Here is a 143,054-nt window from a genome sequence, read left to right as displayed (position 1 = left end):
ACTACGCTGTTTTTTGCCGGGGAAGACATCGACAATGATCGATTTGCAGGTTCACCTATAGAATTCTTCCTACGAATTCTCCATTCTCTAAATGATAAGGCTTATTCGACGTCTCATGATGACGCGGGTTCGTCGGTGCCCGTGCGTGAACCCCCGTTCGTAAAATTCGGCTGGACGAAGGCTCTATGACCGGCTGACGAGGTCGTCGTTCGCGATTTCTGACCGCGACGTGGATCGCAAGGAATCCCATTTTTCCTGCCTACATATGCACAAAAATCCGTGCAGGAATTTTTTGGGACTCGTGGTGCCCAGTCTGTCACGATGGACGTCCTGAGCGGCATTCGTACGTCGTGTCACGACTTCGTTGTTGTCTGCCGGGGCAGACATCACCAATGATCATTTCGCAGGTTCGCCTATAGATTTCTTTCTACGAATTCTCCATTCTCTAAACGATAAGGCTTATTCGACATCTCGCGATGACGCAGGTTCGTCGGCGCCCGTGCGCGAACCCCCGTTCGCAAAATTCTGCTGGACGAAGGCTCCGTGAACGGCTGACGGGGTCGTCGTCCACGATTTATGGCCGCGACGTAGATCGCAAGGAATCCTATTTTTCCTGACTGCATATGCAAAAAAATCCGTGGAGGAGTTTTTGGGACTCTTGGTGCCCACTCTGTCACGATGGACGGTCTGAGCGGCATTCGTACATCAGGTCACGACTTCGCTGTTGTCTGCCAGGGAAAACATCGGCAATGATCGTTTCACAGGCTCGCCTATAGAATTCTTTCTACCAATTCTCCATTCTCTAAACAATAAGGCTTATTCGACTTCTCATGATGACGCAGGTACTTAGGCGCCCGTGTGCGAACCCCCGTTTGCAAAATTCGGCATAACGAAGGCTCTGTGAGCGGCTGACGGGGTCGTCGTTCGCGATTTTTGGCCGCGACGTGGATCGCAAGGAATCCCATTTTTCCTTCCTACGTGTGCACAAAAATCCGTGCAAGAGTTTTTTTGGACTCGTGGTGCCCACTCTGTCACGATGGACGGCCTGAGCGGCATTCGTACGTCGGGTCACGACTTCGCTGTCGTCTATGGGGGCAGACATCGACAATGATCGTTTCGCAGGTTCTCCTATAGAATTCTTTCAATGAATTCTCCTTTCTCTAAATGATAAGGCTTATCTGACTTCTCACAATGACGCGGGTCATCGGCGTCCGTCCGCGAACGCCCGTTCGCAAAATTCGGCTGGACGACGGCTCCGTGAGCGGCTGACGGGGTCGTCGTTCGAGATTTCTGGCCGCGACGTGGATCACAAGGAATCCCATTTTTCCTGCCTACGTGTGCACAAAAATCCATGCAGGAGTTTCTTGGGACTCGTGGTGCCTACTCTATCACGATGGACGACTTGAGCGGCATTCGTACGTCGGGTCACGACTTCGCTGCTGTCTGCCGGTGAAGACATCGACAATGATGGTTTCGCTGGTTCGCCTATAGAATTCTTTCTACGAATTCTCCATCCTCTAAACTATATGACTTATTCGACTTCTCGCGATGACACGGGTTCGTCGTCGCCTGTGCGCGAACCCCTGTTCGCAAAATTCGGCTGGACAATGGCTCAGTGAGCGGCTGACGGGGTCGTTGTTTGCGATTTCTGGCCGCGATGTAGATTGCAAGGAATCCCATTTTTCCGGCCTACGTGTGCACAAAAATACATACTGGAGTTTTTTAGGACTCGTGGTGCCCACTCTGTCACGATGGATGGCCTGGGCGGCATTCGTACGTCGGGTCACGACTTCGCTGTTGTCTATGGGGGCAGACATCGACAATGATTGTTTCGCAGGTTCGCCTATAGAATTGTTTCAATGAATTCTCCTTTCTCTAAACGATAAGGCCTATCTGACTTCTCACGATGACGCGGGTTCATCGGCGTCCGTGCGCGAACCCCGTTCGCAAAATTCAGCTGGACGACGGCTCCGTGAGCGGCTGACGGGGTCGTCGTTTGCGATTTCTGGCCGCAACGTGGATAACAAGGAATCCCATTCTTCCTGCCTACGTGTGCACAAAAATCCGTGCAGGAGTTTTTTGGGACTCGTGGTGCCCACTCTGTCACGATGGACGGCCTAAGCGGCATTCGTACGTTGGGTTACGACTTCGCTGTTGTCTGCCGGGGAAGACATCGATAATGATTGTTTTGCAGGTTCACCTATAGAATTCTTTCTACGAATTCTCCATTCTCTAATCTATATGACTTATTCGAATTTTCGCGATGACGCGGGTTCGTCAGCGCCCGTGCGCGAACAACGGCTCTATGAGCGGCTGACGGGGTCGTCGTTTGCAATTTCTAGCCGCGACGTAGATCCCAAGGAATCCCATTTTTCCTGTCTACGTGTGCACAAAAATCCGTGCAGGAGTGTTTTTGGACTCGTGGTGCCCACTCTGTCACGATGGACAGCCTGAGCGACATTCGTACGTCGGGTCACGACTTTGCTGTTGTCTGTCGGGGAAGACATCGACAATGATCGTTTCGCAGGTTCGCCTATTCTTTCTACGAATTCTCCATTCTCTAAACGATAAGGCTTATTCGACTTCTCGCGATGACTCGGGTTCGTCGGCGCCCGTGCGCGAACCCCCGTTTGCAAAATTCGGCTGGACGAAGGCTCCGTGTCCGGCTGACGGGGTTGTCGTTCGCGATTTCTGGCCGCGACGTAGATCGCAAGGAATCCCATTTTTCCTGCCTACATATGCACAAAAATTCGTGCAGGAGTTTTTTGGGACTCGTGGTTCCCACTCTGTCACGATGGGCATCCTGAGCGGCATTCGTACGTCGGGTCACGACTTCGCTGCTGTCTGCCGGGGAAGACATTCACAATGATCGTTTCGCAGGTTCGCCTATACAATTCTTTATACGAATTCTCTATTCTCTAAATTATAATGCTTAATCGACTTCTCGCGATGACGCGGATTCGTCTGCGCCCGTGCACAAACCCCCGTACGCAAAATTCGGCTGGACGAAGGCTCCGTGACTGGCTGACGGGGTCGTCATTAGCGATTTCTGGGCGCGACGTGGATCGCAAGGAATCCCATTTTTCCTGCCTTCGTGTGCACAAAAATTTGTGCAGGAGTTTTATGGGACTTTTGATGCCCACTCTGTCACGATGACGGCCTGAGCGGCATTCGTACGTTGGGTCACGACTTCGCTGTTGTCTGCCGGGGAAGACATCGACAATGATCATTTCGCAGGTTCGCCTATAGAATTCTTTCTATTAATTCTCCATTCTCTGAACAATAAGGGTTATTCGACTTATCGCGATGACACGGGTTCGTCGGCGCCCGTGCTCGAACCCCCGTTCGCAAAATTCGGATGGACAAAGGCTCCGTGACCGGCTGACGGGGTAGTCGTTCGCGAGTTCTTGCCGCGACGTGGAATGCAAGGAATCCTATCTTTTCTGCCTACCTATGCACAAAAATCTGTGCAGGAGTTTTATGGGACTTGTGGTGCCCACTCTGTCACGATGGACGGCCTGAGCAGTATTCGTACGTCGGGTCACGACTTCACTGTTGTCTGCGGGGGCAGACATTGACAATGATTGTTTCGCAGGTTCGCCTATAGAATTCTTTCTATAAATTCTCCATTCTCTAAACAATAAGATTTATTCGACTTCTCATGATGACGCAGGTTCTTCGGCGCCCGTGTACGAACCATCGTTCGCAAAATTCGGCTGGACGACAGCTCCGTAAGTTGCTGACGGGGTCGTCGTTCGCGATTTCTGGCCACGACATGGATCTCAAGGAATCCCATTTTTCCTGCCTACGTGTGCACAAAAATCTGTGTAGGAGTTTGTTTGGACTCGTGGTGCCCACTCTGTCACGATGGACGGCCTGAGCGGCATTCGTACGTTGGGTCACGACTTCGCTGTTGTCTGCCGGGAAGACATCGACAATGATCGTTTCGCAGGTTCGCCTATAGAATTCTTTCTACGAATTCTACATTCTCTTATTGATAAGGCTTATTCGACTTCTCATAATGACGCAGGTTCTTCGGAGCCCGTGTGTGAACCCCCGTTTGCAAAATTTGGCTGGACGACGTCTCCGTGAGCGGCTGACGGGGTCGTCGTTCGCGATATTTGGCTGCAATGTGGATCGCAAGGAATCCCATTTTTCCTGCCAACGTGTGCACAAAAATCTTTGCAGGCGTTTTCTTGGACTCGTGGTGCCCACTCTGTCACGATGGACGGCCTGAGCGGCATTCGTACGTCGGGTCACGACTTCACTGTTGTCTATGGGGGAAGAAATCGACAATGATCGTTTCGCAGGTTCGCCTATAGAATTCTTTCTACGAATTCTCCATTCTCTTATTGATAAGGTTTATTCGACTTCTCATGAGGACGCAGGTTCTTCGGCGCCCGTGTGCAAACCATCGTTCGCAAAATTCAGCTGGACGATGGCTCCGTAAGTAGCTGACGGGGTCGTCGTTCGCGATTTCTGGCCGCGACGTGGATCGCAAGGAATCCCATTTTTCCTGCCTACGTGTGCACAAAAATCTGTGCAGTAGTTTTTTGGGACTCGTGGTGCCCACTCTGTCACGATGGACAGCCTGAGCAGCATTCGTACGTCGGGTCACGACTTCGCTGTTGTCTGCGGGGGCAGACATTGACAATGATCGTTTCGCAGGTTCGCCTATAGAATTCTTTCCATGAATTCTCCATTCTCTAAACAATAAGGTTTATTCGACTTCTCATGATGACGCAGGTTCTTCGGCGCCCGTGTGCGAACCATCGTTCGCAAAATTCGGTTGGACGATGGCTCCGTGAGTGGCTGACGGGGTCGTCGTTCGAAGATTTTTGGCCGCGACATGGATCTCAAGGAATCCCATTTTTCCGGCCTACATATGCACAAAAATCCGTGCAGGAGTTTTGTGGGACTCGTGGTGCCCACTCTGTCACGATAGACAGCCTGAGCGGCATTCGTACGTCGGGTCACGACTTCGCTGTTGTCTACGGGGGCAGACATCGACAATGATCGTTTCGCAGGTTCGCCTATAAAATTCTTTCTACGAATTCTCCATTCTTTAAACGATAAGGCTTATTCGACTTCTCGCGATGACGTGGGTTCGTCGGCGCCCGTGCGCGAAACACCGTTCGCAAAATTCGGCTAGACGAAGGCTCCGTGACCAGCTGACGGGGTCGTCCTTTACGATTTCTGGCCGCGATGCGGATAGCAAGGAATTCCATTTTTCTTGCCTACATATGCACAAAAATCCGTGCAGGAGTTTTTTGGAACTCGTGTTCCCACTCTGTCACGACGAACGGCCTAAGTGGCATTCGTACGTCGGGTCACGACTTCGCTGTTGTCTGCCAGGGCAGACATCGACAATGATCGTTTCGCAAGTACACCTATAGAATTCTTTCTACGAATTCTCCATTCTTTAAACGATAAGGCTTATTCGACTTCTCGCTATGACGCGGGTTCGTTGGCGCCCGTGCGCGAACTCTCGTTCGCAAAAGTCAGCTCGACCAAGGCTCCGTGACCGGCTGACGGGGTCGTCGTTCGCGATTTCTGGCCGCGACTTGGATCGCAAGGAATCCCATTTTTCCTCTCTACATATGCACAAAAGTCCGTGCAATAGTTTTTTGGGACTCATGGTGCCCACTTTGTCACGACGGATGGCCTGAGCGGCATTCGTATGTCGGGTCACGACTTCGCTGTTGCCTGCCGGGGAAGACATCACCAATGATCGTTTCGCAGGTCACCTATAGAATTCTCTCTACGAATTCTCTATTCTCTAAACGATAAGGCTTATTAGACTTCTCGCGATGACTCGGGTTCGTCGGCGCCCGTGTGCGAACCACCATTGGCAAAATTCGGCTGGACGAAGGCTCCGTGACCGGCTGACGGGGTCGTCGTTCGCAATTTCTGGCCACAGTGTGGATCGCTAGGAATCCCATTTTTCCTGCCTAAATATGCACAAAAATCCGTGCTGGAGTTTTTTGGAACTCGTGGTGCCCACTCTATCACGATGGACGGCCTGAGCGACATTCGTACGTCGGGTCACGACTTCGCTGTTGTCTGCCGGGGCAGACATCTACAATGATCGTTTCGCAGGTTCGCTAATAGAATTCTTTCTACGAATTCTCCATTCTCTAAACGATAAGGCTTATTCGACTTCTCGCGATGACGCGGATTCGTCGGCGCCCGTGCACGAACCACCATTCGCAAAATTCGGCTAGACGAAGGCTCCGTGACCGGCTGACAGGGTCGTCGTTCGCGATTTCTGGCCGCGACGTGGATCGCAAGGAATTCCATTTTCCTGCCTAAATATGCACAAAAATCCGTGCAGGAGTTTTTTGGGACTCGTGGTGCCCACTCTGTCACGATGGACGGCCTGAGCGGAATCCCTACGTCGGGTCACGACTTCGATGTTGTCTGCCGGGGCAGACATCGACAATGATCGTTTCGCAGGCTCGCCTATAGAATTCTTTCTACGAATTCTCTATTCTCTTAACAATATGGCTTATTCGACTTCTCGCAATGAAGCGGGTTCGTCGGCGCCCGTGCGCGAACCACCGTTCCGCAAAATTTTGCTGGACGAAGGCTCCGTGACCGGCTGACGGGGTCGTCGTTCGCGATTTCTGGCCGTGACGTGGATCGCAAGGAATCTCATTTTTCCTGCCTACATATGCACACAAATCCGTGCAGGAGTTTTTTCGGACTCGTGGTGCCCACTCTGTCACGATGGACGGCCTGAGCGGCATTCGTACGTCGGGTCACGACTTCGCTGTTGTCCGCCTGGGAAGACATCGACAATGATCGTTTCGTAGGTTCGCCAATAGAATTCTTTCTACGAATTCTCCATTCTCAAAACGATAAGGCTTATTCAACTTCTCGCGATGACGCGGGATCGTCGGCGCCTGTGCGCGAACCCCGTTCGCAAAATTCGGCTGGACGAAGGCTCCGTGAGCAACTGACGGGGTCGTCGTTCGCAATTTCTGTCCGCGACGTGGATCGCAAGGAATCTTATTTTTCCTGCCTACATATGCACAAATATCCGTGCAAGAGTTTCTTTGGACTCGTGGTGCCCACACTGTAACGACAGACAGCCTGAGCGGCATTTGTACATCGGGTCACGACTTTGCTGTTGTCTGCCGGGGAAAACATTGACAATGAACGTTTCGTAGGTTCGCCTATAGAATTGTTTCTACGAATTCTCTATACTCAAAACGATAAGGCTTATTCAACTTCTCGTGATGACGCGGGTTCGTCGGCGCCCGTGCGCGAACCCCTGTTCGCAAAATTCGGCTGGACGAAGGCCCCGTGACTGGCTGACGGAGTCGTCGTTCGAGATTTCTGGCCGCGACGTGGATATCAAGGAATCCCATTTTTCCTTCCTATATATGCAAAAAAATCCGTGCAGGAATTTTTTGGGACTCGTGGTGCCCACTCTGTCACGATGGATGGCCTGAGCGGAATTCCTACGCCGGGTCACAACTTCGCTGTTGTCTGCCGGGGCAGACATCGACAATGATCGTTTCGCAAGCTCGCCTACAGAATTCTTTCTACGAATACTCTATTCTTTTAACAATATGGCTTATTCGACTTCTCGCGATGACGCGGGTTCGTCGGCGCCCGTGCGCGAACCACCGTTCGCAAAATTTGGCTGGACGAAAGCTCCGTGACCGGCTGACGGGTCGTCATTCGCGATTTCTGGCCGTGACGTGGATCGCAAGGAATCCCATTTTTCCTGCCTACATATGCACAAAAATCCGTACAGGAGTTTTTTGGGACTCGTGGTGCCCACTCTGTCACGATGGACGGCCTGAGCGGCATTTGTACGTCGGGTCACGACTTCGTTGTTGTCTGCCTGGGAAGACATCGACAATGATCGTTTCGTAGGTTCGCCAATAGAATTCTTTCTACGAATTCTCCATTCTCAAAACGATAAGGCTTATTCAACTTCTCGTGATGACGCGGGTTCGTCGGCGCCCGTGCGCGAACCCCTGTTCGCAAAATTCGGCTGGACGAAGGCTCCGTGACCGGCTGACGGGGTCGTAGTTCGCGATTTCTGTCCGCGACGTGGATCGCAAGGAATCCCATTTTTCCTGCCTACATATGAACAAAATATGTGCAAGAGTTTCTTAGGACTCGTGGTGCCCATACTGTCACGACGGACGGCCTAAGCGGCATTCGTACGTCGGGTCACGACTTCGCTGTTGTCTGCCGGGGAAGACATCGACAATGATCGTTTCGCAGGTTCGCCTGTAGAATTCTTTCTACGAATTCTCCATTCTCTAAACGATAAGGCTTATTCAACTTCTCATGATGACGTGGGTTCATCGGCGCCCGTGCGCGAACCCCCGTTCGCAAAATTCGGCTGGACGAAGGCTCCGTGACTGGCTGACAGGGTCGTCGTTCGCGATTTTTGGCCGCGACGTGGATCACAAGGAATCCCATTTTTCCTTCCTATATATGCAAAAAAATCGTGCAGAAGTTTTTTGGGACTCGTGGTGCCCACTCTGTCACGATAGACGGCCTGAGCGGCATTCGTACGTCAGGTCACGACTTCGCTGTTGTCTGCCGGGGCAGACATCGACAATGACCGTTTCGCATGTTCGCCAATAGAATTCTTTCTACGAATTCACCATTCTCTAAACGATAAGGCTTATTCGACTTCTCGAGATGACGTGGGTTCGTAGGCGCCCGTGCGCGAACCCCCGTTCGCAAAATTCGGCTGGACGAAGGCTCCGTGACCGGCTGATGGGGTCGTTGTTCGCGATTTCTATCCGCAACGTGGATCGAAAGGAATCCCATTTTTCCTGCCTACATATGAACAAAAATCCGTGCAAGAGTTTTTTGGGACTCGTGGTGCCCACTCTGTCACGACGGACGGCCTGAGTGGCATTCGTACGTCGGGTCACGACTTCGCTGTTGTCTGACGGGGAAGACATCACCAATGATCGTTTCGCAGGCTCGCCTATAGAATTCTTTCTACGAATTCTCCATTCTCTAAACGATAAGGCTTACTCAACTTCTCGCAATGACGCAGGTTCGTTGGCGCACGTGCGCGAACCCCCGTTCGCAAAATTCGGCTGGACGAAGGCTCTGTGACCGGCTGACGTGGTCGTCGTTTGTGATTCTGGCTGTGACGTGGATCGCAAGGAATCTCATTTTTCCTGCCTACATATGCACAAAAATCCGTGCAAGTGTTTTTTGGGACTCGTGGTGCCCACTCTGTCACGACGGACGGCCTGAGCGGCATTCGTACGTCGGGTCACGACTTCGCTGTTGTCTGCCGGGGAAGACATCACCAATGATCGTTTCGCAGGCTCGCCTATAGAATTCTTTCTACGAATTCTCCATTCTCTAAAAGATAAGGCTTATTCGACTTCTCGAGATGACGCGGGTTCGTAGGCGCCCGTGCGCGAACCCCCGTTCGCAAAATTCGGCTGGACGAAGGCTCCGTGACCGGCTGATGGGGTCGTTGTTCGCGATTTCTATCCGCGACGTGGATCGAAAGGAATCCCATTTTTCCTGCCTACATATGCACAAAAATCCGTGCAGGAGTTTTTTGTGACTCGTGGTGCCCACTCTGTCACGATGGATGGCCTGAGCGGAATTCCTACGCCGGGTCACGACTTCGCTGTTGTCTGCCGGGGCAGACATCGACAATGATCGTTTCGCAGGCTCGCCTACAGAATTCTTTCTACGAATACTCTATTCTTTTAACAATATGGCTTATTCGACTTCTCACGATGACGCGGGTTCGTCGGCGCCCGTGCGCGAACCACCGTTCGCAAAATTTGGCTGGACGAAGGCTCCGTGACCGGCTGACGGGGTCGTCGTTCGCGATTTCTGGCCGTGACGTGGATCGCAAGGAATCCCATTTTTCCTGCCTACATATGCACAAAAATCCGTGCAGGATTTTTTGGGACTCATGGTGCCCACTCTGTCACGATGGACGGCCTGAGCGGCATTCGTACGTCGGGTCACGACTTCCCTGTTGTCTGCCGGGGAAGACATCACCAATAATCGTTTCGCAGGCTCGCCTATAGAATTCTTTCTACGAATTCTCCATTCTGTAAACGATAAGGCTTATTCGACTTCTCGCGATGACGTTGTTTCGTCGGTGCCCGTGCGCGAACCCTCGTTCGCAAAATTCGGCTAGACGAAGGCTCCGTGACCGGCTGACGGGGTCGTCGTTCGCAATTTCTGTCCGCGACGTGGATCGAAAGGAATCCCATTTTTCCTGCCTATATATGCACAAAAATCCGTGCAAGAGTTTTTTGGGACTCGTGGTGCCCACACTGTCACGACGGACGGCCTGAGCGGCATTCGTACGTCGGGTCACGACTTCGCTGTTGTCTGTCGGGCAGACATCACCAATGATCGTTTCGCAGGCTCGCCTATAGAATTCTTTCTACGAATTCTCCATTCTGTAAACGATAAGGCTTATTCGACTTCTCGCGATGACGCGGGTTCGTCGGCGCCCGTGCGCGATCCCCCTTTCGCAAAACTCTGCTGGACGAAGGCTCCGTGACCGGCTGACGGGGTCGTCGTTCGCGATTTCTAGCCGCGACGTGGATCGGAAGAAATCCCTTTTTTCCTGCCTACATATGCACAAAAATCCGTGCAGGAGTTTTTTGTGACTCGTGGTGCCCGCTTTGTCACAATAAACGGCCTGAGCGGCATTCGTACGTCGTGTCTCGACTTCGCTGTTGTTTGTTGGGGCAGACATCACCAATGATCGTTTCGCAGGTTCGCTTATAGAATTCTTTCTACGAATTCTCCATTCTCTAAACGATAAGGCTTATTCAACTTCTCGCGATGACGCAGGTTCGTTGGCGCCCGTGCGCGAACCCCCGTTCGCAAAATTCGGCTGGACGAAGGCTCCGTGACCGGCTGACGTGGTCGTCGTTCGTGATTTCTGGCCGTGACGTGGATCGCAAGGAATCCCATTTTTCCTGCCTACATATGCACAAAAATCCGTGCAAGAGTTTTTTGGGACTTGTGGTGCCAACTCTGTCACGTCGGACGGCCTGAGCGGCATTCGTACGTCGGGTCACGACTTCGCTGTTGTCTGCCGGGGAAGACATCACCAATGATCGTTTCGCAGGCTCGCCTATAGAATTCTTTGTACGAATTCTCCATTCTCTAAACTGTAAGGCTTATTCAACTTCTCGCGATGACGCAGGTTCGTTGGCGCCCGTGCGCGAACCCCCGTTCGCAAAATTCGGCTGGACGAAGGCTACGTGACCGGCTGACGTGGTCGTCGTTCGTGATTTCTGGCCGCGACGTGGATCGTAAAGATTCTCATTTTTCCTGCCTACATATACACAAAAATCGGTGCAGGATTTTTTTGGGACTCGTGGTGCCCACTGTGTCACGATGGATGGCCTGAGCGGCATTCGTACGTCGGGTCACGACTTCGCTGTTGTCTGCCGGGCTAGACATCGACAATGATCGTTTCGCAGGTTCGCCTATAGAATTCTTTCTACGAATTCTCCATTCTCTAAACGATAAGGCTTATTCGACTTCTTCCAATGACGCGGGTTCGTCGGCGCTCTTGCACGAACCCCCGTTCGCAAAATTCGGCTGGACGACATTTCCATGAGCGGCTGACGGGGTCGTCGTTCGCGATTTCTGGCCGCAACGTGGATCGCAAGGAATCCCATTTTTCCTGCCTACATGTCCACAAAAGTCCGTGCAGGACTTTTTTGGGACTCGTGGTGCCCACTCTGTCACGATGGACGGCCTGAGCGGCATTCGTACGTCGGGTCACGACTTCGCTGTTGTCTGCCGGGCCAGACATCGACAATGATCGTTTCGCAAGTTCGCATATAGAATTCTTTCCATGAATTCTCCATTCTCTAAACGATATGGCTTCTTCGACTTCTCGAGATGACGCGGGTTCGTCGGCGCCCTTGCACGAAGCCCCGTTCGCAAAATTCAGCTGGACGACGTTTCCGTGAGCGGCTGACGGGGTCGTCGTTCGCGATTTCTGGCCGCGACGTGGATCGCAAGGAATCCTATTTTTCCTGCCTACATGTGCACAAAAATCCGTGCAGGAGTTTTAAGGGACTTGTAGTGCCCAGTCTGTCACGATGGATGGCCTGAGCAGCATTCGTACGTCGGGTCACGACTTCGTTATTGTCTGCGGGAGCAGACATCAACAATGATCGTTTCGCAGGTTCGCCTATAGAATTCTTTCTACGAATTGTCCATTCTCTAAACGATAAGGGTTTTTCGACTTCTCGCGATGACGCGGGTTCGTCGGCGCCCGTGCGCGAACCCCCGTTCGCAAAATTCGGCTGGACGACGGCTCCGTGAGCGGCTGACGGGGTCGTTGTTCGCGATTTCTGGCCGCTACGTGGATCGCAAGGAATCCCATTTTTCCTGCCTACATGTGTACAAAAATCCGTGCAGGAGTGTTTTGGAACTCGTGGTGCCCACTCTATCACGATGGACGGCCTGAGCGGCATTCGTACGTCGGGTCACGAGTTCGTTGTTGTCTACGGGGGCAGATATCGACAATGATCCTTTTGCAGGTTCGCCTATAGAATTCTTTTTTCGAATTCTCCATTCTCTAAACGATTACGCTTATTCGACTTCTCGCGATGACGCGGGTTCGTCGGCGCCCGTGCGCGAATCCCGTTCGCAAAATTCGGCTGAACGACGGCTCCGTAAGCGACTGACGGGATAGTAAGAATTTTGAATTAAAATAATTTTATAGTGTTAATATAAGAGCATATGCAACAATACTTACAAACATATCTCATTTTTTTTTAATACTCTCTTCCCTCCGCCTCATATTTTATTTAATTTATTTTAATAAAAAATACATATTTATATTTATATTATTATGTTGAGAATAAAATTTTATATAATAAAAAATATAAAAAATACAAAAATGAAATATAATATTAATAATAAATTAATTAATAATTAATATATAAATACATGTACGAAATTTTATTATTTTATATTTTATATCATTCTAAATAAACAAAAATATTCATACTATTGAATTAATAAAAATATTTTTTTATTTTTCTCAAATCTCATATTTAATAATAACATATACTTATATTACACTTTTACAATTTCAAATAATTAATAACAAGTTTTTTCAAAATTCTTAAATTAAAAAAAAATAAAATATAAATATATTTAATTATCATTCTATATTTTCAGTATAAAACTATATATATATATATATATAGTCTTCACAAAATTTTGTTCTAAAAAACAGAGAAAGTATAACACACTATAATGGATCTCTCTAATCCATCGATCGAAAGCATCGACGCAGCAGTTCACAATCCACGCGACGATGAGAACAATTACGAAAGCGAAATTAACGATGCTCAAATGGCGCCTTCGACCCTTTTGGAGTCATCGATGAGTAGAGAATTGAGATCATATGATTTGGATACGTACGGTCTCCACAAGACATGAATTCGACACCAGGATGGAAAATCACGTTGCTCTTTGCTAGACGAATTAGGGATGTAGAGCAGGAAACGGATTTAAATATCGGGCATCATGGTCGGAATGATAATATATGGATTGTCCGAGGAAACTATTAACGTGTGTCTTAAGATGACGAATCTTGTCGAGCAGCACCGACGGCAGTTGCGATGACAGCAAACTCATTGGGCCATCTCCAACCTTCTACTCCATTTTTGCGATTGTTACTGTAAAAATACAACAGTTGATCTACAGTAATTTTACGTCGACCATAAATTTCAATTTTTACTCTAAAACGTATATTCCCCTGTATATTCTTCTTTTATATTATTTTATATAATTTTTAATATTTATAAATTACACATCAAACTTTAATTTATTTTTACATTAGCTCCATACACATATAATTTATATTTTATTTAAAAATTACATATATAAAGCATGAATAAATTTTGTTCTAAAATTAGGAAATAAACTAATTGACAGCAAACTTGACTCTCTCCGACGGAACAACAGCGATGCTGAATCATATACGTCTAAATCATTTTTCAATTGATTGTTATATATATATATATATATATATAATTTAGGGCTTGATCATGATTTATTTTGGGCTTAAATAAATAATGTATTTAATTTTAAAAGCATATATTATAATATAAATTGTTTTTCTAACAAAATTTAATTTTGTGGCTTGATCATGATTTATTTTTGGACTTAAATAAATAATGGGTTTAATTTAAAATTATAAATTATGATATAATTTGTTTTTCTAACAAATTTAATTTTATCTAAAAAAAATTACAAATTATCCAAAACAATAATATAAACTATAAAAAAAATAAAATAATTTCAAAAGAAATTGCGATATATGATATTATATCCTATATATTAAAAGACTATTTGATGCGAAAAGAATCTTAACTAATAGTTTTCTTAGTATTTCTCTTTTATGACAATATATAAAGAAGTTACTTCAAATTAACGATAGCTATTTGTGCAAAACAATATATATATATACATACAATAATGTAATGAAAAAAAAAACAAGTGATAACTTTAATATTTTAAATGACGAATTGACATAATTATATTATAAAAAAAATATGTTTACACTAAAAAAGTAAATAAAATTTTGGCCTTGAGGACTCGTGCAATCAGCTACTGCTGTTCGTGTTGTTAATGTTATTGGACCCGAAAAAAAAGTTTTTGGCCAAATAAACCCGAAAAAAAGTTTTTGGCCAAATAAACTCAAAATATATATTTATTTTCATCTCAAAAAATAAAAAATTTAACATAAAATATTATCTTTATATTATTGATTTTTCATACTTAACAAAAAAAAATCATTCATTAAAAAAAAAAAAAAAAAAAAAAAAAACACACCCACGGAACTATTTCAATTATTTTTAAATTGATTGTTGTAAAAATAATATAACATTGAGATAATCAAGGATCTAATCTTATATTAGTAGTTTTTATTGTAATTAACATTAAAAATATCCTTATATTTTTGTATAATTTTTTTGTTCAAATATTTTTTTATTAGTATTATAAGAGACTAATGGAATAACTTTTACAATTTTTTTTTTAATTTGAACTACGTTTTAATATAGTAATTAACCCTTAAAGCCGGACCGAGATAGTATAAAATAATGAATATATTATTCGCTTGCAATTCAATTATACTAAAAGAATGTGTCTGTTTTGTAAAATAATTTAAAAATGTATTATTTGACAATGAGATATAGGAAATGGTATAGATAATATACAAATAATGAATATATATATGATATATTAATTACATTTATAATTAACTTTTTTTTTTTACTATTTATATTTATAAGTAAAAACCGATTTAACAGTAATTTTGTAGATTATATATTTGATGTTTTATGTTAGTTTTCTTTTGTTTTCTTAAGATATAATTTTATTTTATAAAATAAATACGTTAGAAAGAGTAATCAAATGATATAAAAAAATAAATAATAATAATAATAATATCATAATCATAAAGATTATTTGATGACAGAAAAATCTGTTGGGTTTGGGTTCCTTCTATTTGTGGAGGCAAACAATTCAAGTTAGCTTAAAAAGAATTGAGAGTCCACTTTTGCCAATTGTTGTCTGCTGTTATAGTTGGAAGAGAGATCAATTTGGTGCAGGGGTTTTGAAAGAGACAATCATTATCCACACACGCTAGACAATCGGCCAATAAGAGAGAATTTCTTCAAGTCGGTTTCGATCAACGGTCTCGTCATCTTCGGATGTTTCTTTCGGTATCGTTGATTTCTCCTTATTTGTTTGGATTCGATTTTGAATCTTATTGGTTGGAGATTGGAATGGGTTGTTAGTAGTTGGGAGATCTATTGTGATTGGGGTTCGATTCTTGTATTTGGACGTGGAGTTTGATAGCTGGTTATCTTTGATTGTACGAATCTTTTTTGATATAGTGGATTTTGCCTTGGGTCAGTTGATAGGCCTCGTAGTTTTTATCCTTCACTTTGAAAGAGTTTTTCAAGTTAAAAGTTTTGGTGTCTCATATTGTTATTTCCGTTGTTTATTGATGGTTATCATTCATCTTCTTTTGGTATGTTGGGGATGCAAACTCAAGTCCCACATTGGAAGTTGTGAAGAAAATTACACACCTTATAAGTTCAAGTGAACTCCACTAGTATGGATATTAAAAAACAAATCTATGCGGCTCGGCCCAAAGCGGACAATATTATACTAGTGTTGAGTTGACCTAGGCTCGAATCTGATTTTGGTTTGCATTTTGGCCTTCTTCTGGTATTCTCCCAACAAAATCTTAACTAATATTTCTGTTTAAGATAACAACGTTAGTTATTTAATAATCTGAAATTTTTATCAGATAAGATTTATTTATTAAACAACCATGCTTGCCAAAAACCCATACCTATATATACATGCATACGTACATACATACCTTCTGTTTATATCGATGAAAACTCTAACCAAACATTCATCAAGAAACACGAAGAGCATACCATAGCACTATGTATCTCCTTCGTCGAATCTTCCAGAGGAATCGACTATCCATCGAAAGTGACCGTTCGACTTTTTTCGAGCGTATGATGGGCAGAAGATGGGAATCATATGATTCGGACAGGATTTGTAGGAGAATCCTCATAGAAATCGGCCAAGGAAATTATTTAGCAGACGCAACCGTGACAAGAGATGTATTCGATGAGATCACCAATCGGGCGATCGCGCAAGATATCGAATATTTGAGACGCTGTAGAAGAGATGGATCCAACGCTGCAGATACGACGATGGATTCCCTGTTGTTCTCTGAGATATTTGGTTTTGTAGAGGCCCGTGTTCTCTATTTTAGGGAGTATTTACTTGATGCATTGAATTTTATTGCCGAACATCCTCGCCAGAATTACAATGATGGTTTGTCCGATGAAATTATTGACGGATATCCGAAGGAAAGGAATTTTACCGGCACTGCGCCCGACGAGATGTGCATTGTGTGTCGGGATGATCTTCGGGAAGAAGTCGAGATTAAAGAGATCGCACGGCTTGAATGTAGACACGTATATCATGTCGATTGCATAAAAAAGTGCTTCAACTCAACAATACTTGCCCGTATCCTAGAGCTGTATGTATAAGTTAGTAAAGTTGGCGGAATCCGCCCTTGAATTTTGGAGGTTGACTACCCATATATTTTTAGTGATTTAATATTATTTTTTTCAATTTTTTTTTTTTTTTGTTACTGTAGTAATCGATGAAGAAAAATGATAATTTTACTATTTTAAGAGACAAATTGGCATAATTATATTATAAAAAAATATTTTTACACTAAAAAGTTAAATAAAATTTGGGGCTTGAGACTCATACGATCAATTACTACATGTTCGTATTGTTGCTGATGATATTGGACCTAAAAAAAAAGGTCTTTGATTCTTTTTGTGTTTAATTTTGGAATTGTTTTAGCAATGGTAATATATGACATTATAAAAAGATTTTATAGAAACTGTTTGTACTGATGTATATAATAAAAATGAAAATATTAGACATCCAATGTATTTCTTTGTTGATTAAATGCATTGTTTATAAATAATATTTGGTATAATTAAATAAAAATAAATAAATCATACGCTCTTAAAAAAAAAAAAAAAATCTTTGATAATTTGAAATAAAACAAATCAATTTTAGTATATATAGAAAAATTCATTAAAATTGATCTCAATTAAAAACATTTTAATTAATTTTGATAAAAATGCGATTGCATCACATAATTAGTACAAATCTATAATGCCTAACACGTGTGTTGAATGAAAACACGCCCGAAAGTGCTTAATATTGTGAACAAAACAATTCATGAATAAATGTGATTTGTTCACCCAACCTATTTTTGAGTTGCAAGAATTATAAAATAAATATAATATATATTAACGCAATATATATAATGGATTTATTTGTTTCGTATTTTGATTTGAAATTTTTTTTTATATATAAGAGATAAAAATTTGTGTTAAGTAATATAAGAATTACTATTTTATGTTAGAAGGTTTATTTTGTAAGATGATAAAATAGATATTGTGAATGTGTGGAAAAATAAAAATTTTGGACAAACAAACTCAATATATATATATACTCTATTCATCTAATAAAAAAGTCAACAATTTAATTATCATAAAATATTATTTTTATATTATTGATTCTTCGTATTTAATATAAAAATATATATTCATAAAAAAAAATACAAAATACAAAATAAACACACCCGCATAACTATTTCAATTATATTTAAATTGATTGTTAGTTAAAAATAATGTAACATTGAGATAAACAAATGATCTAATCTTATAGTAGTATTTTTTACAGTTTTAATTTAAAACTAATATAAAATAATGTATATATTATTTGCTTGCAATTCATTTATACTAAAATAATTTAATTTTTTTTATTACTTTCTCCGTCAGCCTTTATGGATCATATTTACTTTTTGAGTTATTGTATTAACATTAAAAATATTCTTATATATTTGTATATTTTTTTGTGCAAGTATCTTTCTATTAGTATTATAAAATAGTGATGAAAGTATTTTTGCAATAGGATTCTTAAAGCTGAACAGAAGTAGTATTATTTTTTTTGGGTAGGTGTGATTAATTTTTTTTTACTATTTATATTTATATTTAAAAATGCGATTTAACAGTAATTTTGTAAAAAAAAAAATGATTTTATTTTTATTTAAAAAGGATAAATATGTTAGAAAGAGTAATTAAATTATAGAAAAAATAAAAAAACAATAATAATATCATAATGATAAAGATTATTCGATAAAATAAAAATCTTAACTAATATTTCTGTTTAAGATAACAACTCTAATTATTTAATAATCTGAACTTTTTGATCAGATAAGATTTATTGCCAAAAACCCAAACCTATATATTCATACATACATGCCATGCCCTCTGTTTATATCACAAAACTTTCGAAGAGCATACCATAGTACTATGGATTTCTTTCGTCGAATCTTCCATCGAATCTTCCCGACGAACAGACTATCAACCGAAAGTGACCATTCGACTCTCTTCGAGTATATGACGGGGAGAAGATGGGAATTATATGATTCGGAGAGGATTTGTAGGAGAATCCTCGATGAAATCGGCCATGGCGAAGGAAACTATTTAGGCGTAACAAGAGATGTATTCAATGAGATCACCAATCGGGCGATCGCGCAAGAAGTCGAATATCTGAGACGCGGTAGAAGAGATGGATGCAACGCTGCTGCGGATTCGATGATGGATTCCCTCTTGTTTTCTGAGATATCTGGTTTTTCAGAGCGCCATGTTTTCTATTTTAGGGAGGGTTTACTGGACGAAGCTCACAATCCTAGTCACAATAATAATTATAATGATGGTTTGTCCGATGAAATTGTCGACGGATATCTGAAGAAGAAAAGGAATTTTACTGGCGCGGCGCCGGGCGAGATGTGCACTGTGTGTCGAGAGGATCTTCGGGAAAAAGTCGAGATTAAAGAGATCGCACGGCTTGATTGCAGGCACATTTTTCACGTTGATTGTATAAAGAAGTGGCTTCGACTCAACAATACTTGTCCGCACTGCAGAGCTACTTGTGTGAGTCAGTAAAGACTAATATATATATTTCTACGTTCTTTTTGGTGTTCTTCGTTCTTTTTGGTGATGTTTGTTTTTTTAATTTTTTCCGGCATTAAGATTGTTTGGCATACAAATTGCAATTTTGAGGGTGTTTTTTTTTTTTTTTGAATTTGGGAAAAATTGATTTTTGTTTGATATTAAAATAATATTTGATGGGATTTGTGAAAAAAAAATATTGTATTTTTGTTTCTAAAAAAAATAGAGTTGAATAGTAAAATTAAAAAAAAATTGATTAAAGAAAAAAAAATTGCTTATTAAACATCTGCAATGTTTGTCTGAAGAATTTTAACAAATATTTACTATTAATCAATTTTTTCTAATTAAAGTAAATACTTATTTTTTTTTAATTATATTAAAAATAAATTTTACATTTAAAATCGAGTTGTTTCCAAACTCAAAATTTAACCCCTAAACATTAAATTTTACATTCAAAACCGTGGTATATCCAAACTCACAATTTGATTTTTGAAATAACATATTGGATAAATTTGGACTTTTGAAATACCTTATTGGATAAATTAAAAAATAATAATAATAATTTCTGAAAATTTATAAGTAATTAATAGTTATTTTAATGGAGTATATTTTATTTGCTATATTATAATTTTAATTGTATAAATTTAAAATAATTAACTTTTATATATAATTAATTTTATTAGTAAAATATAAATTTATTAAAATTAAATCAGAATAGAAAACATAAATTATTTATTTATATTTATATTTATATTAAAACGCAAATAAAATAGAATAAAAATTTATTGAAAGTTATACATATAATAAATTATTTAATAATTAATATATAAATAAATATATAAAAAAATTATTATTTTATATTTTACAACATTCCCAATAAAAAAAAATTCATACTTTTCAATTAATAAAAATATTTTTTTTATTTTTTTCAAATATAATGTTAATAAACATAAATATTATATAACAAGTTTACAATTTCAAATAACTAACAAAATTTCTCAAAATTTTTAAACACAGAAAAATAAAATTGAATATTTCAAAAAATAAAATATTAATATTCTCAATTATTATTTTACATTTTATGTATAAATTGCTAATATAAAAATATATATATATATCAAATACTTTAATTATAAAAAAAAAAGAGAAAAAAAAAAATCGAACTAGATAGTCAAAGCTATTAACTAATTGTAAAAATACACCTATTATAAGAGGATTTCTATAGAAATTGCTTGTATTGATGTATAGACATCCATCCAATAATATGATTGCATTTTAAAAAAATAAATATGTGCTCTTAAAAAAAAATTAAATATGTGCTCTTAAAAAAAAAAATCAATTTTGATCAATAGAGTATAAAAACAAATCAATTGTAGTCCCATATAAAAAAATTCATCAAAATTGATCTCAACTAAAAACATTTGAATCAATTTTGATAAAAACACAGGGCCTCACATAATTAGCACAAATTTATAATATCTAACACCATTGTGTTGAACGAAAACACGTCCGAAAGTTCTTATTATTCTGAAACGATTATTATAAACAATGGGTTTAGAAATCTAGATTGTAAAATGGGTTTAGTGGCCGAACAACCTTGCTAGAATGATTATGGTTTGTCCAGGGTCGTCTCGAACTTTTTTAGAGTCCTGATAAAAATGATAAAAATTGTATTAATTATATATTCAATAAATGAAATATAAGTGTCTAGTAAAAGATGGCCAACTGGTGTGGAAGTGGACTGTCGAGAGCCTAGTTTGTTATACATATCTTGAATGTTATAAAATTTTGAAATATCTTGACTATTATAAAATCAATAACTCAATAATAATAATAACTATAATTCTAAAGATTAGAAAAAAATTTGAGTAGAATTTATTAGAATTAGAATGTGACGGAGTAATTGTAGAAACAAATAGGAGATAAAATTCAAATTAAATTTGAATATATCTAATACAAGGCGATTGAGGATGGATTAATTTTAAAAAATTTATAGTTAGAATTTAATTTTAGAATTAAAATTAGATTATGTAATTGTTGAAAAAATTATGGGATAAAATTTAAATTAAATTTTAAATATATAATAATATTTAAAATTAAAAAAACATGGGTTCTCTTAAAGTAGAAGCCTTGAGCAATTGCTCAAATTGCTCCTGCTAAGAGCCGACTCTGAGTTTGTCCGAAAAAACTGTTAATATTTATTTAAAAAATAAAATAAAATAAAATAAAATCTTTCCGGCATGGCGCCGGCGGATGGAGATGAAGAGAGCCGTGGCTTCGACTCATATTTGACTCGATCGTTACATGTAATAAAGATAAACGATATATATTTATATATAACGTGTAATTTATATATTATAGTATGATATAAGTATATTTATTTCTATGACAATTGAATGCATTGGGATTGTTCACTCAATCAAAAATTTCTAGGTGTTTCTAGATTAATATTATAAAAAATAGTAGTATAATATATATTCTATTTATTTATAAAAGAAAATAAAAAAATAAAAAATATATATATTAATTAAATTACATTATTATTGGATTGAAAAAACCATTTGATATTTAAAAATAATAAAAAAATAATGACATTTACTACTTATTTATTTATTATTAAATTAATATAGCGATGTAGCACTATAAGAAAATAAATCTGGTAAAAATTTATGTTTCACAAAATTTAAGGATAGTTATCCAATAACTCAAAGTAAAAAAAGATATATTTGTTGTTGCTGAAAATTCTTCGTAACGGTCCAAATGATTTAAACCAGTCGAAATCGACAAGAATTGAGTTTTCCGGCCTACTCATAGTTTCAAACTCCCACCTCTAAACGGGTTATATTTCAAGTTGTGGGATCCATTATTGAGCTTCCGATCTAACTGGACCACTTCTTCTCCGAGCCTGCCTGTTTCGGGATGTTGAATCTCTTATTGGTTATTAGACTACCCATTTTTCCTTAAATTTATTATTCCCAAAATTATTTGGGAATAACAATAATAATAAAAAAGTGCTTAGCCGATCATGAAGTTCGATTTCTATCGGAATTCTTGAAATGTTCGAAAAAGAATTGTACTAGCATTTTCTTAAGTGTCCGAAAAGTTGTGAGGCTGCACGTATTCGAGGAACAACCACATAATGTTCATATACGTGATTTTAAAAAAAAATTAAAGAAAAATTTAATTGTACTTCAATTTTTATATATTTTTATAAAATTTTAGATAGTTTATTTAAGGACACTGGAGTTTGATATTGTATATAAAATTAAACTTGTCAAACGGTTAAAACTATCGGTTAGAATTTAAAATTATCGGTTTCTGTTTGCTAAAATGTCAAATCGAATCGAATTTTTTGAATGACGGTTTTGATTATGATTTAACGGCTTAAAAACCGTTGATTACTTAATATTTAAAAAAAAAAAAAAAACAAACAAACAAACAAAATTCCCAGATTTTTTTATATTTTAGTTTTTACTGTTAATTTTTATTCTGATGTTTAGTTAATAAAATCTTGTGCTATTATGAAAAATATATAAATAATCTTTAAATTTATAAAATAATTAATTAATTATTTATTAATTATAAATTAAAATTAAAATTGATAAATATGAATATACAAAAATAATAATTTAACATTATATAATAAAACAATTATAAATTTTAAAATATAAATATAAATATAAAGAATAGTAGTATATTATTATTTTTCTATATATTATAATTATTTATTAAGAATGTTAATATTATTCTTATTCTTATAAAAATATAATAATTTCAATAATAATTAAAATTATTAATATTATAAGATATCTATTTTATTTAGGACCGGTTTGGATTGCTCTAAAAAAATAAGGGGAAGCCAAAAGTAGAAGAAGTTCGATTTTGTGTTTGGATTAATTATTATAAAAGAAGTTTTTCATAAAATAAAATAAAATTAAAAATAAAAAAATTGTTTATATATAATAGACTTGAATGTGCTTTTAAACTGTGAAAATTGCTCAAAAAGACATGTAGTTAATATAATTATATTTTTTTATAAAATTTTCATAATTTCTTTTAAAAATTTATTATTTATATTTAAATATTTTAAATTAAAGTAAAAATATATATTTTTAAAATTTTAGTTATTTATATTTTAAAATATTAATTAAAGGATAAGATATAAATTAAAAATAAAATTACAATCTAATATTAAATTATTATTATTTTATAAATTATATTTAAATTTTTTAGTATAATTAAAAAATTTATATATTTTTTATTTAAATTTGATATCTCAATTATAATTTTAAATCTTAATTCAAATATAAAATAATAATAATAATAATAATAAGAAGAAGAAGGACGAGGATAAAACAGTAATTATATTTTAATTTTTGAAATTATTATGATTTTATTAAGACATTATAATAATATTAATAATTATTATCGTAATATTTATCACTTATAATAATATTAATAATAACAATAATAATATATTTTAAAAGTTTATCAAAATTTCGGATTTATTAAAAGTCTGAATCGATATAGATATTTTAAAAGATTTTTACACTTTAAAATTTTAAAAATCTAACAAAATCTCATGCAAAATTTTACAAAATCTTGATTGAATACATCGCCAAATAAGATTTATTATCTTCGTATTAAACAAACTAAATCCTTCCACCCAAGCCTATATATATATACATGAACTATGTTCATCTTCTCGAAATCTTGATAAAACTTTGCTAAGAAACAAAACAATACGAACATATATACAGATCTTTCAATAATTTTCATGGCGGATCAATCATCGATGGGGAGCAACGCAGCAGGCAACGGATTCGACGAGAACAGATTCCGAGACGTTTTGCATGCGCACGCGGAATTATTGTATCGCGATCTTAGTCGTCGGGCTAGGACACGAGCGATTGAGATGAGTTCTGTAGAGTCCATACATGGTTTGTCCGAAGAAGCCATTAACACGTGTCTGAAGATAAGGAATGTTAGCCGCGGCGTCGTCGTCGGAGATGAAGAGCTTCTAATTTGCAGTGTATGTCGAGAACGTCTTTATCTTTGGGAAGAAGAAGACAAGACTAAGACTACTACGGAGATTGCGGAACTTGGCTGCGGACACGACTTCCATGTCGATTGCATAAAACAATGGCTTCGACGCAATAATCGTTGTCCGCTTTGCAGAGCTATTTTTTGTTGTTAAAATATATTTAGAAGCAGTATATTATATTTATGCTAGTTTAAGAGTTTCGTTGAATTTCTTGCTTTGTTTAGATGATTTATATATATTTTTGGTATATTAAATTTATTGTTATTTTATTAAATTTATTGTTATTTGTTGGAAAGTATATTGGAATTTCGAAAAATTTTGACTGTTATATGAATTTTAATAACCGCGACGGGAGATGCGACGGGGGTTGTGGTCGGAGAAGAAGGAGGAGAAAGGGGGCGGGTTAGGAAAATTGTTTTGATAATTGAGGTCTAGAACAAATAATTATTTTTCACCCTAACAAATTATTTAAATTACATTCACCCACCTTTGTATAGAAACAAGTATGAACATGCTAAAGGTTAAATCAAGGCTATCGTCTTAAATTTAGTATGTACGTGCGGCGTATCTAATTAAAATTTCGTAAGATTCTATTCAACTTTTAAAATTTGAGTGTATTCGATTAAGATTTTGTAGGATTCTATTAAACTTTTAAAATTTGAGTGTTTTTTATTAAGATTTTGTAGGATTCTATTGGACTTTTAAAATTTTGAGCGCATTCAATCCAAATTTTTAAAAATCATGTAAAATTTGTAAGTATTCCATTCAGACTTTTAAAATTCCTTTAAAATCGGGAGGTATTCAATTCAGATTTTTAAAGTCCTTTAAAATATTGAAGTATTCATCCCAAATTTTTTAAAAAAAATTTAAAATAATGAAGTATTAAACTATCCGTAGACTTTTTAAAGTTTATGAATTTTATCGGACAATTATAAAAAAATTGGATTCTTAAAATATATTATTGTTATTATTATAAGTGATAAATATTAAGATAATAATTATTATGATTTCTTAATAAAATAATAATAAATTCAAAAATTAAAATATAATAGCAAATTTTTAAAATATATATTAATTGAAATTTTAAATTAATTATTTTTTTTTTCATAAAACAAATTCAAATAAATTTAATTGAAAATAATATGGAGAAAATTTGAATATGAGTCACTTGACAATGAAATACTATTGCTCTCCAAATCCATTTTATACCATTATCATTTCATATTAACTTTGTTAAAGTAATAATACATATAAACATAATAAAATTATGCTAAAATTCTAATCAATTAAAATAAATTAATGTATTGAATAATAATATAATATAAATTAAATATATAAATATATAAAAATAGTATTATTCTATAATTGTTATACATCATTAATTATATATAATATATAATGGTGATAGAAATGAACATGACGAAAATGAATATAAAAATAATAAATAATTTAATATACAGTTTGAAATTTTGACAAATCACCAATTGATGTGCAATCATAGTTAACTCAGATAAGTGTTGTCCAAAGGGGTTTAGTGTTAGAGCTATCAACGACTTCGTTGTCTCAGGTACCAAATTATTGTGTATTCGTTGCCATCCAAAAAATCGGTTCCCAAAAATCATTAGGTGTTTTGTCAGCCAATCCACCTTGACTTACAACATCGATGTTGCTTGAGTCTGCCCAACCGAGACCCTCTTAGAAGTATTGGATAAAAAAAACTACTCCGATATCTGATATTGAGGACACTTTACTTGCAGACAGTGTATAAAATTGTAAAAATAACTAGAGTGTTTCTCTGATATACAATTTATCTTTATATACAGTATTATGTGGTGACAATATATTCAGCTGCGACAAATATTCTGCGATATTTAAACATTTTTCTAGTAGTGATATTTTAAACAATATATTTCATAATTAATAAACGCTAATGGCATATTTGGTTGAGAGTTTGAATTTTGAATAATTATTTGAAAGTGTAATATAAATAAATATTAACGGTTTGAATGTATAGTTACTTTTTATAATATAAAAATAAAAAAATATGAGTTGAATTTGATATTGTTAAAAGAAAAAAATTGATAAATAGTAAAATTATAAAAAAAAAAAAAAAAAATGTAACCAAATGGAGTACAAAAATATTTAATTTATATTTTATATAATTATGATAATAATTTATTACAAATAATTTAAATTTATATCTAAAATTTTCTAATTTTTAGTATTATTACAAATACTTACACAAATAATTTCTCTGAATGCAAAAATTATTTAAGTTAAAATCAATTTATATATATTATTCATAAAATAAATATTTACAATTATCATATCAACTAATTCAAAATTATTAATTTTTTAATACATTTTTTCTTAAAAACAATGTCAAAAAATATGTGGCCGAATTCAACTAGGGCGGAGGGAGTACAACATAGAAAACACTCCTCCAATTTTTAAAAATATACTATATCTTACTAAAAATACAAATAAAAAATATACAATATACCAATAAAAAATAGTATTCTAGAATATTTTTAAAGTTCGTAATATGTTCTACGAAATATTAAAAAATATTCTCAAAATTCATACATAATCCATGCTAATAGTTTATTATATATATATATTATAAAATTTTACTAATACAAATCAAGGAAAGAAATAGAAATATATTTGATATAATATATATATATAAATACTAAAAAAAATATTTATTATATATCATTCACATGATATCTCACATAAAAAAATATTTTAAATTAGAATAACAAACAAATATACTAATTATATAAATATTTATTATCTTTAATATTTAAAAAAAAAAGAAAAAAATACTTTTTTCGCGCTGTAAAAAAAAATATACAAAACCTAATATACGTAAGGTGAAGGTGTGTTTCTTTAGAGTGGATTTAAGAAATTTTAGTTTATATTTTCTTTTTTTATGACCGGCAGTCCATAAGTCATTCTTTACGAAAACTAAAGACCTCCCGCTTACCAAGTCGTTGTTGCTTTGATATAAATTTATAATAATACTATATTATTTTTAAAATATACTTTTAATAATTAATTATTAATATTAATATTATTTTATTTTTATAATTATTAATTATATTTAATTATAATAAAATTATAATAATTATTATAATTACTATAAAATATAGCTGCCCCTGGTCTTTTTTTGCTCTCTTTTCTTCTTTCTTTTACAAATTGTTTTTCCACCCTTCTCTTTTTCCTCTTTTTTCTTCTTCTTTGTCCAGCCACTTTTCTGGACTGTCACATGCTGAAACACGCCTTTAGTAACGTGTTGCTGCTGACCCTCCGTTGCCTATCGACAAGCAAATCCCACTGCGTTGTTAGTAAGTTGGAGAGAAAAAAATAACTTCCGGGCTAACGAGGCGACGGAAGTTAAGAAAAATATAGTTGGAGTAAAAGAAAAAATGATATATAAAAATAAAAAAGAAAAAAATTACTTTCGGTCAAAACCTAGAAAGTAGGTACCAAAGTTTGTCCTCTGTCTTTGATTCCGCATCAAATTTTGTTTCCAGACAAATTTTGATGCGGACAGTAGGTGTCTTAACAGAAAAATTTCACAAACCAAGGTTAAAGAAACACATTTTGAATATTAAAAAATAAATTAAATTAACGTTTCGTTTAGTAAAATAATAAAAAATTTAAAAATAATATTTAAATATAAGAAAATCATAAAATATAACAAATATAAAATTACTAATTAAAAAAATTACTAGGTAAGTATTGTTTTTTTTTTCAATTTTTTACTTTATATTATATATATATTTTCCAAACAATTTTTTTTTTCACATTAATAAAAAAATAATATTTAAATAATAAAAATATCAAATAATAATATTATTATAAAATGTAACAAATATAAATTAAAATATTTTTATAATGTTGTTTCGATTACCTATTTACAGTTCCATCCACTTATTTGGATTATTTTCGAGCATATTAATGAATGGAAAGACATAAATCAAAAATATATTTGGAAAATAGAGCATTAGAGAGGTTTTAGTTTATTAGTATATGATAAATTAGTTTATTTAAAAAGTTTAATGAATCTTAAAAAATAATTTTTGAAAACGTCCGTTCTAATATAATTTACCATTTTTATCCGTCCCAAAATAATAGTTTTATTTTTATAAATAATCATATCACCGTAAAATTATTTTTACTTTTGCATTTTTATTACACAATTGTCACTACTTTTTACACTGATACACTCACAAAGGCAAAAAAAATTTTATTCATATTTTTTATCCACTACCAATATAATATCAATATTCCTTAAACTCATTGAATCCTAAAAGATAATTTTTGAAAATATATAGTAAAATGTTAGTCAAGACTATTTTTAATTATGATTTTTCAAAAATAATATTAAAGAATATAAAATATTTTTTACAAAAATTAAAAGATTAAAAAAAAATTCAAATACTTATACAAAAAATCAAATATTTAACTTGAAATTATGAAATATTTTTGAAATATACAAGTGTTTATATAAATAAAATTAATTAATTTCAATTATATTGTCAAACTATTTTAATAGAGATGTAATCTTAATTAATATAAAACTTTATCTATATTCTACTTATTTAATAATGCAAATTATATTTATTTGGTAATTCATCATGAATAAATAAATTTTATATTGAAATGATTATTTTATTATTAAAATAATTCAATTTTTTATATGGAATTTTCCTTATATTCATATTATTTTTATGTATTTATATAGTAATATAAAAGTAGAATGGTAAAATTAATTTATATTGAGTTTGTTCGTTTTGTGTTTTGTGTTTTTGAATTTATGTATTTTGAGTGTCTTCTTTTGTATTTTGTGTTTATGAGTAAATTTATTTTTTAGTAATGTTAATAATATAAATTTTAAGATATTATATTGAATTGTTAATTTGTTTTAGTAGATAAAATTTATATATATTATCTTTGTCCCGTGTCCTATGACCATTTGGTTAAAGACTTAATTAGTCTAGACGAAGTAAGTTATTAATAATAAATTAATTATATTATTTTATTATTTTTAATTATCAATAGTATTGTTAAAATTTTAAATATTATTAGCATTATATCTACATAAAATATATACAAATATCACCTAATATTATATAATAAAAATAAATAAAAAAATATATGTTCCGTCCAGTTAAAAAGTATACGTTTACTTTTGAGCGGAATGTAAAAATAATAGTGTTTTAATTATAGTAGGTAGTTAGAAGTAGTGTAATGATATTTTCGTCCTTTTTTAATATAGAAATAATGATATAATATAAAGTAAAAGTATTTGTAAAAGAAAAAAAAAATGTTGGCTATTTAATAAAATAGTTAGTTTGTAATTTGATGCCTGAATCTAGAAATATGTATATTTTTTAGTTAGACAGTAAGATTATATTTATTTATTTACAACTAATTTAAATCTAATTTTTTATAAAAAATGAAAAATTTAAAATATATATATAAACATATTTGTTTATTGAACAGATAAAAATAAAAGGTATTTGAGTGAATCCAATAGTTGAGAAATTAAAATTTTAACTAAATTAATTAATATTTTTAATATATTTAAATAAATTTATTAAAAATAGATAGAACAACGGAAGAAAAAAATCATTTGTGACTGTACCGAATAAGTATTATTTTAATGTGTATATATATATATTGTAAAATTTTATAATATTTATAAAAATCGTGTCACCAAAATATAAATTAAATAAAAATTTTCCTTCCATTTTTTTAATGAAATACAAAAATATTATTTATTATTATTATTGTTATTTAATTTAAATAATTATTTGAATTTCATATTTTATGAAAATATATATATATTTAAAAAAATGAATAGAAATGGTTGGATAGTAAAAAAAAAAAATTTAAAATCAAACTCCAAAATAATACATCTAAACCTAAATCTCGGGATAATAATAAAATAAATCAGAACTAAAAAAATATATATATTTGATGAAACTTTTAAATTCAATTTTCTATTTATTTGTATTTCAAAGAACTTTTAAATCTCGGAATAATATAAAATTTATGCTATTAAATTTTGTAAAGAAAAATAAATTATTTGTACTTTAACTTTTATTATTATTATTTTTATAAAATTTAAAATGTTTTGTTTATTCGAAGTTGTATTAATTTTGTATTTTTATTTACATAGTGATTTAAATTTACTATTATGTTATATAAAATTGTAAGAATTGTATGTAAAAATAAACTCATTATAGCAGGAGTGTTGGAATATATTAATTTATCTGGTTTAATTTTCAAAATTCTGTTTTTACTATTTATTTATTATTTTGTCTAAAAAAATAAAAAGAGATTTTTATATTTATTTAATACACTATATTAAAAAAAAATTATTTGAATTCAAAATGTTATACCCATGTAAAAAAAAGTAATATTTGTTTTTTGCACATATATTTTTCAATATTAGTATTAGAGTAAAAATCATTTTTTGTCTCATTCAATATCATAATTATCAATTTTGGTCTCATTTTAGAAAAAAATTATCAATTTTGGTCTCACTCAAATGAAAATTTATCAATTTTAATCCCAAGATGGTTGACTGGCTTGAACACGGCCGTGTTGGATGACTCAGAAAATGACCGGGCGTCCCAGACAACCAACACGGTTGTGTTAAATACCCTGCACTTTTGAACACGGCCGTGTTCCTGCCCGTGTTCTGAACACAGTCATATTCCTGTCCATGTTCTCAACACAGCTATGTTCTAGATCATGTTTCTGCCCATGTTCTCAACACAGCCAAGTTTAGGTCATGTACACGACCATGTTTTCAATATAATCATATTGTAAATCATATTTATTATTTTTTTATTTTTGGTTAAAATTATTTGATATATATTTATAATTCAACAAAAATATTTTTTTACAGTTATTTTATAATATAAAAAATAATCAATTTTTAATATTTTAAAAATATATAAAAATAATAATATATTAATATATATTTTTAATAATACTCCCTCCGTCTCACTTACTAGGTTCACATTGTCGTTCCGTCTTACATCCCATGTCACTTTTTAATTTCTGAAAAATAATTACACACTATTTTTTAATTTAATTTTTTTAATTTTAATCAAACTAATGAGTTATCTTAATCTTAATTTATAATTATTTATATTATATGATAATTATTTTCACTAATAAATTCTTAATTATCTACTAATTATATTTATCCTAAATTCTCGTGTCTACAGTGACCCATACATCCAACTTGAGACGGACGGATATTATTTTAAAATATTATATTGAATAATAAATTTAATTTATAATTTATAGAAATAATTAAATTAAAAATAATATTTTCAAATTTTTACTATAAATTTTTAAAAACATATATTGCAAAAAAAAATTTTGTTGAATTATAAATATATATCAAATAATGTTAACCAAAAAATGAAAATAATAATAAATATGACCTACAATATAATTATATTGAAAACATGTCGTGAACATGGCCTAGAACATAGTTATATTGAAAACATGGGCAGAAACATGGCTGTGTTCAGAACACGGACAAGAATACGGGCAGGAACACGGCTATGTTCAAAAGTGTAGGGTAATCAACACGGCTGTATTGGCTGCTTGGGACGTCCAGTCACCTTTTGAGTCATCCAACACGGCCGCCGTGTTCAGTCCCAGTCAACCATCTTGAGACTAAAATTAATAAATTTTCATTTGAGTGGGACCAAAATTAATAATGTTTTTTGAATTGGACCAAAATTGAGAATTATGATATTGAGTTGGACCAAAAATGATTTTTGCTCTTAATATTATATTGGATTGTAATAAAAAAAAAAAAAAAAAACAAAAATATCCTTATTAGTATTGTATAATATAAATGTGTTAGCATTTGTTAATATATTGTAAGTTGAAAGGATATTTATTATGTTAGATAGACAAAATATTTATTTGTATCTTATTAAATAATAATTTCAAATTAAAATTTTTAATATTGTTAATATATGCCAAAACACCACAACACAATCAAACAAGTCCAATAATTTTCGATGGTCCAGTAAGGCCCAAATTAAAATAACTAAAAATAATTAAGAGGCCTGAATAGAATTCAATAAATAAAAATAATAATAAATAAATAAAATCTGAATCCCTACCTACCAGCAGCAGAGTCGTTCCGCCACCGCCATCTCGCCGTCCGTTCATCGCCGTCGCCATTTTCAGTCACTCAGAAGCTCTCCGCGACCACCCCTCAGAAAACGCACCTTAATTTCCAACTTCACCGTCTAGTGGCAGCGCATCTGCGTAGCGGACAACTGATTCGACTAAACCGCCGCCTCCGGTGGACACTTCCGTAACCGGCGGTGAGTCACTCCACTATGATCTCTAAATATGCCCAACGTTTTTAAACCTCGTGCGTCAATCTTAATTAATTTTTTTTCTATTAGCGCGATCGAATTCTCAAATCAAATTACAATAACTGAAATCGAATTTTTATATATTCCATGCCTTCCTGTGATAAATTTAACCTAAATTGTGAAATTCATATTTGAGGGCTTTCACGTCATGTTAATTTTCAGAGTGAATTCACATTACACACACCTAATGTGTATATCCACTTTCTTGTGTAGTTGCAGAGCTAGGTGTGTTATTATTGAGCAAAATCAAAAGATACATTGGTTTGTCATATCTGTATAGATTGTAAATTCTTAACTGGATGTTGTCTTCACAGGCCACATTACTTGATATGCAGCAAGTAAGTAAGTTGTCGACTATTCGAAGTAAAGGAGTGAAACTTGAAACACTAGGCCTGCATTGCATACTTTGTTTGATGTTTTGAGTTCTCTTTTCGATTTGAAAATTCTTTAGTTTTAACCAAAAATAGGTATCAAATGTTAAGGGGTTAGCATAGTTATCAATAGCGAAGTCCGCCACTACGACTGCTCTGCAATGCCGTGTTTATGCAATAGCAGCTTAGAGGCTTTTTAAAGTGAATAATATGATATAATCTTGATGATAAGTATGTTTAACGTGGACGTAGATTTTACACTATTACATACTAATTGCTTCCTTCTTTAGAAAGGGAAAGAAGAGTGCAAGATAACAAACATACAACAAAAGAAATGAATGAAAATAAGAATAGGAACAATATTCACACAAGAGTAGAAGCGAGGGAGGAAGGTGAAAGAGGAAGACAATTATTTATTAGATTTAAATCTAACTAACTTTGATTTTCTATCTATCAAAGTAGTAGTGGTCTAATTGTTTTTCTTATATTCTATGAACCATAATTGTATATTTTTTGATATTTTATCAGATGAATTTATTGATTTTTTTATACATTTTTTATTGTAGTTTTGTAGATGTAATAAATTTTATATGTATATTCTTAATTTTAGAGATTGACTGATATAAAACGCTATTCAAGATTAACTGTGGGGATTAGCATTCAAATGATTCTTGTTAACATAGTGCATCTTGCGTGGTCCATAAACTCTAAATTCTTTCTCACTTCATTGCTCTTTGTATTCGAAATTTTGACTAGAGATGTTCTTCATTCATGCTTGGGGTTGTGTCCCATTCGAGTTACTTGTTTTCTAATACATGCTTGTGGGATTCTTGCAACATTACATTTTCCAATGAAGTGGCTGCTTGTGATGCATGCCATATGTTTGCATAAATGTCCATTTGATTGTTCAAAAATATTCATACCCATATTCCCTTCTCCTTCTTATTCTGGCTGTTTGAAATTCAATTTTGCTTTCTGTAGGAGGAATCGGAGTCTACATGACGAGCTACGTCTGGAGGAAGTATGCAGAATATCTGCACACAAAATGGGAGAAAACAATCCTCTGGGACATGATCGAGCCGTACAAGCGCCCTAAATCCTTTACTCCCCTTGTTACGATCTACATTTGTGCCTTCTACACCGGGGTTATTGGAGCTGCAATCACCGAACAGCGATACAAGGTAATAAGATTCATCAGCTACCTATTATGATGTTGATGGTTTTCATTTTTGCTAATTTTTTTTTTTTTTTCTTGGCCTGTATTACTTCACTGTCTTCAAAGCTATTCAACTGATTAATTGAATTCTTCAATATTGGTTTTTTAATGGATTGTTCAAGTGCTCTTGATTGTTTACAGATTAGATATGCTTTAAAGTTTCAGTGTGTGCTTATTTAAATTGATTAGGATTATAGTTTCTAATACTTTATCCTCACCTATTTGATAAAATAGAATAGAATAATCATATAGATTAGTATTACTAATTGCATGTTTGCTATAGAATAAATATTTAATTAGGATGTCGCCCTAATCACTTATAATAATCATGACCTTATTAGCATGTTTAACACTGATATAGCCCCCAAGATCATGTGTGTAGTACAATTTTTTGCCCTGTTATATTCAAAGATATATTTTGAGAACACAGTGTACGTTAATATGATATTTTGAATTTAAATTAATTTTTAATATAATATATATATTAAAAATAAAAGGGTTTGATTTAGTGTTTTTTTTTTTAAAAAAAAAAAAGATCAATGAATGGTAAGTTTTGAGTTGGAAACTTACATAGCTAAAGATTCTGCCTCAAACATGTTTCCTGTCATGAAACTTGTAGTGTTCTTTGTGTATAATTTTTGGCCATTCATTCAGAGATCAAAATGTGACTTATTCTTGGAGCTTATTCCTTCATATATTTTAAGGATTTTGTTATGCTTGGAACAGCCTGAGATTCATTTCTAATTTCTTCCTACTTTCATGATATTTGTTGTAGGAGAAATTTTGGGAAGAGCACCCCGGGCACGAAGTGCCATTGATGAAGCCAATGTTTTACGGCGGACCTTGGAGGGTTATGAGAGGCGAAGTTCCTCGCTACATAAAAGAACCGGGCAACCAAATTCAGCCGGAATGAGCAATTTTAGACATCGGGCTTTACTTCTCCCCCTCCAGTACTCATTCTACGCCAATATCAAATAAGCAAATGTATTTACAACCACCTTCGACAAGTTTCTGAATTCGAAGGCTGTGAATATAGCATTATTTCTTGATATGGAACCACAAGTGCTCTAGAGTGTATCAATGGAGTATACTATTTTGATCTTACACAAGAACCCTATTAGTATACAAAGACATAGAAGTAATTTTCTTGTGTAATTGGAACTCTCTACCTTGTATTCATTTGTTTCTAACATCCTCATCATATATCAAGAATTGAACATAAATAAAGTATTCAAAATAGTTATGCTTTCTATTCAATAATGGAATACAGACAAGTGAAATTGTCCTTCAATCATTACAACTCAAATCATCTGATTGTTGATTAGTCGTACACGATAAGTCACACCTATCTTTCTTTAACCAAATGCAATTCTCACATTCTAAAAATTAAAATACAAACAAGAAAGACTACACACCACTAAATGTTAGTGATGACGTCATGAAATGACCCTTTGATAAATAGCCCACTGCCAAAATTAAAACAGTACTATATAATACATAAATAATGATCCCACTTGTGCTCATTATTGTCTTGTTACAATCTCAGCCCACAAACCCACAATTATCATAACAAAAAACAATCGACTTTGACCTCAAATTTGTGCATTCAGTGGCCATTACTTTCCATAACCTAACAAAAAAAAAAAATGTAACAAAAAGGCAACACCCCATTGTGGATTATCACTATCATATCTCACTACTCTCATCATTAACACATTATGATCATAGCCAACAAGATTTTAAAGTGACCCCCAACTTTATTTTTTTTAATCCAAATTAAATAAAAATCAGGGGTTTTTAACAAAAGGGAGTACCCAAGATTGGGATTCCAGCTCAGAATGATCCCACCACAGGTCAAATTTTTATTTTTGATCTTTTTACAGAAGCCATTATTACAAGAATCAACAGCATATACCTTAAAAGATAAACATCATAATCAACATATGTATAACAAGATATTCAAGATGCAAGAAATTTTGTAGAACAGAGAACAATGGAAATAGTGAAAATTACTGTTATTTATTTGATCATAATAATCTGCAGAATCAAAATCTACAGTTGCAGATAAATGAATCCAGATCAACAACAGTTCATAATTCAACCAGATGATTGGCAATGGAAAGCATGAAACTCACATTTAGGTGACACTGCCTTCAACAGTAGCCTTGCAGTATCTTCCTGCTTGACTTTTGCGCCTTCCTTCTCCACCAGAACTGCAGCCACAATCCTCTCGTAGCCGCCGTGGGAGACGGCGGCGACGTACGCCACCAATGCGGCTTGGACGGGCCCTAAGCTCGGATTGTAGGCTGCAGATTCGACATACGAGCCTTTATAGAGCTTCCCTTCGCAATCCATTAATGCAACTCCTGAGGGGCAGCCGCTGTACGGAGCATGAGATCTGTTTGCAGCATCTAATGCTGCTTCTCGAAGTAGGGTTTCGGTTTCTTCGGAAATTTGGGGATTTTTGTTGGTGAGGTTGCCGTTTGTGCTGGTGAGTTTTGGGGAATTGGTTTCGGGGAGGAGATCTAATTTATTCTGTTGATTTTCGAGGAGGAAGGGAGTTTGATGGTCGAGCAAATCGTGGGGGCCAAATGGAATCGGAAGGAATTCGGATAAGGGCATGAAATTGGGGATTTTGTTTTTAGGGCGGAATTCGTCGTCGAGGACGAGGATTTGCAGGGAGGAGGAGTTGCGGAGCTCCTGGAGGAACTGGCGGCAGTGGCCGCAGGGGGCGGCGGAGACGGCGACGGCGGTGAGGCCGGGGCAGCCATGGGCGAGGAGATTTGTGATGAGGAACTGTTCGGCGTGGACGGAGTGGTGGAGAGGGAGGCCGGGGAATTCGAGATTGACGCCGACGAAGACGCGGCCGTCGGCGCCGAGGCCGACGGCGGCGACTTTGAAATTTGAAATCGGCGGGCGGGCGAGAGACAGGCGGGCGGGGACGAGATGGGGGAGGAGGTCGACCACCGTGGGATGACGGAGGAATTCCGCCATCGATTCCGCGGCGGAGGCGCCGATTACGAAATCGGATAGGAGGTGATCCATTGCCGGAATGGAAGCCGGAGAAGCGTCGCCGGCGAGGGTGACGGCGGCGGTGGGGGTGTTTATGCGGCGGTGGTGTGCGCCTAGAGAAATGCTCGCCGATTGCGTGGATTTATAATGTCAGGTAATTGTGCAGAAGCTCATGCATCACATAATTAATTAATTTTTTATTATTTATCATTATTGAAAAGTATGGAATGGATAATTAAATACCAGAAAAGTTAATTTACATATAATATCCACAGTTTGTTCTTTCACTTATTTTTTTCACATGGTTTTCAAAAACAATTTAATACATCAATCGCATTCATTATTTTTATATTTTTTATATAATTTTATATATTTTACAATAAAAAATAAAAAAAATTCTTCCAAACACACTAATATATAATTTCTTTTATAAAATATTATATATATTTATAATATAAATAAAATATTATATATAAAATGAAAAAGAAAAAATTCTTCCAAACACACCAATATAGATTTTTGACTACGAAAGTCAATATGTAACATAAAATAATATATTTTATATTATTGATACAATTATTTTTATTTTATATCAAAAAAATTAAAATAAAAACATTACACAAACAAACCCGAAAATTCTTATATAATTAATTTTAGTACTCCCTAGTATGATAAAATCTATAGCAAATCTGTGTTCAATTAAAATTTTATAATCTATTACAAAACTTCAAACATATACTCCTTCAGTTGACTAAAATTAGCACATTTAGGTCTGGTATGGGAACAAAGAAAAATGAATATTTTATTAAAAAAAATGATACGTAGTTGGAGATATTTTTGGAAATTTAGTTAAAAAATAAAGTAAATAAAGACCTAATGTAATAAAGTTAGTAGTATTTTTTATAAATAAGTGTTGAATGAAAAGTAATAATTAAATGTTAATTTGTTGACTTTGCCAAAATTAGTAATGGGATAAATTTAATGTACGAACTAAAAAAGAAAGTAGAAATAAATTTGGCAGCACATAGTCCATTCGAATGGAACAAAAGAAAATAAAATTTTACAAAAATCCTACAAATACACCGAAAAGTGATTTTCAAAATAATATTTCTTAAAAAAGCAGTACATTCTTTTTTGATGAGTTTGGAGAAAAAATAGTTTGAGTTTGGTATAAAAATAATATTTAATATGATATTTTATGAGAAGAAAAAATGTATTTTTTTGGAAAATACAGAGTACAAATAGTAAAATTTTTAAAAAATTAACTAAAGAAACATACCCTTGATCAATCACAAAACAAGTGTGTTCACTGTATATTTTTTAATGAACTTTTTTTTTTATTATTAGGAATAGGAAATTTTGTCAATGTGAAAAAAATATATATATATAATTAGTAATTTTTTATAAGTATATATTATATATTATATTTTCTATAATATTTTTTTGATATCATTAGAAAATATATTAATATATCTTCAAAGTCAAACCATTTGTTTGGTTTTCAGTTCTAAATTTAAAAAAAATAATAATAATAAAAACTATATTATTTACTATGAAAGATATATATCATCTAGGTCTCTTAAATAGTCTTATAAATTTAATTTATTATTAATTTTGAAAATGTTAAATTTTTAATACTTCTTCTTAGAAGAATGGCGTTTGCTTTTTGCAAGTAGATTTTTTAATATTAGTATTATATTAAATTGTAGTGAAAAAGACAAAAATACTCCTATATTTCGTAATATAAAAGTAATGACATTTGTGTAATATATCGTAAGTTGAAAAGGGTATTTATTATGTTAAATAGGCAGTACAATTACTAAATTAGGAAATGATAACTTTGTTTTGGGACGGACGAAAATAAAAAATGGTAACCTTTCAATGGGACGGAGAGAGTATTTAAATATTATTTTTATTTAATATTTATTTATTTCGATTGTTATCACTTTTTCTCTTCAAAACTATTTCTAGTTATTTTTTATTTTATTATTTTTTAATAAAATTTTTATTTTTTGAAATTTTCGAACCCTGATGAGCAAATTTTATAGGATATGGAGCCATTACTTTTTTTTAATATTATATAAATCATATTTAAATTTAAAAAAAAAATAGAATTTAAGGTTTTTTTCGTTAGTATTTTAGTTTGAATGTGAGATATATTAAATTATATCGATAATTAAAAAAATATTAATATTTTAAATTGAATATTGATTTTTTTTAAAAAAAATAAAATATTAATTTAAAATTATGTAAATAAAAAAATTATTATATAAAAAGCCTCATATTCAAATCAAATAAACTCTAATTACTTTTACTCATTGTTGTAAATAATACTCCATTCGTTCCGGATATTTTGAATTTATTACTGTAAATACAAGAATTTAGAATTATAATTATAATTTAATTAAAATTGAGAAAATTATAAAATTTAAAATGTGATTAAAATACATAATTATATTTCTAAAAATAGAATGAACAAATTACGAATGAAAATAAAAAATAAAAAAAAAATTATGTGGAACAAAGCCAATAAAAATATATTATTATATATATATATATTATATATATAATTTTAAATCAAACAAACTGTAACACAAATCCCATCCACTTACACAGAATCAAATCAAGAAAACCCCAACTGGTTAGAGAATATGCAATAAATAATTAAAATTCGAATAATAAAATATTCTTTCTATCTCAATTCAACAAATTTATTTTATTATATATGTCTGTCCAATATAGATCTCTATAAAAAAAAAATAATAATAATAATTAATTTTTTATAAATATTAATTTTTTATTGAAAAAAAATTATAAAATAATTTATATTTATAATAATCAATATAATATTATTATTTTTTAATTCAATTAAAACAAACAAACAAACAAATAAATACTAAGTCAAATTGAATTTGAAATGAAGCGAATGTGAATGCCCATTTTTGTCCCTTTCACTGATTCTGTATATATATCTGTCAGAATCCCATTTTGCTTGTGTGTTTGTTTGGGAATTAGACTATTCATTCTATTTTTTTTTTTTAAAAAATATCAAATTAAATATTTATTTTTTATATTATATTAAAAATTAATTTTATATTCAAAATACCATATTATACCTATTTATATCACATCATATATCTATTCAAATTCAAAATTTTTACTATTCAAATCTCAACTCAAACTCCAAACCCCCAAACAAACACACGGAATTCAAAATAATCAAAGTATATTGCTTCGTTCTTTCTATATATTTTTTTCACACATATTTTTCTTAAAAACAACAATCTCACGAAACAAACGCATCCTATTTGTCTCCCATTTCAGACGAACTTAGCAATATGCTTTTTTATTTTTTATTTTTTATCTTAATTTATTTTTTTTTTAAAAAAGATTTTTAAAATAGTGATTATTTAATTTTATATTTCTTCTCTATAAACAAATATATCTCTATTTCTAATACTTACTTCGGTTATTCAAATTTTTTATTTTTCTCTTTTAGTTTTATTCTCTCTTTTAGTTTTATTCTCTCATATCCGAGTATTTTATTTTATTTTTAATAAAATTGTATCTCACCTAAATAAAAATATTTTAATTTTATTATTATATCATTACTTTAAAAAAAAATTATATTTATTTATATTATTTATACTATATTTTAATAAAATATTAATATACTTAAATTTTCATACTAAAAGTAAATGAAAAATTATTAGTGGACAAAGTAAGTAAATTAAGTTACTATAATTACGTATAAATATGGAATATGTTTTATTTATTCATCTTATATAAGTACATGTTTATCCTACAAAATTTTTGTATCATACTTTTCAATTATTATTACCCAAAATTACAAAATATATACACTCACAAAATATCATATATATATATATCATATTTATTTACAAAAAATTAACAATATAACATAAAATATTATTTTTATACTTAATATAAAAAAATATATTTAAAAAAATTAAAGTAAACACACCTTTATTATTTTTTACAAAATAATAAAAAAAAAGTTATATTGAATACACCTTGTTGAAAGATAATTCTTAAAATGTTTAAATTTTATTTTTAATCAAATAATATATTCCGTTCATCATGCAAATGTATATTTATTTGACTGGACACGAGTTTTAATAATAATGAGTAATAATTATTATTTTTTTTCAAAAAAAGTACAAAAGTGTAATAATTTTTTTAATAAAAAAGAAACGAGAATATTTTGACAACCCAAAAAAAAAAGTGAACATATATTTGAATGACGGGAGTTTATTACGTGATAATTTATGATTTGTTTGATTGTAATTTAAAATTAAATTATTGTTTAAGTTTTATTTAAATATTATTTTAATGTAATACTTTGTAAAAAAAAAATACTCATTAAAAATTATATAGCATAAATAATATTGATTTCAATTTAAACCAATAAAAAAATAATCCCTAAATATACAAAATAGAGCTTGAAACATTAGTCTTATAGTGTGTTCGTTTGTCAATTTTTTTTAAATTTTTACTATTTATCATATTTTATTTTTCTTTCAAAATATCAAATTAAATACTTATTTTTATACTCCCTCCGTCTATTTTTTAATATCTTATTTGATATTTACACGTACTTTTAGGCAATTAGGGGTTTTGTTATAAAATGACAAATTTTTCATTAATATTATGTATATAAAATGAATGAGTAAATAAAGTAAAGGTAAAAGAGTAAATTTTGCGTATAAAAATAGAAATAGGACAATAATTGTTGGAAATTTCAAATAGGAAAGTGAGACGTTAGTTTATGGACGGAGAGAGTATTATATTAAAAATTATTTTTACATTTAAAATATCACATCAAATATCTATTTATATCACATCATACATATATTTAAATTTAAAATTTTTATTATTCAAATTCCAATTTTGAAACACACATGAAGGGTGTGTTTGTTCGAGAGATTGGATTTTAAACCCATTATTCATCCAATTTTTTTCTTCAAAAATATCAAATCAAACACCTATTTTTTATTTTTTATATTATAGTAAAAATTAATTTTATATTCAAAACATCACATCAGTATATATTTATATCACATCATACAATTATTTAAATTCAAAATTTTTACCGTACAAATCTCAACTCAAAATCCAAAACACTAAACAAACACACCCGAAAGGGATCAATGAACAACATCATTGTGTTTATTTATTTATTTATTCTTTACCAAAATAATTATTAATGATTGTAAACCGACAATTTTCTCCATCTGGGGCCAAAAGTATCTTCTCCCCTCCTCTCCTTTTATAATACTCGCTCTGTCCATGGTCTATTAACGTAGATACATGTAAAATATAATTAGTAAACAAATTAGGAAATATATTAATAAAAATAATTATTATTTAGTAAAAATAATTATAAATTAAGATTAAGATAACTAAATAGTTTAATTAAGATTAAAAAAATTTAAATTTTAAATTTTAAAATATGATTAAAATGTATAATTAATTTTCCAAAAAAGGAAAGAACAAATTACGTGGACGGACAAAAATAAAAAATAGGGAGAAATTATGTGAGACAGAGGGTGTAATTTTTTTTCTTACAATTTCAGTGGGCAAAATTTATAAATAATGATAAGAATAATAATAATAATAGCAATAATACTCCATCCCTCCTATCTATCATGTTCATATTACCGTTTCTATCAGTTCCTTATCTTATGTCACTTTTTTTTTTTTTTAATGATTATACATTTTATTATCATTTTAAATTTTCTAATTTAATTTTTTTTAGCTTTGATTAAACTAATTAGTCATCTTAACCTTAATATATAATTATTTATATTATAAAATAATTATTTTAACTTATACATTTTTAATTATCTATTATTATTTATCCAAAGTGGAGGGAGTAATCGTTGTTTTAGTTGTAGTTATTAGAAATAGCAATGAAAGGTACAGAGATGGTACTCGCAAATGAATAATTGCACGACACAGACACAAGCACAAGCAGAGTGGGTCCCATCGACTTGTGCTCATGACATGTGCGCATCTAACAAACAATCTGTGTTCACACGTGATTTTGGCTTTATTTTATTTTATTTTATTCTTTTGTTGTATTTAATTGGTAATTTTTTTAATTTTAATTTTAATATTAAATTGAATGAAATAAGTATTTTATAAGAATAATCTCTTCGTTTCCGATCAGATGACCTTCTTAGTCAGAGACACACTATTTAATTTAATTAGTATAAAATTAGTAAATTATTCCATCTGTCCTATGTACCATTTCCACGTTGTTGTTTTTTTTTTTTTTTTTTTTCGTCCTACATTCTATGTTACTTTCATTTTTTTTAAATGATTACACACTTTAATTTCATTTTAAACTTTTTAATTTATTTTTTTTAAATTTTAATTAAACTAATTAGTTATCTTAATCTTAATTTATAATTATTTATATTATAGAATAATTATTTTCACTAATATATTCTTAATTATTTACTAATTGCACCTCTTCTAAAATATTGTGTTTACAGTGTAGTAAACACGGTATATGAGACGGAAGGAGTATTAATAATAAATTATATCATTATTTTTATAAAAGAATATACTTTGTTGCAACATTTAAGAATTTTTCTAATTTAAAAAATAAAATGCTCCTTTCAGTTGGTCTTATAATTAATTACCCATAAAAACCTTTATTCTAAGACTTGTTCTCTTTTGGACAGTAACGAGAAATTGAAAGAAGTGTGTTGAGAAATTTCATATATTTTTCATTGACAACAATCAAATATAAGTAAATGTAATTGGACAACTATTCGAACAAATTCCCTTCGAATTTCATAAAAGGTCAACTCCTCAAGTAAATGTACAACAATGTTATAAACTGTTGGGTTGCAAACCCAAGTCCGACATCGGAAGTTGTGAAAAAAATTCAACACTTTATAAGTTTCAAGTGAACTCCACTAGTACGAGACATTTTGGAGGATATCCAAAAGTAAATCCGTACGGGCTTAGCTCAAAGCGGACAATATCATACTAGCGTTGAGTTGACCCAGTCCCAACAGTGATATCATGGATTGGGTGGCACTGGACATTGGTTGTGGTGGTGGGCTCGCCCTCGTGACCTGCGGATGTGTCTTTGGCAGCGGATCCCTTTGTGATATGCGGTACAAGATAGGCAAGAAATGTGAATGTACGAACGCAATAAATAAATACAAGAGTTTGTTTATCTATATACAAAATGTATAATATAAACTGACAACACATAATGTTGGTTTTTAATACTCCCTCAATCCACAAACTAATATCTTATTTTTTTATTTGGGACGTCCAATAACTATTGTCCTATTTCGTTTTTTAAACACAAATTTTACTTTTTCACTTTTAGTTTATTTGTCACTTTCAATTTTAACCTTATCATAAAAGATAAATTTGTCAATTCATATAAAGAAGATAATTACCTAAAAAAAATCGTGCAAATATATTTAGGACAATTATAAATGGAGTGAGGGAGGGATTATATGATTTATTTCAAATGGGCTTAGTCAATGTAAAAATTGCTCACCAAGGATTGCCAACAAACACAAAATTGTCACAAAATTAAATTCAATTTATTTAAAAATTTATTAACACTGCTATATATAAAATATAGCATCTATCATAAAACAAAGTCCCAATTAAATTATAATTTTAATTACATGAAAATTATAATTATAGACAAAGGGACACAATTAAGAATACAAAAGAAGTTGTTCGGCTGAAATTGCTTGGAAGTTTCGAGGAAAGTATGACAACTTTGCTTTAAAGCTGTCAAAAGGAATCTTTACCTAAAACAATTAATTACACTAGTTAGATTGATCATGCAAAGTTTGCCTAAATAATATTGTGAATAAGATCAAGGTCCAAGAAAATAGATATTTTTTAAAAAATATTATTATTATTTTGTTATGGGCATGTACTAATTTATTGTTTAATTTATTAGTTTTTTTTAAAAAAAATTATATTTCATTCGTCTCAAATAAGGTGCAACATTTATTTTGGACACGAATTTTAAGATGGATAGTATTAAGTAGGATAATTTAAAAATTAGGTAGTATAATGAAGAGAGAAATGTATATATATATATTTTTTTACTTGGGTGATGTGATTGAATAAAATGTAGGGTAGAGATTAAGTATAATTAATTATTTCTTAATTTGGAAATGTTGCAGGGTGTTTGGGACATACCTAAAAGGAAATATTGACACGATGTTTGGGACGGAGGGAGTACTTCTTTCATCAATTTCCTTTTTGAAATGGATCATTTGGGGTTTTATAGTAAATTAAAAAATAATATTCCATTCGTCCCGGATATTTCGTTCGGTTTACTGTAAACACGGAAATTTAGGAAGGGTATAATTAGTAAATAAAAATAATTATTGTATAATAAAAATAATTATAGATTAAAATTAATATAACTAATTAGTATAATTAAGGGTAAACTATTTTTTTAGTCCTATAACTGGACCCTCTTATCATTTTAGTCTCGTAAGTGGAGCCTATCGCAAACTATTCCCATAAGTGAAAAAATTTTGTTGTTTTAGTCCTCCGGCGTCGGAGACACCCGCAAGCTCGCCTGAGGCCACGTGTCTGCCAGGTCGCCGACACCCAGTGGACACATAGATTTTATTATTATTTTTTTATTTTTTTAAAAATTTATTTTTATTTTTATTTGTATTTTTAATTTTTTTATTTGGTTCAATTGAAAAAAAATGAAAAAAAAGAAAAAAAATTCACCTGGCGGACGCGTGGCTTCCGGCGAGCCACGCAGGCGTCTCCAGCGCCGGAGGACTAAAACAAAGAAAAATTTTCACTTATGGGACTAGTTTGCGACAGACTCCACTTACGGGACTAAAATGATAAGGGGGTTCAGTTACGAGACTAAAAAAATAGTTTACCCTATAATTAAAATTTAAAAAAGTTATAAATTAAATTTTTTAAAATAAGATTAAAGTGTATAATTTTTTTCCAAAAAAAGAAAATGACAAAATAAGTAGGACGGACATAAATGGAAAGGTGGACATGAGAAGTGGGACGGAGGGAGTAATATTTTATTGATTAGGGGAAGTGTATAAGATATTTTGATATTTTTGTCCTTTAACTTTTTATATAAAGTAATTGTATGTGTAATGTTATGCTTGTAATTTAAGTACTCCATCTGTCCCAAACACCTTGCAATATTTCCTTTTTTGTATGTCTCAAACATCTTGCAACATTTCCAAAATGAAAAATAATTAATTATACTTAATCTCTACCCCACACTTTATCCCCTCACATCATCCAAATAAAAAAATAAAATATACATTTCTCTCTCCATCACATCACATCATTTCTAAATTATCATACTTAATACTATCCATCTAAAAACTCGTGCAAAAAATAAATGTTGCACTTTGTTTGGGACGGAGGGAGTAAAACTTAGGAGTATTTTGATATTAGTATATGATTATTTTTTCTAAAATAGTAATATGACACTTTGAAATGGGGACATACGAAAATACTAAAAAGGGTAAACCGTTTTTGTAGTCCCGTAACTGGACCCCCTTATCATTTTAGTCTCGTAAGTGGAGTCTGTCGTAAACTAGTCCCATAAGTGAAAATTTTTCGTATTTTAGTCTTTCGGCGGCGGAGACGCTCGCGTGGCTTGCTGGAAGCCACGTGTTCCGCCAGGTCAGCGACACATGGCGAACACGTGGATTTTATTTTTTCATTTTTAATTTTTTTTTCAATTTGACCAAATAAAAAAATTAAAAAGATGAATTTTTTTTTAAAAAAAAAATTGAAAAATGAAAAAAAAAAATAATAAAAAGTCCACGTGTCCGCCGGGTCGACACCTGGCGGACACGTGGCCTTCGGCGAGCCACGCGGGTGTCTCCGGCGTCGGAGGATTAAAACAGCGAAATTTTTTCACTTATGAAACTAATTTGCGACATACTCCACTTGCGAAATTAAAATGATAAGGGGTCGAGTTACCGAACTAAAAATACAATTTACTCTGATAAAAAAAGTACTTTAAATTTCGAGGAAGGAAATATATACTAATTTAGACTTGTAAAATGATTTTGCCCTTTGTTTATATAATATTTTGTGGAATCTTGTCACTATTTACTTTTTCTTTAAAATATTATATTAAATATATATATATTTTTTTCTTACAAAATATGACATCAAATACTAATTAAATTATCGAATTTTGTTTGTTTGTTTTTTTCTTTACTAGATCTCATCCACCATTCATTTACTTTTTAAAAAAATAAAAAATAATAAAAAATAGATAAATAACAATGAACCGGGTAAACTTGAATTGCAGTTTTGGTTAGTATGATCAATGATCACTAAAGCTCGTTCGTCCAATAATTGATGACTCAATTTCATTCGTTTATTTAAAAAGTAAAATTAGTAGAAATTAGTATATATTGGGGTTTGTTTGGTTTGAAATATAGTATTTTTTAAATATTAACGCAATTCAATTTTTATAATTCTTTGTAAAAATACAGTACTCATTTCTTTTCATATAAAGAATAACGTTTGCTTTTTACGGGTAGATTTTTTAATATTAATATTATATTGAATTGCAATAAAAAAAGACGAAAATACTCTTATTAGTATTGTGTAAAATGTGGTGACATTTTTGTAATATATGGTAAGTACTTTAGAATATATATTTCAATATTTTAAAAATTACATCTTTATAAAAATATTTGCAGATATTATTTTGTAGGTAATAAATTTTTATATAATATAAATAATACAAAATATATTTATTAATTTATGATTAATATAAACTAATTTTATAAAAAATGGAGAATTTTAAAGGTAGATAAAAAATATTTATTTATTGAAAAGATCAAAATAAAAAAAAAGTTTTGAATCAATCCATGTAGTGTATGATGTTATGTGTTATAAAGTTAATGAAATTGATTTATATTTATTAAATATATTTTAAATTAGTAAATTTTATCAAATATTAAAAAAATATCATTTGTTACGAAACTGATTAAAATAAAAATAGTAGTATCATTGTTTATGATGAATAATAATAATAATAATAATAATAAATTGATTATTAAAAAAGTGTCAATTACATCTAATAAATATAATATAATAAAATTCAAAACTAAAATAGAAATAGAAATAAAGACACGCCACGTGTAGAGACAAAATTATCCAGCTGGAAACATAATAGTATGTCTTTTTTACATTCAACGGCCAAAAATTGTTAAACTAATCAATGGTGCAGAGAAGGTACCGAAACACAATATGCCCATGACCTATTTCACACGAAAATGACAATAATATATACTGCTTTAATGCCAATACAATAGTCTTATTTATTATTTTTATTCGTCTCAAAATAATAGTCTTATTTTCATAAATAATCATATTACAATATAACTATTCTTACTCTTTTATTATTATTACACAATTACCACTACATTTTACACTAATACATTTACAAAGGCAAAAATATTTTTTACTTATACTTTTTACCAATTATATTATCAATATTTCTTAAATCTCGCATCCAACACAATCAAGACTATAGTTTCGGGACGAAGGGAGTATATATATATATATATATATATTGAAGAATAAAACAATAAAAATCTTAATTTATATTTAAAATTGCAATTAATTTTGAGATTATGGTTCTTCTTTATTTTATTTTTTTTGCTGATGACGTGGAAAAGTAATCCATGACCTCGCGGTCACAAGTCCAACTTCTACACCACTAGACATGCGTTATGGAGTAGTTTCTTTTTATTTTGATTTAGTATTTGTATGTTTGAATAAAATAATGGTAGGATATAATATTTTATTTAAAAATACTAATATTTATATATATATATGTATATATATATATATATTCTGGAATTATATAATTAAAAAATAAAAGAAAATTCAAAGTGAACAAAATTGTTTGAATTTGCTTGGTATACGTCTTAAATTATTTAGTTGGTAAGATTTTTAATAAAATATGATATTACAATTATATTTGAAATTAAAGATTTAAATTTCAATACAATTACGTTACTTCTTCTTCTTCTTTTATTATTATTTTTTATTTAAAAAAATGATTTTTAATATTTTATTTTAATTTTATTAAATACTCCTGTCTATCAAACATATGTTGTTTTTATTTTATTTCTATGTTCATTAAAAAAATATGTACTTTTCACTTATAGCAAATAATTTTTACACATTCTTTGAATTATACCATTTATTATTATAGTATTTATTTACATAAATGTCATAACTATTTACACACTCAATATATATAAATATTTTACTTTACTAACTCACTCGTATACTTTCAAAATATATTTATTTTATATCACAATCAATCAATATAATATTATATCAATTAAAATCCGTATTCAATATAAATGAATATATAATTAGTGGATGAAGGGACTATAATATTTTATTTCAAAATAGAAATGTTTATATTGAAAATGTAGAGCTTTTGCCGAGTAAATAAAAATTGAAAACAAACTCTAAAAAAATAAATTTGTTCACTCAATAATTTGTTTGGACAGTATAATTTTCTTTTCAATATTATAAAAAATTAAAGTATATATATTAGCACAATATAATATATATTATTTATTTATAAAAAATCAATAATTTAATATATAATATTATTTTTTTGTACATAACATAAAAATATATTAATTAAAATATATACACCAAACACATTCAAGAGGCACAATAAAAAGTGGTCAAACATTCTGATTAAGTCTGATTAATATGTACTCTCTTCATCTTAATTAAAAATATTTTTTATCATTTTTATATATTCTATCCAAAGTATTTTTTTATTATTTTAATAAAAATAATTATATACTGATACGATAATACCTTTAGTTTTTATTTAAATTATAAAAGTATCATTACGCATATAATTACTGTCAAATGACAAAAATATTAAAACATCTTACACATTTCCACTACTAATTTGCAGGGTATTTGGTAATGGTTGCAGGTTCCCACGTCATAAAAATAAAATACGTATTTTACAACTAATGTAAGATGATCTTAAACATTAACCAATATAACTAAAATTTTACCTAAAAAAATACACTCATTTTTTTTTTTCTTTCCTTTTTTTTTCATCCTTTTTGAGCTTTATTGGTTAAATTCAAAGGTCCGTCCTTTTAGCATTTTAAATCAAAATCAATAGTTCATTTTGCATAGTTTTTAATAAAAATATATTATTTTTTTCACAAAATATTATATAAAAAATACTGTTTAATAAAAAATCAAATAAGCACCTCATTTCCTTCCTTGTATTACCACTTTCTTGAGAGATTAACAACCTTTAAAATGCATAAATTAAATCTATATTCATACTCTAAAGAATGAATTTGAGAAAAATGAGAAGATTCTAAGAGAGTTTCTTTATTGATAAAAATTTTAAAATAATACAATGTTATCTTCCACGACTATGTTACATCGATCTAATCTAATCGATCATTACATAAATCGACTTAAAAGAATAGAAAATGCAACATCGAAGATAATGAAAATATAGTACAAAAAAATGGAATGAATACCAATACCCTTAAATCATAGATGATAATATCATCCAAAACTATACCATTAATGTAAGATATATTAGTTAAGTTTATTGTGACATACAAGATTAAAATAATGTCGGCAAATTTTAAATCTGTGATCCGGCGATAACATATACACCCATCGTACCAATTCGAGCATTCTTTATAGAACAACAATATTATTTCATTCTTGGAATAAGTGTTTGTTTTTATTTTATTTTATTTTATTTTATAAATTTATAGTCATGTATCACGTGAATCTATACAATCAACCATGCTATAAATTATCTTTTAAACTTTGCCAATTTATAGATTTAACATTCTCCATTCCCTTTCAAAACTTGATATCTTCAATATTTTATTAATGCAATAATTAATCTTGATATTATTTTTAATGAGAATTGTGATGGTATCATTGTTTTTATTCTTTATGATCATTTAAAAATACTTAAAATTTCATATATATGTGTGTGTGTAAAAAATGATAGATTAAATAAAAAAGTATAAATATAAAAAATAAGCACACTCAATTAATATAGAGAGGATAATTCAAAGTTTCAATTTGAATTTGGTAAAAAAATAGTCCATGACATAATCATCTTTGAATTTCCCCTCACTCATAATGAATAAATTTATGTGTTACAAAAGTGCCTAAATGATGGTAAAAATAAATGTTATTGACAAGTACTAAAACATATTTTAAGGATGGCATGATCATATGTGTCCACATTTTGAATTTATCAAATAAAATATAATACAAACTTTAACTAGTCGTGATCCCTCTCAACAAATTAATTTGTATTGATTATGTGCATGACAAAAGTAAGATATATATTTATATATAAATGTGGGTTTCAACTTTCTAATCATGTTAGTTTTTGCAAGCTTGCAAGCATTTTACATCTTCTCTGATAACAAAAATAAAATAAAAAATTATTAGGTTCGACTGATGTTCATCCAGAATGCATTTAAAGAACAGCGACTATAGTTAACTTTATCAAAAAAAAAAAAAATAAAAAGATTTTTAGATTATTAAAATATATATTTTTATAAAATATCATATCAAGATACTATTAATTTTTTTTTTAAAAAAAATTAATATACTATTTCAAATTAATTTCAGATTACAACCGAATAAACTATTTAGTAATATAGATTTAGCATTCTGGTGGAGACTTTGTTCAATATGCATTTGAATAAATTCCTACATTTGTTCTTCTTTTTACTTTGCTTCATTCACTTTCTAAGTAGACTAATTGTATGATGTAAAATTCTTTGTATTAGCTCGGGGAGTTTTGGCCTCGATCTTACTATTTATTACTTTCTCCCTCCTGCTATAATATATTTATTTACTTTTTATGCGGAGTTTAAAAAATAATGCTACATCCGTCTCCATAAAATGACTATATTTACTTTTTGTACGTAGATTTATAAATATCAGTATTATATTAGTTTATAGTAAAAATGACAAAAATATTCTCGGTAGATTGTGTGATATAAAAGTAATGATATTTGTGTAATTTATTGAAAGTTTTAAGGGTATTAATTATGTTAGGTAGATAATATAATTACTAAATTAAAAAATTATACATTATTTTGGGACGAACAAAATAGGACACTATTTTAATTAAAATGAGCAGTTAAAGTAGTATAAAGACAATTCTTCCTTTAATTAAAGTAATAATGTAATTGTAAAATAAAGATATATATATAAAATAGTAAAAATATAATTATTAAAAAGAAAAATAAAATTTACATGTTAAGGTTAGACAGAGGGAGTATTATTTTTTTAAAAATATTAAATCAAATATTTATTTAATTTTTCAACAAATATATTATATTAGAAGTTAATTTTATATTTAAATATATGATTAATTCAGTCTTATTCTTCGCCATGTGTTTTTATATTTTATTTTCTTGAATTGATTTGCATTATTTTAAAAAATAAAAGAATAAATAAAAAATTGTACCAGTATCCGACTCGCATCGCATTGAATTGTTCCGAAGCCCACCATTTTTCCTAACCAAAAATTCTAAAACCAAAATCAATTTAAATATTATAAAAATACTCACCAAATTGATTTTGTTCATTCAGCAACCACTGTTCATTGGATTTTCTCAAGGCGCCTTTTCCCGCCACTTTAAAAGCATTCGTTTGAAAGATAAAAGACTCATCAGATTTTCCCAAATCCAAAACCCTAATCAAACAATCAATCCCCATTTCAGTTCTACGCCTTTCGTTGTCGGAGAAACGGGCATCATTAATGGAGTGCTGGATTCCTTTATTTGACATTTTCTTAAATTCTCCATGTCCAGAGACTGAAGCATCGACATGGCTGCAGAAATCATTCAACTCGTCATCGTCTTCGACCTCCACTTCCACTGCATCGTTTCTTGCTCTGCTCACTAAGTATTCTGGCACGACTCACATTAGCCCTTCTTCTCCGTCTCAAGGTAAAAGGTAATCCTTTTAACTATTACTCTTTATTTGCGTTTACGAATGATATATATTGATTAATTTGTTTGCTTGGAAGTAGTAATTGTTGGGCTTTTGATAAGTAGGGTTATGTGGATTCAGACTCTACCAGATATGGTTCAAGCACGGATTCTGTCGTTTCTTGCGTATGATCATCAGAAATTCAGTAAGAAAGATTTGTGTAAGCTTGCTAGGATTATGTTGAGTGAAGGTTCTGGTCTTGATTTTTGGGTGAAGAAAGCTGCAAAACATCTGCTTGATTTGGTTTCTGTGTCGAATTATGAATGGATTTCTCATCTAACTTTGGACTCTGAAGAAGATGAGTTGGAGAATTTCCATTCTCCCCCGGATTGGCTAAGGACTGCTGCTAAACATACAGAGGCTATGTTTCCTTGGCTTCCAATGTCTCTGGACGAAATGAATTCAAAAATTGTATCGGGTGTCAGTGGACATGACGAAGATAATTTGTCTGATAATGTAGAGACTGGAGCACAAGAACATTGTGATGAGGTAATGGATGAAATTGATGTGGATGAATCCAAATCTGTGGACAAAATTGATGCTGAAGTCGAGAACAGGGCAAAGATTCTGAAAGCAAAGGTTGCAAAATGTTATTTGACATCCGAGGTTGTGGAATTAGTGAAGGAAATTCATGAACTGTGTTTTGCAAACAGAAGAAACTCGTTGGAAGTTTTGAGTTTGATTGAACCATGGAATGTAGATGACGAGACTGCCTCGTCTCTCCTTTTCCATTTCATGGATGTTAATGAAGGGAATGAAGTAGATTTGTCAAGTTACAGTTTATGTTCATTTGTCCTTCCTAAGTTTCTAGCTCTTGAAGAGCCGTGTTCTCGTGTGCTAATGATTGCAACGATCGAATATTGCAAGGCACATCAAAGGGCTGCTGAATATGCATTGTTGTTCCCATTGATGCTAAGGAATAAAGGGATTAACAACCCGTTGTGCGAATTGATCACCAAAATATTAAAAGAGTGTTTTCATCCGGCTCATGTTTCGGCATTTTTTCAAAAATTTCTATCCAAAGATAAGGATGGAAAGAGAGTTATCTGCCTTCCCTGCCACCAAAATCTGATTGGTAATGAAATTGTGTGGACAGAGTCTTTGTTTTGTCTGGTGCAAAACATCTTGAATCACAATGTTCAATTGACTCAAGATTCAGTCGATCAACTTGTGGATTGTGTTTGTGAATTCTCGATCAGGTATTCGTCATCTTTGAAGTTTGGAAATTTCCTGTTGTGCTTAGTCAACAAATGTACCTCTTTATTGAAGCCTCATAAGCTTTCACTAACTGCAGCTGTAGAGAGTACCAATACTCTTGTAAAAAAATCTGTTTTATCTAAATTGTCGACCTTGTAATTGCCTTGTATTTATTGAAATACATTGGTGTTTATCTATTTTATCTTCGAAGAATACTCGTCTTCTAGGAAGGTTGTCGTGCTCTTAAGAATGAGCTTTGTCAATATATAGCATTATGACAAAAATAAAAACTTTGAAGTGCCAAAAATGACTACATTTTGTTATAACAAGAAGAGTGTTTGGTAAAAAGAAAGACGTGAGCTGGAACAGGTACACGTAAGAGGCCAACTCTTCCGAGTCTAATGGCAGCGGAAATGGGAAACCAGAAGGGGTTTGTACTTCGAAAACACGTGGTATTATTCCGTAGTTATAACTCTTGTGTGTGTCATAAATACTTGTCTATGGCTGGCCAAGATCATACATAAAACAAACAACACACAGGATTTGTTAACCCAGTTCGGTGTAACTACCCTACGTCCGGAGGACTCCAATCCAGGAGACGTCCACTAAATCTATCACAAGGTATACAAGGGACTTAATAACTCAACAAATACGGACCCAAAACTATCCTCCTACAATTTTCTTTATATCGCAATGTATAAGAAATTAGGGATTAAACCGCAGTTCTAATCCTAGGATTAAACCGCAGTCTTCTTTTCCTATTGGAAATCCATTTCCTCCTCCTTCGTATGAGCTTCAAATCTTCATGAGAGCTCATAAAACGAAAACATGGAGAGATAATACTTTTTCTCTCACTAGATTTAAACTAATTTTTCACTCTGTTTTCACTTGTTTTACAAGACTGTTGCACAGTCTTTTTATACAAACAAACACATTGCCTCATCGTAGTGTTTGACTAACCAACGTTGGGTATTAGATGCGCCACCACAAACTTGCAATATTATTTTGTTTTATCTTAAACATTCTCAAATGTTTGACAATTCATGTGCAGACAAAACCTGTGCAAAAGGGGCACAAAGCAGAAGGTCTTCAGCAGCAGTCTGCCACATTCCATATTTGGATCGTCCTCGAGTTCCGATACTTTGAAAAGTTACTAACAAATGCCAAAACAAGAAAGGGTACTTTTGTAACAAGGAGTATGGAATAATTTGTATGTAAAATCTTCTGGGCCGTAGTTTATTCAAATAATGTACGATTAAACCAGTTTAGATAATCTGTTCTAAGTTTTACAGAATGCTTCTTGAATAATACATATCACTTTTCATTTATCTGAATGTATGACGATACATTGGAAAACTTTGGGGCTTATTTCAATAAGCTGAGGCTCTTTGAAGGTTTATTGATCAACGTTATGATGAATAGACTTGCTATTGTATGTGGATTTATTTCTTTAGTGATTCATCTCTCAAATACTGACATACTGACTGTTATTGGTTTTGTAAAATTCATAAGTGAATTTGGCTGAATAAGCTGACATGTTAATACATATCATAACATAGAAAATTTAGTGTAATACATAATTGAACATTCGCTTTTAAGAAGAAGGTAAAAGTTAAGGAAGCAGTGTAATGGCAGCTTCTCTTAAACTTCGAATATGAAAAATAATAATAGAAATTAAGAAAAACAAGAAACAGCACACAAGAAAAACATTACTATAACATATATCATGTAATATCATTTCTCAGCAGAAAGAACACCTCGATGTCCATTGGCCATGTTCTTCAGAGACTGAAACCTGAGGCCCTTATCTCCGAACTTGGTTTTACTATAGAGTTTCAGATACTCTCCAAAGCTGAAATGATTGGGAAGTAAAAGCTTCGAAGCTGGAGAAATTACGGCATCGCCAGCAGGGTTATAGAATGTTGCAACAGAGAGCCTTTTCCCATCCTTCATTGCCATCACTCGGTGTAGTGCACTCTTGTACATTCCATTGCTTAATATTTCTACCTGATCCCCGGTGTTGATGAATATCCTGTTGTTTATGGAAGGCGGAATTTTCACCCATTTCCCATCCTTAAAGAATTCGAGGCCCGGAATTTGGTCATCTTGGAGCAGGAGGATGATCCCACCAGCATCTGTGTGCTCCCGAAGCCCTCTGATAAGCTCAGGATTTGGACACTGAGGGTACATTGCCACTTTTGTGCCGACAGAAGGGCCACTGCTTCCGGAAAAAGTGTCCATCATGTGTTTCTTCTCTATTCCCAGGTTCTCACACATGAGCTCCGAAAGCATTTCTGCGAGCTTGATTACTTCATTGATGTACTCATCCATTGTTTTACTGCAAATGCATTTAAGAATAATGTCGAAAATTAGCATTTTCTCTATGTGTGTGTATGTCTTTTTTGTTTGTCATCACAGGTTACCGGAAATCCTCTGAGAGGCTGGTGAGATCATTGATGCAATTATTTGGGCGATGCCAAATGAAAAAGGTCGTTTCCCAATCTTTTTCTTTGATATACACATTGTCGTTGAGGTTTTTTGCTGTGTCTGAATTATAGAAGCTGTCCATCATATTATCTTCATAGTGTGTATTTATCAGCATCTTCACCCTCTCCATCAGCTCCTTATTAATTCCATGGTTTTCGATCTGCAGGAAGCATTAGAGACTGTGATTCTAATAAGAACAGAAATAACAAAGCTCAGTCGAGAATCTTGGCAATGTTCAGACTAACCATAAAGAAGCCCCACTTCTCGCAAGCCATGTGCAGAAGCGCCATTGTTTCACTCCTCTTCTCCCCCTTAAGCTCACTGAAGTCAATCACAGGTACCTCCATTGTTGAATCACTGTTCTATTTTTCAGTATTGTTGTTGAATGAGATATTTGCTAACTTCATCGAATATATATAGGCATAATCAAAAAGTATTTGAATAATAATTAGTAAGTTACAGCAGTTGGATTCAGATGGATGGCAGTTACAGTTAGGAAACACAATCTTGCTGCAAGAACAAGCTATTTTGGTAACTTAGGGAAAAGCATAAAGTGTCAGATGATGAGTCTAAATTCAGACCACTAAAAACCATGTGATTCTAAGCTATATTTTTTAATCATTTGACTTGTGATCAGATCTAATGGTTGCTTAAATAGTTTCACCTGCTCTTCCATGTGGTGGTGTCTTCTCCCTCCCACCATGCCTGAGTTTAAATACCAACTGGGCTTTAGTTTATTGCACTTTTTCTCGTACTTGAGTATGGCTGCAGGCAGCCATTTGTTGTTTTGGGGAAAACTAGGTGCAATACTGTGAACATAGACTGAAGCTGTGGGCTAGTTTGGGTATCTAAGAACATGGGATTTGACTTTATTTGAATCACTCGGTTGATTAGGTTGCTTGTCGTTGTTAGATTCATTTGTCCATAGGTTGAGGAGATCTATCTTCATCTAGATCTTTTGAATAACTTATCAATGGCAATTAACTTCATTATTCTCTACTTCAAACATCAAACTTCATAATTCATCGATCAAATTGGGTTAATTTCTCATTTTCTTGAACTTGTATTCTTTTGGGTTTCTTTTAACCAAATTCCAGAATGGTCTTGGACCAAAGAACATTGATCATTTAATCTACTAAGTTGGATCGATTTGGATAATTGGGCATGATGCAAACTAATTGTATCCAATCAGCACATATCAATCCTACCTTATTGGTCAAAAGTTTTTGGAATTGGTCCACTTCCATTTATGAAATTTTGTGTGACAACAATGCCAAAACATCAATATTACAATATTCTCACCATCCCACATAATATATATTTTTTTATTTATGTTCATTTTACATAATTTGTCTTTTTTTCTTAAAAAACATGATCATATACTTTAATGATATTTTAAAATTCATAATTTATATTCTTTTCGTCTCAATTTAAAGTATCATTTTTATCATTTTCGTCTATCTTACTTCAAAGTATTTATTTTCTATTTTAGAAAAAGTAATCATACATTAATATAAAAATATCCTAAACTTTTATTTTAAAGTGAAAGAATGTTAAAACTCTTATACACTTCCAATAACTAATAAATATACTACTACCTCAGTCCCATATGAGTAATGTTTGCTTTTTGCTCGTAGATTTTTTACTATTAGTATTATATTAGTTTGTAATGTAAAACAAAAATAATCTTATTTGTGTTGTAAAATGTAAAAGTAATGACATTTGTGTAATTATATTGTAAGTTGTAATGATATTTACTATATTAGGTAAATGGTACCGTAGATATAAAATTGTACTATTTTTAATAAACACAAAATTTGTACAAATTAGATTTATTAATTTGAATTTAAAGTGGGTCCGATTATCTAAATGAGTCATTTAATTTTCTTTCCGGGTTAGATTTGTTTTCCAACTTAGATTTGAATGACTTCTTTGATCCGAAGGAATTTGGTCTTCAATTTGGCTTTGCCGGACTTTGGGGAATTTTGGTCTCCGTGTGGGGTAATCTAATTATCGGCTTTGGCTTTGATGATTTTATTTATCAGAAGGGATTTGGTCTTGGTTTGTCTTTGTCGGACTTTGGAGGGCTTTTGGTCTCTGTACGGACGATTTGATCGTCAACTTTTAATTTGATGTCCTCTTTGGACGATTCGAAAGAATTTGGTCTTCGGTTTGACTTTTTGCTATAATTTAGAGGGTTTTGGTCTTTATGCGGATGATTTTGATCATCAACTTTGACTTTGGATGAATTTGGGGCCTTGATCATTGTCGAAGTGGATTTTGTGCTCCATAATTGGTAGCGTGTCCATTTGAATTTCGGATCAAAGACGGGGGAATTTGATGATTTGGTGAAGAATGCAACAAAAGCCTTGAAACTTTGAGATGGATTTTGGAGGCTCATCTTTAGCTTTAACATATTCTTCAACAGCTTTTGAAGCTTGATATTTTCTCCGGCTTGGACATACGTCGAAGAACATTAATTTTATCGATTCGTCGACCAATATTGGATCATTTATCCAAATTGGAGACTTTTCAACAAAAAACGCTATGAAGGACATGAAAATAATGAAAAACATTGCAAAGAGAGTCCATACACTTACCCTCTGCTCAAGTCTTCAAATGAACTTGACGTGTCAAATGAATTGACCAAGATTTCTATTTTTAGGGGAGGGTGCCTCGGCTTCTTTTTTCGAATGGTGCCACTTGGTGCGTTCTGATTGACTGACATGACGATTTTATAATCGTTCATTTTTCATCGAACCGTTGTTTTCCATTCTTGAAGGATTTGATTGTGTATTTCTTTCTCGTCAAAATCTTTGTATCATTTAATTTTTCGGAAGATATTAATTATAATACTTAATATTTATTTATTTTGTTGCTAAATTTATTATCCCTCTGTATATGAACATAATAAGATTTATTTATTTTGTTGCTAAATTTATTATGCTTCTGTATATATATGAACATAATATTTGTATGATATTTTACATTAATGGTTGATATTTATTATACAAATATCATAATTAAATACCATATATTTATTTTATTAAAATTTTAATTTTCCAATATATAATATTTAATTTAATTTAGTCATTTAAATATACCAGATGACTAATATTAAATATAAATTAATTGAAAATTTTTATCTAACGTAAGGAACTACCATTTATTGATTTTATTTTCCACCTCTCAACCAATTTTGTTCTGATCTCATTACTAATTATATAGAGAGGAAGAAAGACCAACTCTAGAGATATTTATTAGGGCAAAGTTAGAATGCTAAGTTTTATAGTACGTCATACTACGTCAGAATTCGCAATTGTTATCGTTATTATATCATATTATAATATACAATACATGAACTAATAACATCTGACAATAATGTATAACACATATTGGGCTGGGATTGCATGTTGAACAATAAAAGTCAGCATTATGTTTTGAATATCAACCATTATATTACAATTTTTAATCCAATAATTTGTATTAATATATGGATTTAATAGTAATTTTTTAGTTCTCCTAATTTATCTAACTATCTCAATCCTTCATTTTCCTTTCTTCTTCCACGCAACATTCATTAGAAAAACAATTCAAAATATTCCGATATAATTAAAAAAGAACCAGAAGCTTAAATACATAACTCAACATCTTATTATCTATGGAAAAATATTTTATAATAAAACATCCAACATATTATTTGACACATTTTAACATTGAATATATACAGATTCCATAGATTGACATGCAAAGAGTAAATACCTTATGACCTTATACGATTTATTTGATTGAATTCACTGGATACAATTTATTGGATTGGATTATAGCATGTTAAGTCTAATTTGGATAATAATTGATATAATTGTGTTAATCTAATTATTTTTATAGTTTTTCAAGATTTAGATATTAACGAAATTATTAGAATCTCGTTTGGTATGTTAAAAAACATAGTAAAACTATATTAGTAATCATATTCAAATTAGAACATCGAAATTACTATTAAATACAATAAATTAGCATCCGGTTAAGTTGATTTCAACATTTACATATGCATAGGGAAACATATTATATTATGTTATACAACATTATATTTAATGAGTTTAAAGAACTCAACATCTTACTATTTATAGGAAAATATGTTACAATAAAATATCCAACATATTGTTTGACATATTTCAGCATCGAATATATGCAGATTTCACATATTTACAAAACCACGTAACTTCTTAAACTTAAAAATATGATCTTACCAATCTTCAATCTAAACCATCCGATTTTCATGTAAACGATCCAAAATTTATTAGATGGATCCGTCTCCAAATATAATAATATTAATCTCAATGTAAGATATATGCCATACAATATACTCAGTAAACACATATATACAAACAATACATAAATGATAGTACACACTATACAATACATTTCCTTTTTGTTTTTTTTTTTCTTTAAAGTAATTGTGTTATCTACCTAATATTACAAATACTCTTATAATTTACAATATATTATACAAATATCATTACATTAATATCACACAATATTAATAAGGTTATTTTAATCATTTCTACTTTATTCCTACTACATTTTAATATAATACTAATATTTTTAAAACTACGTGAAAAAACAAATGGATACCTAATTATGAGACGGAGGGAGTATATAAATTGTAAAATACATATTTTTATATAACACAAGATTATGCATATATATGAATATTATTCCACCGATCATCACGTAAGCCGTTGCCTATTTCAAAGTTATGTATATGTAACAAAGTAACCAAACCCTATTTATTAATAGTAAGAATGGATATATACGAGAATCGGATTTGTATCACTGTATTCTAGCAAGCTGTATTTTGTAACTAGTAAAGAAATCAATTTTTAAAAAATTTAAATACTAACTCCGTCCCATTGGAAGAGTGACGTTTATTTTTTGTACGTAGATTTTTTAATAATACCTATTATATTGGATTGTAGTAAAAAAGATAAAAATATCCCTATTAGTATGGTGTAATATAAAAGTAATGACATTTGTATAATATAATGTAAGTTGATAGGGTATTTATTATATTAAGTAGGTTGTATAATTACTAAATTAGGAAATGGTAACCTTGTTTTGGGAAGGACGAAAATAGAAAATGGTAACCTTTCGACGGAGTGAGTACTTCATTTGTCTCTTAACAATCTATCTATTTTTTCATGTTGGTCAGTCTCATAACAAAATATTTTTTTTAGTAATTGTACAATTTAGCTGACATTACAAATATTCTTCTAATTTACAATATATTATACAAATGTCAGTTTAATCTTTTTACTTTTATTTCTGCTACATTATAATATAATACTAATATTTCTAAAACTTAATGAAAAAAAATGAATAAATAAATATGAGACAGAACGAGTATAATATTTTAGAAAACCAATAATAGTAGTATATAAATTTCACAACCTCACATCAATCAAGCAAAAATCAATTGATCAAAAATCGAACATGTCGAACGAAGAAGAAAGCCAAGCAAAGAACTATACCCTAAAATGCATCTTCAAGGCGTTCGAATTGTACATGATGAGATGTGCCATCAACCTAGGAATTCCCGACCTGGTCGAAAACCACCCCGGCGGCGCCGCGACGCTGTCGGAGCTCTCGTCGGTGGTGGGTTGTTCGCCGTCACTGCTCCACCGTGTCATGAGGTACTTGACTCACCACGGCATCTTCAAAGAGGTGAAAACCGGCGATCAAGAAGATTCGCCGGTTGGTTACGCCCAAACGGCCGTTTCCCGCGCTCTCTTAAAAGACAACTTTGCCCCTATTATTCGATATTTAAGTAGCCCGGAGTCGGTCGTCCCATTCTTGCAACTTGATGCGCTCTTGACATCAAAGAATAGCGACGTCGGTGCTTTCGAAGCAGCCAACGGCGCGGATCTATGGAAGTATAATGCGACCAATCCCTCTTTTAGCGAGTTGTTCAACGAGGGGATGGCGTGCTTGGCGAAGTTCATTGTGTCAAACGTAATCGAGGATTGCACGGACGTATTCGAGGGGATCAACACGTTGGTCGACGTTGGCGGTGGCAACGGCACGACATTGCGCGCCGTCGTGAAGGCGTGCCCGTGGATCGCTCGAGCCGTCAATTTCGAACTTCCACACAACGTCTCGTCGTTTTCATCCGACCGTGATGATCGGATCGAGCACGTAGGTGGTGACATGTTCGTGTCTATTCCGAGCGCCGACGCTACTTTGTTAATGGTATGTATATAAGAAATAGTTACCGTATTGATTGAGGTAAGTCAGCAAATTTCGTACTGAGAAATTAAAATATATTTTTATTTAATACCAACTCCGTTTTTTGTTCGATCCGAGGTAATTACTTCTTTCGTCTCAGCTAAATAGTTCTAAATAGTCCTATTTAGCTTTGGCACGAAGTTTTAGGTATTGTTTAATTAGTAAGTAATTAAGAAGTGTATTAGTGAAAATAATTATAAATTAAGATTAAGATTAAGATGACTAAATAGTTTTATTAAAATAAAAAAATTTATAAATTATGATTTTAAAATGTGATTAAAGTGTATAATTATATTTAAAAAAAAATGAATTATGTGGACAGACAGACATAGAAAGAGTAGACAAATTAAATGAGATGGAGAGAATATTTTATTTCTATTAATAGTTATATCATTAGAAAACTATTTTTATCTTTTCATTATTATTATATAAATATAGCTATTTTTAATACTAATTACCAATTCTCCATACTTTTTTACCGATTATCTATTAATATTTCTTAAATTTCGTGTTCAATACAAATAAGACTATTGTTCTAAATGGAGTATAATAAATTTCTTGTGTTCAAATCGCAAATAGCATTTATTGTGTGAAATTATCATGTGATGTCAGTTAATATGCTGTATTTATATTATATTAATATAAATTATCTGTAGTTGTATAGTATATTGCCTAATATTAAGTATGATGCAATCAACTCTATATTGAACTTTATACTTTAGTACAATAATTGCGACTACATATATATATATAAAATAACATCTCGTGATAGACAGTATTGCACGATTGGGACGATGAATCGTGTGTGAAGATCTTGAAGAATTGTGGGGAGGCAATTCCAAAGGAGAGCGGAAAAGTGATAATTGTGGATATTGTGGTCGATGATGATAAGGAGGTCGACGTTGTCGACAACCTTAATAAGAACAAACACAGAGATTATCATATGGCTTTGGACATGACAATGATGGCACATACGAGCAAAGGAAGAGAGAGGACATGGAAAGAATGGACCAATGCTCTAACATCGGCTGGATTCACTCGTCACACCATTAAACACTTATCAGCAGTACCTCAATCTGTCATCGTTGCGTATCCCTCGACATCGATTTAATGAAAATTTCAAATGAATGTCGAATGTTCAATCAATAAAACAACTGTTGTTTTCTTGGATATTCTCTTTATGTGATTCTTCAAATTTAATTGTGTGTCTGTATGTTCAATCAATTATTTTTTTTGGGCATATCTTCGATTTATTTTATTTCTTTATAGTGTAAGTTTTTTTTTTTTTTTTTTTTAGAATAAAAATTCTTTCATAAATTTCTATTTTCTTGTAGTAAATTATGCTTAAAATACACACTATTTTGTTTAATTATTGTTATTCGGAATGGTTAGAGTGTTGATTGTGCAAAATCAGTATTGTGCTGATTTGACCTGTCAGTACATATAATCAAGATAGACAACACATAATATCATTTTACATAGTGCATATCTTGACAACAAATGATATAATTCTAGATAACACACTATATTATTAATTTTAGCAAATAAGCATATTTAAATAGTACAATACAAATGTAAAACTACACAACACATGCTTATATATGACAAGACTACATGTTGTGCTATATAAAAATATATGCGATCTGCCTTCATCTTTTTTTGTCTCAATTAACATCCTAATTGCGTTATTATATTATATATAGAAAGGAATCACTATATTAACAAATATTAATATTCTAGTGAATGGCCACAAATACAAAATCAAATTTGTTCAATTACATATGTGAAAGTCATATTTAAGTTCAAGTCATTCGACTTATTATTAAACAATTTTTAGTTTTTTAATTAGCCAAATAAAAAGTTCGAATGACAAATTAACTAGGTATAACTTCGATGACAGAGATTAGTGTTGGAATATATTTGATGATGTGTTTGGGAAAACAACCGATTTTAGAACATCATCCCATTCTTTTGCATTCCTCTTTTTCCCATGATGGTTAAAGCCAACATTTCCATGTCCACTACTAAATGATACTCCTCGTACTTGTGGATGTTTTTAAGGTTTTCGTGGTTGACCATGTTGTCCATAATAATCAATTTTATTGTCTCCTTTGATATGGTCTCTTTGCAGTTCTTCAAAATTTTCACACATGCCTCATCGTCCAAATCATGAAGTACTGATTACGATCATCAAATTAAATACTTAGTCCTATGTATTAGGGCATACTTTGATCAATTTATTACTACTCTACATTGTAAATAATTTTTATGTTATAATTTACAATGTGAAAATAGAGATGTCAACAAGACATATTCGGATAGGTTTATAAGCCAAAACTTTTGAACTTTAAACTTGTGTTGTCATACAAACATAGGCCCAAAATCCGTTCTACCTTGGTATGTAAGTTGTGTCGTACCATTTATGGACTGAAGCAGACACCCCGAGCTTGGTTCACCAAGTTTAGTGTTGCGCTATTTCAGTATGGCTTTTCTGCATCCTCTTATGACTCTGCTCTCTTTATTCGTCGTTAGTCTGCAGGATCATTATTCTTTTATTGTATGTGGATGATATGGTTATTACCGGCGATGACACCTCTGTTATATCTAATTTGCAGACCTACCTCCATCGACACTTCGACATGAAGAGTCTTGGTCAGCTCCGCAACTTTCTCGGTCTTGAGATTTCTTACGCTTTGAATGCTCTTTATCTATTTCAAGCGATATATATCTCTGATCTCATATCTCAATCATGCCTCACTGATAGCCAGATTGCATCCACCCCTCTCGAGCGGAACTGCCGAGTACTCCTCTCAATGGCACTCTCCTAGAGGATCCCTCTCGCTATCGATAGTTGGTGGGATCCCTAATTTATTTGACGGTCACTCGCCCTGACATAGCTCATGCCGGTCATGTTGTTAGTCAGTTTATAACTAACCCTCGGACAATTCACTACGCTGTTGTGTTGCGCATCCTTCGCTATGTCAAGGGTACTCTTTTACATGGTTAAGGGTACTCTTTTACATGGTTTTCACTTCTCTGTTGACTTTCTATTGGTCCTTGCTGATTTCTCTAATGCCGATTGGGCAGGTGATCCCACTGATCTTCGTTCCATCATATGTTATTACTTTTACTTGAGAATTTTCTTATTTCTTAGCGTAGTAAGAAACGAACACTTGTTTCTCGCTCCAATGCAAAGTAAGGAACACACACTTATTTCTTGGCGTAATAAGGAATAGACACTTCTTTGGCTTCGTCGACTTCTTAATGATCTCGGGGTTCCTCAGCCTTCTTTCACTTCTCTCCATTGTGATAGCACGAGCGTGACCCAGATCTCCTATAACGTGTCTTTCACGAGCGCACCAAGCATATTGAGATTGATTGCCACTTTGTTTGACAGCGTGTCCGTGCATGTACTGTCCACCTATCTCATGTCTCTCACTACAAAAAAATAGTATATTTGTAACGGAATTCCGTTCCTAAAGTTCACGTAGCTAACGTAATTCCATCTCTAATTTTGTCTCTAATATCATTAATAACAGAAAAAATGAATTTAGAAACGAAAAAATTTCGTTACAAAATTGATAATTTCTTGTAGTGGATCTTCTGATCATCAGACTACAGATATCTTCACAAAGTCCCTCTTCCCAAATCCGTTTTTCATATTGTCTATATTGTTGAGCAAACTCAAGTTGGTTTATAAACTATAAATAATTTTGATTTTGGTCTATGAGCTAGTCAACATCTTTTATTGATTCTCCGAGTTCTTCTTCTTTTGTTAGCTCCTCCGGTGAGTGTAAACAATAGAACATGGAGAATGAGCGGCACAAAGTTGAGTGCACAAACGTCTGTGACTAGAAAATTTCATCACAAAACCAATTTTTCATTGCAAAACCAATTTACGTAGCTTATTGGATTAAATCATACAATTAGCACATCATAAATAGACAAACAATTCATTGTTGCATATGCTCGGACACATCTCTATATAGAATGCGCAGTATAGATATATTTTACGAGCAAACATTAATCTTATGTGATGTTATCTTTGGATAAATTTTTGGCTAAACCCATGACTTCATGGTCATAAGTCCACCCCACACCACTAGGTCATCCCTTATGGAACAAAATTGTATTGTGTTCCTATACAGTAATCGCAACCACTTTATATGTCAAGCTTGCACAGTTCTTGTTATTTAAATCTATATTGTCATTAAAAAAAAAAAAAATTAAAAAAATCATATTATCTCGTTCCGGCCAAATTTATTCTCACTTTTTTTTTAGTCAGTCACAATTAATTTCATTATTAATTTCGGCAAAATTAACAAATCAACATTTAATTATTATTCTATATCCAATATTTATTTACAGCAAATATTATTAACTTTATTGTATTATTTCTCTCATTTACTTTAATTTCTAACTAAATTTTAATAAAATATTCATTTTTCTTCCGGAGGGAGCATTTCTTGTTATTTTTACTGTAAAAATAAAAAAATCAACAAAAAGTACACATCTAGCTACAATATATATACCCAAAAGTTTTGAACAAACATTTGAATGATTGAGGAACTAATACTTTTACTTAAAAACTTATTTAACTAATCCAATTCTATTTAAGATAACCTATATTGCATCAAAATACAAACCTTACTGTATAAATTTAAATTCCAATCAGACCCATTCACTCTTATCATATCACATAATCTGACCACTCAGTTATAAACGAAGTATGATCCATCGACTCACCGGGGACTTCCTCGTGCTTCCTCGGCTGCTCCCTTCCGCCCACCAATCTCGCCGGATTCCCGACCGCCGTCGTTCTCGGAGGCACGTCGATAAGAACCATCGACCCTGCACCGATCTTCGCGCCCTCCCCAATTCTCACGTTTCCCAGAATTGTCGCCCCAGCGCCAATCAGTACACCGTCGCCAATCTTCGGGTGCCGGTCGCCGCCCACGTTGCCGGTTCCACCTAAAGTTACGTTGTGGAGAATCGAGACATTGTTACCGATCACGGCAGTCTCGCCTACTACGACTCCCGTTGCGTGATCAAAGAGGATGCCTTTCCCGATTTTGGCGGCAGGATGAATGTCGACCGCGAAGACATCCGAGATGCGGGATTGAAGCGCTAGTGCTAGAGGCTTTCGCGACTGAGTCCATAGCTTGTGTGCTACTCGATGCGCCTTAAAGTAGGTGTAATTACGAGCAAGCCCGAAAGACATTTGCATATGAATTCTTCAGCAAATTAAATTTAAAACATCGACAATTTCATGAAGTAAACGAACGCAACAAGAACCTACGGCAAGAGCTCTTATAAACAAGTGAATAAACTTGAGGACGAAAGAAGGTTGGGGAGGAACTACCATCAAACTTCAGAATAAGTCAGAAAAAATTTAACATCGCCTATAAGTACTAAATTGCCTAACATTAATTAGGAACAAGCATTGTAGCTAGTTCACCATATAATCCTACAAACATGCTTGGAATACTTTTCACAGTTGCAAGTGATAAGTTTCACATGAAATATTCCAAATTCATGTAAACTACTAAAGTTTGTGATAAGTCCAAATCATATATACTTAGATTGAGAAGAAATATATTTTAATTGGAACTTAGCTTGAATAATGAAGATTTGGATTTGAAACCCAAACCATAAACATATAAATATGGATGTTTACCAATAGGTATCTTTTTTTTAATATTTTTTTACTCTAAAACAAAGAACAAATAATAATTATTATCAACTTTTATTAAAGCTCGTATCAAACTATTTAAGCACAGATTTACATGACTGGGAGTATGATTTTTCACCTATAGACTTTTGGATAACAGAAAAAGGAAAATGATCCTCCATCCATCCGTACCACATGGATTGTGCCAAAAGATTTTTGATCTAATACTATTATTATATTGGTGTGCTATTTTGAGTTTTATGTAAAATGAGAAGGTTTAGAATATTCTTGGGTTTAGTGGGTCAAGATTGAAAAGTGAATGGCAAAACTAAATCGATAATTGAATTGTAAGACTAACCTAAATAGTAAAATGGCATACAGTGTGAGGTGGGACAGGTGATAGACTGAGTAATAATCTTTTAAAAAGTAATGGAATGTTTTCCCTGTCGTGTTCTGTGACAAAATCTATCCCCAAATTTCCACACAACATTTCATAGGGAACACAGACAAAGATGTGAAAAGCCCTAGAAATTAGTTAGCAGTAAATAAGAAAACCATAGATGATTCGGCAACAGATTCACCCAAAATCAGAGCAATAAACAGTTCATCCATTCCATCGGCGAATCAAATCAACTGAAATCGGAAGCAATTAATCAGAAGTCGCGAGGAGTGGAAAAATTACCTGGCAAGCGAGGAATCCTTTGTAGTTAAGGAGGCAGTGGGAGAAGGAAACGCAGGCAGGGTCGCGGAAACGGGCGGCGCGTAAATCGGCGACGGTGGCGGAGCGGAGGGACGCGTCTGTGGAGAAGATGTTGAGGAAGAGATCGTAGAGCAGCGTGGAGAGGAGAGTGGAGGAGCAGAGCTTGTTGCCGAGGTGGAAGGAGAGAGATCGCTCCAAGGAGGAGTGAGAGAGGATTGTGGAGTAGACGTAGCTGGCTAGGGCGGGCTCCGCGTCGGCGTCGCAACGAGCCTCGGCTTTGATTTGATTCCACACCCATTTCTCTTCCTCCGCCGACCCCGGCGGCGGCGGAGGCGGCGATGGGTGGAAGAATTCCCCGGCCGGCATTGGGACGGATAGACTGACTACAAAAATTGGGGATTTTGAGGGAGTTTTATATACAGAGGAAATTTGATGAGTGGTTAGGAGAATAGGTTCGAATTTGTTTTGTCCATATCTTTTAATATTTTATTAATTGTGGCGGAGATTTTCGTAAATATTATTAAATTTGTAAATATATTTTCATCGTTATTAGTATTATTTTTTAGTGGCGCACATAAGTAAAGACACTACGTACTTTGGATATGTTTACTTCCCATAATAGGATTATAATACTATTGTAATAATTATATAATTATATGATAAAATAACTTAATATTTATTATTGTATAAGATTCTGTAAGTAAAAGTATTTTGCTAAAACCATAATTCGATGCCGGACTCGTAATGCTCGTCCGCTGGTGCTGACGCAATTGATATGTCATCTCCATGTAGATGCGACTTCGAAGGACTATTTTAGTAAGAAAATTTTACTTGCATAACTATTTTCAGACATAATTTATTTAAAATCCTAAAAATAATAAAAGATGTTATATACGGAACTAAAAAATAGTTTACCAAAATATTTTGTAAAATTAAAAAAATAGTAATAATAAAAATTCACATATCGCTGACATGAAAAATATGTGGTGATGACATGTCAACTGCATAAGCGCCATGTCAGCAACAGCGTGCCAATGTGATTACTCCAGGTTCGGTGGAGAACTTGGTCTAAGGAGAACCGTTTCAGGCTAATGATGAAGGGTCACGTGGGTGGCACGTGATTACTCCACTCCGCCAACGACGTTCTTCAATTACCCTTAATATTCCTCTAATTAGCGTTTAGACTGAATTTTGAGCATATTAGTAAAAAAGGGACATTTTTTCGAAATTAATATTATAGGAATACAAATTGAAAAGACAGTCAAATTTAGTACAGCAAATTGCTAATACCCCACAAATGATGTAATGATTTGATGTAGGATAGAATTTCGTCTAACGTGACTCTCAACTAAAAGGCTAAGGGGGATTCAAACCGGTGACATTGCAGTAATAAAATATCATTATCATATATAATAATACAAATGATAAGAAGTAAAACTTCAAGCAAAGATCCAAAGGATCATTGAATGTCCTCACAAACCAAATATCTTAACCTCACATGGAATTAAATTAACCACACAATGATCAATCATGAAGTTTAAATTTTAAATTATTCTCAAACACATAATTAGGTTTGGATTACCGATTTCCTATTTTTCATGTTTTCTCATCGGTATCCACAAGAATAGTTCTACTGATCCGTAAGGAATAATCCGGTGGTGTGGAGTAAACTTGTGACCGTAAAATCATAGGTTCAATTGTTCAAACCCCGACGCCTCTAGGTTCATCTGCCACATATGGTTTGCCTAGTGTGACTTATCGAGCCTAATTTGCAAGATATTAGGTTCGATCAAAAATTTACCTGGAACAAGTCAGTTAATCTTTTGGAGATATCCAAATATTTGCCCATTTCAAGTTCACAATAATTCTATTAAATTAAATTAAGCTCCCAACAACCAATCAAATATATATAAACACAATTTTATCTTATCATTGTCTACTCCAAGCTACTTGTCAATGCACAAAATTTAATTAACTAACCTCATCATCCAAAGAAAGAATGGATTTGTTTCACATCCCATAGCTTTTACGTATCCTTCTTCCCTTATGCTCCAAACACCTTTTGTTTTTTTGAAAAGGCTTTCTTCGACAAGGTGATCCATCATTCAAGACAAATCCGCAGATAGGACCAATGTCATTGCTCGATTCCTCATAAATATAAGGCTGATCTTGAAAATTAGAATCCAGGTTTGCAGTGTTCGAAGAAGTTTTCACCTTTGTAACCGGTTTAGAATTTGAGCTTTTCACTCTCATTCCTTTGTGCTCGGCGCATCGCTTTCTACCCTTAACAGGCGGTGCAGTGCAAACCGATCCATTAGACACAACTCCGCAGATATCAGGGACATGATCAGAGCAGCCGTTTTGTACTTGTTCGGGCTTCACCTTCTTAATTCCATATATCTTCGAGAAAGTTACTCCATTGTTTGTATCACTTGTATTGGAACCATTCTTACATGAGTCTGTTTCAAGATTTTCGATTTTGATGCCTACTGGCTTCTGGTTGAAATCAAGGAGCTTCTTTGCTAGAAGATAAAACCTCGACGCTTTCGAAAGGTCTTGTAATTTTTGGAAAATATCATCATCACGGCGCACGCCATTTCCCCCTTTGTTCCATGCATAATCAAAATTTTCCAGCATCTTTTTCTCAGTCATCTCCGCTTCCTTCTTACTTTGCATCTGCCAAATGAAATTCGGAAAATTTTTAAGCATCTTAATGTTATAAAATGTACGATCGAGGATGGAATTCCAATACTTACGATAGCATATCTATAAAGAATTGGGAATCCTCTTGAGAATGTAAGTGTAAACAGTCCAGGACCATTATAAGTATGAACACACTCAGTGTCTGTAAACTTCCGATTCGAACATCCATTCTCCAAATGTGCACCATCACGGCCGTACCTCTGAAGTCTATACCTCAGATTGTCAGCTTGTCCAACATAAACAGGTAATACACAGCTCGAATCAAATTTACGAGGCTCTCTCCCAGATTCCAGCCTCGACACACCTATACCAAGCTCATAAACACCTGGGCAAGGAGTCAAATTTGGAAGATTCTGAACCCTATACCTTTCGGCTCCCTCTTTCCCCTTTTCATGTTCCTCCCAATCGAAAGGTCCTACAAGAATCTAGTTAAAAAAAATGCATTAGAACTAGGAGTGTAGTAGTAAAAATGCAATTTACAGGTCTGAAAACTTAAAGCTGATCTCGAATGCATCTAAAGCTACCATTTCCGTCCATTCACAAGTAGATCGTATAAACCAAGAGCTTAAACAGATATTAAAGAACAAGATGTAAAAAGCAATTTCTTCTGCATATAGAATAAAAGTGAATCAGCTAATAAATTACATTGTTTGCCTTAAAAATATCTTTAAATCAATATCGACCTAAATTAAAAAGTTCTTCATAAATAGACTAGAACACCTTCAACCAGAAGACATAAAAAAAAATTCAGCTAAAGAATTGTTGAGAATTTGGGTGAAATAGGGATAGGGAATCAAGAGTGTGTTTGTTTAGTTTTATAGTTTTAGGTATTTATATTGTGAAGTATGGAGAATGGTGAAAATATTAAAGAAACGATGTTTTCTGTGTGTTTCTGTTGACTTTTATTGTTATGTGTATGTATTGTATAAATACATTGTGTTTTTTAAGTAAAGTGTATAGGATCGCACAATAGACTCTTTATCAAAATGGTTGCAATTCACTCATATTCCAAATTAACACCAATTTAACTATGCGATAATCCAACGGCGCACTCAAGATAAATCGAGTCTAAAACCGAGAACTTTTTTGTTGCTTTTGTTTTTGGAGAAAACTAAGAACATTAATTTAAAACAGGGTACAAGGTGGTGGCTGTTGGGATTAACAAATGGACACACATTTTTGTTCAAATTATGTCCTTATGAATCCATTGAGGTCACTCTATATTACTCATATTTAAACTAGGCACCATTAGGGTTGTATAAAATATCAAATATTTCGAGATATTGAACTTAACATATTGAAAAATACCGAATTTACTGAAATTTTTTATATATTGATGTTTTAAGTACAGACACCAAAAGCTTCAATACCCTATAGTATTATTAGGGTGTGTTTACTTTGATTATTAGGATGGATAATATTATTCCACTCTAATCACATGCTTACTATAATGGATTAAAGCTAGCTCCATTAATCCATAGAAATAATATAGATATTATTATCTAATATTTCAAAGTAAACGCACCCTTAAGTATAATATTACTATCCCTAATATAAACCCTAAACTAAATATCCAAACACTTCCTTAGGTATTCACCCAACTGTCTCCTTTGCTCTCTCCCCAAAAGTTTTGTGGTTTACATAAAACTTTTCTTATGCTGTACAGCTATAAATTTTCGATATGGTATAGGGAAGTATACAATTTGGTATACCAAAAATTTCGAAATATCTTTTCAGTCGCAATAAATCCCATCACACTAAAATTGACAAAAATTATAAGCAAAATTAATGGTAAATTTCAAATTCCTCAAAGGTACAAGGAGAAGTTTCAGCCTAACGAATTATAATTAAAACCAAAAAGAAGGAAGAAATTTCCCTATGGAGAAACTATCGCATTTAACACGCCCCACAATCACAGATCAGAGACTAGGCTTGTCATTGTTCTAATGTCTAGAAAGAAGAAGCAGAGTAATAAGAGGCGCTTTTGTTACCATAAACAAGCGATTATAGCTAATAGAAATGGTAATATTTAGGGAAATTGCAATTTGCAGCACATAAATAACTCATAAACAGTAGTGTAATGTTTTAAATTTGGTTGAGACGGACGGACCTTCCAATCGGTGAAAGCGGAGTCGTGATTGGTTCTCCTGTAATCTTCTCTTTTCATCCTTCCGGCAGCCGTGGATTCTTTGGGGGTCGGCGGCGCTGCCATTGAGTCCGGCGCAGCTTACATGGTCAAGTGAGTCAACTGCTGCTGCTGCCGGAGTTGCATTGGGTTTGGGAGTCAAAGAGATGTGTGGGGAAAAGAGATGGTACGGTACACTACACTCTATAGCCAGGATTGAGTGTTTCTTTTCTAAAATACATGGGTATGCTTATTAAGGTAGGTTTGGGAAAATTTGAGATTTGTTTTTATTTGAATTTTACAGTAGGTTTGAATTTATGTGTTCTTTTGTACGTAGATTTGATTTGAATTTGGAAAGTTGTGATAATATTAATTTGATGGGTAATAAATATGATAATATAAATATATATTAAATTTAATTGATAAAATTAATGATAGTATAATTTTATTATGTATTTATATTGTATTCAATATATATTTTTAAATTTTTATTTATTTATATTATAAAAAAATTTATTTTATACAAAATGATATATATTGTATATATTTTATTAAATTATAATTATTATAAATACCAAATAAATGTAATATTTGAATTTTTCTATTTAAAATTAAAAATAATAATAATAAATGCAGCAAAAGCAGCAAGCGGGTAGAGTGCTGAACAAGTAATTTATTAGAATTCGAAGTTCTCTCATTATAATTTTAAGTGTCAATACTTTAAGATATATTATATTCTTATTTTATTTTTTATTTTTTTATATTGAGTGATTTTGAGTTAATAATTATTTTTTGGGATTATGCGTGTGAAATATTTCTCACAATAAATAGAAATAATTTATCCAATTGACGTGCCTAATTAGAGTTTGAACTAATTTTGCACCCAATAAATAAATAAAATACAACTTTAAAACTTTAGACAACAACACATAAAGATAACTTATGTATAGATTTTTAAAAAACTGTGTAAAAATCTTTAAGGGTGTGTTTGTTTGAAGGATTTTGGAGAATTTTCACTATTCATCCAATTTTTTCCCCCCCAAAAACATCAAATCAAACACCTATTTTTCATTTTTTATATTATACTAAAAATCAATTTTACATTCAAAACATCACATCAAACCCTATTTATATCACATCATACAACTATTTAAATTCAAAATTTTTACTATTCAAATCCCAATCCAAAATCCAAACCCCCAAACAAACACACCCTAAAAGTATCCGTATAAGCAAAGCTCTTTCCAAAAAGAAAAAATAAAATATTAGGGGTTATGTGGGACCTACTCTTCGTATCATATTATATGTTTATTATTAGAATGTCCCTATATTAACAAATATATCCCCTTTTCACTATATACACGCCTCACCTCCTTCACAAATTTCTGCAAATTCAACAATGGTGATTAAATTGCATTGAATTCTCACCAGTTTGGAATCAAACAACAAAATGGTCATTGCTGAGTTTGGGACAACGGCAGCGACGAAGAACTCTGGCTGTTCGGTCGCTTCTCGAACTCTACGCCGCCCGCAGGAGCTGTTTTTTCATCCCTCGGCGGAACTTGCAGCGACGCCTTCATGAGATCGTAGACGGTGAAACCAATTGCTACTGAAGGTACAACCTACAATATACAATTGCTTATTAAGAGTCAATAACAATGAAGAGAGTATCGATTTCGTATTCACCTTCAAGTAGTTGATGCTAAGCCCCGAGAAGAGTTGTTTCCATCCTTGTGTTCGAAATATCGTGATAAGAGTTTCTAATGTCCCTCTCTTTGCACTGATTCCGGATTCGAGTCGCTGAACCTGTCGATGTCATATTTGTTGAATTTTTGTTGCATAAAGTTGACCATGATAGTTGAAGCTGTTGGAAACAGAGTTTTGAAGGAATTGTCGATTGGGAGGAAGAAGGTTATTACCTGCATTTGGCGTCTGACAACATCGAGAGGGTAAGTGAAAGTCTGGCCTAGTAGACCGGCAACGGAGCCACAGACGAGTTTAACAGTGATATCCTTTTTGTGATCTTCGGGGACGTGGCGTTTCATTTCCTCGTAGAAGTAGAATTTCAATCCCGCGTAGGGGAAGATCCCGTACAGCGATGGCGCTGGAGAAACGAATCCGGGTTGAGAAAACAAGCCATGGAAATGTAATTATCATCGAAAATAAAGACAAAATTGATTATAATCCACTTATAGTTTGGAAATTCTGCACCAAATATCCTAAAACTTGCTTAAAACGATTCTATGCAATATATTTTAAAACCCGATAGAGTTTCGTGCAATTTCTAGATTATGAAAAAAAGACAAATGGCGTAGATTTTCCAAAACATAAGTGGATTATGAACAATTTTCCCGAAAATGAATGAGGAACAGCAGTAACGTACCAACACCTCGGTAGAGACCTCTTACTCCGGCCTCTTTGTATATCTGAGAGAAGCAATCCAAGATTCCTCTGTAGACGAGCTCTCTCGAAGCATGCGATTTGACACTGGTTTTTGAGGATTCGACAACCTGCGCATCACTGTTAAAATCATTGTTTGGTTTTACATAAACTGTAGCATGGAATATCGATTGTGGTAAAATGTATGTTTTCTTGACACTTGCCTGATAGGCCAATCTTGTGCGAACTAAATCAAGAGGGTAAGTGAATAGAACAGCTGTCCCCCCAGCAAACGATCCGGCTATAAGATCGAGGACAGGACCTCTCCAGACATCGGGGAAACCTAAAATGATCCATCTTCGGTATTCTTCGTAGGCCATGTAATGCAATGCTGCATAAGGTACAATACGAGCAACACTTGCTCCATTCCCTCTGAGAAAATACCGTATGAATATGCTTAGTATGAATAACAATAGAATTGAATTACAAAATATGATTCCTTAAAGTTGCTACGAATACAACTACGACAAAGTACCTACCTATAAAATCCACGCACCCCTTCAGTTTTGGCAATTTTCGAGAAAGATCCTAGCAGGCCAACACTATGGAACTCGGCTCTTCTTGTCTGGGTAATAAAGTTATTACAACAATTGTTAGCATACCATTTTACAAACTATTCGTGTATCTACGGCAAAAAGTCCATTAAAGAAAGTTGCGCTTCATACACAAGCAGGTAACAAATTCTGGGATTCTATCAATACGCAACAGCATGAGTTTCACACAAGCTTGTCGAAACTATCTATAAACTGAACACAGTGAAGATCGCGCTGATGTAGAGATTACCCACCACAGAAAGAGATTCATCTGTCTAACCTCTTTCGACAATGCAAAAAGGTAGTCTATGTAAGAAGATTTCACAATGAAATAAGCAATATTTACAAAAAGGTAAATTAGGCCAAGGACTTCTATGAAACAGTGGATTATAATATTTTACTCCAAGAAATATAATGAGTTCGCTTGTGTGTTCAGCTTAATTGTATTCATCCAACAAAACTATCGTAGGCACAATTGTAATGAGTTTTTATATCTGTAATTTTCATTTCTGTGGCATTTTCTTGGCTACTGCACAATCCTGACATTTACATATAGAAACAAAGTTGTAATAATTTCAACAGGCCAAATTATTGAAACTTGCAGGGAATCAAATTGAACTTGAGAATGTTTTATTAGGTAAATCCATCCAAAAGGTCAATTCATTTTAAGTTCTTACAAAAAAAACAGTAATCAAAATATAAAAGTTTCTATACATACAGCAATCACATTCCTCACAAGAATGCAAACCAATCATGCAAAATGAGAGATGTTCCAACTTATTGATGAACTTGGACGCTGCAATAATGCCTATGTTCATCCGCAAGCACCATACTTTTCGACCGCCAATACAATGAGACAAATACTCAATGCTATTACTCCTACACTCAATTTTATCAACCCTTCATATGACGTGCGTGCGCATGCAGAAATACAAAGCATCGAATCAAATGTAAACAGAATCTTGTCCTTCTAAGTTCTAATCCACCAAAAATAAGCAAACATTGTGAATGAATGGTTTTCTTGATTTTCAAAGAGATGTACAATGATTGATACCTCCATATTGATTACTCAAGAACTGACAAATCTTAACAATTCCATATCGAACAAAAGAATCTGAAGCTTAATGAAGCATCAAGAGAATAGTAAAAGTATCAAAATCAACACATTAGAACACAGGATTTTTCACTCCAGCCTGACCTAAATCCGAATTCCAACAAGAACAATAATCTCCTCAATTAAACTAGGGCACAGATAATCATCCCCAAATTCAGAACACCTGCGTTGTAAACAAATTGTCCAGTAATTCGAAAATACCTGAAACAAAATCTTGACGCGTTCGAGCGGCGCAACAACAGTTTTGGCGAATCCACCGGCAACCCCGCCGGCAATCAGCTCCTTCACAAAAACCGGCGTCCCTTCAATTAAATCGTGCCGCGAATTTCCCACATCTCCCTTGTCTTCCATTGCCCAACGCGACTCAAGATCGTTGAAAAATCGCTGCCCTGCGTCAATAGCAATCGCATATAGAAAGAAAGAGAGAGGGGCGAAGCTCCCTCTCCCTTTAGATACGTTGCAGAATCAGAAGAAGAAGAAGAAGAAGCTAGCAGTATAAGAAATCAGATGTTTGGCGTGCGGGAAGATGCAAATGCGATGCAATTATACGTTTGGGACAAGTGTTTGAAATGGATTGCTTATGTGAACAAACAAGTCAAGACTGAGCAGGAAACGGGTCAAATTCTCCGCTTTTAGAGATGCTTGTGTCTGTGTGTGCTACGCTACAGTTGGCCACCGTATTAAAGTTCTTTCATTCTTTCTTGTCTTCTATTCTACTCCCTCCCTCACTCTCATATATTGAAAGTTGTTAAAGTATAATAAGCAAAGGAATTAAAAAAGTGTATTAATAAAAATAATAAAAATAATTATTATTTAGTAAAAATAATTATAAATTAAAATTAAAATAAATAAATAATTTAAATATTTGATTTTTTTATTTTAACATATAATATATTTTTATATAATGTTCATAATAAATGTTGTAGTTAATATTAAAACTATCAATATATTCTTACTCACAATCTTTTTTAATACAAACACAAATTTGATTGTAGTACAGAGGGTATGTTATTTTGATGGCTGTTGACCGGTGATGTTGCTGCACCGATAGGTCGTCCTTTGATTTGATATTTTGTGAGAGAAAAATATATTTGATGTGATGTTTTTTTAAAATAAATAGTATCAAATTAGTGAAAGTGTGTTGTGTCACTACAGTAAATTTGAGAATCAAACCGTCAAAAGAACACAATCAATATTGTTTTATCAGGAGATTTGCAGCGTCTCCAGTTGGTTAATATTTGGTTAATACTAGTCAACACATTCAATAATTTTGTTGCCACCGACTTTGGCTGCATATACAAATGCATTCGGCGTTCAATTGCTAGAATTTTTCGGCAACAACATATTGAGATATTTTTACTTGTCAAATTGCTTCTAATTATTTTATCAAAATTTTGGTTTGATATTCAATTACTTATCCGGAGTTTCCACCTATTATAATTTACTTTTTCAATGATTTAGCGCCACCAACACTACAAAGGATTGTCTTCATAAAAAGATATTGCCATAACAACTGTGGATCGTTGCCACAGTAGCCACAATAGAGAATTGAGACTATTAAAAATTATAATTTGATCAAAACTTTAATTTATTAAAATTACTGCCATTCCGACGAAAAATCATGGGACAAGGATTGCAGTCATTGGGCACATAATGTGTATTATTTGTGCTTTTAATTGGATGGAACACACGAATAATATTGAATGGAATTTGGGCACACTAAAATACTTATACATAACCATAATTAAGTAGCAATTAGAGTAATACGTAAAGGATACTACACGTGTATTCTAGAAGGGCTAAAAGGATAAATAACCAAAGTGGCTAGAGGTTGTTACATTAGAGAGAAGTATAAAAGAGGTGGAGGTTTAGATTTGATATTCATTATGATATTTTGGGCTTATTTGTATTCACGCTCCAACTTAGTGGTTGTGAGATAGTGAACTCCTCTAATTTCAATATAACTTCTTAATTCCTCTATCGTATTCTTATTTCATTTTCTTGTTGTATTTAATTTTCTCATGCGTATTATTGGTTTGACCTGCTGTTAATGTTCCGTTTATGCTATTCCCTTCGATTTTAATGGAAACTCGCTTTATTCAAGCTTAAATTGAGCAACATGAAGAGCATATCCAAGACGATGCTCAAATCAAATATGTTATGGAGGCCGATCAGATTGATTCTGCTAAATTTCGGAAAGTCGTGTTAGGTTGGGTCAAACAACAAACAACCACAATCCCAGGATGCAAGTGGTGGTTCTACATTCAGTTACATTTTCACCGCTAGTGGGGATAACAGTTTCGCTGAAGGTGATCATATTCCTCCCAAACCAACAACAATTTTACCTTGGGCTGTAAAGAAGGTAAAATTACCTGAAATATATGGATTTGACCCTCAAAGTTAGATCCAGAAAGCTAATTTGTTTTTTTTTTTTTTTTTTATCTCAATGGCACCCCATCACATCTCCTCTACGATTGGCTCAATTAAGCATGACTAGGGTTGCACAACATTGGTTCACAGTCGTGAGGCAGGTTCATGAAGGTATTTCATAAGATCATTTTCAAGTTGAATTGCTTCAATGTTTTAGTGGATTAGAAGTTCAAAACACATATGAATAGTTAGCGACTATTAAACAATCTGATTCGATTTATGATTATATCGATGATTTCGACTATCTTCTTTCCCTGGTTCCACGGCTTCCTGAAGCTCAATCGTTATGGTACTTTATCGCTGGCTTGAAGGATAAGGGCAAACAGCGGGTTCGACTGCTAGCTAAAAAAAAAATTACGGTTTGAGTTTGATAAAACTCAATATGTGAATAAAAGGTTAAACCTTCTTTTCTTTTATTTTTTCGGTATATTTTTCTTTGTGAAAATATGGATAATAATATGCTAAAAATTTTGTTCTTGATTGGCTATGTATTTAGTGGTGATTAAATAATTCTTGAAATACGTTGTTATTATTTTTTGTATTTTTTTGGATTTTTTTTTGAAATTATTTTTCATTATTTTTTGTATTTTTTTGGATTTTTTTTTGAAATTATTTTTCATTATTTTTTTATTATAATTATTCTGTTGGTATATTTTTTGAATTATTTTGATAGCCTCATAAATTTTTAGTAGTTATAATAAATAGTTGTAGCATTTTCAAATAGTTAGTAAATACATAATAGGTATTAGCATAATAGTTCTAGCTATAATGTTAATGATGGTGTGTTTAGGCTTAACCCACGAACCGGTCCAACCCGAATTCATAACCGACCCGACCCGACCCGGTTTGTTTAATTACAAACCCATCTTAAAATCAGAACCGATCTTCTCTGACTCTGTTCGCGATTGAAGAAGTCCCAACATTTGTTCCTCCAATCTCGATGCCGATCTCCTTCCTCTTCGATTCCGATTGAGTTTATCCAATACTCTATAAGGTGAGTTTGTTTCTTACCTTCCTGGGGTCTATCCGTCTTGCCTTCCTCTCTATATATGGGTTTGGGATCTTTGGAGAAAATGTCGCAGTGAGATACTCTTTGGATGTGAGCGACGAATACACGACCTATGCCTAGCCACTTTGTGTCAATTTCAAACGAATTCATTTTCTTTGCTACTTTGCAAGAATCGTCCTAGGGTTCGTGGGTATTGGGAACCACCACAATCGACACTTTTGTAGGTCAACTCGGAGAGGACGTCATAGGACTGGGGATGAGTGGCTGCTATCTGAGTCTCCTTTCATCGAGCAATTTTCTTCCGATTCTTTATTATATTTTGATTTCTATTCACAACAGTTAATATATGTATATATATATGAGTAAAAAAAAAAAATATTAATGTCTTTTAAACATTCAAATAATATATTTATATAAATAATTTTATTCGATTATAATTTTAATATTTTTATTTTAACAAATAATAATCGTCACTATTTGTTTAACCCATATCTCACTAAAGTACTATTATTTTTATTTTCATTCAAACAAATGACATAATTATCCGAAGGAAAAGAGCATATAAAATAAAAGATAAATACTTCTTTTGAGTTGGTACTATGTCAATTTTCGTGTATAAATGAGTCAATATTAGGTTATTTAAAATTATCATCCGAGAGTAAATAAAAGTTAAATAAATTAAATAAACTACTCATATTAACAATATAGACATTATATCTCGGATCAATGACTTTATTTGAACAATGTCTCGTAAAATAACAACTACTAATTCATTCACTAAGATATTCCCAAAAAATCGAAACCTCCTCCGGAGGATAGATTGGATACACTTTACGATATGAATCATTTGAAAAATAAACGCATTCGTTATTACAAATTAATTAGCAGAGGAATAATCGAGTAAACCAAAATAATATACAACCGAATCGAAAAAGAAAAGCAAGCAAATATTGAAGGCAAAAAGCAAATTGAGAAATCAAAATCCAATTGAATTGAACTTCTTGTCTATGTCCTCTGTTCGTATACATGCCAAATAGAAAAACAGTTCAGATTTGTTCTTCCTCATCCCGACGAACAACGGCAGCGACTTCTTCTCCAACGAACTGCGAGAGCGACAACAATCCTTTCGGTTACCGGCAGGGCATAACTTCTTTCTCAAATAGCACCAAACAGCTTCTTCATCCATCATACATCGATTTAAACCTACGGAGATCTAACCATCTTTCTATGATTCTTATAAAAACTAAGATATCTGCTGGTATCCGCCAGTTTGTTGAGCAACATAATAATATCAGAGAACTTTTGAAGGCCATTGAAGAACAATTTGTCAAGTCTGATAAGGCTTGTGTCAGCACGCTCATTATTCAGTTCTCCATCATGAAGCTCATGGGTGTGGACGAGCACATAATGCGCATGCGGGATATTGCGGCGCAACTGAAATCCTTGGAGATGACTATGTTTGAGTCATTTCTTATCCACTATATTTTGTGCACCATACCTCATCAATACGGTCCATTCAAGATATTCTACAACACACATAAGGATAAATGATCCATCAATGGTTGATGATTATGTGTGTCCAAGAAGAGGAGAGACTGTTGATGGAGGAATGTCATAAAGTAAACCTGACGGTTCATGGCAAAAAAAAAAAAAAAAAAAAAAAGCACGATGCAAAGGGTAAGGGACTTGTGCCTGCCGAGCGAATCATAAAGAATTAAGTCTCTATGTTTTTTCTGTAAACGAAAAGGGCACAAGGAAAAAGATTGTACTAAGTTTAAGAACCGGTTCGAAAAGAAAAGTATCACATCTACATTTGCATCGTGAATTATTTTATTGTCATGAACCGTCATATTCACTTTATCACATTCCTTTTATGAACAGTTTCTCCTCCTCTTGGACACACATAGTTATCGACTCGTTGATGGACCATTTATCCTTGTGTGTGTTGTAGAATATTTTGAATGGACCGTATTGATGAGGCAAAATGTACAAAATATAGTGAATAAGAAAAAACTCACATATGGCCACCATGCGTATTATATACTCGCGCACACCCCTCACACCAGTAAGCTTTACGGTAAAGAATTGAATAATCAGCATTCTGGCAAACACCTTATCAGATTTGACGAATTGTTTGTCAATGTCTTTCAAAAGCTCTCTGACATTAGTATATTAATCGACAGACGCATGGACACCAACAGATATCGTGATCTTTATGAGCATCATGGAAAGACAGTTAGATCTCTCCATCATTTATAAAGATCCACTTCATCTGGCTCACTAATTTCAGTAATACCTGACGGCTGGTCTTTCCGAATAACATAATCAATGTCCATCCAACTTAGGTGAAAGAAAATTCTACACTTAACGGCACATAAATTCATAGGGTTAAATACTGCAAAATTAAATATACATATAACATATTCATCAAACGAAACAAATAAATTATATATTCTACCAATGTGTACATGTCAAAATATGGGTAGAATATATAATTTATTTGCCTATGGGCTAAAGTGTTGCTCAACTAAATTCAAACAAAATCTAACAATAAAACTACTCCTGCAGGTAGATCTCATTATACTATATATGATAATTACAATCAATATTTATTAATGTGATTTTAAATAAATTCAATTTTAATTAATTGGGGATGTTCTGGCTATCCCTAATTAATTAAAATTTAAATTAATAAAACATTTTAAATATTAATCAGAACTGAATCACATATATCATGCTGCAATATAAAATCCAAGTTACAAACATAACTATATTTATAGAAGTACGAACATGCACCGACATAAATGAATCACAAGAACTGGAGCAACATTCTTTGTTGCATATTTAAATTTTATTTCAAATAACATATTTCATATGTCATCAAAATTTATTTATTTATTTTTTCTTTTTTTTTAATGTCATTTAAATTTATTCTCGTTTCTCTTTTTAGCAAAAAAAAAAAAAAAGTACCACTTTTTCTATTTATCCTAAAAAAATATATTTATTTTTACCTATTTTTCTTAAAACGTGCCGAGTCAAATTAGAACACATTTTTACGACGGAGGGATTAATATAATATATTGTAATAGACAAACAGTGCACTGAGTTTTCCAAATTGATTGCGGTAAGTATCTTAATAATTTGCTCATCAGAACAATGTGAATAAGCAAAAATTTATTCATTTATTTACTTTTCTTGAAAACACAAAAAATAATAATTAATTAATTAATTAATTAATTAATTAATTAAAATTGATCTAGGCAGCCATGAATTTGATCCAACACAACAAGTATTGATGCTAAGATTAATAAACGCACGTACAGATGATATGAGACAAATACCAAATGTTAGAAAAAAAAACAATTACAATTTCATGCATCGATTTAAACATTAAAACATGATCACGCTTAATCGAGGGAATTCAGGGTAAGCAAATATAATAATTATTGGTTTATAAACAAATCAGAACTTAGGATCTCTTTCTTCAAGAAAAAAAAAAAAAAAAAAAAAAAACAGTAAGTTATACCTTGTTCTCAAATACGCAATTTTCTTAATGGGAGAAAGGGTGAAATTAGTTTAATCAGTCAAATTAGTTAAAAATAATCAAAATAGGGGAAATCAAAATGCAAACAAGCAGGATTAAGTTTAATTGAATTGAAACGAATTTCTTGTTTGTGTCCGTATCTGTTTGTATGACGACGACATCCATTGCCAAAATAGAAAAACAGATTCAATCTGTTCTTCCTCGTCGCGACAAACGACGGCGATTGCGGCAATCGGCAGCGACAGCAGTCCTTTCGGCGACCGGCAGTGCGCAACCTCTTTCTCAAATAGCACCGAACAGCTTCTTCCTCTCATCGGACAGTAGTTCTCTGCGTCGTCTCCTTCGAACACACGAATAGAATCGACTCCGGCGAATCCGATTCATACCGACAGAGATAAGGCTTCTAAACCTCACCGAAGCACACCGCAAAATCTCGTCGGAAACTCCCTATCTCTCGCCCTCTGCCCTCTCTTCTAAAACCCTAAACTAATTTATATTTCTCTTTGAAATTTTTTCAAACTTAGTCGAAACTACTTTCTATTCGGCCCAATTGGTATATTTTTTAAAATATCAATATAAAAATATTTTTAATTTTAATAAACAGAAGAAAAAATAAATTATTTTTTAAATTTCACCTAAAAATAAATGTAATTGGATGAAATAAATATTTATGAAAAAAATTAATTTTGATTTCAGTAAAGTATAATCAAGATTAATAAATTTTAGTTTAAATATAAAATATTTATAATTTTAGTAATAATATAACCAATTTAATTAATTTTAATCTCCCTGTTATCAATCTAATAGAAGTTGCGAACAATCAGCAACTGCCAACACCCATGACCTTAGGGTTACAAAACTCCTACCCACCAGACCATTTCGTTATGGGACACATGCCTTGTTTAATCCATGTCACCAGCCACTAAAGCTCCTTTAAATACAAGTTAGCAATTTCCGATAAATTGATAAGGATGGAACTAAAAAATTGATAGTTTTTTTTACATTGAGACTGAAATAGATTTAAATTGATTATATTGAGATTAAAATCAATAAGTTTTTAATATTGATATTAAAATTAATTAATTTTAGATTTATTGGACTAAAATTGATTTTTTCTGAATATTTAATTTAATACTTCAAAAAATAAATAATTATGGGTGTGTTTTTTTTTTATGAATTTAAAAAAAATCTGATACGAAAAAAATATTTGATGAGATATTTTGTAAAAAAAAAAATATTTTTTTTTAAAAAATAAAAATCTAAATAATAAAATTTGAAAAAAAATTGGAAAAAAAAAAAAAAAACATACCCTATAATATAGATATGAAAAACTCAAATGTCTAGAGCCTTCTCAATACTTTGCTCATATTTTCACTTGGACTGTTCTATTTACAGTCACTAACCAAGGAAGATTGGGCGAGATCGTTATCTTGCATGCTGAGCAACAAAATCACCCCTAAATTAATCTACTGTGACCACAAGGTAAAAACAACAATTTCTTCTTTTCGCTTACGCAGTGTTTTAGGAAGTTGTTAAGCTGGGATTCCATTGTTCTGCATCAAATTGATTGTGAATTTTTCTTTCCCATGTTCGCCAATTTATTTTTTTTATTTATATGATATGCAATTTATTGTTTCCATGTTGTCCTGAATGAAATGTTCTGCTTCCTGATGTCGAATCAAAGAATTTGTAGCTTTTCCTGAAGCTAGGGCTTTTACTGTTTGTTGATTATTTACCAAATATTCGGGTGGTGATTTATTTTGCGTTAGAACTCGTGTTTGTGCCTTAGTGATTTATTGCAGGATTTCAATATAATTGGTGTTAAGAACAGAGCACTTTTTGAATTCTAACCTGTTCTCTCTTTAGTTAATTCATATTCCTGTATGCAGAATTTAAAGCTTAATTAGAAATGCACTGTCCAGTTTCTAGGCTGCAGAATGGAAGAGTTAGTTTAAGATGGAAACGTCTAAATAATCTTTTTTCTGATGGGAAGAATTGAGTTATCTTATTTGTAATTAGTAAATTTATTGATCTGGTAATTTCTACATTTCAAGTTTGATTATGGCTACAGTTTAACTTTTTTTATTTCTGAACTTTGAAGTGTGTTCTTGTGGTATCAGGTAATACTAATACCTATCAAGCAAACCACATTACAATTCTCATGGCATTAAGACTTTCATCCGTTGTCTCCTCTGCAGTGTTTCGTCGTCAACTGCCTCTGGTGGGTGTTTTCTGTGTGATTAGTTTCGGTGTTGCCAATCTGTGCTCCTCAATTCCTCCATTCTCTAGAACAGGGTATGTTTCATACTGTTCGATTATATGCTAGTAGTCTTAACTCTTAAGTGGATCAATTATATGCTTTTGACCTGTCGCGCGGTCAATCAAATATTTCACTCTTTCGTGTTCTAATGCAGTAAATAAAGGAGGAATTTTCTTTTATTATCTAATGAAAATAAAATAACAAAGTAATTAAATTAAAGAGGAACTGACTATCCTAGTGGATGTCTGACTCAAGTGCCATACAGTTATGGCACTTGTGTTTTATCATTAATTTAATAAAATTAATTCTTATTCAACAAATTGGTTATAGTTATCAACAAGCTCTGACAACCAATTTTTCTTTACAGTGTAGGTAATTAAGGTACGACCGTTAACTACCCCTAATTAAGCAAATAAACCTAGGTGCGCCCATAATAATATTGCCTAACCGCATTGTAATCTAGAAAAACCCAATTCAAAACAATTACTACCTAGGAGGAGCAATTAGATTTGATTGTCTAACCCCCGGGAAGTAACTATTCAACCCGGTTATCACCTATTCAAGTGCGAATACAATTACGGATATCCTACCTGAATTGACTTTAGATTATCAGACTAATTTAAATATCGGTACCAAAATATTCAATCAATCTAACAATCACAAACGCTATTCTCAGAATTAGACAAATATTAATAATCAAAAAGAACTTTTATAAAGAAAATCAAGAATCTCCAAAACAAAAAGAACCAAAATATTATCACCCCTCAAACTTTTCGAAAAGTGTCTACTCCATAATCAAATAACAAAGAACAAAAGAAAAAGATAAGGTCATAGTGGGAGGGGGAAATCTTCTTTGTCGATTTGCTCCTGAGCGGTCTATGAATCTGTCAGTCTCCTGCTCCTGTGCGTTTCTGCCCTAGCCGTCCTCTCTTCTTTCGAAACGTGTGATCCCTCATCTTTTATTTAATTTTTGCCTTGGGCCTTTAATTAATTTCTCATATCAAGAGGGTGAAGTTAGTCATGGTCATGACTAACTAGGTTGTGCAAATCTGAATTTTTCTTCCATTTTTCTGCCAATTATGCCAAATTTGATATTTGCCCTTTGCACACAGCAAATAAACAATTCGCATATAAATTAGGTAGAATCCAATCAAAATCACTCAAATATCGCATATGATATGAATATAAAATGCATGCGATTTCTAACTATCAGCTTTCATTTTCTATACCTTATCAGTTTAATTTGGTGTCTGATAGCTTTGTGTTTTCCCCGAACATCCAGATCAATATTTGGTGTACAAGCTCAGGAGAGTAAACTTCACAATATAAGAATGGAAGCAAGTAAAACTACTGTGCCCAGCATAGTTGTCTATGTCACTGTACCAAGCAAGGAAGCAGGTTTGGTTTTATAATTAGTTATATATTTATTGTTCAATTTAATCCACTTCTTACTTAGACATTATTGAGTATATTGTATTTTCATAGTATTAATGAATATGTTGGCAGTATTTTTCACAGATATGCTACATGTGCCTATGTTAAGATAATGTACTGCAATTTTTAGATCATTTTGAGGAACAACACTAATGATAGTACATATTAAAATATTACAATTAGCACATCTAAGTGATTGAACAGTTCAATTATCTGTATATTAAATTTGATATGATTTCTTATTTGTCCCACTTATTCACATGTAAGTATGCACTTTGTAGTATTCTTATATTAAAAGGAACTTACGTGGCAAGACTGTTTGTTGGGGGATTTACAAGCCATGTTGCTATGTTTGTGTTTTATATCACTCTGCTGATAACTTAATATGCTTTCAACATGTTGCTTTTGTGACTATTGTCTTGGTTTTTTACTTTTGTAATGCTTAGTTGTCTAGTTTTGCCATGATATTTGTCTTTCACCAGCAATTATTGATTTTAAAACAAACCAATTACAATCCTGATTATCTCATTGTCCACGATGAGTATTATTGTTATTGTTAACTAGTATATGTATATGGTTATTTGGCTGTCTAGGTAATTGATGTGGTTTATGTATGTGCATGTTTGTTCTTGATTCTTTGCGTTGAATGTTTGAATAATAATTAAGTAGTACGTTTATGTGGTTGTTTGTGTGTCTAGGTTATTGGCATTGTTTATATGTGTAAATGTATTGCACTCCAAATTAAAGCTTATTTGCTAGTGGCACAGCATGTGCAGCCTAATTGTTTAGGTTATGTAGCAGTTAATAGGTGTTGTGAATGTTCCATTGATGCATTGACAAACATGATTCCAAAGTTACAATAACCTAGTTGTATTTTAATGTGGTATCCTTTATTTTCTAGTGCTGTTTTTTTTTTTTTTTTATCTGTTTTACTGATAGGACACACTACACTTGTATAAATAGATCCCCTTTGTTTACAGAGAATTGGAAGTTAAATAACTCCAAACCAATGTGTCTGATTTTATGTTTCCCACTATAAATTTTCAGTTCTTAGATTATGCTGGAATTGTTTGACAACTAAGTATTAAATATTTTTGATATATTTTAACTGTTCTATTCATGAATGGTTTGTTTGAAATGTTAATAAATTTTATTTCAACGAGTCTGTCTTTTAGTTCGCTTAGTAACCTGATAAAACATAAATATATTAAAGGTAGTAATATACATGTTTATGAACATGGGCTTAATTGACTATTAACAAAATTTGCAGTTTGAATTTTATTACAGCAAAATATTATAATATGCTGACTGTAGTTAATGAATGACTGGTTCAAATTTGACTTTAGTGATGAACAAAGATGATTGATGAAATTTAAATGTTTTGTTCTTTATATAATAAGTACAAGTTTATTCTGGGCAGACGACTCAAATTTTGTTCCTGAAAGGCTCACGTGTCTGAATCAAACATGTTCTAGTTAAGCCAGTAGAGGAGCCCTTTTTAGTGTTAGAGTTGGACATCTACACCCAGTGGCATGATGTTGGACATAGGAATTTTTGCTTCCCTTCATTATTTCAGTATGTGAACAATGTTAGGGCTACATGCCAAGTAGCTTAGGTTTCTAATTCCACAGCTTGGGTTTGTGTCAATCATGCATAGTTTTGTTTTGGGGATCGCCCATTAGGCTTGGGTTAGGATTATTCCTGTAGTTCTTTTCGGTTTATTGAAGTTTCATTAGATTCCATTTGTATTAAGTACTGTGTTTATGAGCCAAGTACATCCAAACTTTCCCTGTCTTTATTTATTTTTATAACTTTATTTTATCTGTGCTTTATCTAAGTCTCTGAATGGCTTGTCTTTGTTTATCATCACTGATGTATGTTAACTTTGGGTTTATCTATCTTGAATATTAGCCTTTTCTTTCTCCCACTGGAAAGCACTATGCATGCCATATCCTTGCTACATTATCCGTCAATCTTTAGCATATAACATAGAAAACCATCAATTTCATTCACATATATTTCATTATCTGTTTAGCTGTTAAATTGAAAACATCACTGCACCTGGATATCAATGGGTGTTATATCTTGCTATGCGTATTTTCTAATATCTATTATAATTATATGTGTACCTTATCGATCTTGCACTGACATTCTACAGGACAGAAACTAGCAGCGAGCATTGTCAAAGAACGACTTGCTGCCTGTGTTAATCGAGTTCCAGGTTAGTAATGTTACTCCTGTAGTGTTATATCTTTGAAACCAAGGTATGGTCCTGGTAACTTGCAGCTTATTGTCATTGTTTACCTGTCATATTGTATAAAGTTTCAGCCCTTTTCAGGATGATTTAAATTTATTGTTCATCAATTCTTTTTGCTTTCGTAATAAACTTCGAAGTTTCAAGCATGTTAACCTGTAACATTGAAACCTTGGAATTGAATAACCTCTTAGGTGTACTGAATTAACCATTCTGTTGTGCAATAAAACTTGGAATGAACCTCAAAACTCTTTCATTGCTCAGTGCTGCATTTAATGAATTTATTAAATATTAATCATAAACATTGCTTCTAAAGTTTCTGCAAACACTTCTCCAGAATTGAAGCACAAATGCTGCAGTAGTCAATCTAGAATGATTTTGCTTGCGTTTTCCACATTTCCTAATGAATTGAACCATCTTAATCTAATTAAATTCGTGTGTGCTGAATTAGGCCTTGGTTTCTTACACTAATTTATTTTATTAATATCAAAGCTGTGTCACTAGAAGTAATGTAAATGTTTATTCCCTACCAGACAATTTAAAGTTAAAATTATTTTCACGCAGGTGTTGAATCAGTTTATGAGTGGAAAGGAGAGGTAAATACTCTCTCTCTCTCCATTGTCCCCCATTCTCTTGTGCGGTGTGTTCATTTACTGAGTTCTATATAAAGAATTTAAGTTCAGCTTCTTCTTCATTTGCAAACAGATACAAACTGATACCGAAGAGTTGCTTATCATCAAGACCAGGGAATCTCTTCTAGACGCTTTGACCCAACATGTGAAGGCAAATCATGAATATGAGTGAGTGCTTTCCCCTTTTCTACCACCGGAAAATTTGTTGCAAGGAAGGTCGTCATCCAAGGGCATTGTTTACACAAAAGTTAATACATCACCAACAAAAGTACATGTGTAGTTCTTTCCTTATAATCCCTTAAGCACATCATCACCCCAAATATAGCACCATTGTCTCATTTGTTTAACAGCAACCCATATTAACTAGCTATATTTACATCAGAAAGATACGATACGAGGCTTAATTTTATCTACACAGACTTCTGTTAGCAGCTGATGGAAGTTGTTATTCCTATTTTATTTGTAGGGTACCTGAAGTGATCGCGATGCCCATAACCGGCGGCAACACACAATATCTGGAATGGTTGAAGAACAGCACAAAGGATCAATAAGATGGCCTGGCACTGGATTATCTTAGGGCATCATCAAAGTATGTTTCTTGCAGCATGTCTATTCTATTCTTACTTTTCTGTGGTGGTATACATAGCAAAATTTCTGATTATCTGCCTTAACTTTACCATTGGGTAATATTTATAGTAATTAATATAAATACAAGTGCTCTTTGCTTTGCCTGTTTGTGTTACTTATAGATTTGGTTGCTGTGTCTGGAAAATTTTTTTACTAATAAATCGAAATTCAAAATAATTTCATTCCTGATCTTTTATCCCATCAAAGGGATGGATATTTGGGTCTGTTTGGCTACCGTTACAGTCCGATTGTCACTATGCTTTTAAAATATGAGATTCATTCAAAAATTCATTTAAATTTTTTTATTTTTTTATTTTTCATTAAATGAAAATATTCGTGTATATTTTCTTATTTATTTATAAATTAAAATATTTATATATTGTTCATTTACATTATATAAAATTTTATTATTTACAAAATAATTTTTACATTGTCTATATTTTATTAAAATATTTAAATACATTAAAAAATTTAAAATTTATATATTAAATTATAAATTAAATATTCAATTAAATAAATTACTTTCAACTAAAAAAATCAATTGTTAACTAAATGCGCCTTAAATTTTCATATTACTTTCACATATTATAAAAAATAAATTGTTATGAACAAATTGCATAATACTCATTTATATTATTTGAATGAAATATTTTTATTTGGATATCTTTGATTTTTTTGAAAAAAAAAAACTAAATTCAACATGCATATGTCTCTAGAAAATATAGATAATATATATAGCAATATAGGTTTAAAACATCAATATATATATTTAACCTCTGATAATTTTCAACTTTTTATTTTTAAATTATTCATCAAATTTTATTTATCATCACCGCTGCCAACACCTATCAAAGACCAATCTTTAAAAAAATAATAAAAAACAAACAAACAAACTACGTGCTTCTCATTCCACCTTATTGCCAGAAAAAGAATCCAACAGAATTAAGTATATGCATTTGTAAGAAAGAATATAGCTCCATTTTATTCTCCTTTTCCAACAATTCTGTAGCTTTCAATACATACCTACATCGGCGTCCATAAATGTGCGAAGCCGCAGCCGCTTTGTACGTCAAAAGCTTCAGGTCACCTAAAGGAATCGAACAGTACCAGAATCAGCAATCTTAAATCGATAATAAGTTTTCAAAACACGGAAGAGAACTTTTTATCACCCGAAGTAATATCCGAAGATCGGGTGTGGAAGTGGCGCCTCAGCCACCATCTCGAGCGTAGTTTCCAGTTCTTCCCAGAATCGCCGTTGGTAAATATTTCCGGAGGCTTGTTGGGCATTGTATCCAGAAGCTCTTCTCTTTGCTCGCCATCATCATTTCCGTAGCAAGCGGATGCACTGTCTCCTTCACACTGAGAAAGTCTCAAAAAGCATGTTGCTAACTCCTTCCATGTGTCGGATGTGCCGTGGGATGCATCTAAATGTAAGGCCATCATTTCCACCAAACTGTGTATGCCGTATTCTCCTGAAAATTTGAAATATGTGTGTATATATATATATATATATGTGAAGGTTTTCCAAATAATGAAGAGATTGTGGACAAACAATTAGAGCTGTCAAACGAATCGAAAAGCTCGCGAACCAAGCTGGATTCGGTTTGTTTATAGAGGTAAACAAGCCGAGTTCGAGCTCAAAAATAATTCTTTTTTTATAAACGAGCTTTGAGCTCTAGCTCGGCTCGCGAGTAGCTGAGCTCATTAGTTTTAATATGTTTTTATTATTTATATATTAATATAATATATATAATTTTCTATATCAAAATTTACATTTATTATGAAAATTTGAACATTTTTTATAAAAAAAATTGAATAAAATTAAATATATTTAATTTATATATTAAAAATTATATAGAATATGTATAAAATTCAAGCCGAGCTCGAACTCGAGCTTGAGCTTGAATTTGAACCTAACGAGCCGAGCTTGAGCCACTATTTTGGTTCGAATTCTTAACGGGCCGAGCCAAGTCTGTACCATTAACAAGTTCGAGTCAAGCTCGAACAACCGATGCTCGAGCTTATTCGGCTCGTTTAACAGCTCTACAAACAATGCATTCCGGAATTGAAATCAGTTGAACACTAACATAGTAATTATACCGCGCTGATGCATGATCACAAGCCTTTGCAACGAATGGGAGCATGTTGGATCCTTCTTTAAAATATCCTCGAAGCATGTACAAAGTTTGGCACAATTTTCACTATCGAAATGCTCCAAGAGACTTGCTTTCATTCTGCAGTGGAAGAGTTCAAATTCGGTAAATACCAGAAGCTGATTTATTATAATAGAAAGAATTCGGTAAGAATATTCAGCAAGAATATGTCGAGTAAGTTGGAGAAAAGTTTAGCAATGGATTTGATTTTAGAACTTTCGGGTGAAATAGAGACCAGTGCCTAATTTGCATTTCTTAGATTGTAGATTCTTTCGGATATCATGGAAATATAACCATTACCTTAGTTGAAGTGGTGTATTTGAGCCCGGAAATAAATTTTCAAGTTCATCAAAGGCTTCAAGGACCCGATCTCCGAGAAGTAGCATCTGGAAACAAGAGAAAAACAATAGCCACCTTGAGCACGCTGTTTAAAGCAACATTAAGAAAGAAAAAAATGCTGTAATTTAGGGGGTAAATAGTGCAAATTTGAAATTCATATTGAATTTGCTTAAATGTAAATACATCCAAAGGGTAAGGCTACAACTACCAAAAAGAAAGACATATATTAGATGCACAGTCGGATGTAAAATTAAAAAAGGTAGGAACAATTAGCAATGTTACTTGCCAAGCATCTCATAAAATCTTTATGAAGAACAACAATACAGCTTAACAGCAAAGAATGATAATCAAAAGCAAAAAAAATTCAGGAAAGATAAAAAGCAACTGATTTTATTTTTAGTTTCCATTATGAATTCAAAGTTACAAGAATGAACAAAATTGAACAGAACTGGCAAAGTCTTTTGTTTGATCATGATAAGACAACCTTGAATGAAAATCAGTTAAGGAAAAGAAATGGTTTATCCTATCCTAAAAGATAGATGTTTTAGAGTAATATATCAGATTAGTGCTTGCAAGGCACAGCAATAATGCACAAAGATTGAACCTAGACATAATTTCATATATAAATCTAAGCAAGCAAAATTCAAAAGAATCCAATTTCAGAAGAAACTAGTCAATCAAACCAACATCATAGCAAGCTGCTCAATAATTGTGATCGTCAATTTGACATGCATACACTTTTATTGACCTCATAGTTTTTATGAATGTACAACATTAGGCATTAAGCATAATTATGATATGTTACTGTAATATGGATACTTCTTAATTGGGCTTAATAACCCAGCATTGGCATCTAATAATGTGTAGTGTTAAGCATTGGCCATTGAAAGGAAACACTTATTAAGTGAGCATTAAAAGAATACCCAATGAGCCAAACATGACCTTAATACTATCTGGAATGATGTCAGAATACTGATTTTAAAGTAGAACTTTCTACCAAAAAAAAAAAAGACAGAATCTCTTTCATCATCGTGGTGATAAATGGCACGCACTTATGAATTATAAATCAGTTATCACATGGTACCTGTATTAAAGGGTGCAAGGCCTCAGCTACTGGTGGTGTTGCATGAAGAGCAACACGCAAGTGCTTCAATGCACTCTTATAGCGGCTGTCTTGAAATTTTCTGTGTGCATGAACAACATCTTCGAAATTTTCATCGGTACTGGGAAACTTCAAAGGACACAACCATGGAGGCAAGCCTATATTTGAAAGATAATAAGGAAATTAGCTTTTACATAAATCTCTAGTCTTGCAGAGTAGAAGAAGAACATATGCAATTCAATACTAAGTAGATTGTCACTTTGAGCAAGTAGATCTAGTTAACATTTCTAAATTAGCAATTAGGTTTAATGAATAAATAAGATGCATAAAATGTGAATGCTGCGTGTATGTGTTCTACATCATTCATTGCAACGATTTGAGATTTGCATCAACAAAATAGGTATTATCATAGAGTTTGTTTGGTTTTGATTTGAAATTGGAGTGTTAATTTGAATTTTGGTTTTAATAGACTTTTGATGTGATGTTTTGCAAGAAAAAAAATATATTCTTATTGGAACGCGCGCCAGATGAATAGTATTGAAATAGGTTTGAAATCATAACCAAACACACCCATATAATAGCAATAAAGATAAGGGCATGAATTGGTTATGTAGCAAACTGGAGAAAAAAAAAAATAACAAAGCAGATCAATATGAAAATTGCTGATTAACAAAACATTTTTGTTGAGTAGGTTGTGGAAAATATGTAATACATTAAAATAGATCATTACTATTAGAATCAGTTTTTGGATATAGAACAGGAAACCCAAATCTAAGGAAGTAATCATTACCTAAGAAGACAGATGAACAAAACACACTAATTCCCAATTAAATTCAAAAGAAGTGGAGTGGGGAGGTTTCAAATAGAAATAGACATGAATTCCACCACATCTTCAAAAGAATTAATAAATGTGAACTTCCACTTTATTTTGATATATATTGTTGTTATCAATAGCACCAACAATAAGCCATTTCTCTCATAAACATAGTTTCAATCAATATAATTTAGGAAACTACTTATTTCTGTCATTGCTCTTTAATGAAAAAAAATAATCATAGCTTCACTACAACTGATATTTGAGCAAACTGATCAATGGAAGAGCAAGGACTATGTAGCTAACCTTTGGTATAGAAAATAGAGACTTGAGGAAGGTCTTCTTCATAATTAGACAAGGACTCGAGGTGATCACTAGCCTCAGCTGATTCTGTATAATCCTGCAACAGCTGAAAACTGGTATTAGAGACTTCCTTTTTCACTTCAGCATCAAGATCCATTGGGTCCTCCAGTCTGCTATGATCATATTTCGGTATTTTATCAAAGGCAATAGAGGTGTTGGACCCACATGGTAGGGCAGAACTGCCTTCTCCTGGCATAGCAGCCTCATTATCCTTAGAATAATCGACTGGAATGTGCATGCCAGTAAAAGGGACTTCCGATTGTGTATATATGGAAGAAGAGTCAAACTCTGTTAGTTGTAACTCTTTTGGTAAACCAGAATACCACAGCCGACAAAATGCCAATCCAACTACGAAATTTGCACGAGGGTCACTAGAGAAACCAGGCTCCTGCATGATACTGATCAACAAAGGCAGTAAAGTAAACCATCAAACAAGGATGATGGAAGGTTACAGTTCATGCTGGACAGTTATGAATAACAAATTATGTGCGTGCAGGTTTCAGACATATGATGAGTACAGTCTAATGCTACTAACAAGAAATAGGTATACAATGATGTTGAATCTTGATGAATATGAAAAAGTACATAAACTCACGAAATAGCAGCTTGATGTGCATCCTCCAAACTCCCACGCTGTAAGCACGATAGTATATATTCCAACTGAACAGCAAACCTATCCTATAAAACAATAGAAGGGGAACCAAAGATCAAGGAGAATGATCAATAGGGGGAAAAAAAAAACCTTCTCTGTCACATTAATGCTTGAAGAAATGATAATGATAACATACAAATGGAATGAGAACCCTACTATATACACCTAGCTAAAGAGGGAATCTAATATAAATCTCTATTCATGCCCATATACTCAAACCACTACCAATGTCCATAACAATAAGTAGTACCCACTAAATGTTAGTTGGTAGTTGGATTCTGGGGACCACAGAATAATCTAAACCACTAGAGGCATTAGAGTTCCTTTGGCTTATGTACACCAACACTATCTTCTATATTTTGACATATCCTATAATGAAGATTTAACTGCAATTTATCAGCCTGGTTCTTTAATTTCATGTATCTCATCATTTAGAAGAGTCCACAGAAGAACAACAAAAATGGTTCATTTCAATAACAATCTTAAAACTGCAGAGTGCAGACAAGCCTCCACTTATAATAGATAGACTTTGATATTAAGGAATAAAAAATGGAAGAACGAATTAATGAAGGCGGGGCACAAGGGAATCAGGAAGGGAAATATGAAAAGGGTAATTAATTATATAGAAGGCATAGAAACAATAAGTCAAAATAGGCCATGGCCCAATTGACGCCGGGAATAGACTTGCAAGGGGCCAACTGCCAGCCCTGCTCCGCTGGCATCAACCATAACCATTATCTATTTCTAGCTCAACGAACAAAAGTCTTGTAGTCATTCTCATATGCACTAGACAATGGCAAGCAAAACCAAGTTTACCAAGGTGGAAAATCTAGTTTCACTCTATGCATGCAGCAAACAAAATTAAAAGATCAAAGATAAACAAGATAGCAATAGAGGCTAGCCAAAATCTTAGCTTTGATCCAAATCCCTGTTCCATTTCTAGAGGTGTAAAATAACAGTGTCTTTTGTGCAAATGATTTATGAAAGAACATGGCTCTATGTCAGATTTAAATTTCAGATATATGAATGTGCATACACTGATACGCACTCACACACAGATATATATTAAGTCTATTTAAATTTCTAAGATTAACATACAGAGTACCAAAACCACATTAAGTGTAAAAACAAGAAGTTGAACCTGTGTGTATCTTCGCATCTGTGAGTAATGATTTCATATTTTAATAATTCATTAACCACAGAATGTTCAATGCATGTTTCATATCTATTCATGCATATATATGAAAATATAAAACATTGTTTTAGTGTTTTGTAGGTTGTATTCGCATCTTTGAAAGATTTGAAATCAAAGAAATCAAACATACTTGTATCATACATGACCAATCAATACACCAAATAATTTATTTTAACAAAATAACCATACAAGGCAAGAACTAACATTTCTAATTGAGTCACTCCCTAAAGATCATATACGGAGTTAACACACATTACACAACAGATAATTTGAATTCTACCTTTGGTGGCAAATATTTCAACAGTCCAAGCTTTTTCATCCATAGTTCATACACACTCTGGATTCTTCTTGAATTCAGAGTTTCACCTTTAATATAAGTAAGAAGCTCCAATGCAGCCTACAAAACAAGCAGCCAATTTAAAAGACAGGAAAAAGAGAACAGAAACCATGAAGGGTAGTTATTTTGAACAAGCCATACAGCAAACGGCTGCCAGAAGAAATGCAAATACATAACAAACAACAGACAAATTACAAAGCAAGCGAAAATTGGCATATGGCTAATCAAGTTTGGAAGAAAAAAGAGCAAAGAGACAAAGACATAATGCATACATAAAAGTAAGTCTCATCAATCTGTTTCTTTATGTCATGGATACATGTTTAAGGAACGCATAAAACGTATTGTGTATATCAACATCTATATTCAAAAAACACAAAATGACAGAATGGCCAAGAGCAGATCTAGGTTGGGCTACACTTGAAGCAGCGAGCCCCTATCAGAGAATTCTGACTGAACCACAGGGCGGGTCTGAATGAGACTTTTAGGCGTGATCAAGCGCTGTTCTCAAGCAAGAGTGTCCACCATCTTGTGTTGAAATAGCATCCGAGGTTGGGTTTGCGTTCCGTAAATTCTCATTCTTAAACCTATTATCCTACCCTCAAATGATTTTATTTTTTAACGTAAAGAAGTTGATCCTGCCCAGAATAACAAATTTTCATAGATACAGCAAATTATTGCACATAACAAGACAAACACTTCTTGAACCCCTCTCAATGTAACAATTACTTCCTCCAGTAACTATTTGTTCCACAATGTGCTAATAATCGAAATTAGTGAATAATAAAGTCTCCTAAGTCAACCCTCAGCTGTGTCTTGTACATGGTAAGCGAAACCATTTGGATAGCTGAATCTAGCTTCACAAAGCCAAGGCTCAACTCTCAAGAATATATATCATTATGACACATAGGTACTGAATCTAAATTCTAAAATTCTTGGACTTCATAAAGAATTATTTATTGATTTAGATGAATTTCGTGGAATTGGTAGAATTGTAAAATAATTCTTTATTGATTTATATGATTTCCACAAACTGCAATGCTGCAAATATATATAAAGCACACTTATATATAAAGAATTGTTTAATAAAAACTAAAACTACAAAAATACATTAGTTCCAAAAACATAACAATATATCTAAATAATTTTTTACACAAAAGATAAACATATATCTACAAAAATCAAATCAGAATTCAAGGTTTTCAAAAGTTGAAATTAATATTTATAACATATATGGATTAATAATAATAATAATATTAAGTTATAAGAATCCGATAGAAATATCTAGTTATAAAGAGAGATTTCCCACAATACAATTTTTTCATGATTTTAAGTGAGAATTCAATAAAATATTCATAGTTCAAAGTATACAGATTGTTAATACTAGAGATTTTGGAAGACTTTAAAAACAGGATTGAATCCTAATTTTTAAAATTCTTTAAGCAATCTGGATTGAATACTTCTATATCATCTTTTGAAAATCAGAGTTGATTTAAATTTTCCTGTTAGTAAATGAGGGCATAACACAATCCATACACTCATTGAAATTCACACCTATAATTGAAATTTTCAATGTGCTAAGCTAGCATATAATAAAAGGGCAAAGAACAGCATGTACCGAATACTTGGCTCGATTTCCTTCGATTGAATCGTCATGAACAGTCGCTTGGAGCAACACACTCAACACGCCACTCGCCTCCTCCCAATTGTGCCTCCGAATGAGCTTCTCGAAGATTCGCCAGAGATTTCTACGGTGCCAGGTTCGCAGGGATTCACTCACGCATTGCGTGCTCCCAATTCCTTTCTTCAGGCAATAGCTGGGCTTATGCAAAGCCAGTAACGTCCCTCCGACCCTTCGTTCTTTCGAAGAGGCAGTCTCGGAGTAGCACTCCTCGTTTTCACGATGTTTTTTGGAAGATCTTCGACCAATTTTAACCGGCAGTCCGGCGTCTTCGATCTCCACTTTCGGTTCCTTCAATGGTTCATCCATAATGAAGAATGCTGAATGTGAGGTCACCAATTGTGGCAGCCGGTAAACCTACAACAAAAAATAAGGGTGTGTTTCTTTGAGTAAAGTTTCCCAAACTTTACTGTCGCAGTACTGTTCAACCAAATTTGCCGGCGAAACTCTTCCTACGCCTGACAACGTCTGCCCTATGTTTTGTTTCTGCGGCGTAGGTCAGAGAAAATGGATCAGATGGTGGATGTCTGCTGTCAAAAGATTTTGGAAAAAAGAAAATTAAAACAATATGAAGAAGAAGAAGAAGAAGAAGAAGAACGACGGGGAGAAGAAAGAGGGAAAAGTGGTTGGTTGGTGACTGCTGTGAAGAAATTGAGAGACGAAGAAGAAGAATGGGGAGGAGGAAAGACGAGTGGGAGAAGAAGGAACAAGAAACCGGAAAAAAATTGTGAGAATTTGTAAAAGAAAAAAAAAAATTAGGGGAGAAGAACAGGAAGACAAAAGAAGAGGAAGAAATAGAAGGAGGAAGAAAAAAAAAAAAGAAGAAATAGTATGTTTAATTCTACCCGGTCATTAAGCATTATTAACGTTAATGTATATTTTTTGTACAATTATACATTGTATGTTTAATTTTAAATGGTTGTGCATTTTTTTTTTTCTTTTGGGAAAATTTTATTTTATTTTGTTATATTTTTTAAAAAATATATTCCCTTCGTTCCCATAACTAAACATTTATTTACTTTTTGTACTTTATTTTAAAAATATTAGTATTATATTGAGATATAGTAGGAATAAAAGAAACGATTAAAATAACTTTATTAGTACGTGGGATATAAATGTAATAATATTTGTATAATATATTGGAAGTTGTAAGAATATTTGTAATATTAGTAGATAGTACCGTTACTACAAAAAATGGATATTTTATTATGTGACTGACTAAAATGGAAAAATTGATATTTTGTTATGGGATGGAGGGAGTATATTTTTTTAATTTAGAATAGTTGATACAGTTAAAATGAAAAAAAATCAATATTAATCCTAATATAATTAAAGTGTATCAATTTTAATTCAAATATAAAATTTATAAGATATGTTCTTTTAAAGATTTTGTCTAACAAACATCTAATTACACAACTATTTTTTATTATTTTATATTATATTAAAAAAATTATTTTACATCTCAATAAAATTTCAAACAATTTAGACATATATAATTGCATTCAAATATAAAATTATTTTTTAATATTATAATATATAAAAATAAAAAATAGTAGTGTAATGAAATGTTTATAAGAGAAATTTTTTTGGTAAATAGTTGAATATTTGACAAAAATTTCCAAGAAAACATATCATATTTGAATTAAAATTGATACATTTAATTATATTATAATTATTATTGATTTTTTTATTTTAAATATATCAACTATTATAAATTTAAAATATTTTTTAAAAAAATATATAACAAGCAAAATAAAATTTTAGACTAAAACAAAAATGTACATGGTGGTGTATAGTTGTATACTGAAATATGCAACAACATTGCAGTATATAATTCTACATGGTCCACAACAGCAATTTTGTGTTAGTTTTTTTAATTGTAAAATCAAAATTGATTAAAATTATTTATAATAATACTAAAATTGATGAGTTTTTTTATATTATGATCAAAATTAATAAAATTTGATTATATTAAGATCAAATTGATTTTTTCTCTTATTTTAATTAAAATAATATATTCCGTCCGTATTTAAGGTATCATTTACATTTTGCGTCTATTATATTTATTATTCAAAATATTTTTATACTTGGATAATTACTTGAATAAATGTCATTCTATTAGTATTATAAAACACTAATTGAAGTATTTTTAAATTTGCACTATATTTTGATATAATAATTAATATTCAAATATCAACACGCAAAACGTAAATAAAATTTTAGAGTCGAACGTATTATAAATTAAATTAATATTATTATTAATAAAAAATAAATTTATTTAATCTAATACAATTACTCCCTCTGTTGCCTGTAACGGTTACATTTACTTTTTGCGTCATTGTATTCGATATTAAAAATATCTTTATATTTATATAATTTTTTTTTGTACAAATGTCCTTCAATTAAAATTATAAGACACTAATTTGAAATATTTTTGTATATTTTTTTTTATTTGTACTACTATAATAAGTAATATTAAAATATCAACACCCAAAAAATAAATAAGACCCTTAAAACCCAAACAAAAATAATATTATTTATCAAATCAATATCTATCAAAACTCTTTAAAACAAAATTATTAACCCAATGCATCTTTTCTAAATTACAAAAAAATTCAAATCTCCTCCAAAGTGTGTTTGTTTGGGGGTTTGGATTTTAAGTTGTGATTTGAATAGTAAAAATTTTGAATTTGAATAGTTGTATGACGCGATATAAATAAGTATTGATGTGATATTTTGAATGTAAAATTGATTTTTAGTATAATATAAAAAATAAAAAATAGATGTTTTATTTGATATTTTAGGAAAAAAAAATGGAATAAATAATGAAAATCTAATCCAATCCCCCAAACAGACACACCCTAAGCCAAATCTTTTCGAACTAATACAAAGAAATACACCCAAAGGTTGTTTTGGGCTCCGAGTAGTATTGGGTTTGGAATTGAAAAAAATTAAAATAATACTCCCTCCGTCTACCTAGGAAGTATACATAGTTCTATTTTGGAACGTTTAATTACAAAATAAATATTTTATTAAATATTTTTTTTCTTTTTTTCACAAATACATTTACTTTATATCACATCGTTATTTTTATACAAAAAAATGAAAGACAAAAATATTATTTTACTATTTTTAACTATCACCGCGGATCAAAAAATAATAATTTTTTATATACAATTGTAATTTAAATAAAAATTAAAGATATTTTAATATTAATGAATAGATTTTTTATTAATTATAATCTTATTATTTTACATAAACTCCTATTTTAACATCATATTATTACTTTTTTATTATAATTAAAATAAAAATAAAATTATATTTATACTATTTTAACTATTTATTTTAATTAAAATTTTATTATTCTTTCTATCCTACTAAATAACTTATTTTTTTAAAAAAATATAATTATACACATAATCCTATTTTAAATTTTAAATTTTAATTAAATTATTTAATTATTTTAATATTCATTTATAATTATTTTATTAATAAATTTTTTAACTATTCATTAAAATAGAAATATCGGAGATGTAAAAAATAAAAAATATAGAATAAAAAGAGCAGCGCAAAATTGTTAGGCATATCATCAAACGCAACAACTTAAGCGGGAGTTTTCTCGACGGCGGCGCCACCGTGCAGCGCAGCTTGGCCTTCCTGGATTCCGATAATCAATGGCCGGGGATATCGTGATAATATTCGACTTCGACAGGACTCTAATCGACGACGATAGCGACCAATGGGTTCTAACAAATATGGATCTAACCGATCACTTCAATCAGCTCCGGGACACATTGCCGTGGAATTCTCTCATGGTCTGCACTTCATCCAATTCCGTTCTTTTCTATCTCGATTATCGCTAATCTACGATGATTGTTCTTACGTTGTTCATCGCGTGCTCAAGTTGCGTGATTGGTTATGTATAGATTCATTAACACCACATTTTCTAACTTTCTGATGAGTTTTGTTGATATCAATTGCTAATGCTTCTAATTTATTTGTTATTATGGTTTTTAATTAGTTTATTCTTTGTATTATGTTAGAAAGGAAATGATGCTATGCTTGGCCAAACCTTGAATGCATGTCAGTGGCAATGCTTGTGGCCACATATTGATTAATATCTTTTGAATCGAAATAGTTTTTTGATATAATGATCTAATAGAATTGATTGTTGGTATTTTGAATACACACCATGAGCTCTGTGCGCTCCAATTTCGGTGTTTTATTAGTTTAATTCCTGTCCTCAGCTAGATGCTAAGGGTGAGCTTTTGTGATTTTTTTTTTGTTTTTAATATTTCATTTTGGTATTTTTTAGGTAAACATTTACCATATCTGGAAAAAGATAATTAAGGAAAAGAATGTTAAATTTACTTGGAATAAAATAAAACTCAAAGAGAATAGAGCTAGTTTTTACAAAAAGACAATTTGTTTATGGTTCTAAACTTTTCTTATATAACAGGTGTCAGTTGCAATTTATTGTTATGGTAATTTTGACTCATTAATTAACTGGTAGGATGCAATGCTGAAGGAGCTATATCTTCGAGGGAAAACTGTACAGGACATTGCCGAGTGTTTGAAAAGTGTTCCATTGCATCCTCATATCATTGCAGCTATAAGATCAGCTCATGCCCTTGGGTATTTATTTCATTAAAATCTTCGTGGCATTATATAGTTATTGTTTTTGTAATCTTTCACTTGGTTTTCTGAGTTGTGTTTGAGAATGCAATGGACACGTGTTGGTGGAGCGCAGATGTGACTTGAAAGTGGCCAGTGATTCAAATTCGTTTTACATAAAAACTATTCTGGAGCATCATGGCATATACAGCTGTTTCTCAGAGATCATCACGAACCCCGTTTCTACAGATGGTGGACGGCTCAGGATCTTCCCCTATCAGGATGCTTCTTCACCCCATGGTTGTGACCTCTGCCCACCCAACCTGTGTAAGGTATGCAGTTTAAACTCAGTATCTTGACCTGCATTTTACTGAACTGCTTATCTAATTATATGTAGACTGTTTGATATGCCACTCTGGTAATGTGTTTCGGTGCCATGTCACCAAATTTCACCTTCAACTATAACCATTTCTCAATTAGTCAAGTTTGTTTATGATTTTGTGTCTGTGTGCAGTTTCATTTATTTCTGCTTGAGATAGAAAAGAAAGAAAACATTAATGGAATAATAGCATTTAACTGAAAGTTTCTTCTTTGTGTAACTTCACACATCTGTTGACAAAAATATATTAATTTTATTAGGACATGATCATGTGAAACTGAAATGTACTTTTTGTTTATGTACTGTTTTCAATCCCACATTGTTGCAGCAAATATTATCATTATTGCAATAATCAACACCATGGAATTTCTTTCATCTCCAAACTCCTTATAAATGGTTGGCTTCTAGTTTACACCTTGATCAGAACTTCCCAGGGTTTTGGACTGAAATCATTGCAATTACAAATATCTTTTCCTCCTGCAAATTAGGTGCTCGGCAGTGATGGTAACTCTAGCTCACAACACATGTTATGGTGGATTAGAAGCAATGAATCAAATAGTTCCAAATTGTGTGACTCGTGCTTGTCCCTATTTAGCTACTTTTATATGTGTGTGTGTGTTTTGATATTGAAGTAGTTTGTTTTAATGTCGGTATGATATAGACGGTATAATGAAAGTGATCATGAATAAGTTCCAGAAAACTTTATTTATTATTATTACTATTATTTTTCTATTTTCTACTCTCAAGCATGCCTGATATACATAAAAGATATGTCTTAGGGCAGCGGCCGTTAGCACAATTCAACAAGGCTGACTGTGCTATGCAATTTTTATATTGTACTGTGCTGCATATATATATATATATATCTGAAATCAATAATATATTGTAATATATATAACTATATCATGTATTTGTGCTGACCCGGTCAGCATGGAAACCGAATGGTATCTCTTAGTAACCAAGCTGGAGTCGACAACCTGCTAGTCGAATAATGTCTATAATTTTATCGCTTGTCTTATTACAATACTTCAAATTCTTTTCTCTATTTTTAGGGAGGTGTTATAAAGCAGATACAGGCTTCCATGTTGGATGGGCCGAGTAAAAGATTAATATACATTGGAGATGGCAAGAATGACCTGTGTCCGACCCTGACACTTGTTGAAGGAGACTTCGTGATGCCTAGGAAGAACTATTCCTTATGGAAGCACATATTGAAAAATCTCCGGCTCGTGAAAGCTAAAGTTTGCGAGTGGAATGATGGGGCAGATCTTGCAAGGATCTTGATCGAACTTGTTAACATGCTAAGGTAATGACACGACTCTGATAGCTAAACTTACTGTCTATGATGTTTGGTCTTTATTAACATTGTTGTATGTGAAGAAAATTTGTATGAGAAACTGTATAGAACAATACTTACATATCTGAATTGCAGTAATACTTTTAAAGGGATTTAAACATGCTTTTTTGCCTTTCTTTTCAGTCCCATTTGGAACTCATTTAAATTCAAAGCCAATTAGTTGGATGTGCCAAACACTATCCACTAAATTATGAACCTAGCATTATGCAATAGAGCATGAACTAGCTATTAATCCTGTCAAGTCAGCACAAGGCTGATTTACCGAATCAGAGCATATTATTTATTTAATTAGCGTATATTTATACATATATCAGCGTATTTATAATATAATATAATATATATTATAATTTAATATATGACATATTATCTCATCATATATTATATTATAATTTAGCATATATTATATTATGTATAAATATAATATGGTTATGTGTATCACATAATCCGGTCAAATTAGCATTATGTTGATTTTGCCGATTCAGCAAAGGATCTGCAACTTATCTAGTACTTTTTTCGTCGCACTTAATTTATCAACTATTTATATTTCTATCCGTCTTACATCATTTTACATTTTTTTTTGAAAAAATATAATTATACAAACCACATGTTAAAAGACAAAATAGTTGAGACAGTGGTAGTAAATTAGAACGGTTGGATGAATTAACACAGAGCCAGGTGAGAGGGAGGCGATCCAAAACTTAATATAAATAGAGAGTCCTTCATATATATGGATAATTGAATCTGATTTAATAGTGTGGGATAGTTTTTTTTTACGTGTGAGGTCTAGAGTTAAAACTATATTATTTGGTGTGATAACCGAATACTCCTATTATGCACAAAAACAATTGCTGGGCCGAAAAGTAACTCATAAAGTATTAAACGATACAACAAATAAAATTTGTTCAGAAAGTAATGTTCATTTACAGATTGTATGACAGCTTCTTCTTCTTCTTCTCCCCTCAATCTTCGTGGTTCCACTTCCTGAAACTGTCAAACGATTCAAACACTTCGCTGTCACTTACCGACGGCCGTATCGGAACTTCCTCTCCGTAGCTCACCGAGCTCGCCGTTCTGAACGAACTCTGATGAATATCCCTCTGCTTGTTCGCCTTCGTGTACTGCTGCATCACCAGCACCGAGAATTTCGATTCGAACTCCGACGTCACCAGCAGATCTCCGATCGGACCTAGCTCCGGGCAGTCGCACCAGTCCGCCAGCCCCGACGTCAATGGCGACAGCATACCTCTCCCCCGCCCTACCATGTACAGATCGTGCTCGTGCTCGTCCATCGATTTTATCGCCTTTATCGCTTCTTCCTCGTCGTTCAGCACCAGCTCGCAGTAGCTGATCGAATTGCTTTTAATGGTCGCCGATTTGAACGTGCTTAAGTAATCGTCGTCTAGAAGCTTCTCCCCTTCGTAATCGATGTGTACGGACATATGGTTGGTATCGATTTGATCCATCGGAGCTCGGCCGGCGGCGGAGGAGGCGGCGGCGGCCGCCGCCGCCTCTGCGCTCGAGAGGAAACGTACCACGGTGAGTTTGACGTCAGGTTTGCTCGCCATTCTCCAGGCGTACGCTAGTGCTTCGCGGTCGTCGGCGCCGCCGAAGAAGAGGACGGCAATATTGGTGGCGCGGTCGCACTTCTCGGCGAAGCCGCGGTCGATTAGTATGCCGACGGAGCAGGGGGCGTTGGCGAGGATGCCTTCGTTGACGGTGCGGATCGACGGATCAACGTCCTCCATCTCGCCTTCTTCGTTGATTTGGCGGTGGAAGGGGATGACGATGAAGGCGGCGTGCTTCTCCTCGGCGATGGTGCAGACGTCGTCGTCCATGGTGGTGTACGGACACCGCGCGGTGAGCACCTCCGTCGTGACGCCTTCCGACCGGAGCTCGTAGTTGTCGAAGGCGGTGATAAGCTGATCCGCCTGCGCCTCGACGCTGCTCGGATTCCGGTGGCCGCCGGCCTTCCGCGAGGTGTGGACGATGAGCATCGTCGTCGCGCGGCCGACGAGCTCCACTAAATGGAGAGCATAAACGGCGATCGGAGAACTTTCCGACGCGTTCGACGTCGTAAGGATGTTGATCACGGCGGGGACGTTGCGCATCGTGTAGATACAGGCGAGGATCGGGAGAATTTCGTTCGATTTCGCTTTCTGAATCGTCCGGCGATTGTACGGCACCGCGTTCTGCATCGGCCGGAACCACTTCGCCGCCGGCGTCACCGTCACCGTCATCACCAGAACCGCCATTACCATTATCGAATACGCCTGCGTGCTTAAAACGCCCTGGATTTGCCCTGCTTCTAGAAAGAACAGAACCATAATGCTTTTAGCATTTGACAGCAGTCCCATGGCGACGGCGTCGCCGGCGGAGAAGTCGGCGAAGAGGCTGACGGCGAGGCAGCTGATGATCTTCACAGAGCAGACAAGGACGACGATCAGCACCACGATGAACCAGGAGGTCTCGTACCCGACGGAATCGATGTTGAATCGGAGTCCACAGACGACAGCATAAACAGGCATCATTATTCCGACCACGAAATCCTCGAGCTTATCAACAATGGCGGCCTCAAGGACTTCGTTAGGTATAACTAACCCGAAGACGAAGGCTCCAATCATAGGGTGCGTTCCGCACATGTCCGCCACAACTCCGCTCAGCGACATACCGCTAACAATGGCGCAGATGTAGAACTCACTGTACCCCTGCCCCTCCGGCGTCCTCAGAATGATCCACCCCAGAGCCGGCCGGAGCCAGTACGCGCAGAAGAGGACGTACGCGGCGGAGCTAATAATCGACCACTCAACATTGCTGTAGGTGCTGGTAATGGCGAAGGAGATGGCGAGAAGCCCCCAGCCGGAGATATCTGTAATTAGGGCAGCGCCGGCGGCGGTTTTTCCGATCTCCGTATGGAGTAGCTGGTGGAGGTCGAGAATTCTGGTGAGGACGGAGAATCCGGTGACGGTGAGGGCGGCGCCCCAGAAAACGAAGCCAGCTTTGGAGGAGGCGTTCAACGGAAAGGCGAAGTAGACGGCGGAGCCGACGAGGAAAGGGATGAAACTTCCTGCGACGGCGACTTTCGCGGCGGCGGGGCCCGTACGGACGACGGATTTGACGTCCATTTTGAGGCCGACGAGGAAGGCGTAGTAGGTGATGGATAAATGCGCCATTGGCTCTAAGATCTTGAAGGAGAAGCTGGGGAAGAGGAATCTTCTGTAAGCTGTGAATCGCCCAAACGCCGAAGGCCCCAACAGAATCCCTCCCTGCAAACAACCAAAGGTATGTACGTATCAGAAATTGAAATTTGAATTAAGAATTAATTTGATTATAGAACTGACGATGATCTCGGTGACGAAGGGGGGCTGGTTGAAGGGTTTAAGGAGGACGAGGAGGAGGTGGACGAAGCACATGGAGAAGGTGAGCTGGATGAGGAAGAGGGAGATGAGGGGGGTGAGGGGGTCGGGGCCTTCCCAGAGGCCATTGAGACGGTAGATGGTTTCGGCGTAGCAGAGGATGGTTTTGTTCAGCTTCTCGATGTCCGGCTGGAGAATCAATTGCAGGTCCGCCATTGTTGGCTGCTTCTGGTTCTGATTCCGGCGATTTAACCCGGCCGGCGGGGGAGGGGTATTTTGGGGATTTGATTTGAATGTGCAGCGGGAGGCTAGGAGGGATTGGAGGGAATGGAATTTGGGGATGATGGTTCGTGCATGGTAGCAAGGTATTGTGTTTTTTTTATGCAAGTATTTTATTTTATTTTATTTATTTATTTTATTTGCTTGTTAATTGGAATGGTAGAAGTTGTGTTTATTGAGGTTTGGGGTATTTAAGATCTGTTGTTATTTTGTAGCTTCGGGGTGATTGGCTGGGAGGAATTGCAGGAATATTATATTTATACTAAGATTGAATATATACATCAATATAAATTCATAATATGGTTGGAAAACATAAGCCTGTAGAAAATCCCAACTTAAAATTTTTTATTATTAATAAAAATATTATTTTTATTATAATTGTATTTATTTAAAGTACTTCATATAATTTATTTTCAATAAAATATTATACAAAATAAATTTTAAAAAATTAGAATTGGAGTTGGCCGTCCCGGACAGGACTTAGGCTTACTACTATAATAACACAAAGTAATATAATGTGATCTAATTATACATTCACTAAATTTTAACAAGACAAAAGTTGACAAGATTGATTATTATTATAATAACACAAAATAATGTAATGTGATCTAACTATATATTCACTAAATTTCAGCCGAGACAAAAGTTGACATGATTGATAATTATTATAATAATACAAAGTAATGTAACGTGATCTAACTATGTATTTACTAAATTTCAACAAGACAAAAATTGAAAAGATTGATCATTAGTACAATAGTAAACAAGTAATTTGATGCGATTTAACATTGCATTCAATAAATTTCACTAAGATAAAAATTGACAAAATTGATCAACACTACAATGACACAAAATAATGTGACGTGATGTATTACATATTCTACAAAATTTCACAAAAAAATTAAAAAAAAAATCATCGTGACTATAACTTAACACAAGTAATGTGATGTGATCTAACAATGATCAATAAATTTAAATAAAAACAAAAGTTAAAAAAATTGATCATTACTATAATGACATAAATCAAATTAATATAATCTAACAATGCAAATGCATACAACACATATTAATGATATCTAATTTTTAGAGTGTTATAGCTTTCTTTCTTATAAAAGAATTTTTATTTTTTTAAAGCTACTTTATTTTCTTTCTTTCAATATTTTATCTTCAAGATTTTACGAACATGCTTAAAAATAAAAAATATTTATAAAACTCTTTCAATTCTAATATTTTTCAAAATTTTTAAATCCCCAAAATCTAAATTTATACACTTGATTATATAATTTTTTATTTTTTTACACTATTACTATTATCAAAATTTTCAATCATTAGGAGGTTAAATTTATTCTTAAAATTTTAAATTATTTGGAGATTTATTTTCAATCATTTGAAGATTAAACATATCCTCAAAACTTTCAATCATTTGAAGGTTTATTATTGAGAATACCATTAAAGGTTTATTGTTGAGAATATAATTGAAGGTTTATATCACCTCAATCAATGGGCTTTATACAAAATACAAACATGAAAAATATTCCTAAGTTTTGTATACAAGTCAATAAACACGATGAAGATGATGCATAAATTGCTGCTCTTATGGCATAGATCAAAAGAAAGTGACCTTATTAAGAAGATTTGTTTCTAATTAGTGGGTGGTTTAACCCAAGCAAAAATACAATAATAGAAGTTAATCAAAATTATATTGCTTTCTAGAAAAAAGAATTATTCATTATTTTTGTTGAAATTTGGCAGGGCCCGAAATTTGTACCCAACTTGTTCCAAACCTTTTAACTTGATTTTGACCCATGACCCGACCCACAGATGAAATAAAACTCTCATTTAGCTTTCCAATTGAAAAATCAGAGCTTGCGAGATTCTTTGTGGGAATTTGAGAGATTTTTTTTTTTTTTTTTTTTTTTTCTGATGTTTGTTTCAACCGTTTTCTCTTGTTGATTTTCCCGGTGAATTCTCCTTCTTTGTGATTGAGTGTTCGGGGATTTGGTCGGAGTATAGAGTTAGAATTCGGTGTTAGAACCATTGATTTGGGGGTTAGTTTAAAGTTTGTTCGGAGACAGTTGAGTAATTGAATCATTTACCACGAAGATCCCCGTGGCTGCTCCAAGCTTAAAAGCTTTATATAAAAATATATTATTTCAACTCACAAAAATCAAATTCAACTTCTTTTTAAAATTAAAATTAAAATACAAAAATTAAACATACCATAAGAGTGTTTTCATATATATATATATAGAGAGAGAGGCGTTCACACAACTTATTTTTGGCAACACAATTCTCTATAAATATTAAATAATAATAATAATAATAATAATAATAATAATAATAATAATGCACACATATTCATACAATATATACTTTATTCATCACAAAAGTAAAAAAATTCAAAACATAATATATTATTTTTATATTTTCGATCCATACTAACATAAAAATAAATTCATCTAAAAAGGAAAAGTGATCACGATTATAATTTCTTTTTACTAGTCACGTTATTATTGTTTTAAAAAACATATATTACATACAGTAACTTATTTCATTTTAAAGATATCAAAATAATGTTGTGGGGATAGAAACCTGTTGTACACTGAAATTAGTAGCTGCACTCAACTCATTACCAATTCTCAATACTCATTTAAGTAATACATGAATTAACTTAATACAAGAACAAACACAAGGCAGCAGAAGCAGCACACAATACCTCAATTAAGATCTCTCCATCACTCAAAACATCACCAAACATCGATCCGAAGCTTCTAATCCTCATGGTAAAGATACAGGCCCAGGCCGAAGCGAGCGCATGCTTTGCAAAATGCTATTTCTTCTGCAGCTGCAACTGGATCATCATGATCCCCGTCACGGGGTGACACGGTACCAGTTGATTCACGGTGTGCCTGCACTTATATATAATGTTGCAGCCGTTAGAAAGACTCGATCAATAGTCAGCGCCAAGTGCCGTGGGTCGTGATAATAATGGTAATAAACACAGAAAGGATTTCCATGTTCCATGCAATATACATATTTATTTGAACATTAAACAATAATAGAAGACAAAGATTTAATAGCTCAGCCATCTCCCTGTTTACCGTTGATGTGTTCCGTAAAACTAAGTAAAAAATACAATTCTCATTCATTTGTGTGATGTAAAAAGTTCCTGGACAATATATACATAGTAGTTTTGCTCCAAATATCAGCTCAAAACATAACCTACAAGCAATAGAAAAGGCGATCATGAATGAATTAATTTGCAGGAGACACAAATCTGAAAATCCCGGCATGCTTCGAATTCAATTGGTCCCAGACACAGCAACAGTTATTAAATATGAATGCACCAATCAACAACATTGAAAGAGAAGATTATCCATGTGGTCTGGTAGCATTCCACCAAATTATTGTCCTCCATCTCACATGTTCTGTCCTTAATGGGGACAAAGTATTCTCTATATTTCAGCCATACGAAAGGCATGAAAGAGTAGGTAATTAATGCTTTATAAAAGGGTTGAGGTTTCGCATTAATGTACTAGTAGGGTTGCAATGACTGACTTAGACACTGCCTTGTTGAACTTATGAGTAAGGACAACATAGGTGCCATTTCTTTCCAAAAAGCTCATAGTCCAGCTTTTATGCAGATTTAATGTATATAAATTTCAAATTTATTGATAACTGAGGTCATTCAATCAGCATAGCTCAAACTCATGTAGTAACTCCTAAGAGATTGACAGGGTATCACATTCACAAAAAGGTCCTGAGTTCAAATCTCGTAATCAGTTTCTAAGCACTTAATACGTTAGGATAGATCAAACATGTGTCCTTATGAGAGGATAAGATAGATCAAATAATGCAAAAATCTGGCTATAAAAAAGAACTGATCTATAACTAAATCATAGCAAAGGGATAACTCCCCAGATCTGCAAAGATGCTAGTGAAACCGAGAGAAACTACTAGAGAATTCGGTAATTCTTCTGCTTCAGCAGTTCGACAACTCAATGTCAGCCGTGCAAATTCAAATGTCAATATAAAGGAACAGAGCTTTTTTACAAGTAAAACAAACTTCTGACTTCATTCCAAGTAGATCAATAATGTAAATGGCTGAGCATAAATTGAAAGTTTGTGTCTTGTTATTATAAAGTATAAACTAAACCTAATTTCCTATTAAACTAATAAAAGTATAAACTAAACCTAATTTCCTATTAAACTAATAAACTCATGTTTTGATGGATTTTCAAAATGAAATAATATATGTGATACAAAGGCTTTTACATGTGTGCGTTGATGCTCACTGTGATAAACAGACACATACCTCTCCATCCGATCCCCGAACTGTTACGCGATAGACCACTGTCACACTTCCATTCTCAGAAAAGATAACATCGCGAATTTCCCCGCACCAGCCTAAAATAGAAGGTTTGTTAGTTCCAATGACATCCCCAACAAGGAATAGTGATTTAGATTTCCAGAAAGAACACAATGAAAACTTTTGTTTTCGACAACTAGCTTCAAAAAACAGGTTTATTTAGTATAAACTATACACTATCAAATTGTGGTGAATTTATCATGTCAAGCTCAGAAATATTTGATTGATGAAAAGCACACATTTGGGCCTAAGCATAAAACTACAACTTCTTTTGTTTCCAAACATAACAAATAAAAAATTATTATAAACCATGAATCTCTTCATTGGCAAGAACAGATGCAGAACAACCAAGCACGCTCCAGCTCTTTATACATATATATATATTTATATACATATACACAAACGTAATAAAAATAAAAAGGTAAAAAGAGAAACAGGTTGCATTTAAAATAAATTTCTTTTTTAAACTTGAAAGATACAGCCATGACCATGTTAGTGTAACCATTATACAGAACAATACAAAGCAAAGAAAATGGCACACCAACACTTCAATGAAACAGAAAAACAACAACTATATACAACACATACTCTAAGAAGATTTAAACAATAATAAAAAACAAACAAGAAAAGCAATTACAAACCCTAATGACTAACGCCAAACTGTCAATCTCACTCATTAATAGCCTACTAAATAATTTAGGTGAAAAACAAAAATTGGTATAACATTTTTCATGCTCTGTATTCTGGCATCATCAGAAAAAATCGAGGATCCACTAGTTCCCACACAATTTCACCCATAATCACTAATTATTTTCAAGCTACTTAAATTATAAATAAGATCGAAAGCATGTCACCTGGGGCATAAAAGCTCAACATTCGGTTTGCATGGTACCTAAGTGCAGCCATAAAACCATAATCCGATCAGCGAAAGCACAAAATGACAAAAGGCAAGCAAAATGCTACAAAATAACACAAACACAACTTGTAATTTTCTCACTCCATTACCAAGGGATGAATGTTGAATTATCATTAGATGTCTTGATTATGTTATCAGGGATCCTTTTATTGAGGTCACGGAGAATCTCATTGAGGGGCCGAGTGATGCTAGACGACATATCCAGAGGTACCACATAATTCGAATTTGGGGTTGCTGCTTTCTTACCACTACCGCCATCACCACCCGCCAGCGCAGAAATTTGGAGCTTAATTCTCCTTTGAGGAACACAGGAACCGCGCTCAACCTGCGTCCGCCATGAAACTGCGCACCTCGTTACAGGAAGGCTGACCTCCGTCGGTAGCATCAAATTAGGGCATTGAGCCGCCATTCAACAAATTCTGCCACGAATTCGTAAAGTTAGATAATAGGATCAATTGATCACAGAAAACATCGAGTATAACCGATTGCAATTCCCAAAAGTAGTTGAGATAAACAAAACCAGGCAGCAAACATTTATCAATCCGCAACTGTGAAATTAGTTCAACACACAACATACTACAACAAAGCTACTCCCTCATTTGTTGGGGAAGATTATATTAATATTACTGGATCAATTCAAAATCTACAGCCAACCTTTTTTGTTGGTGAAGATCTCTACAAGTACAAGATGTAGTACCTCTGCGGGAATGTGATCCTGTGCAAAATTGGGTGATTGCAAGTGGAGTGATCGACGAAAAGGAAGGGATTTGGTGGATATGCAGGATACGATACTGTATGTATTTTGGAGTCGGAAATGGGAAATTGGAAATGGGAAAATGGAATCTGACTCTGGTTTCATTGGGAGTTGGTATTCTTCTGTTGCCGAGTTTTTGAGGTTAGGTACGTCTAACAACTTATTAATGCCGATCCTGTTTGTGGAAGGAAGTTGGGACATTGAAGGCAAAATAAAATAAAAAAATAAATAAATGATAATTCTCCACTATATTTATTTAATTTGTCAACTATTTTTATATTTTTGTCATTCTTACATATTTTTTATTTTTTTTTTAAAAAATATATTTATATAATTTAATTACATTTTAAAATTCATAATTTATAATTTTTTTATTTTTATTAAAATATTTAATCATCTTAATCTTAATTTATAATTTATAATTATTTTTGATACATATCTTAATTACTTACTAATTACTCATTACCTAAAACTTTGTGTCTATCCTAAAATGAATAATTTAAGTGGGATGGGGCATTAGTAATAGGTTATGGTTCCTTTAGCTAATAACACAATTATTATAAATTAGTAAGTTATTAATAATATGTATATTATTATTTTATTATTTTTTATATAAATAATATTGTTGGTATTTTAATATAAATTAATATATATAATTAAAAAATATTTAAAATATATATTTAAATATTTTTAGTATTATATCTTTAATAAAATATATAATACATATCACTTTGTGAATAATAAAATTTTATATAATAATATATATTTATTTATAAGTAACTATATTTTAGATATATATAAAAATATTTATTTATTTAAAGGAGGGATAGAAATAAATTTTTTATAGTGAATCTTAAAATATTAATAATTTAATTAAATAATTAATATTCCTTAAGTATATTTATAATAAATAAATTTATTAAAAATGTAAAGTCTATGACAAATGGAATATTATTATCACAGTCTTTGAAAGAGAGTTGTGAAAGAATAAAATAAATAATTGAGTGTGTTCATTTTTGTATATTATTTTATATGTATTTTTATATTAAGTATGGAAAAATGTGAATTAAATTAATATAAAAAATAATACTGTATATTTAATTATTGATTTTTTTTATTAATAGATAACTATATATTATAGTATATTGTATGAGTATATATATTGTACTAGTGTCATCAAGCGATTTATAATTTTTTGCTTGTTGATATTTGAATATTGATTATTATATGAAAAAGGAAGAAATATAAAGATATTTTTAATCTTAAGTGCGATCTAAAATGGTAAATAAGCCCTAGAGCCGGACGAAATGAGTATTTTTTTTTATAATATTTTTTTGTGTAAACAAAAAGATCATCGATGAACACGGCTATTGTGATTCAAATTTTTTATTTGACGGCTGATTAAATTGAAAGTGATTTATTAAATTAAATAAAAAATTTAAGTTGATCGAATAGAGAACATTCCCTGAAATGACGTTTTTTTAAATAGGCTAATCAGTTTTTGTAGTGTCAATTGGATCGCTATAATAATCTCAACAATGTGATTGGGGAAAGATGTGTCAAGGGTAAAATGCCTCATTCTCCATTGTTCTAGTAAATTGATTCACAAGAATGTGAAGATACAGCTCTGGGGTAGAACTGTATGGGAAATCTGAAACTTCTTACACCTCAGTTTGAGTGTGAGTGTCGTACTAATTTTAAGTGCTCAATTGGCTTGTAGCACAGATTTATTGTTTCTCATTTCATTTAATCTTTGTTGGGTTGTAAAAAATCTGTTGTGTTCATGTTAGATACAATTTGATAAATAATGGGGCTAAGTGACTTGTTTATTTTCTCCAATTTGTGGTGCAAATCCTATCAATTGTATTTTTATTTTTTGCTTCTTAGTTCAGTTACACATCACAAGAATCTTATTATTTTTCACTTATGCAGTTGAGTTATTATCTTGCCTTGTGGCTTCCATAATATTATAAAGCTTTTAAAGTTAGAGCTCGTTGTTTATACTGATGCACATGTATCTATTTATCTCAATCCTCAACTTTTCGTTGCCATTAAATTCAAATTGATTCATAACTTATCTATCTACAAACTTTCATGATTCTCCAGTTTTTCATTTCATTGTATTATGATTTCTATATTCCAAATTATGCATGTTTTTAAATATTTTTTGTAAATTTTGAAGTGGCTGGGCATAAGTTGCATATGCCATCAAAATTTTAAAAAAATTGTATCTTCTCTGTATCATATTTTCAGTCTCTCAATTTTACTCCTTTGCAAGATTTCAAATTTTAATTTGTCAGGCTCAAAAATAGTGACATCATAATAAATATATTATTCGGATTTAAAATTTTCCTATATGTTATAATGAAATATCTAAATATGAGTACTTATAGTCAGTGAGATAAAAATAAGAAACTTGAATTTTGACAAAAGTGCTTAAACGGAAGAGATCATTAGTCCTTACTTTTATAGATGTAATTTGTTGAGTCGTCATTCCTTTCATGCTTTTCATTTTCTTAATCTCTATTTTATTATGCATCATTTGTTTCACGTTTTAATCTTAAAGTCATATAATAATTTTTAGAAATTTTTATTCCTTCACAAATTTTCTCAATTCAAATACAGTAATTATACAACAGTATAATATAGTCTACGATAAACACTAATATATATAAGTGGAAGTCCACATGACTTCTTATCTTTAATGAGAAAGTGGCAATACCCAATGTCATATTAAATCTCCATTGGAATCTATAATTTGCAATTGTTGCAATGGATTGTTTTGAAGAACTATCCATTTCATTTTGTACATTTGTAAAAGATATATTAGTGTATCAAGATTTCAAGGGCAACATCATAAAGTTTTAGAATATATGGTATTGTGGTTTGAAGATGAATCTGAAAATAGTTTTTGAAAATTGCGTTTTTGTTTTGTGTCTTTGCTTTTTAGACAATTGAGGTATGCATCATCAAATTTATTACAACTGTATTCATCTGTAGATTCTAATTTGTGACTCTAATCCTTTTTGAGTGAAAGATAACATGTGATTTTATTAGCTTTATGTAAAAAAAAGATTTTCTTTGTATTTAGGTCATATTCTATGTGACTTCAAGCTTTTAAATAGATTTTTTCCCATTCTTTTGTAGGTATAGGATCCTAGTACCTGAACATTGAGTGGCATAAGACACTAAACTCTGTGCAATGCAAATTAATCACTACTTATCAACACATTGTTAGGATTTTAGATATTTTGACGGTTAGAATTTTTTTATATTTCCATTTTTTATTGCTTTACTATTGTTGTTTGTGTTTTGCACTCAACAAATTTTTTCATCCAAGTTTTTATTTTATTTTCTCATCCAAGTTAATGAATGAAGGTTTAACACTTGTTAATAAATCAAGCAATTGTGCTTAGTGTTTTAGCTCTTATTTTTCATGTTTAATTATCTTAGTGTTTTAGCTCTTATTTTTCATGTTTAATTATCTCATTCAATTGAATGTGGTAGATTTGTAAAGTCTATTGCAAAAGTCATCATTTTCTAATGATGCCTAATATAGTTTTGGTTACTTTGGAGAGTATAATTTTCCAAATGATGTCTATTACTAATCTAACTAAATTTATAACTATTGCTTTGTTATTATAGGTTCTTTGTATATTTTCTTATTTAATGGTTTTTGTTTGTGGTTATCCACAACTTATAAGTCTTTTCCTTTGTTGCCTATAGAAGAGTGTGGAAATAATTTAAATATTTGCTTATGAACTTCTTTATAGTATTAGGATTTGGAGTTGAATGTGTTTTATTCACTTCAGAAGAATGGAGCGATGTGCATTGAATTGACTTCTGATAAAATTAATGACATGTGCATCTTCATAGATAATAATTTGATTTTATTAGCTTTGGAAAATGGCCAAAGTTTTTCTTGTTTTATTTTGGCACGGACCTGCGCTAAAGTGGTGTTCTTTTTTTTATTATTATTGTATTTTAAGTATAAATTGACATCACAATGGAAAAAGAAAATTACAAACAAACAAACATTGTTAACATTTTATTTATTTATTTATGGTTATGTAGGAAGAGCTAGAGGAAGATGGACAAACAAATATATATAATTATTACAAGTTCTTGACAAAAGAGGGTTTTTCAGAAATAAAAATAAAAATACAAAACAAAAAAAATCTAAAAATCTAGCATTACCCAAAGTTTTGTCCATTATTAAGCCAACTTACTAGATTGAATAGAAAGGAAAACTCGTGAAACTAAAAGTGCAAATTTATTCCTTAAGTAGTATCCATTTATTTGTTTGTTTATTTATTCAGTTTAATGTAATAGTTATAGCTCAATTTCAATATTGTCTTTTACACCAGGAAAATTTGATTTTTTTAACTTAGGAATCAATGATGTTTAATGTTGTTATACGAATTTCATCTACATTAAATACGTGATTTGTTGTGCTCAGTTTTCAGCCAATATATAGAAAGTTAGTGTAGAGGAACCAAATGTTATGCATTTTTAGTTATAAAATGAACAAAGATCAATCTGCTGCATTATTTGAGTCTAACTATTATGTGTGTACGACACATTCCCAAAAAATGGAACAATAATGGGTAATTTTATGTATGTACTCAATAACCATTATTATTATTGTCTTATTTGTCATTTGCAGCTTAATCTTTTTATAGCCGATGATGCAGTCTCAATCATTGCAATATTAAAAACCTGATGTCTACTCGGTAATATTTTCAATTTATTGAATATCAATAATATGTACTTACTTAACAATTTTTTTATTATTATATATTCTTAAATTCTATTTATGTTTCCTATTGCTTATATTAAATTTCTAACAAAATATTTATTGTTGCATTACATTATAAAATATTCATGCGGCATCGCGCATGAACAGGTTTTAGTATATATATATATATATGATTGTCAATTTTACCAAATTAATAGATTCTACATGTTGACCATGATTCTAATCTCCCGTGAATCATAGCTTACATTCACGACTATTCGATTTTTAACAAATTTTATATAAATTCACTTAAATTCTCTCCGATCATCCCTCTCTCACTCTCACTTGAATCAATCTCTGCCTCTGCAATTCTACAATTCGAAATTCACACTTCTCAAAGACCTTTCTTTTCTTATCATTTTCAAGAACCATAATAGTCATTATTTTGTAGTGTGTTATATAATATTGGTCATTAATTATTAATTATAATATAATCATGAACATGACATATTTTCATAGGCAAAAGCATATTAATTCTTTATATCATCATCAATCGGGAATAATGAATTCACGAATGCATCCTTATTTTCCCAAGAAAACTATGTTTGTAAAGCCGATCAAAAATTCAAGAAAATAGAGATAAAATACATATCAACAACAACACGTTCGTATCTACTCTCTACTCGCCAACTTTTTTGAGGCGGATGATGAGGCGATTGCCGTCGTCTCCCTTACTAGCCCAGAGCTCGAGTGTCATTTCATTGATGAACCCATTCTTTTTCGCAATCTCACAGCATGGCTTTCTTATAGAGTATTTGTGCTTTTTCCTCCGATAGAGTCTTTTTCATTTTCGACTTGTGCCTTGTCCCCTCGAGATCAACCACATCTATGTCTAGAGACTCTTTATTCTCAAGTTTATGCGAAGAAATTCTTCGAAACCAAATTCGACCTTTTCACATGGAATTGACAGCTACTGTTGATTTTTTGCCAGACCGCTTTCGGTCAGCATCTTTTTTATAATAAAAACATTCTCTTTCTTCCTATTACTTTGAATAATTACTCCGTAAAATTCCAACATGATTATAAAAATTATAATCAAGCCAACATTTAATTAACATTTAAAACTCTAACAAATAGTTTTCAAAAAAAATTTCAACGCTTAAATTCAAGTCAATTTAAACAATTTTGATATTCATAGATACTAAAACTTGCAAAAATAAAAGATAACAATTACATAGAAAAAATAAAATAAAATAAAAACATTCAGTTTGATATAATTTTATAACAACTTGACAAACCACAATAATTCTACATTGCAACATGATACCTCCAATCATCAAACAAATAAAAGAAAAAAGATATACACAGTTTGACTAATATAATTTGTCTTACTGAATCTAATTTGCAAGCTAATATGTTTAATTGGAATTTTATTCAGAGCGCATTTAAATAATAATAACGGTAGGTTCCCACATCATATGAAAAATAAAAATCAACACGTCTAACAATTATTTGAGAAGAAAAAACTAATATGCATTATGATAAATAATAGTAACATAAGAAGACATTGTCATAAATCAATATTTTAGGAAGATGAAATCTGCAAGACTTATAAATGAAATACAGTAACATGCAAATACAAATTTTAAATTTCATTTTTTCTCCTGAAAAATATGAAATAATTATAACTCAAGTCTTATCATATTTCTCATTCTCGTTAAAACACATGGTATGATTCTTTTGATATGTTTGAGAAAAATTTGACTTGAATTTGGTATTAAAATAATATATTATAGAATGTTTTATAAAATATATATATATTTTTAAAAAATACAAAGTCCAGATAGTAAAATATAAGGTTTGAAAGCAAAAAAAAAACAAACTCACAATATCTCTATATTATAAAAGTAAATTTTTCCCCCCATAAATTACATTATAAATAGCTACATATGCACAATTAATATCCATTATGTTCCAATGGCCGACAAAATTAGAAAAATAAAATAAAGTACCAACGATCTTAACAAGAGCATAACAACAATTACAATCAATTCACTTTATTTTCTTATGTAGTTAAAAATCAATCCTCCCTTGACTTAAGAAGAAGGAATTTGATGAAGTTATTTTACAAAGTATTATTATACACAATAGAGAGACTTACAAAAACATGGCAAAAGAGATGAATGTAAGCAAGATTATTGTCAGGAATTAGGCAAAGATATGACTGATTAAACCACACAAATGTTATCACAGTCTCTCTTTGTGAGAAGAACAAAATGCACAAGTTGAAAACTGACATCAAATCATCAAACATTAACAGTAAATTGAAAATAATCAAATTAAAATCATAGTACTGATTGTACATATAAATGAGAAGTAATTCAATCTCACAAAGAAGACAAAAGATATTACTCCCTCCGTCCCATGTAATATGGGTGTATTACTGTAGACACAGGAATTTAGGTATAGTATAATTATTAAGTAATTAAGAAGTGTATTAGTAAAAATAATTATTATTTAGTAAAAATAATTATATATTAAGATTAAGATAAATAAATAGTTTAATTAAAATTAAAAAATTAAAAAATTTAAAATTTAAAATGCGATTAAAGTGCATAAATATATTTTCAAAAATATAAAGGACAAGTTATGTGGGACGGACGAAAATAGAAAATAGGGACAAATTATGTGGACGGATGGAGTATTTAGCATCAGATGAGAAAGAGCCATATAGGTTCTGTCAAAGTAAAAAATTCATCATTAATTTAATATTTTTATGTACAGTTGCTAGACTTATGTATGTTGCCAATGATGAATGCATTTTTTATGGATAATATGTAATTTTCCTTTTACTAAAAAGGTTCTATCCTAAAAAAATATAAAGAATTAAAAAATTGGGACAATAGTTTATCTATTACTAAAAAATTCATCGAGAAACTTTTAATCAATAAGTTACTGTACATTTTATTAATGCAACTAGACATCAATATCCTTTAGAAACATTTTATCATCAAGTTTAATGATCACAATCACAAGTCGCCTAGATAAGAATTACACGAATAATTTTCATTGGTGATTTTATTACCGGTGGTACTAGCAATAAAGGAAAAGTTGTCTATTGACAATGATAGGAACATTTCATTTTAAATAAGATAATACAAAGTATATTATCAACAATTTTGATCTCAAATTTAGACAGATAACATGTATCGATGGATTCAATATCAATTTAATGTTTCAACATTGAACAACCTAGACACAAATGTAAATGACTTTGTATGATTATTTTTTTATTGTTAATTTTAATTTCGATTCGACTATATTAGTTTGAGTTTATTCGAATTTTGTTTCCCTAATTAATTTGTATTTTTGTTTATGAATTTTGTTGGATAAAGCTTAACAATTCCGAATTCACCAACCTTCCTTTTGCAATAAATATTTTGTGAAATGAAATAGTGACACAACCAATCTAAGACTACATTAAATAATTAGCATTGATAACAATTAGGTCGTGAAAAATCAAATGAATTATGCAAAGCCCACTATAAAGTAGAACATAACTTTATATAATTAATTATGAGTGTGTTTGTTTGGGAGTTTGGATTTTCAGTTGATATTTGAATAATCAAAATTTTGAATCGTAGTAATGATATGATTAGATATAAATAGTTGTTGATTTGATATAAATAATTGTTAATGTGACGTTTTTAATATAAAACTAATTTTTAGTATAATATAAAAAATAAATTGATTTGATCTTTTCGGAGAAGAAATTAATGAATAGTAAAATTTTGAAACTATTCCCCAAACAAATAAACCCTGAGAAGTCAGGGTCGTCCATTACCTAGAACTTTTAATTTATTGACCAGTTTTAGATTTTTTAATTAGTCAAATAGTTAATTTAAGTGTTTGACTTTTTCAAATAACTTATTGGACATATTTTAAGTTTTAATTTATCTATCCTCTCTCTCCTACGCTTTCTCTCTCAAAACATATAAACACACTTTCATATATAATTATATATATATTATATTTTGTATATTTATATATTATGTTGTATTATTATATCTATATTGTGTTATATATTTTATAATTTTTTTTTTTAGAATTCAACTTTTAAAAATATTTTTTGTTTGTATTTAAAAAGTTATCTTTTATTTTACAAATATATAAATATATTTTATATTGCAGTGTTTATTAATTATTTTGATATATTTTATTTACTAAATTATAATGTTATCTTTTATAAATTATAATTTATTAAAATTTATATTTACATATAAATTATTTTATTTATAAAATGTATAAATTTATTAAAATTAAGAAAATATAAATATTATTAATTTATTTTTATATATTTTTATTATATAAATTTTAAATAAAAATAAATAAAAGAGAATACATTATTAAAAATTATAAATATAATAAATAATAAAATAATCAATAATTAATAATAAAAATATAAAAAAAAATTATTAGTTTATGTTAACGCCATTATCAATTAAAAAATATTCATATTTTTCAAGAAAAATATATTATTTTTTTTATTAAAACTAAAAAATAATAAAAATAAAGATTTTATATCATTTTCAAATTTTCAAATATTCAATAACACAAAATTTTTAAATTTTTAAATCCAAATTTATACAATTGAATATTTTTAAAAAATAAAATATAAATGTTGTAAATTACAGTATTATTTTACTTATAAACACTTATGATCAGACAGTTTTATTAAACATTTTAATATAAACTTTTTATCAAATCAATTAATCAAACTAACTAATTGAATCAATTAACAATTAAAAACTATCTTATTACTTTTTATCTTTTATAATAGAAAAGCTACAAAAATTAATATATATTTTGTTACCAAAAATAAAAATAAAAATATTTTTATATGATGGATAAAAAAAAAAAAAAGTATGTTTTTATGTGATAAATGAGTAATAAAAAAAAATAGATGAACAGTTTTAATAAAACTTGTATTATCTCTGTTCTTTCAACACCATTTTTTAATTGTTATACAATATTTTATACAAAAGTAAAAAAAAAGTCAACAAAGACAATTATTCCATCTAAACTAATAATCTTATATTTTTGAAAGAATTTATCATACCATCCACAAAAAATTATTTCATTCAAAAACATTGTGTGAACGAAGCCTATATATTACTCCCTCCGTCCCATAACTATGTATCCTAATGCTTTTTACACGGATTTTAGAAATATTAATATTATATTAGGATATAGTATGAATAAAATAGAAATAACTAAAATAACTTTATTAGTATTGTGTGATATAAAAGTAATGACATTTGTGTAATATATTGTAAGTTGTAATGATATTTGTAATATTAGGTAGAAAATACAATTACTAAAAAAAATAGATACTTTATTACGAGATGGACTAAAATAAAAGTATTAATACTTTGTTATAATACGGAAACAATAGTAAACTCAATATATCTTCACCACACAATCCTTTTTAAATAGATATGTTCCTATGAATTGTGTGTGTGTGTGTTTTTTTTTTTAAAAAAAAATTGATATCTTATAATTTGTTTATTTTTAATTATAGTAAAAATAATCTTATTTAAATAGTAAAGTACCTCTCACCTTCACAAAATTATTCATTTTTTTTTTATTACTTTTAGAAATATAAAATTATCTTATAAATTTTTATTAATCGATAAAATATTACTTCATCCACCTTATATCTATCTATTTATTTGTTTTTTGTGCAGAGTTTTAAAAATATTAGTATTATATTGGGATATAGTAGAAATAAAAGTAAAAAGACTAAACTTTATTAGTATTGTATGATATAAAGGTAATGACATTTGTGTAATATATTGTAAATTGAAAAGGTATTTGTTGTTAGGTAGATAGTACAGTTACTAAAAATAAAAATAAAAATTTTATTATGGGACATACCAAAATAAAAAAATAAATAGTTTGTCAAGGAAAAAGTAGAGTATTATTTTTTAATCTATTTAAAAAAAATACATTGAATTTTGAGGAAGTGACTATATTTTTATAAAAAAAATTATATTAATAGTTGTATAGTAAAAAAAATAAAATTAAACTTAAAAGAAAAACAAAAACATCCAATAGAACGGTAAATGAATTACACGCATTAAACTAAAGATGATATAAGTTACAAAATTATTAGATATTAGTAGAGATTGATTATTATTTATTATTACTCTTCCTTAAAAATCTATCCATTTTTTTATTTTGGTCAATCTCGTAACAAAATATCAATTTCTTTTTTTTTAGTATTTGTACAATTTACCTAACGTTATAAATACCCTTTCAATTTACAATATATTACACAAATGTCATTATCTTTATATCATACAACACTAATAGGATTAATTTAATTTTTTTACCTTTATTTCTACTTTATCATAATATAATACTAATATTTTTAAAACTCCGTATAAAAAGTAATGAATATATAAATATGAAACGGGTGAAATATATATATATATTTTTTTAAAGTGATAGCAAGAAGACAAGTTCAACTCAAATAATGTTTAAAAAGTAAGGTTCTATAAAAATGATCAATGAAAATGATTGATACTTAAAATTTATCACGTGTCTTTAGTTTTTTATGTCCTATCGTTGTTATATTTCTTGGATTATTAATAAGTGGCATTCTTATTTTCCCTTACCAAAAAGCAATCTATGTGTGGTTCATAATTATTATTTTAATTAGGTATACAAATATAGAAGGCTTTTTAAAAGTTTGTTTGGTTGAATTTGAAATAAAAAAATAATACTATAATTTTTAATTAAATTAATTTTTTATATAAAAAGTAACTTCAAATAGTATAATATTTTAAATATATATATTTTTTAAAGTCTATTGTTTGAGAAATAAAATAATGAAATTCAAGAAATTGAACGTAACTATAAACAAATAACCCTATGTAGTAATAGGGTCCCCCACTCATACCCACATCTTTTGATTATACACTTTAATTTTTTATTTTAAATTTTAATTTTTTTTAATTTTAATTATATTAATTAGTTATTTTAATTTAATCTATAATTATTTATATTATAAAATAATTATTTTCATTAATATATTTTTAATTATTTCCTAATTATATTTATTGTAAATTCTTGCGTTTACAGTGACCCAAACAGACGAAAAAATAGTATTTTTTATATCATATCCCCAGCCCAAACTTGGGTTGTTTGGTACAAGGGGACATGGTATGCACGAGGCATGTTCCTTCTCTTTTTTTTTTTTTTTGTTTTAGATTTTTAAAATTATAAATATAAAAATAATTATAATAATTATAATTGAATAAAATATATAAAATATATACATTATTTTGCAAAAAATAAATTTTTTATAATAAAAATAAATAAAAATTTATAAATATATATAGATATAAAATACACATTTATATTATTATATTCATTATCATCAAATTAATACACGCTCAAACTTCTTTAAATCCAACTCAAACCCAAACATAAAAGAAACACATCAATTCAAACTCACTTCAAAATTCAAATAAAAATCAAATTCAAACTCAAACCCAAATCCAAATTTTCACAAAACTCCCTAAAAAAATATTAATGTAGCTAAGTAAAACAGTACTCTCTATGTGCCATATAATTTGTCTCTATGTTTCTATTTTTTATTTTTATACATCCAATATAAATTTGTTTTTTTTATTTTTAAAAATATAATTATATATTTTAATCACATTTTAAATTTTAATTAAATTATTTAATTATTTTAATTTTAATTTATAATTAATTTTATTATACAATAATTATTTTTCCTTATGTACTGTTTGATTACTTACTAATTATCAGGGAGTACATTTCATTCGTACGCTAAGAGTTTAGAGAAATTGAAAACCCAAACAAATACGAATACGGCCTTAGTCCAGTGTCGCGTTATATTGTGAACCTCGTCTGTATAAATTCTACGGGAAGACAACACCACAGTACACTTGAGAGCCAAAGCAGCCGAGACGCCATGGCTGCTCCTGCGCCTGTTTCTTCTCTGTCACCGCCGGAGGTGCCCATGGAACTACACGCCGTCAATCGGAAGAAGCTTTTAGATTCATTTCGAGGCCACCTATCTGCGTCTTCTAGCCCTCTCCAAGGCTTTGTGTTTCTCCAGGTGCAGAATTTCTTTCTCAAATCCCCCTTCCTTAGGATTCTATTTGCTCCCATTCATGGAATTTCGATGTCTTCGACTCGCGTTTTAGGGCGGGGAAGAGCAGAATCGGCACGACACCGACCATGTTGAATTGTTTAGGTACTTGTCATATTAATGAATGTATTTTGCTTAATTCTAAGTTGCATTTGTATATATCTTAGCGGATGGGTGTTTGTTTAAGCAAAATTTTCGTATAAAGAATTTAAGTAGTTGAGACCGTACCTGGAAGGAGTAGTAGTCACCATTATTTGATTGATTCTGTTTTGATAGAAGTTTTTTTTTTAGTAACAGTAAAAATTTACAGGATACTTTTGGAGGTGTTTGTACTATTTATAAACAGTAATTTTTTGAAAAAAAATATTCCATCAAATATCTATTCTCTCTGTCAAACATCATATTAAATACAAACTTTTTTACTATTTCTAATTTTGTTTGTTTGGGTGTAGTTTGAAATTAATTTGAAATGAAATGTTGATTAGAATTTTTGTTTAAATAGTAATTTGATGTGAGGTTTTGTAAAAAAAAAATGGTATATTTTTATTGGGAATCGTGTGGAATAAATAGTATTAATTTCGATCTTAAATCACAACCAAACACACTTGTATAATCTGTATGTAAGTATTTGATGTTATGTCATGAAAATATATATTTTATATGATTTTTTTTAAAAAATGTTACTGTTGAATAGTACTCCCTCCATCCAAGAACTATAGTCTTAATTGGATGGACACGAGATTTAAGGAATATAGTCTATAAAAAGTATATAGATAAAAGACTTTTTTGCCTTTGTGAGTGTATTGACGTAAAAAGGTAGTGGCAATTATGTAATAAAAATGAAAAAGTAGGGTTAGTACTATCGTGATATGATTATTTATGAAAATAAGACTATTGTTTTGGGACAGATAAAAATAGTAAACAAGACTATTGTATTGGGACGGAGGGAGTATCAGAAGTTACAAAAGTATCTATGTAAACAAAGCGCCTATTTACAACATTCAGCAAAAAGGAATATAATGCAAAGCGCCAAAGGGCATAAATATTTATTTGAAATCATACCTTGTAGATATTTAATCTATCCATTCATTAAGTACAGGGGTGTGTTTGTTTTGTGTTTTGGCTTGAAGAAAATTTTTTGACGTAAGATATAGAGAATTGTGTAAATAATATAAAAATAATGAATCATGTGTTGGAAAATTTTTGGAGAAGAAACAAACCCCCGGCTTCTTACCAGCCTTTTCCTGATATATTGGCCAACAAAAACCTCAAGTGACCCACAAAACTCATTTCTACTTAATTCTCATTCAGTGGTGAAATCTCAGAAAGAAATTGACCCCATCTATTATTAGAACTTCCTCTGGGTTTTTTTCTTTTTATTAATGTATTTATGGGAATTATTACTAATTAGAACTTCTCTGTTATTATAGGCCACACTGGATTTCTTTGTTCAGAATTCCTTGTTTGTTGCAGTGATATTGCTAATTATATTGACAGAAAGCTCTAACGACAGATAAACAGTATACTGTAATTTGTACACGTCTTGGTTCACTTGGAGTCATCTTGAAAGAAAGTGATTAATTTTGAAGTTACTCTTAATAACAAGCTGAAAATCTTTGGTGATAAATGAGTCATGTTTTTGTCCTCATTTTCTTTTAGAAATTTTAGTTTCAGATCTAGATTCCTTTTCTTGTAACTTCATTTCTTTTCAAGTGCAATGGAAGTATAGGTAGCACATTATTACTTCTGTATTTATGATTAACTGGTATTCGTGACATGCCAGGCAGGAGAGCTATTTTGCATACTTGTTCGGAGTGATAGAGCCTGGGTTTTATGGTGCTGTTGTAAGTTCATTGAATGCTATCTTTAAATTTATTATCAGATTTTTAAAATTTTTATAATGTAGATAATTTCATTTTGACAAGATCTATTGGAGCTTCTTAAAAATTGTTGAAAGCATCCCATGAAGCTAACTTTAATATATATGTATATATGCACATAGATACTCTGTCTTGTTTTTTTTCTAGGATTGCATATATTTTCTTTGTAGTTTCTTATTCTTCTGCATTTTCCACTAAGTAAGTTGTTGGTAGAAATTGATTCAATGTGGAGCTATAGTATGGTGCCGAATTTTGATGAGAAGGGGTGTTCACTTTTGTGTTTTGGATGTAAGTGTTTTTTTTATGTTAGGTATGGGGAATTGTAGGTAATATAAAATATAATGTTTTGTACTATATTATTGACTTTTTATGAGTGAATATAGCGTATATATTATATACATTGTATTAGTGTGTATATATTTGTTAACTTTTTGGCACTATTCTTCGGGAATTGTATCAACAAAATATTGGTGGGTGAACACACCCGCATATTAAGGTAATTTTGTAATGAAACTTAAATTATATTATATATTTCACAAGATTCAAACATCTTGTGGGAGGATATCACAATGCACATATAGTGTTTGCACCCCAAATTGTTTACTATTATTTCTAATTTAGTATGCTTAAATTTTTTCTGAACTTTTCTTTATTTATATAAGATTTTTCTTCTTGTATCCTCAAATAAAATTAATAAATTATTCCAAACATAAAGCAAGGGGAAAATTATTTTAAACCACCAAAAAAAGCTAGCCAAAAGTAAAGTGACAAATATAATGGGACGGAGGGAGTATATGATACATATATGGCGAATGCCATGCTGTGCATTGTGCACCATGTACACATTAATGTTATTGATATTGGAAGGTGATATTATTATAAATTTATAATTAGAAAATGTGTATACTATTCATACATATTTACAAGAAAAGGGCGTGTTTTACTGAATCTAGTGCTATAATACTAGAGTGATGCTAAAATAGTGTGGTTAGTAGTACTTGACTGATGTTAGTGCTTGTGTTTATCATCTTGTAAGGTAGTAGATATCTTATTAATCCATGTCTATCAGATCTTAAATTTCAATTTAGTATTGTTTCTGAAGAGATTATATAATCTATTTCCTATGATGCATGTGCAAGCAACATACTGATCAAGGATTCTAGTCCTTTGTAATACAATACCAACTAGGATGACCGAGATTTGGAAGGCTCTAATATATTAAGATTTTTTTTGTATGCCAGATTCATAAATTTACAGATCACCCTTGTCTTGTGAAAAATCATTTTATGTAATGATGAAAATTACATTTGTTCAAGAAAATTTTAACAAAAAATGAGCTTAATGCTTTTGTTTAGAATATAGCAAATGGAGAATCAATACTCTTTGCTCCAAGATTACCGGCTGATTATGCTGTGTGGCAAGGAGAAATTAAGCCATTATCCTACTTCAAGGTGACTGCATTTATATTCATTTACATACAAAATACAAAAAATTTAATTGCTCGAGGATACTTTAGCATGTATTATTTTGCATGGATCTGTAGGAAAAATACATGGTTAACTACGTATACTACACGGATGAGATCTCAGAAGCTTTGAATAATCAATTTCAAGGATCTGGCACACCATTGCTTTATCTCTTGTATGGGCTCAACACCGACAGCAACAACTATTCCAAACCTGCAGACTTTGAGGTTCTTGCATCTGTTTTGCTATCATTTTCTCACAGAAGTGTAAAGAATGCTGCTTTCTGTTTGACTAGATATGATTGACTGACGCTCTAGTTATATGTGATTAATATAACTTTCTTCTTCTTTCCTTCTCATATTTTGAGGTTACATTTTCTCAGGGTATTGACAAGTTTAAGACTGATCTAAATTCTCTGCATCCAATTTTGACTGAATGCCGAGTTGTAAAGTCAGAGCTAGAGCGTGCAGTCATCCAATTTGCCAATGATATCAGCTCTGAAGCTCATATTGAGGTTGGAATTCTCGAACTTATTCCAATTACATGTTTTCTACAAATTTCAGCCTATTATATGCATCTTAGGTATCTCAAAGGATGTGAAGAAATTTGATGTATTTTATAATGAAAAGAAAAAAAGCATGATTACCTGCTGTTAGATATTAGAATGAACAATTTTCTCCTTTTTCCTTCCCTTGATGGGGCAGGGGGGGAACCATACCAGTACTTCGCTTCAACATAAAGTCCAACTTTCAGCCATAAAAATTGATAAGTTCAGTGATTTCAAGTTCTATAATTTTTGCAGTTGTGTCATTTAACATACACTATGATCAAGTTTTCTCCAAATTATAGGTTTACACATAGATAAAATATGCATTTATCAAATTTGAATGGGTTTCTGTAAATTGGATCTGGAAGCATAGGTTAAGATTCACAGTTGTATCATAGCTCCACCAATAGTTTTCTATCATGGGATCTGGGAATATATATGCATATATAATATATATATATATCCATCTTGATATTAATATATAGGAAGCACAGTGAAAAAAGTTGATCGGTTATTTGTGCACATGATTTTCTTATTTATGTGTTGTAGCTCATATGATGGACTTGCTTAATCTGCTATTAATTTTTCATCAGGTTATGAAAAAGGCCAAAGTAGATATGTTAGAGTATCAGTTAGAAAGCTTGTTTCTTCATCACACATACATGTATGGTGGCTGTAGGCATTGTTCGTATACATGTATCTGCGCAACTGGTAACAACAGGTATTGTTTTACCTTTATTCCCTATATGTTTCCATACTCCTCCTTTTTCTAATTACTAGAAGTATGTCATATGTTTGATCAAGCATTTTCTGTAAAATTCATTTTCCTACGCAATGAGTTAATGTTCTGAAAATTTTTATACATGTATATATATATATACATAACTTATTATTAACAAACGGTTTGAATTCTGATTTTAGTTCTGTGCTCCATTATGGTCATGCAGCGGCTCCCAATGACAAGGTATATTAACTAATTTGTCTGTTGGTCAAAATTTATTGTTAAACAATTAGCTTGTTATGTGCTGTCAGTGATGCTGAGTTGGTTTTAGCTTATCAGGAGTTATAATAAGGCTTGGATTGGTATCTAGTCACAGAATGAGATTATGCTTGGATATTTATTGGAATTTATTGCTCTTAAGTGGAAATTCTTAAAGAAAGGTGTCTACCTTGAACACACGAATGAGAACCGCTCAAGAGTGAACATGGTTATGCTATGAATTCAATCATAAATTTCATTTAGATGGTAGGTAGCAAGGGGGAGCAGTGATGCTTTACAAACAGTATAAATTCAAATAATAACATAATCTAGCAGATATGCCTAAATAATAACCACCAAACCTATATAATCTTAACTGAAATATCTATCTAAAATGTATCTCAACAAGAAGCTATTGAGGGATGGTATACATGTGCATGTGCCAGTGCTTCTGCATTTGGGGCAAAGGAGGATTAGGAATGATGAAAAATTGGGTAGGTTGGTAGGTGAAACATGGTGAAGTTTATGCACAATTTTAATATCTTCGAGATGGCTTCATTATGTTTTTATAATTTTAGCATTATGATTCTACCCCAAGGATAAGGGCATGATTTGGTAGATACATAAGCTATTTGGTTTATAATGATACATTTGGATTTCTGATAATGAAGGGGAGGAAGTTTAATATAATTACTTTGGTGCAAGGTAATTTAATTCAGGAAACAAATTGAATTTATTCTTCATATAATGATTTTGCTTTGGTAACATGTTAAAATTTCTTTTCTTCAGTTCCCTACAGGTTCTCGCAAAAAGTTCACTGTTAGGAGGTAGAGCTTTAGAATTAAGGCCTGTTAGGTTATAAAGAAATTTGTAGGACGAATAAGTCTATGATTAATAATATTCTAAGGATCATAGGAGTCCTTTAGAATTAGATTTCCATACTCAGTATATGTCCATTAGAATTTGGTATCTATTCTTATAAATAGTTGTTAGCAGGATTTGAGATGGCTTATTAGAAGATTGTTAGTTTGTCCTTTTGGCTCGAATAGAGGGAACATCTTGGTAGGGCAGGAAGATTGTTAGTGGAATTTGTTTGAATCCTCCTGTGGTTGAGCATGTTCCACAATCCACAGAAAATCCAATGAAAGGAATGGGAAAGAGAAAGCATTTGTGTTTCCATATGAGGCATCATTTTACAAATAGTCTTTCAATGTATTTCTAGTGAATCTCTTAGTTGAGGCAACAAAATGGGATTCATTTTTTGAATAAATTTTCTCCGTACATGAATGTTCTGTATGTTATTGTTTGATACTGCTGTCTGGCAGGAGTTCTTTTTTTGGTATTATATGTATACACATACATATATTTATATATACACTGCCAAGAATAGATATTATATGTATTAAGAGATAAGGTTGTTACAGATGAAAACAAAGTTCTTAATTCTAACGTCTTAATACCTGTTTTTTTAGATCTTAGCAGATGGGGATATGGCGTTGCTAGACATGGGAGCTGAATACCATTTTTATGGTTCTGATATAACATGTTCCTTCCCTGTAAGAATGTGTATCAATATAAGCAGGATATAGCATTTGCTATTGACTTAACAGTCTCTGACATTAATACTGGCAAATTTGATTATGTATGCAGGTTAATGGGAAATTCACACCTGATCAATCCCTTATATACAATGTAAGCCTATTATTAAGTAAGGAAAATGAAAATCTTAAATAATATATCATTTGCAGCATTTTGGGGGATGTTATGTCAATGTCTTTTAAAGTGTTTCCTTTGTTTTTTTGTTAAGAAGGCTCTTGATTTTGTTACTATGGCCTAGAAATGACTACAAAGACAATGGAAGATCTTTGAAGAACTTCATATCTCAAAAACCTCCATAACTATTTGATTTTCTCAGCCCTTTTTAGCAAATTGTATTTTTTGAGACGCATGAGATTAACAATGTTGTATAGTTTTTCAAAATTAACCAGTTATCATATGTCAGTTATGATCTTATATATTAGTTTAGTTTATCTAGTTATACTGATACAGTTTTTGAGTGATGATTGTTAGAGATACATCTCTCTTTTCTCTGTCGGATGCATCATTAGATAATCTGCTACAATGTGGTAAAAACTAGAAGCTTGAGCAATTAAAAGGATTCATATGCAATGGTCTTTTTGTGAAATATTATAGTTAATAAGTTTTCCTTCTCTGATATCCTAATTTTAGTGGATTCATAATCCAAATTGTATATGCAATGTCATGTAGGAAATAGGGTTTTTAGTTAATCATATCTTAGAAAGATATGCATTCATGCTGCATGTTTGATATTCCTACATCTGCAGGCTGTCCTTCGTGCGCATAACGCGGTTATATCCAGCATGCGACCGAGAGTAAACTGGGTTGATATGCACAAGTAAGAATCTCTACTTTGTAAGCTATGAGCATTTTATTGGCAATTGCACTGTAATGGAGGCAATATTTTCTTAGAAAATCAAATTATCATTGTACTTTGATGCCATGTTTTGTTTGGTATTGAGTTTTTAATGAGGAATAAAATTTTACGGAAACAAAATAAATAAATAAACCCTGTATTTTGGTCCTTATTTTTATTTTTCATATATTTTTTAAAATCATGTTGAGGCGCGTTTTCTCTCTTTCTCTGTAAATCTTACAGTTCCATTTATTTTATCTCCTTTTCCATCTGTGGATGGACATCTGTATTTCTCCTTAACTAATATAGCTTCTGAAAGATTTGTCCTTGTCTTGAATGTTTGTACCCAGCTTTTTGGTATTATTCTCTGTAATGATCTGAGGTTTTATATGATATATTTGGGTGCAATTCATTCCAGGTTGGCTGAAAAAGTTATTCTGGAGTCATTAAAGGAAGGAAATCTTCTTGTTGGGTATGTATGTTTCTTTTAGTTTGTTTCTTGACTTAGCTGCACACTGCAAATAGTGGTGCAGAACTAAATTCTTTTTCTTATTCTCACTAATGGCTGTCGGATATAAAAAGTGATGTGGACACGATGGTTAAAGAGAGAGTTGGTGCTGTTTTTATGCCCCATGGCCTTGGACACCTTCTGGGAATTGATACTCATGATCCTGGGGGTTATTTACAGGTTGAATTTTGGCATATCTTGGTTAATATTGTGATTTATTTTATTGATCCGCCAAATTTCTAGCTAATTTTACTTATAAGAAATAACCTTCTCCTCTAGGGAGCAGAAAGACCCACGGATCCTGGACTGAATTCTTTGCGCACAAGTAGAGACCTCTTGGAGGGAATGGTATGTAATTGACAAACTAGAATCTGTTTGAATAAGTATTGTCTAAGCCAATGATAATATTTAACCAATTCATTTTTCATTCTCCATTTGTACCTTCTTGTTTGGATCACTGCATTGTTATCCATCGATTAATATATCAAAACCCATAAATCATGTTTTGCTATTATAGAAAGTTAGAAACTCATATCTATTTTTCACCTTTTTTATATTAACAATGCCGAAACTCATTTACTATGTCCTTACTCAGAGAAACTTCATTTCCATCATTAATATTGGCCTTTTGGCCCTATTTCATGTCAAGTTTCAGTAGAAATGCAGCCATAATCACTCCCTGGTTTTCTTCTGACAAGTGATATAAATTTTCTTTGATCAATACAGGTGATTACTGTGGAACCCGGATGTTACTTCATTGATGCATTGTTAATTCCTGCAATGGAAGAAAGCTCGCAAACATCAAAATATTTCAACCCGGAGATGATCAATAAATTTCGAGGGTTTGGTGGGGTTCGAATTGAAAGTGATGTGGTAAATTTCTTACTTTTCTTGATTATTGCCAATTCATACTCCAGAAAATTCCCAAAAAGATACTCGTTGCTTGTGCCTTTTTATCCTCACACCCTTCAAGCGTTTTCATTTATGATTCTTGGATATATATAGTAATCCCAATATACCTCTAATCAATCATTGCAAGCATCGTGAACGTTTCTAACCAAATTTTATGTGCTATTCTTTTTGTTTGTTTGGGAAGCTTATTTTTGTTTTCAAAAAATCTTCTCACCCTTAATTATTTGCTTTTATCCGTGTGTTCATGTTTAATATGGTCCATATCCCACCTTACTATATATATATATATAGTGGTGGTTAATATGTTAATTAAGGTATATAGTTTTATCGGAACTGTGCTGACAGCATATAGTAAACATACATATGGCACACATCATATTTGATTTCAATACAAGATTACATGCTAATATAGTACAAATGCATATATTACATAGTAATATTACTTATGCTACAATCGATATAGAATATTAAGTAACAAAACATGATAATGATGCACACAGTACATGTTTTAATCGCAATCGTGTATTGTTAAGTTGGAACCCCGGATCCCTGTCTTAACATGGTATCAGAGCCATGGTGTCCGTATTGAGTTTGGATCTTGTATGGATTTTCGAGATTATCATCTCGAGGGGGGAGTGTTAAGTATCCCACATTGGATGTAATGTTGGGATTCCCCTACCTTATAAGGGATGAAGGGCTACTCCACTTACAACCAATTGGTTTTAAGTTGGAACCCCGGATCCCCGTCTTAACATGTATTGCGTATATCATCACCATATGCTGATAAACACCATAACCATCACACGTACACACACACACACTCACACTCTCTCTCTCTATATATATATACATAATCTTGAACTTGTTTGTTTACATGTGTATTTTGTGTACCTATCCAGTGTGTCACCGCGGAGGGTTGTGTGAATATGACCAAGGTTCCTCGGGAGATATCCGACATTGAGGCAGTGATGGCCGGCGCTCCTTGGCCTATTGAGAAGTCTAATGTTCCTTACATGAATGGGAAAACTTAAGGTATCAATGCATTATATTGGCTGACTAAACGTGACTCATGTCTTCTCCGTATATACTCCTCCGTAAACAAGATATTCGAATGTTTGGTTTGCGAATAAGCCGTCTATATATTCGGTTGTATATTTTGAATAAAGGCTTACTGCCATGGATCATTCCTTTTGAAGGGTGAGATCCTTTGTGATCCTTGCTGCATTTTTCTATGTAATCCAGCTTTTATGTGCAAGGCTCCCGACCATGAATGCAATACCTGTGTGTTGTGTGCTATTAATCATGCATACGTATTCTCTTTTTTTTCTCAAAAACTAATTAAAAACATTTGCTCTCGACTAAAATAGTATTCGGTTCCAATTCAAAGTAATCTTTTAACTATTTCTGTTTGTCCTACTTCAAAGTATCTCATTTCTATTTTTAAAAAAATAATTATAGATTAATATCAAAATATGTTAATTTTTGTTTAAATTACGAATATATCATTACATATAATTATTTTATACATAGACAAAAATGTCAAATTTTTACACTAAGTAATAAAATATTATTATTTTTTAATATAGTACTTTGATTAAAGATGAGGAAGTATATAACAAAGTTATTACGGCCACATCCAAGAGAAAGGGAAAAAATATAATAAAATTAAAGAATAAAAATATTTGTGTACATGGAAAAGAGAGAAGGCCAAGACGATGGGGGGCTCGGGATGGGCATTAAAGCCTGAGTGTGGCCTCTATTAAAATATAAAGTCTGATTTGGCCTACGAGATTATTTAAAAATTTGTATTTAATATTTTTTATTTTTTTATTTTTCAAACTTAAAATTTTTTTAAAAAAATAAATATAATTATTTATTATATATAATAAGTCAATTAAAATAAATTAATTTTTTATTTTTTATTGTCACCGAATATAATTTTTATGAATTATAAATAATTAAAAATATAATAATTGTGTATATTAGATAAAAAAAAATATACTATATAAATATATAAACAGACCGACCTGATAAGCTAAAAATATTTTTATTTTTTTTAATTCTAAGCTTGTTCTATACATTTAAAAAAATATATATATTTGAATTTAACATTGTTAATAAACACGTTAGGCCAAATAAAGTCGTATGCAGACAGACCAGACTGTAGGCCTTGATAGACGGTCTGCCCTACCGGCCGCTTTGCTCCAACAATTCACAAGGGAAGGGAGAAAATTAGCAGGACAATTTTGGGGAAGGAAACGATTTTTGAGGATTTGAAATTTGGGTTGTGTTCACATATGGATTGAGGACCTATTTGTAATTTTTGGTGAATTAATTAATTTCAGATTTTAAAGAAGAAAAGTAATAAATTGCAAGATCCACATGTCACAATTTCGGTGGTTAGATTAAATAGACAAAATTAATCATCGATTCAGAGCATATACAATGGTAGGATGAAAAAATGTCATATATTTCTTATATGGCAATGACATATCACAAGAAAAGAGAAAATATGGATGAAAAAGTTAGACTGAATAGACAAAGTTAATTCTCGACCGAGAGCATATAAAATGGTGGGATGAGAAAATGTTATATATTCCTTGTGTGGCAATGACATATTACATGAAAGAGAAATCATCGGTAAAAAGACACACAATGAAATGAATTTAATGTCTTGTGTACAAATTTAAGGTGAAATAAAAAAAGTTGGAAGCTTCTCTACTTCACTGGGCTTGGTCGTTGGCTTTCTATTTTTCTATTTTTATTTTTTTTTTTGTTTCCGTTACTATTTTATTGTGTAAGATATTTTAACATATTTGGTAAAAAAAAAAAATAAAAAAAAAAAAAATAAATCAATTTTTGGTGAGAGACCCTATATAAGAAATTCATTGTCTACTCCGAGGATCCGGTGCTGCGTCATAGTGGCTTATTGTCGTCAAAAGAAATCTTATAATTTTTATTATTATTTTTTAGATAAATTGTTTTTTAGTCCCGTAACTGGATTCATTTATCATTTTAGTCTCGTAAGTGGAGCCTGTCACAAACTAGTTCCATGAGTGAAAAATTTTCGCTGTTTTAGTCCTCCGGCACCAGAGACGCCCGCGTGGCTCGCCGGAGGTGACGTGTTGGCCAGGTGTCCCGCCGGGTCAACAACACCTGGCGGACACGTGGATTTATTATTTTTTTAATTTTTTTTAATTGAACCAAATAAAAAAATACAAATAAAATTAAAAATAAGTTTTAAAAAAAATTAAAAAATAAAAAAAATAATAATAAAAAAATCCACGTGTCCCCCAGGTCAGCGACACCTGGCGGACACGTCACCTCCGGCACCAGATGACTAAAACAGCGAAAATTTTTCACTTATGGGACTAGTTTGCGACAGGCTCCACTTACGGAACTAAAATGATAAGGGGTCCAGTTACGGGACTAAAAAACAGTTTACCCTATTTTTTATAGTATGCTTCCCTTGTTGTTGTTGTTTTTTTTTTCTTTGTTGTTTTACTTCACTGACGTGAGGTTTTTGACAAATAAATGGTCATATGGTTTTGAAATATTCT

General features: G+C 31.9%; 15 protein-coding genes across 23 annotated transcripts; 7 read left to right on the top strand and 8 right to left on the bottom strand.

The window, feature by feature from the left end:
- Nucleotides 1-24,381: 24,381 nt before the first annotated feature.
- LOC127264834 (RING-H2 finger protein ATL64-like) lies at nucleotides 24,382-24,783 on the top strand. Its single transcript, XM_051294379.1, has one exon. The coding sequence runs from the start codon at nucleotides 24,382-24,384 to the stop codon at nucleotides 24,781-24,783; it is 402 nt and encodes a 133-aa protein (XP_051150336.1).
- Nucleotides 24,784-32,777: 7,994 nt separating this feature from the next.
- Nucleotides 32,778-35,899, top strand: LOC127264917 (uncharacterized protein At4g29660). Its single transcript, XM_051294514.1, has 3 exons — nucleotides 32,778-33,008; nucleotides 34,415-34,614; nucleotides 35,425-35,899. The coding sequence occupies exons 2-3, from the start codon at nucleotides 34,432-34,434 to the stop codon at nucleotides 35,560-35,562; spliced, it is 321 nt and encodes a 106-aa protein (XP_051150471.1). The 5' UTR covers nucleotides 32,778-33,008; nucleotides 34,415-34,431; the 3' UTR covers nucleotides 35,563-35,899.
- A 576-nt stretch (nucleotides 35,900-36,475) lies between these two features.
- Nucleotides 36,476-37,803, bottom strand: LOC127264916 (cytidine deaminase 1-like). The gene has a single exon (XM_051294513.1). It carries the CDS (start codon nucleotides 37,692-37,694, stop codon nucleotides 36,747-36,749), a length of 948 nt encoding a protein of 315 aa, XP_051150470.1. The 5' UTR covers nucleotides 37,695-37,803; the 3' UTR covers nucleotides 36,476-36,746.
- A 15,657-nt stretch (nucleotides 37,804-53,460) lies between these two features.
- On the top strand, nucleotides 53,461-55,100 carry LOC127265009 (uncharacterized). The gene is made up of 2 exons (XM_051294646.1): nucleotides 53,461-53,708; nucleotides 53,810-55,100. The coding sequence occupies exons 1-2, from the start codon at nucleotides 53,512-53,514 to the stop codon at nucleotides 55,098-55,100; spliced, it is 1,488 nt and encodes a 495-aa protein (XP_051150603.1). The 5' UTR covers nucleotides 53,461-53,511.
- A 1,365-nt stretch (nucleotides 55,101-56,465) lies between these two features.
- LOC127264961 (1-aminocyclopropane-1-carboxylate oxidase 1) lies at nucleotides 56,466-58,073 on the bottom strand. Its single transcript, XM_051294575.1, has 3 exons — nucleotides 57,674-58,073; nucleotides 57,365-57,588; nucleotides 56,466-57,279 (listed from the first exon to the last, which is right to left on the bottom strand). Exons 1-3 carry the CDS (start codon nucleotides 57,773-57,775, stop codon nucleotides 56,676-56,678), a joined length of 930 nt encoding a protein of 309 aa, XP_051150532.1. The 5' UTR covers nucleotides 57,776-58,073; the 3' UTR covers nucleotides 56,466-56,675.
- Nucleotides 58,074-62,879: 4,806 nt separating this feature from the next.
- Nucleotides 62,880-64,883, top strand: LOC127264906 (acetylserotonin O-methyltransferase-like). The gene is made up of 2 exons (XM_051294497.1): nucleotides 62,880-63,677; nucleotides 64,486-64,883. Exons 1-2 carry the CDS (start codon nucleotides 62,922-62,924, stop codon nucleotides 64,822-64,824), a joined length of 1,095 nt encoding a protein of 364 aa, XP_051150454.1. The 5' UTR covers nucleotides 62,880-62,921; the 3' UTR covers nucleotides 64,825-64,883.
- Nucleotides 64,884-68,208: 3,325 nt separating this feature from the next.
- LOC127264793 (serine acetyltransferase 5-like) lies at nucleotides 68,209-70,486 on the bottom strand. The gene is made up of 2 exons (XM_051294331.1): nucleotides 70,067-70,486; nucleotides 68,209-68,895 (listed from the first exon to the last, which is right to left on the bottom strand). The coding sequence occupies exons 1-2, from the start codon at nucleotides 70,448-70,450 to the stop codon at nucleotides 68,404-68,406; spliced, it is 876 nt and encodes a 291-aa protein (XP_051150288.1). The 5' UTR covers nucleotides 70,451-70,486; the 3' UTR covers nucleotides 68,209-68,403.
- A 523-nt stretch (nucleotides 70,487-71,009) lies between these two features.
- On the bottom strand, nucleotides 71,010-75,147 carry LOC127264792 (protein EFFECTOR OF TRANSCRIPTION 2-like). 5 transcript variants are annotated; one of them, XM_051294326.1, is made up of 4 exons: nucleotides 74,898-75,147; nucleotides 72,841-73,212; nucleotides 72,065-72,760; nucleotides 71,010-71,268 (listed from the first exon to the last, which is right to left on the bottom strand). In XM_051294326.1, the coding sequence occupies exons 1-3, from the start codon at nucleotides 74,997-74,999 to the stop codon at nucleotides 72,095-72,097; spliced, it is 1,140 nt and encodes a 379-aa protein (XP_051150283.1). In that variant the 5' UTR covers nucleotides 75,000-75,147; the 3' UTR covers nucleotides 71,010-71,268; nucleotides 72,065-72,094. The 5 variants fall into 5 exon arrangements, with proteins under 5 accessions (XP_051150283.1, XP_051150287.1, XP_051150284.1 ...); XM_051294330.1 differs by having other exon boundaries at nucleotides 71,012-71,240; XM_051294327.1 differs by having other exon boundaries at nucleotides 71,013-71,229.
- Nucleotides 75,148-76,019: 872 nt separating this feature from the next.
- LOC127264662 (mitochondrial carrier protein CoAc2) lies at nucleotides 76,020-79,640 on the bottom strand. The gene is made up of 7 exons (XM_051294156.1): nucleotides 79,200-79,640; nucleotides 77,831-77,916; nucleotides 77,516-77,723; nucleotides 77,296-77,422; nucleotides 76,832-77,016; nucleotides 76,599-76,718; nucleotides 76,020-76,534 (listed from the first exon to the last, which is right to left on the bottom strand). The coding sequence occupies exons 1-7, from the start codon at nucleotides 79,347-79,349 to the stop codon at nucleotides 76,367-76,369; spliced, it is 1,044 nt and encodes a 347-aa protein (XP_051150113.1). The 5' UTR covers nucleotides 79,350-79,640; the 3' UTR covers nucleotides 76,020-76,366.
- Nucleotides 79,641-87,337: 7,697 nt separating this feature from the next.
- On the top strand, nucleotides 87,338-93,288 carry LOC127264673 (protein CutA, chloroplastic-like). Of its 3 annotated transcripts, none has more exons than XM_051294168.1 (7): nucleotides 87,338-87,463; nucleotides 88,102-88,276; nucleotides 89,524-89,639; nucleotides 91,834-91,896; nucleotides 92,494-92,525; nucleotides 92,635-92,729; nucleotides 93,028-93,288. In XM_051294168.1, the coding sequence occupies exons 2-7, from the start codon at nucleotides 88,143-88,145 to the stop codon at nucleotides 93,110-93,112; spliced, it is 525 nt and encodes a 174-aa protein (XP_051150125.1). In that variant the 5' UTR covers nucleotides 87,338-87,463; nucleotides 88,102-88,142; the 3' UTR covers nucleotides 93,113-93,288. The 3 variants fall into 3 exon arrangements, with proteins under 3 accessions (XP_051150125.1, XP_051150127.1, XP_051150126.1); XM_051294169.1 differs by lacking the exon at nucleotides 87,338-87,463 and adding an exon at nucleotides 87,535-87,550; XM_051294170.1 differs by lacking the exon at nucleotides 93,028-93,288 and having other exon boundaries at nucleotides 92,635-92,733.
- Nucleotides 93,289-94,066: 778 nt separating this feature from the next.
- LOC127265075 (uncharacterized) lies at nucleotides 94,067-102,573 on the bottom strand. Of its 2 annotated transcripts, XM_051294750.1 has the most exons (9): nucleotides 101,759-102,572; nucleotides 100,087-100,203; nucleotides 98,555-98,637; nucleotides 97,903-98,357; nucleotides 96,765-96,940; nucleotides 95,642-95,727; nucleotides 95,289-95,422; nucleotides 94,358-94,660; nucleotides 94,067-94,275 (listed from the first exon to the last, which is right to left on the bottom strand). In XM_051294750.1, exons 1-9 carry the CDS (start codon nucleotides 102,128-102,130, stop codon nucleotides 94,103-94,105), a joined length of 1,899 nt encoding a protein of 632 aa, XP_051150707.1. In that variant the 5' UTR covers nucleotides 102,131-102,572; the 3' UTR covers nucleotides 94,067-94,102. The 2 variants fall into 2 exon arrangements, with proteins under 2 accessions (XP_051150707.1, XP_051150708.1); XM_051294751.1 differs by lacking the exon at nucleotides 94,067-94,275 and having other exon boundaries at nucleotides 94,393-94,660; nucleotides 95,276-95,422; nucleotides 101,759-102,573.
- Nucleotides 102,574-105,397: 2,824 nt separating this feature from the next.
- On the top strand, nucleotides 105,398-108,281 carry LOC127264724 (thiamine phosphate phosphatase-like protein). Its single transcript, XM_051294226.1, has 4 exons — nucleotides 105,398-105,636; nucleotides 106,335-106,456; nucleotides 106,572-106,767; nucleotides 107,867-108,281. The coding sequence occupies exons 1-4, from the start codon at nucleotides 105,496-105,498 to the stop codon at nucleotides 108,122-108,124; spliced, it is 717 nt and encodes a 238-aa protein (XP_051150183.1). The 5' UTR covers nucleotides 105,398-105,495; the 3' UTR covers nucleotides 108,125-108,281.
- Nucleotides 108,282-109,002: 721 nt separating this feature from the next.
- LOC127264833 (cation/H(+) antiporter 15-like) lies at nucleotides 109,003-111,740 on the bottom strand. The gene is made up of 2 exons (XM_051294377.1): nucleotides 111,510-111,740; nucleotides 109,003-111,434 (listed from the first exon to the last, which is right to left on the bottom strand). Exons 1-2 carry the CDS (start codon nucleotides 111,738-111,740, stop codon nucleotides 109,131-109,133), a joined length of 2,535 nt encoding a protein of 844 aa, XP_051150334.1. The 3' UTR covers nucleotides 109,003-109,130.
- Nucleotides 111,741-114,282: 2,542 nt separating this feature from the next.
- On the bottom strand, nucleotides 114,283-117,986 carry LOC127265077 (DNA repair RAD52-like protein 2, chloroplastic). Of its 2 annotated transcripts, none has more exons than XM_051294754.1 (5): nucleotides 117,743-117,986; nucleotides 117,178-117,507; nucleotides 117,027-117,064; nucleotides 116,119-116,210; nucleotides 114,283-114,712 (listed from the first exon to the last, which is right to left on the bottom strand). In XM_051294754.1, exons 2-5 carry the CDS (start codon nucleotides 117,495-117,497, stop codon nucleotides 114,575-114,577), a joined length of 588 nt encoding a protein of 195 aa, XP_051150711.1. In that variant the 5' UTR covers nucleotides 117,498-117,507; nucleotides 117,743-117,986; the 3' UTR covers nucleotides 114,283-114,574. The 2 variants fall into 2 exon arrangements, with proteins under 2 accessions (XP_051150711.1, XP_051150712.1); XM_051294755.1 differs by having other exon boundaries at nucleotides 117,786-117,986.
- Nucleotides 117,987-130,508: 12,522 nt separating this feature from the next.
- Nucleotides 130,509-140,790, top strand: LOC127264760 (uncharacterized). The gene is made up of 16 exons (XM_051294269.1): nucleotides 130,509-130,735; nucleotides 130,824-130,873; nucleotides 132,552-132,612; nucleotides 134,004-134,099; nucleotides 134,192-134,341; nucleotides 134,497-134,628; nucleotides 135,255-135,382; nucleotides 135,583-135,625; nucleotides 137,113-137,196; nucleotides 137,291-137,332; nucleotides 137,986-138,056; nucleotides 138,493-138,546; nucleotides 138,657-138,762; nucleotides 138,862-138,930; nucleotides 139,309-139,455; nucleotides 140,394-140,790. The coding sequence occupies exons 1-16, from the start codon at nucleotides 130,589-130,591 to the stop codon at nucleotides 140,523-140,525; spliced, it is 1,512 nt and encodes a 503-aa protein (XP_051150226.1). The 5' UTR covers nucleotides 130,509-130,588; the 3' UTR covers nucleotides 140,526-140,790.
- The last annotated feature ends 2,264 nt before the right edge of the window (nucleotides 140,791-143,054 follow it).

The sequence above is a fragment of the Andrographis paniculata genome, unplaced genomic scaffold (genome assembly GCF_009805555.1).
Source record: "Andrographis paniculata isolate CXL003 unplaced genomic scaffold, ASM980555v1 Contig71END, whole genome shotgun sequence".
Taxonomy (NCBI): domain Eukaryota; kingdom Viridiplantae; phylum Streptophyta; class Magnoliopsida; order Lamiales; family Acanthaceae; genus Andrographis; species Andrographis paniculata.
This window is presented reverse-complemented; position numbering and strand designations above follow the sequence as displayed.

Excerpts from the sequence above, each read along its gene's own strand:
- LOC127264724 (XM_051294226.1), top strand. The coding sequence starts at position 105,496 with ATGGCCGGGGATATCGTGATAATATTCGACTTCGACAGGACTCTAATC. Across the intron at positions 106,457-106,571 it reads AGATCAGCTCATGCCCTTGG|ATGTGACTTGAAAGTGGCCA; the intron begins GTATTTATTTCA and ends GGTGGAGCGCAG. Across the intron at positions 106,768-107,866 it reads GCCCACCCAACCTGTGTAAG|GGAGGTGTTATAAAGCAGAT; the intron begins GTATGCAGTTTA and ends CTCTATTTTTAG.
- LOC127265009 (XM_051294646.1), top strand. The coding sequence starts at position 53,512 with ATGGAGTGCTGGATTCCTTTATTTGACATTTTCTTAAATTCTCCATGT. Across the intron at positions 53,709-53,809 it reads TCTCCGTCTCAAGGTAAAAG|GGTTATGTGGATTCAGACTC; the intron begins GTAATCCTTTTA and ends TTTGATAAGTAG.
- LOC127264792 (XM_051294326.1), bottom strand. The coding sequence starts at position 74,999 with ATGGCAGCGCCGCCGACCCCCAAAGAATCCACGGCTGCCGGAAGGATG. Across the intron at positions 73,213-74,897 it reads CCGCTTTCACCGATTGGAAG|ATTCTTGTAGGACCTTTCGA; the intron begins GTCCGTCCGTCT and ends TTTTTTAACTAG. Across the intron at positions 72,761-72,840 it reads TTCTTTATAGATATGCTATC|ATGCAAAGTAAGAAGGAAGC; the intron begins GTAAGTATTGGA and ends TTCATTTGGCAG.
- LOC127264833 (XM_051294377.1), bottom strand. The coding sequence starts at position 111,740 with ATGGCGGACCTGCAATTGATTCTCCAGCCGGACATCGAGAAGCTGAAC. Across the intron at positions 111,435-111,509 it reads CCTTCGTCACCGAGATCATC|GGAGGGATTCTGTTGGGGCC; the intron begins GTCAGTTCTATA and ends GGTTGTTTGCAG.
- LOC127264834 (XM_051294379.1), top strand. The coding sequence starts at position 24,382 with ATGGGGAGCAACGCAGCAGGCAACGGATTCGACGAGAACAGATTCCGA.
- LOC127265075 (XM_051294750.1), bottom strand. The coding sequence starts at position 102,130 with ATGGATGAACCATTGAAGGAACCGAAAGTGGAGATCGAAGACGCCGGA. Across the intron at positions 94,661-95,288 it reads TGTGATCATGCATCAGCGCG|GAGAATACGGCATACACAGT; the intron begins GTATAATTACTA and ends TCAAATTTTCAG. Across the intron at positions 94,276-94,357 it reads ATCTTCGGATATTACTTCGG|GTGACCTGAAGCTTTTGACG; the intron begins GTGATAAAAAGT and ends CGATTCCTTTAG.
- LOC127264760 (XM_051294269.1), top strand. The coding sequence starts at position 130,589 with ATGGCTGCTCCTGCGCCTGTTTCTTCTCTGTCACCGCCGGAGGTGCCC. Across the intron at positions 135,383-135,582 it reads TGCGCAACTGGTAACAACAG|TTCTGTGCTCCATTATGGTC; the intron begins GTATTGTTTTAC and ends TTCTGATTTTAG. Across the intron at positions 137,333-137,985 it reads ATCAATCCCTTATATACAAT|GCTGTCCTTCGTGCGCATAA; the intron begins GTAAGCCTATTA and ends CTACATCTGCAG.
- LOC127264793 (XM_051294331.1), bottom strand. The coding sequence starts at position 70,450 with ATGCCGGCCGGGGAATTCTTCCACCCATCGCCGCCTCCGCCGCCGCCG. Across the intron at positions 68,896-70,066 it reads AAGGATTCCTCGCTTGCCAG|GCGCATCGAGTAGCACACAA; the intron begins GTAATTTTTCCA and ends ACCTACTTTAAG.
- LOC127264906 (XM_051294497.1), top strand. The coding sequence starts at position 62,922 with ATGTCGAACGAAGAAGAAAGCCAAGCAAAGAACTATACCCTAAAATGC. Across the intron at positions 63,678-64,485 it reads CCGACGCTACTTTGTTAATG|ACAGTATTGCACGATTGGGA; the intron begins GTATGTATATAA and ends ATCTCGTGATAG.
- LOC127264662 (XM_051294156.1), bottom strand. The coding sequence starts at position 79,349 with ATGGAAGACAAGGGAGATGTGGGAAATTCGCGGCACGATTTAATTGAA. Across the intron at positions 77,917-79,199 it reads GCGTCAAGATTTTGTTTCAG|ACAAGAAGAGCCGAGTTCCA; the intron begins GTATTTTCGAAT and ends TTTATTACCCAG. Across the intron at positions 77,724-77,830 it reads GGGGTGCGTGGATTTTATAG|AGGGAATGGAGCAAGTGTTG; the intron begins GTAGGTACTTTG and ends GTATTTTCTCAG.
- LOC127264916 (XM_051294513.1), bottom strand. The coding sequence starts at position 37,694 with ATGGATCACCTCCTATCCGATTTCGTAATCGGCGCCTCCGCCGCGGAA.
- LOC127264673 (XM_051294168.1), top strand. The coding sequence starts at position 88,143 with ATGGCATTAAGACTTTCATCCGTTGTCTCCTCTGCAGTGTTTCGTCGT. Across the intron at positions 88,277-89,523 it reads CCTCCATTCTCTAGAACAGG|ATCAATATTTGGTGTACAAG; the intron begins GTATGTTTCATA and ends CCGAACATCCAG. Across the intron at positions 91,897-92,493 it reads CTGTGTTAATCGAGTTCCAG|GTGTTGAATCAGTTTATGAG; the intron begins GTTAGTAATGTT and ends ATTTTCACGCAG.
- LOC127264917 (XM_051294514.1), top strand. The coding sequence starts at position 34,432 with ATGACGAGCTACGTCTGGAGGAAGTATGCAGAATATCTGCACACAAAA. Across the intron at positions 34,615-35,424 it reads TCACCGAACAGCGATACAAG|GAGAAATTTTGGGAAGAGCA; the intron begins GTAATAAGATTC and ends TATTTGTTGTAG.
- LOC127264961 (XM_051294575.1), bottom strand. The coding sequence starts at position 57,775 with ATGGAGGTACCTGTGATTGACTTCAGTGAGCTTAAGGGGGAGAAGAGG. Across the intron at positions 57,589-57,673 it reads AGAAGTGGGGCTTCTTTATG|ATCGAAAACCATGGAATTAA; the intron begins GTTAGTCTGAAC and ends TGCTTCCTGCAG. Across the intron at positions 57,280-57,364 it reads AGCCTCTCAGAGGATTTCCG|TAAAACAATGGATGAGTACA; the intron begins GTAACCTGTGAT and ends ATGCATTTGCAG.
- LOC127265077 (XM_051294754.1), bottom strand. The coding sequence starts at position 117,497 with ATGGCGGCTCAATGCCCTAATTTGATGCTACCGACGGAGGTCAGCCTT. Across the intron at positions 117,065-117,177 it reads AATTCAACATTCATCCCTTG|GTACCATGCAAACCGAATGT; the intron begins GTAATGGAGTGA and ends GGCTGCACTTAG. Across the intron at positions 116,211-117,026 it reads GTTGAGCTTTTATGCCCCAG|GCTGGTGCGGGGAAATTCGC; the intron begins GTGACATGCTTT and ends CTTCTATTTTAG.